Source organism: Anopheles merus, chromosome X, assembly GCF_017562075.2.
Source record: "Anopheles merus strain MAF chromosome X, AmerM5.1, whole genome shotgun sequence".
NCBI classification, from domain to species: domain Eukaryota; kingdom Metazoa; phylum Arthropoda; class Insecta; order Diptera; family Culicidae; genus Anopheles; species Anopheles merus.
Genome location: NC_054081.1, coordinates 10,241,181 through 10,345,314, shown reverse-complemented (window position 1 = coordinate 10,345,314; position 104,134 = coordinate 10,241,181). Strand labels below are relative to the sequence as shown.

Sequence of the window (104,134 nt, the reverse complement as noted above, 5' to 3'; positions counted from 1 at the left end):
TCCGGCGCGACCGTAAATGGTGCGTACGCAGCGCGCTAAACGCAAGCTGCCAGCGGGATCAAACCATAGTTGGGAATGGATTGTTAAATGTCTTGGGCGAGAGTGTATGCGAGGGAATGAGCAGATACAATCCGCTTCGTACGCTTTAGGGCTTGTCTATGCCGATTCCCGCGTGCACGAAGTGCATTGTGCTCATCCTTTCAAACGCGGAGTTCATCCTCAAGTTAGTGTTGTGCTTCATGAATCCATCGTTGCGATTCATTCTTAAGAATTTTCAGCGATTAGTGATTCTAATATCTGGTGATTTATGAGTCGTCAAAGATTAATGCAAGTCAAAAAAACATAAAGTTCCAAAAACTCAAGAATCCATTCAGAATCATAAATCCCCAAAGATTCATAAGTCTCTGATGATCATCAATGGAGTTTTATTTTATTTTATTTATTTTATAATTCTTGTCCGCCAATGATGGCCCCACAAGATATCGTAAGTTATTAAAGATTAATGTAGCGCAGACCTTCACTAATAGTGGACATAAATGTGTGGAAATCAACTCCCGCATAGAATAAATTAAAACTGCGTGCCATTGCTGATATCGGTTCATTTGCCGCATAATTAGTGTTATGCCTATCAACATACAAAAGGGACGATGAACGAGGACTAGAGCGAGGAACGTGTATGTTCACTTTGCTTAATAAGCATCTTGTTCTATAGGGTAGCATGTCACCTTAGGTGGCCAAGCTTTTTAATCGCGAAACGAGTCATTTTCCTTTGTACACTTTCAATGCGTTTGATCCAGCGGTCGGTATGAGGACGCCACACAATTGATCCTCACTCTAAAATAGATCTGACTAGACTGTTAAACAGTGTTTTGATACACAAAGGATCATTGAACTCGTACGTCATTGCACCAGTCGGAAAACATTGTAATCACGCGTTGCAGTTCGTTATGGTCGGAGTGAGTGTTAACTGGACGAAATATGTTTACATCAGCTGCATACATTAAGCAACTGCCGTCAGGTAAAACGAAAGAGACATCATTTACATATATTAAAAACAGTAAAGGGCCAAGGATGCTACCCTGAGGAACCCCAGATGTGCTTGTAAAGATATCTGAACTAGCTTTCCCAAACTTTACGCAGTAAGTCCTATTGATCAGATATGATCGAAGCCTTGACAATAAGTGTGCTTGAAAGCCTAGCCTGTCGAGTTTTGCTATCAGTATATCAATGGATACAATGTCGAAGGCAGCTTTTAGATCAGTAAATATGCAGTCTATTTGGATCCCTTTGCTAATATTACTCGCACATTCCGAGACAAATTCAATTAGATTTGTGGATGTCGAGCGATTTGGCATAAAGCCATGCTGCGCAATTGCAATATAGTTTTGTAAAGGTCCTATCAATGCATTGTGATACAATTATTTCAATCAGTTTTGCACATGCTGAAAGAGAGGTGACTCCTCTGTAATTAATTGCCTCATTTTATCACCTTTCTTGAATAAAGGGGTTAACGAAGATGTTTTCCACAAGCTAGGAACAGTGTGTTGTTCAAAGGACAGACGACATAGATGTACTAGATGCGCGAGGAGATTATTACAACGTTTTAGTGCCACAGATGGAATACCATCAGGGCCTGGACAAAATGACAGCTTTAGTTTACATAATGCAGCTGACATAGATTCTTCCTCAACATTGATGGTATGAACATCGACAATATTGTTGGGAGTATTTTTTAAAGCTTCATTCATTTGAGTTGCATTGAATGTTTGAGTATCATAAACGTCGTGAAAGCGATAAATACGAATTAATCTTATTGCCCTATCATGATTGACACAGTTTTTATGACGGTGGTATGTTCGAAATGCTGCTTTTTTCTTCCTTTTTACACATTGAAGAGTTTTAGTAGATCATGCAGGGTGACGTTGATGTGTACGTTTAGGGACACATCTATTGAATATAGCATTCAAATTTTCTGTGAATAAATCAACAGCATCATCAATACATATATCTGCGTGGTATAGCCTATCCCAGTTTGCACTGCAAACTCATTTCATTAATAAGATTTAGATCGGTGCGACTAAAATCAAGCTCTTCCGAGTTATTTTGCTATTGCGACAATTCTAGCACTAACTGCGTTTGCATATGTATCACTAAAGGAGGATGATACGCATCGACTCCCACTAAACTCACAATTGGTTTGTCAACTTAAGCCATTTCTACTGTGTTGTCATCTACTAGCACAAGATCAAAAAAATTATCTGTTGAGCTGACAATCCAATTTATTTGATGCAGTCTGAACTGATCTATGATATCATAAAAGCTACCATTGTCATCATTTATAGGCTTCTGATTGAAATCTCCGAACGAAATAAATTTATCGTCCTGCTTTAACTTTTCACAAACTGTTTCAATAGAGGTAAATAAGTCTCTCAATGTATTTTCCGATCTACTCAGATAAGGTGGTATACATAGTGTGCCAATGTAGAGCACCCCCTTAGCTAGATGTCATCTCGACCCATGTCATCTCGAGTGAACCGATCGGTACCGAACATTCACACGAGTTGAGATCGGACGAAACAGCTACCTACACTCCTCCACCGCGGCTTCGGGAACTGTTCAATACACTTCTATCAGTACGGTAAACACAGTATTCGTTCGCAAATATCGTTTTCGATATTTGATTATTTTTATTTGATTATTTGATTATATATTTGATATTTTTTTATTATTTGGTTATTTTTTGATTATTTTTTATGATATTGAATTATCTTTTGAAACTTAAAAAGTTTTTGTAACGTCTTATAGCTGTAATCATCAATATGTAGTCTCTACAGATTATTTCGTGATGATTATCAGAATTTTCATAAAACTTTGAAAAATCTTCATGGATTGATGAAACTTTAATGGTTCTTGAATCTCAATTTTTATATATTCCGATTCAATCATTCAATTCAAAGATTCACTAAGATTCATGAAACGGAGCTACCCATCCCTACTTAAATCACTTAAAAACGCGAATCACCAGTTTGCTGTGGACACCTGTTGGCCGAAGGCCTTTTCGAGCTCACGATTCCCACAGGCTACCAAAGGCGATGTGCAGTACCGTTCACACACACAGCGCGAGCTTTACACAAGCACTTGACATATGACTTGACTTAAGTTGCGCTCGGTTTTTTTTTTGCTGGCATCAGCGTGAGGCGATGGGAAATGCGAAACAGGACAACGCGGTTGGTCGATCCAATCACGCTTCCCTCCAACTTGCGTGCACATGAAGCACTTCGGCACCTCCACTGGCTGATACGGTGACGTCCATCTGGTGTCCCTGTCGTTTACCGCTTTCACACGCTCCATTACTTCGGGTGTTAGGTGCTACGCACTTTGCGCAGTATGTCGAAATACCGGATGCGCGGCGTACCCCTGGGGCAAGCCGGGGCTGCGTTATCTCATCGGCGAAATTATTGATCGAGCGTGCTCATTAAAGATGCATTCGGTCTTTCTAGTTTTTAGTCTTTTATTTTACTGCGAAGAGCACTGGTTAAATGCAGATGATTTCGTCAGCCCAAGTGGGCGATGGATAAATAAAGGAAGGAAGAAAGTAAAGGTAATACTGAACAAATACTTTTGGTCTGCATCATTGTCATCGGAAGGAGTTGCAGCGTTGAATGCTTGATGCAGCGCACACAATTTTACTTTGTTCCTTTCCTTGAAATCTAGGGGTATCTCAAAATTTAGGGGCATCGCGGTTGACATATAGTAGACAACCCTTGTAGTGATGTGGAAGTCAGATTCATGAACCAAATTGAAACTATTGAAACCGTGCTAATAAGAAGATCGCAATATAAAGGTAGCACGCATATGTAATGTGTCTTGATGCTATAAATGTGATATTTTCTCCAAAGTAGCCTAAGAAGCTACTGCAATTTGCAACTGACTGCGTTCCGACATCAAGAAATAACTAGGCTCACGGGGATCTTCAACTTTTCCGCAGCGGGTAACATTTAATATTGGATGCTTCTTTATTTAACCTAACGTGGAAGCTTTCGTGCTGTCCGCAACACACTGCCCTTCCGCAGCTCTAGCTAAGAATGTCTGGAAAACGTGTTGCTTGCAAATAGCGTTGCATTGGTCGATGTAGCATCTCTCTCGCGCTCTTGCTCCAAGCTCCGCATTCACTAGCAATCATAAAGTGGACGATACATGTACAGTAATGTACGGCGAGTTTTTGCTGCTTTGGTAGCATGATCGGTGACAACGATAGCTGACTGTATACATCTATTTTTATATATAAACTATTTATAACCTCAAATTTGTTAACAAATCGTGCCGGCTGAGCTTTTGAAGCATTTAATAGCATGATGACTGATGAACAATGAAACAAGAAAACGCAACGTTCAGTTTTTAATCTACCTCTGCTTCTATTCCCTCATTAAACTATCTTCCTCGAAGGAAACTACAACAATAAACAACGCTGGTAACAGTAACAGCGCGCTCCGGCAGCCATCGAACAGGACATCAGACTCGGAAGAACGAATGGAATTTGTTCGTTTTGTCTGTCCGAGATGTCTAACGGTGCATCTCCATAGGGCTACAGACGTTTGTTGGAGTCTTATGTCTTTTTCGATTGCTGGCCAGAGTGCCGTGTACACCGAATCCTCATTTCAAGTGTTGTGCCTTCTTCGTTCCTCTGGGAACTCTACACTCGTAATCGAGCACGACACCAGTACCTTTGTACGGCTACTACACTCTAAGAGTGACGTTCTGGGGCCAAGAAGCGAATCGAGCTGCATACTACTAGTATTATTACTACCACTATCATTACTATTCTCTGCTGTCAGACCTATTCTCGTAGTTTGTCTACGTTCCCATCCGCTAGGGAGTTCCGGTCTTACTGCCACTCTGATCTGTTGTACTATATATACAATGCGATGGAGGTGAGGATCGAAGAGGAATTATAGCATTATTATGCCTTCCTCTCTGACTATCTCTCTATCTCTCTAACTCTCTCTCTTTCTTCATTTAGTTTGTTTTTGTTTGCTTTGGTCTCATTTCAGGTAAAAGCGAAGCAACTTTGCACTCACTTGCGTTCGGACGGCAAGTGAAGAAAATTGTCCATCTTAGAACTCTCGTGTGCGTGTGTAGTTGATTTTTTCTTCCTTCTTCTCTCGATTTTTTTGCCTTAGCTAAAGCACACGGGAAACTATCTAGCATTACGCCATGCTTGTTTGCACCTTCCTGAAGCCTACTCCAAACTTCTCACAGTGGTATTTCAGGTCATCTGATGCGGTTGGCATACTTGCTGCACTCACTGGTGACATGGTAATTCATGACATGACGCTACAAGAAGTCTCCAGTAGTTCAGAAAGTGTGACGGACAGCATCGGAGTCCCTGAAAACCCCTGCTGTAAAGATAAGCATGTCGAATACCTCCTGAGATGAGTTTGTCCGTGTGTTTTTGCCTGTACTGACGTCATTTGCCTGCAACGAGTTGCGGATGAGAATCAAGAGTTTTTAGAAATTGAATCTGACTGCTTGATGTTACCTTAGATAGTACACCTTCATTTTGATTAGGCTGGACGGCTAAGAATCGATGCGTAGTTGATTTCTTAGCTGTTGCCATTCACTTAAACGCAACTCACTGCAAACAGATAACTCAGTCTAGTATCCTATTTGAAAAAAGTGTAATCTGAGTGTCCGCTGTTATTGCTGCTGCTGCGAATGTATATGGGTGTGTGTGTGTAAGAGCTCCCATTGTCGCGTGATAAGTCGTGTGGTACAGGTTCTGCTTTAGCGACGAGATTTGTAAAGCAGATTGTCCAGGTTGAGCTTGTTCTTGTTCGGTAGCGGTGCACCGTGGCCCGGCCGGCCCCAGAAGCTGCTCCACGTCTCGAAGTGCTGCCGGCTCGTCTCGAACTCCATCGCCCGCACCGTCTCCACTTTGCGCTGCTTCTGGCTCATCTGATTGCACAGGTCGGTCAGGTAGCCGTCGTCCGTGCGTCGGGCCAGACTGCTGCAAGGGACGGGTTGCAGTAGTTGTTGTGGTTTGGTTTTGTGTTTTGTGTGTTTTGCAGAGGACGACATGGGAAAACAGAGATGGTTGGGTTTGAGGAGTGCCATCGAAGTTTGGATGAGGAGTAAACACAAAATCAAAATAACGGTGAGGAGGGGAAGACGTATTTGGAGTTTTTCAGAACTAAAAACAAACACATACACACGCAACTTGCACGTGGCTTCTAGTCTAGAATGGACCGTCCCACCTTGCTACTAACTATCTCACTGCATGGTACTGAATACAGGATTTCCCATGATGTACTTTTGGGTTCATCCCACGATTTTTTACTGCTTCCCATGTATTTTAGGATCATTCAAACGATTTATTGGAATCATCCCTGTGTAAATCAATATCCAAATATACTGGGAAACGCTTAATAGATTGATGGGGACGACCTAAAAATATATGGGACGCATCCAAAAACAATTCGGGAAACAACCAAAAAATCATGGTAAACCCTGTGAGCGAAATAATCCTGAACAGGTAATCCCTGAGATACGCGAGATCTGACACATCAATTGTTAGATGCAAAGTAAGTTATCTTTTGGTAGAATTTGAACAATCATTTACAGAGAAATTGTAATCTTCAGTAAGAACCATCAACGGCGGATTAATACGAGCAGACGCCTCAAGCGGTCACGCGAATGTAGGCATTTCTGAAGTGTCGAGCGGGAAGCTTTGTGAGGAATTCCTAACCAGAGAAGGGGTGAGAAGTCGCACTAAATATCCCGAGGCCCCATGCGGCCGCTTAGTTTGCGTAATGCTTAATCCGCCCCTGAAAATCATATCAAATAATTAAGATTTTGGGCTGAAACCCACGAGATTTAACTAATGCGTGAATTCCAGCTACGTGGTTTCTTCTAGTCCGTATTCTTAGTGTATCTGGGGGCAACCTGTATAGAGCGGCATATCCGCGTAGGACTTTACGACAAATGCAATGTAAATATAAAAAAAACACACACATACACACAGGTCACCTAATAGGAAGTTCGGAGAGGTTCTTTTTTGGAGATCTTGAGGAGATGCATTGAGGATATTAGGGAGATATGCTAGAGGCATTTTGAAGATCTTTTAGCACTACTTTGGAGATCTTTTGGAGAGCTGTTGGGAGGTATTTTGAAGCTCTTTAAAAATCTGTGGGGTTTTTCCTCAAGGAACTCTCAATGAGATGAGGGTTCAGTGACTGTAAAACAAAAATTGGATGTGGGAGGGAAAACGAACTAATTGGTACAGAAGACGTCTACTGCCGACTATTACCCGTTTGCGGTGTACTTATCGATCTTGGTGACGTCGGTCGTCCCGAGGCTAATGGGACGTGGTTGGGAGCGCCGTTTGGCGAGTAGGGGCACGAGCTCAACGCCGCCCGTTATCATACAGTTGCGCGTCGGCGGTACCCGCCCGCCATTGCGCCGCCCACCCCCGTTCCCTGCCTGTTGCGTCTGCTGCTGCTGCGTCTGCTGCTGCTGCTGCTGCTGCTGCTGCTGCTGACTTTGATTGCAGAGCCTCGGTACACGCCGATCCGCAGCTGGCTGCTGTGGCTGCGGGGCCGTCGCCGGCGGTGACTGGTGGTACTTGATCGCGTCCCGGGCCGCGCCGGCACTGCCACCGCCGACGCCACCGGTCGGCGGGCCCTGCTCCAGCGTGTTGCTGATGCACTGGCAGACGCACCGTGAGCAGCAGTTGGAGAAGCGCTTCAGGAAGCGGTTCTCCTCCTCCAGCTGGCGCTGCATCCGACTGACCAGCTCCAGGTCGAGATCCTGCAGCGTCTCCTTGTTTGTCCAGCCCATCGACTTCATGAAGTTGTGGCCGACGTTCTTGGGCGGACGCCACGGTTTCCCGCCCGGGCCCGGCTTCCCCCACGGGCCGCCACCGTTCGGGCGACCGCCCGCCGGCACCGGGCCCTCCTCCGCCTTGCGCGCCCGGTTCTCCTTCTCCGCCACGATCCGGTCCAGCTCCGCCCGGTACGTTTGCTTCTGCGCCGGCGACGTCTTGTACCGTAGCTCGTTGTCCACGTGGTACCGGTTCGCGTCGTTGAAGCTGATGATCGGATCGTCGGTCAGGCCGGTCACGATCTGGCCCGAGGCGCTGCGGATCGGCGCACCGCCACCGCCCGCCCCGACGCCACCCCGCGAGCGTCCGATCGGTACCGGATTCCGCAGATCCTGAACGCGGGGGAAAGAGGAAGAGGTGCAATGTGTCCGCCAGTTTCGGTTGGTTTGGGTGCCGCTCGCTTCGGCGATTGCTACTTACGTTCTTCGTCTCCGGGTACAGGCCCTGCAGCTGTATGTTGCGCATGCGTATCGTATCGTTCGGTGCGCCGCCGCCCTTCCGGCCCCACGGTGAGTAGCGCTCCATCACTTCCCGGTACTGGAAGAGGGGAAACTTTGTCGATGAATATTTAGTACCACCGGGCTTCCGATTCTGACCCCTCGCGCGCTTCTACTAACGCCTCTACTGCGCAAAAAGTACACGGCACGTAACTTAAAACTGTGGACGAGCCGTACGTTGCGGTTTAATGGTGGTTACTAGTGTGCGCAGCAGCTGTGGGAGTGTGTATTTGGAGAGAATGGAAGTTTGACTGTTTTTGTTTGATTGTTTTCAGCAAAGACTCTCAAGACGACTACAATTAAAAGCCAGTATACAGCTCAAGGACGAGCTTTCCATGTGGGGAAGCGTTCCAAGTGCCTCGGAACATAAACTTTGACTGTGTCAACTTAGCTGAAAGTTTAGCCAAACAAGGGGAAGTTTTTCGGGGAAAGACGTTTTCAGAAGTCCTTGAATGTTTCGATCCAGCAAGTCGGCAGTGAGAAGCGACAGAGGTACCAAAGGAGTGGAGGTACTAATGTTTTGCCTTTTTTCGCGGAAGACTTCTGCCCTCTGCCGCAAAAACAAAAGTAAGTTGATAAGCGCCTAATGACATGCAATAAAGGTAGTTATGATAGTTTAGTATAAACATATGGTTTAGGTAAACATTATCTCCAAGTTGGTGCCAGTAGTGGATCTAAAGAGACATATATATATACTAATATCTATGGACGTTCAGTGCGGAAGTCGGTAGAAATGGCTTATGATTAATGTCAAAACAACGCTATCCGGGGTTGCAGGGGATACTGTCACGAAATAGCGGTAGGGCATGGCTTTTGCTGCCATAACTGCCAGCAAACAGGCAAGGGCGTCGCAGTAACCTATCCTGACAGAAATATTAGTGCGTTTTATTATTCTTTCCTCTTTTTGTTTGTATGTGTTGCCACGGGGAAATGACAACTGTCACGCCAGGAATGTCAGTCATCCAATATTCATAATTCAAACGTTTCCGACCGCAGCCCCAGTTTTGGGGAATAATTTGTTTGTTTACTCGCTAACCTGATTCCGGCTGGTTCGGGTTGTTCGGGTAGCCCCTTTGGCCCCGCCACGAAATCAGGCCACCAGCTAGATGTTTGGCAAGGTCATTACACGGGGCTTTTATTGGTGGGAAGGGAAACGGACATAAATTGATTATCGAACTACGGCAAATGTAATGGGTCGATGGGGAACATCAAACATTGATACGAATCAATGCTGCTTTCGTATTCCCAATATTATGAATAAATGATGTTTAGATTAAGATAAATTGCATTAGCTTTTCTGAATAATATTACATCATTTTTGTTTGTCGTAGTTAAGTTCTATACACTACGCGCAATTCAAACCTTGCAAGTACATTACTTTACAGAGTTTTCCAAGTCATTGTCGAACGTAAAACATTGTTTTTCACCGCGTGCAAAATATTGCTCCACATCGATCTGACATTTCATTTCCATCATTTTAGTTTTTATTTCTTCAGCTTGATTTTCAACTTTTAATGGGCTGCTGTCATCGTTTTTTCACCAGGGTTTGAGGCCGAATCGCATCACCCGTTGACAGGTGAAGTGAAGAAAATCATGCTGATGAAATTAAAAAGTATGATGTTGAAAATGAAATAGTTGAAAATGATAGTGATGAGGAATTACTTCTAGCACGCAGTGAAAAACAATGTTTACATTCGAAAGTGACTTGGAAAACTCTGTATAGTACTTTTGTCATTTAAAAAAAACCTTTTGGAGATTGATCTAAGTGTATAAAATGTTAGAAAATTAACAAACTGCTTGAAATTTTCTAGATAAAACAGTTTGATACAGGCAAATTGGCCTGGAAAAAGTTGAAAATCATCGTTACAAGCAATACATGTCAAGGATATTTACTGGGTTTTTGACAAACATATTACAGTGATCAAGCGGTCAACGTGCGGCTCAGCTCTAAAGCCCGCTAAAAGTCTTTTGATTATCCTTGTTGGTTGTTTTCTTTATGAAAATTGATAACAATTGACAGTTTAGACTTGCCAAAATCCCATAAAGAGGTTTCTAAAACATTTACGAATGTTCATATCGTTATTTACCGCGCGCAATATGTTTCTCAACACCTGTCAAATGTTGTATTTGCATCACAATGATGTTTCAGTTCTTCCACATGATTTTCAACACGCTACTGTGCTGTGGATTGTTTTTCACAGTTCTTTGTGATGTGTTGAAAATCATGTTGAAGAACTGAAAAATTATGCTGTTAAAAATGCATTGTGTGACAGTTGTTGAAAAACATTGTGGAAGCGTTGAATACTGATGTTAACATTGGAAAGTGCATCGGAAACCCCTGTATTTGTGAACACCCTGAATTTATGTTTTTAATAAATAGTAATAAATTATGGATTCTTTCTATGGAACTGTGATTTTTATGATTGACCTGTATTTTCATTTCTAGAATGTTCATTATGTGTCTCATATATATGACAAATATATCCTAATAATATAGTATTGAAAAATATTCCAGCCTAATTGAAGAACATATGATAAAGTAATTTGCTTCATCGGTGTAAAGTAGGTTACTGTAACAATCTGAACTAAAATGGACCACTCTCGTGGTACAGCCGTCAACTTGTACGACTTAACAACATGCCCGTCATGGAATCAAGTCCTGAATGAACCGTATCCCCGTACGGTAGGACTGGCTATTTTGATATGGGTAAAGTGCACATCATTATTCACCACCTATACGATGATTTTCAACAGCTGTCATACATTGCATTTGCATCACAATAAAGTCTCCGTTTTTACACATAATTTTCAACACATCGCAAATAACTTTCAAATGCAATCCAGCTTGAGATGTGTTGAAAATCATGTGGACGACCTGATACATGATTGTGATGCTAATACAAATTTTGCAAACTGTTGAATAACATCTCACGAGCAATGAAAAATGTTGTTGACATTCTAAAATAGCTCGGAAAACCCCTGTAAGTGATCGAAAGCCAAGCCCCCACTAAGTCGGTACAGTCAGACCTTGACCGACAACGGTTAATGTGCCAAAGAAAAAGAAGAAGAAGAAGAAGAAGAAGAAGAAGAAGAAGAAGAAGAACAAAATCCAAACTTAATCGGTAGGGTAAATTCACAAAGTTTGCAAAAAAACATATTGGTGCTATTGTTATTGCACGCACTGTATGTCCTCCAAAAGAGGTATTTTTCTTGGGAGATAAAGCAAAAAGTGTGTGTGTGTGTGTGTGTGTGTGTGTGTGTGTGTGTGTGTGTGTGTTTGCGTTAAAAAGCACTAGAATACAGCTTCTGGCGTATTGCCGCAAACGATTCAAAAAAAAGCAAAACTGATTAAAATTTCGCCAGGATATTTTGGTTTTTTGGTTTGCTGTTTTGTGGCTGTGGTTGTGGTTGAACACGTACGTCAGACCGGCGGGTTTTTGGTTGCTTGCTGTCTTTGCTGCTGATTTTGATAGCGCACTGTCGCACACTCACGCACGAGCCGCGAAAAGCGAAGCGCACGGAACCGGGCTCAATCAATCAGCGCCTTTTCTATTCCTCCTTCTGCTTCGCCTCGCTGTCCAACCTGTTGTAGCCGAGGGTGGGATTTTCTCTTTTCAGTCTTCAGTACACTAGTGGCTCGCGCTGCGCCAAAATGTAGGCAACTGCCAGTGCGTCGCACCTCAGCCGCGCACTGCGTGTCTCGGCTGCCACCCCCCCCCCCCCCCCCATAAGCCGTCCTTACGTGGGATTGCTCCTTCGCACGGGATCGCCGCTCGATCAGCTTCCGGTTTTTCCAGTCCCGCAGGCTCTCATCGGCGATGCGCCTCCGCTCGCGCCGCTTCAGCTCGTCGCACCAGAGGATGGGATGGTCGGTGGGGTTCCGCGAGCCCATGCAGCGGTGTCAAAGCGCTGTCGCCCGATCTCACTGTGCCCTTTGGCGTGTGTGTGTGTGTGTGTGGAGCGCTGACTAGCTGACCGGCAATCTACCGCACATGGCGCGGATGTGTGTGAGTGTTTTTGTTCACTTTTGCGTTTAATTTTCCCGCCCCGTGCACTGTCAAGCTAGCGTCACAGGCACACTGACCCAGTTGCAGCGCGGCACCCAGTGATGCAGTGGGAAAACTTCAAACTGACACACACACACCCACTGACGCTACCCACGAACTTTCGCAAGGACTTCACAGCCGTTCGTCTATCCCCCCGGGGGACGAGCTTTGACGGTACCGATCGCACCCAGCGTCGGTGGAAAACTGGTCGCCCGTCAGGTCGCACCGCGAAACGGTAGCGCCAGCCCGCATTCAATGTAGCTGCATTCGTATCCTAGCTGTCTGTGTGTGTGTGGCACTGTAACGTAATGCGAGATTTGTGTGTCTCTTTCCGCTTACAGCCTGGCCCTCCCACCATCAGTGCGATTTGCATAACTTCAGTGCGGAAGGGGGGATTGGGGAAAAGTTAAAAAAAATTGAAGCAAAACAAGGGAAGGCAACCTTACCATTGGAAAAACATAAAACAAACCCACGTGGTACACACTACCACACACACACACACACACCAAGCCCCCTCCCGGTAGAGTAGGAGATTTTTGCAAACAAACCTCCACTCCTGCGGGTTTCCACCGTTCAAGCTCCACTAAACACGCTGAAGCGCAATCTTCGATCCAACATCGGGGCGAGCTTTGCCCTGTTTGTTATAAAGCCCTAGCGCTTTTCCCTCCCTTGCTGCTTCTTTCCCCGTGGCAAGCGTCTACGATTATAAATGTCGAGGCTGCTGCTGGCGGTTAGCTCAAACGCTGCTCGGACTGTGCCGTTTCGCAAATGGTTCGCTAGGAGATAACAACACGCAAAACGATGTCCTAGGACGAACGGTTAAGGGAACGAACCGGCTAAAGGGAGTGGTAAAATGTTGCGCACCACCAATGCCATGCCCGGGAAAGAGGTGAGCGGTTAGAAGGGTTAGGAACGCTGTTTGGTTCCCGAGGTTGAAGTGTATCTTTGGGGCCGAGTTGTTTGGTTTTAAGCAGCTCGGCCCTTCCTTCGGTGCTGTTACAATATAAAACAAAAATGCAAGGAGAAGAGGGGGAAAAAAAACAACTCCTTTGTTAGAGAAAGGAGCCACCTCCTTTCGGGCAGGAATGCGGAGAAGCACTGTTTCAAGGATTTCTCGTTCCCGAGTGACATGCAACGTGACAATCCAACGCGCCAAGGGGTAGAGGGATTTGTACGCATTTTTTTTTTCTCTTTCTTTTGTAGTTTGTTCCACAGTCAGCAACTGCTGCGTTTTTGTCGTGTAATGTGTGCAAGGTGTGTGTTTGTTAAAGCGCCATCTAGCGGCTTGTTTAGTGGCTTAGTAATTATCAGTATGTTTAGGTCGTTCCAAAGCCATTCTTTAGAATCATCGCTATTCATATTGCGCTAACACTTCCCGGTATGGTTTGTCGACCAGCAGAATCAGTTACTCGATCGGAAAAGGAGCTGTATCTGGTTCAGACCCGAACCAAGTTCAAGTCTCGTTCCACATCCCGAGCAGGTCTAGGTACAGTTTCAGGAATGGAATAAAATCGGTGGATATTTCAGGACCGGTATGAGTTTAGCTTCAGTCCCAGGACCGGTATGGGTTCAAGACCAGTTCTAGAGCCTTTATGGGTTCGTGATTAGTTCTAGGATTGGTATGAGCTCATGATAGGTTCCAGGACCAATACAGGTTCATGATCAGTTCAAGGGGCGGTATGAGTTCGTAATCGGTACTAGGTCCGGCAAGGGTTCAATATCGATTTCAGGACCGGTTTAGGTTCAGTACCAGATCCAGGACCAGCATAATGTCATAATCAATACCTGGACCGGTATAGGAACATAATCGGTTCCAGGACTGGTACGGGTTCAAGATTAGTTACAGGACCAATACAGGTTCATGATCAGTGCCAGGGCCGGTATCGGTTCATAATAGGTTCCAGAACTGGTATAGGTTCATTACCAAGGTCCAAGAACAATATAGGTCCATTATCAGTTCTAGGACAGGTATGAGTTGGTAATCGATTTTAAGTCCGACAAGGGTTTAGGATCTATCATTGAACCGGTATAGGTTCAGTATCAGGTCCAGGACCGACATGAGATCAAGATTGGTACTAAGACCGGTATAGGTTCATGATCGGTTCCAGGACCTGAATGAGATCATGAGCAGTTCCGGGACCGGTATAAGTTTGTAATCGGTTCTAGGTTGAAATTCGATTACGCTTCAGTATTGGTTCCTGGACCGTTATAGGTTCAGTATCAGGTCCAGGACCGTTATGAAGTCATGATTTGTTCGAGGACTGGTACGGGTTAATGATCAGTTCCAGGACTGGTATGGGTTCATGACCAGTTCCAGGGCCATTATAGGTTCATGATCAGTTCCAAGACTGGTATAGGTTCATAATTGATTAGTTCCAGGATCAATACAGGTTCATGATCAGTTCCAGGGCCGGTATCGGTTCATAATAGGTTCCAGAACTGGTATAGGTTTATTACCAAGGTCCAAAAACAATATAGGTTCATTATCAGTTCTAGGATAGGCATGAGTTGGTAATCGGTTCTAGGGTCAACAAGGGTTTAGGATCAGCATGAGGATTAGGATCAGGTCCATGACCGGCATGAGATCAAGATTGGTACTAAGACCGGTATAGGTTCATGATCGGTCCCAAAACCGGTATGGGATCATGAGTAGTTTCAGAACCGGTATGGGATCATTTTCGATTCCGGGATCGGTATTGGTTCAGTATCGGTTCTAGGACTACTATGGGTTCATGATCAGTTCAAGGACCGCTATAAGTTCGTAATCGGTTCTAGGTTCGATAACGCTTCAGTATTGGTTTCTGGACCGGTATAGGTTCAGTATCAGGTCCCGAACCGATATTAAGTCATAATTTGTTCCAGAGCTGGTACGGATTCATGATAAGTTCCAGGACCGGTATGGGTTCACGACCAGTTCCAGCGCCAATATAGGTTCATGATCAGTTCCAGGACCAATCTGGGTTCAGAGTTAGTTCCAGGACCGGTATGGATTCATAATTAGTTCACGGACCGGTATGAGTTTGTAGTTGGTTCTAGGTCCGGTAAGAGTTCACTATCGGTTCCTGGACCTGGTATGGTTTCAGTATCAGGGCTAGGACCAGCATGAGGAAATGCTGTGTTCCAGGACCGGAATGGGTTCATTATCAGCTGAAAGACCGGCATGGTTTCATGATCAGTTCCAGTGCCAATATAGGTTCATGATCGGTTCCAGGACCAATATGGGTTCAGCATCAGTTCCAGGACCGGTATGGGTAATGTATCGGTTTCAGGACCGGTATGGGATTGGGTTTGGTTTTAGATCTCCTAATGGGTCGTCATCAGTTCCTCAGTTATTGTCATTCAGTTATTTATTTAGTGGATGGACTGGCTGTCCCCTTTTTGTAGTGCCTGTAAAACGTTTACAATTTTAACCACATGCAAGATTAGAAAAGGATAACTCGATCACAATATCACGGGACAAAAGTTCTGCCGCCGAAATTCCACGTTCAGAGACGTCCGTTACAGCGTGAGATGAGCAGTAGAGCGTTTTTAAACAGAAAGTGTCCCGTAGCTCACGTGTCATATTAGCGACCAGTCCCAGCAATCGGTTGCACCTTGCCTACAACATGGCTAAGCTGTATCTGTAGAGCCTCGAGATACGAGAAGAAAAGTGACAAAACATGTTTTAGTACTTTACAACATTTTCACAGCAAAATGGTTCTTAGAATAATTATAACTCTCTGCCATCTTCAACGTTGGTCTACCACTTTGGACTAAAAAAGACTTTACGTGCTGGGTAGCACTGTGCAAACTGGCAATTGAATCACGAAGCGTTTCAAGCGTATACTAGGATGCATCAATACTGCCAGCTACTAAGCATCAAGTAACGTAAAAAAATAGAGAAAAAAAAACAAAAAAATCGGTTTACACCATATGACTGACTTTGTGGTTTATTGACTTGCGCCTGTCTCGTGTGCAGCTTCACCTTCACACTGTTTTTCTTACCCCCCCTTTCTCTGACCCATACACGTGTCAGTGTGTAGCATATGCATGTATATTTATTGTATATGTAAATATATGTATAATATGTACGGAAAATGAGCTCCACAAAAAAAACAGGCAATACAATTCCTGTTTGATTCCTTTTATTTTTTATCCTATACACGCACACGCAAGCTAACATTTCAATTGTATATTTTTATCCTTCTCCCGTTCTTGCTTTTGCTGTTGCTTTGTTATTTTGTTACAATTTTTACTTTGTTTGAGTGTGCAGCCTCACCTCTGTGCGACACACTGGACTCGCTGGGCATTCGTTTCAGTGTGTGTATTTGTGTACATGTTTGCTAGCGCTGATTAAGTCTAAGTCCAGCCAACAAGTCATACAACCAGATGATTAACAGTTTGTTTTTCTAACACCCTTTGCACCGTGCGATTAATAATTGTTTCATATACGCAAGCGTTCCTTCCGTCAATGTTTGTTTGTTTGTTTTTATTTATTTTTTAATTATATGCACACAATTTCCCTATTATTCACATCATAGTAAAAAAAAAAAACAAAAAAGGGCGCGTTTTATAGGTGTATTTGCTAATATATGTTTTTAATTGATATTTTTCTCTTTCCAAAAAGCTTCCTTTACTTTATTTTCCTTATGCAACAACGCTATTTACGACACGTGCTTTACACAGATTACTCAAATAAAAAGAAAAAAAAAACATTAGTTAATCGAGAGTGTTGCTATCGAAAACAGAGTAAATCAAACACGCACGCACTTGCTTTGATTGGCCATTTCCAGTAAACTTTGAACATTGTGTGTATGAGAGTGATCGTTATTAAATCTGTACTTCAGGTTATAAATTCTTTATTAATTCGACGAGAAGGTGGAAACAAAATGTACTAAGGGAGCTGTGACCACGGTGAGCAACTTCACTAACTATCGGCCTGCCAGTGCAACCAAAGGGGCAAACCTGAACACCGAGAATACAAAAAATAAAAATATATAATAAACCCACGAAAGGATTCGTTACAAAAGTAATGCAATGGACCCGATTGTTAGACTGTGGCATTAAAAGAAGGGGGACGTATTAAATATTAGATACTATGTACAATTGAGGTTCCCGAAATCTTGATTGTCGGCAAACGAGTTGGTCGCTCCCGTGCCCTCTGCCGGTGATCGTTGTGAAGGTACACAGTGATTCTCATAGTTGTGGGACACTTCTTTGACTTTTTCCTATTGGAAGTGAACTACATGTGTTGGAAAGTGGACTCTATGCCACACCTTTTGAACAGGTTCCTTGAAACCTTGAAATTCCTGTTGGATTTTTCCATTAAGTGTACTAGAGAATCCAATTCCCAATAAGCTAAGTTCATTTCAAGTAAGAAAGAGTCAATAAAGTGTCCGACAGCTATGAGAACTCCTGGAAAATCCTGTAGCATATGTGTGCTTTCTCTCTCTCTTTCTCTCTCTCTCTCTCTCTCTCTCTCTCTCTCTCTCTCTCTCTCTCTGTATACTCGCTTTTCACTCTCTTACATTTGTGCAACTGGGGACAAACAAACAAGGGATACACAATTACAAAAAAAAACATACACACACCAAAAGCACACTAAAACTCACGGAAGCATAATTATAAAGTAATTGAGCAGACGTTACACACCGCTAATGGGCATGCAGAATTTCACTGAGGGGGGTTTCGAATCATGCAATGGAACAGTTCAATCGATTTTGGGCCAGCCTTTCCTTTTAGCGTTTTATAGCACTTGCACACTTTTTTTTACCTCTTGGATAATCTATTTGGCCCGTCACGGGAGGAACTCTCCAAACATTTTTGTAGAATTTCGCATCTTTTTTTTCTTCGCTGGGTTGGGACAATGTGTCAACCGAACGGGAGGGAATTTTGCAGGTTGGAGCTTTAAAATTGTCCGTGATAACAACCCAAATACACATTTTAGACATTTATTTTTTCTTTTGCTGATTTATCGTGTTTGAGAGACTCCACGGCTAAAGAAAGCGAGTTTGAATTTTCCAACAGCTTGCAAGCTTGCAAAATTCCCATTTTCGGGTAGCCACAATCCAATTACAATTTCTACAGCGTTCCATTATCATTAGCTTGTGTTTCGTCACTAGAAAGGAAACATTACATTGTTTGATGAAAATAGTTACACGTAATAGACTATATTTATTTTTTTAACCCTTTACAAAATCAGCATTATAGGCTCTCGAGGTCCGGCATGCGGCCCGTTAACCGTGGAGTTTGAAGACACCCCTGCCCGAACCGAATTGAACTAACTATTCCATTGCATGATTCGAAGCCCTGTAAATCAGTTTGACGCTACAGATTTCCTACTTTCCCTCGTACCATTGCTTTATCGTACACATCTTCCCTCGCTGCTCGTCTTCTCACTCTCGCTGTTCTGTTTTTTTTTTTATATGTCTCTTTTACATTCCTCATTATCCCTCTCTCTCTCTCTATCTCTTCTTTTATTATGCATTATTCTAGCTGTTGTCCGAATCAGCGGTACTTATTTCGACCGTTTGCGGTTTTGTGATCTAATTACTAAGCTGCCACCATCACCCGGTCTCGGCTACCATCAAAACGGTAACTAAGCGTTCTTTTTTTTTGTTTTGTTTGTTTTTTGTTGTTGTGTGTGTTCTTGTCCCGTTCCTACGATAACAGTATTCGTTGGTTTGTTTCCGTTTACCGTCTCGATTGGGGCGTTGGATTGGATTGTATGTTGCGTTTCGGGAAGATTTGTGCTAACATTTGACCGCCTGTTCAATTGTTTACAAATCGTGCTGCCATGTTTTCTTCTTCTTCTTCTTCTTCTTCTTCTACCCAGGTGGGCCGGCAGGGAAGTAGCCTATGTACAGGACGCATCTGGCATGAGCAAACGCTTGGGTTTGCCGGTTCCAAAGCTGTAGCTCTTTGTATGTATGCAGTGTATAATTAGATGAAACGGGGACACGGTTAATGTGTTGTGCAGTTGAGGAAAAATTGGGAAACGCTCTACCGGAAAACACTCTTTCTCGCACATACGCAGACACATTGGGTTTGGGTGTTTGGGTAGTTGGGTAAATAAATATACTGGTCGTGTCGGGGTGGTGAGCTGAAAATTATTTGGTAATGCTAAAGCAAGGCTGTAGTAGAGAGATAGAGAGTCAGAGACAGCGAGAAAAAGAGAGCGAGAGAGAGAGAGAAATATGTTTGAACATGTTTGTGTTTTAATTTGCCCTTTCTTTTTGTAGAAAAAAAATAACAAAAAATTATATCATTTACAGTAAATTATTTACGATCAGCTTTCTGCCCAAACAGGCGCCAATTTCTGAATAAAAACATAAATGACTATCCTTTGCCAAAAAAAAACCGCCACTGACTTAAGCGTACACACTCTCATGCTCAGGTCGAACGTGTATCACCATTCTGTTGCGTTTGCGCTGCACTCGCGCATTGCGATTTTGCCTTCTTTTTAAGTTAGCTGCCACACAAAACCCTACACACAAACACACGTCACGGAAAACAAAACAGTGATTAGTTAGAAATGCACACAAACCCGTGTGTCCGGTAGTTTTACCCCATCACCACCATAGAAAGAGTACGAGAAAGGAAGGAAGGGTTCCTTGTTTGCAAAAGAGATGGCCTTGCGATGCGTGCAGGCACTGATTCGACCCTTAACACTACGCTATGCATATGATTAGTCCATCTAAACGTCTAAACCGTGTCTGCTGCGTTAAGGCCGAGCGTTTGCTGTTGCTGGTTGAATGGAAAATTTCACCGCCCGTCCTGATGGTGGCTGGTATTTTCGATAATTTTTGCTATATACTTTGCTGGTGGTCTCGTTGCATTCATTTTTCTACGATTCCTGAGGCTTTTCTGCAGTGTTATGTATGTGTGTGTGTGTGTGTGTGTGTGTGTATATGATATTGCTTACATTAGCATTTCCACCGCTACCCGCGTTACCGCTTGTGTTGTGTGCAAACGCACTGCACTTTTATCTTCTTACACGTTGCTCGCGGCACTGTCGACGGTTCAGGCGTCCCAAGATACCCGTTGGAAACCTTTTTTTCTTGTTTGCAGGTCGCGTGCGCATATCTATGTATATATATATATGTAAGCAATACGGAAAGAAGGCTCATCGGCGGTCTTGTTTCTGTTGTTGATGTGTTGTTGTTTTTTCTTCTTTTCTTTGTCGTCGACATCGATTTGGAAATTGGTTCGAGAGGTTTCGCTCTCTCTCTCTCTATCCCTCTCTCTGTGTATCTTTACGGGATCCGTGCTCTACGTTTACTTCATCCGGTTGAGCACAAAGTCGCCGACCACGATCAGACCCTTCTGGTAGGGCGACTCGCTGATCTGGGACGCGAGCCGGAGCGCCTCGATGCAGTGCTTGCGGGCGAGGAAGCGCGTCTGCTCCAGGCCTTGCGATTGGTGCACCAGCTCGTACGCCCGCTCGACATCGCCGGGTTCGCGGAAGCGGCGCAGAATCATCGGGTTCAGCTCGGGGAACTGCAATGGAATCAAAGGTTTAATTTGGTTTTAATTTGGCACGCAGGTTGTGCATTGCAATATGCGCTGATACCTTCTCGCAGGCGAACAGCACCGGTGCGGTGGCCAGGCCGAGCTTCAGGTCGGCCGCCGCCGGTTTACCCATCGCTTCCGAGCTCGACACGAAGTCGAGCAGATCGTCCACGAACTGGAAGGCGAGCCCGAGGTTGCGCCCGTACTGGAAGCTTAGCTCGGCCATCTGCTCGTCTGCACCGGACAGCACAGCAACCTGCGAAAGGGGCAGAAAAGGGCAAGGGGTGAGTAGTTGATGTCACTAGGATGTAAATGTAGCGGTGTGTGGCGCGTGCCTAGATGTAGTAACACTATGCAGCTCATCTAAATCATGTTTAACACTCATGGTCTCTACAATACTTCAAGATTGAGTTTGGACTTTGCAAATAAAGGAGACAAATGAAATAATCCTGACAAATACTTCCTTTCGTATTTTTTTCTGTAGAATGTCTTGGCAACCACTAAGCTGCCCCAACGTTACTAAGAATAGTACACAGAGCAGAGAGCGAACTCAAGTCTTCAAGACGGCACTCGAAGTCCAAAACGTTAGTGACACTTGACTTGACACTTGAGACGCTCAGACATGACATGATGTGTAATAATGCAAAGCAAATTAAATTCTTGGACAAAGACTTATTAATTACGAGTTTTATAATACTAACAAGCCGGACTCGTAGTACAGTCGTCAACTCGTACGACTAAGTACAATTATGGAACTTCAAATTACTCGCGGCAACCTTGGTGGAAATGAAGAACAAGGAACTATAATTTTTTTCCATAAATGATAGAGGACATTGCCCAACTGAATAGAGTTGGGTTTCATGCATCTTTCGCTGAGATTCATTCATATGAATTCATATGAATCATCAGCGATGAGTGAATCGAATCTCGAATTGAATTTCCAAAAATTCATAAAACTCTAAGATTCATAAGCCTCCAAGGATTCATGAATCTAGAGAGATTTTTGAATCCTTCAAGGTACATAAATCTTCAGAAATTCATGAATGTCTAGGGATATATGATTTTGAAAACATTGAATTTCCACGATGTACAGTGGTTAACTCACACGACTTAACAACATGCCCGTCGTGGGCTCTAGCATGGACCGTTTCCCCGTAGCAAAACAAACTATTAGACTACGTGGTACTTGCCAAGAAGTCTCGGAAGCTTTATAAGCTGGCACGCCAAGGTTGTAACGCCAAGAAGAAGAATAATAATAAGAAGCTCAGGCTCTTTAAATCTTTGGAGATTCCACTTCAGATTTTACCCAACACTACAACTGAAGTCTGACTGTGGATCTCTGGATCTATGGAGTGCAAACTATGGACCTAACTCTTGTTGATCGCAGGCTCCTGCAGACTGCATCACAACCAATTATCAATATCTTTTACACCACAATGCATTTTTCCACCACCTTTGAACCATGCTGGGATAAAATCCCAACTCTGGCGGCTAGCAACCATCACTCGAGTACACCTACCGCCTTTAAGCTGTTGGCTATTAACGATGCCGTCTTCCTGTACGTCTTGGTGAAGTAGTGCGCGAAACGCTCGTTTTCCGTTTCCTTTGAGCCCAGCTGCATAAACTCGCCCTGGACCAAATCTGTTAGAACCTGTTGGAGTAAAATAAAGATAATAAAGATAAATAGTACAAAACTCAGGGGAGGAAAAAAGGATTTAAAACATTCATCTAAAAAGTCAGAAGATTGCGATGAGATGAGAAGCTGGAGATGACAGAAGATTATATTGGAGTGAATAATATCAAGTAACTCTTGCAAAATTCATATAGACAACAAAAATTGTTAGCTGTATTTAACTTCTTTGTTCATATGAGTTCCATTTAATATAAAAAGGTAGGAATTAGATATAAAGATATACAATGGTTGTGTGTCTATTTAATAGAATAAATAAATAAATGAATAAATAAATAAATAAATGATTTGATGTCCCAGATAGTTCAATGTCATATAAAAGCTCTCCTCCAGGTATTGGAACGCATCTAGCTCGCCTATAAAGCATCATACCGTTGAATTCAGGTTTTTTGGACGCCCTCGGGGCACTAATGGGTTGATGGACTGGTTTAGCCCATCATGCCATCCACAGTATGTGCTAATTTCTGCACAAAACTGAAACGACCCTCACAATATACCTGCAAGCGTGTGCACACACACACACGCTATACCTTGCTTCTGCGATCTAATGAATTCTAATAAAGTTCCGAAGAAGCTAGTAAAAGGAGCATCGAGTGTGATGGTACCCAGGGAGAAGTAAACAACATGATAACAAAAGCAAAACGAAACAACAGGAAAAAAAACTTACATGAGATGTACACAAATATGGCCTATGATTCATCCCCTACCAATACAACAACAGTACCGAGTGGTCTTTTTACTTTAATTACGGCAAACGACACACATCGAATGTCCACAGGAAACACCACCCAGGATGACAGATGGTCACATACTACATGTCGTCATGTGCAATGTTGATTTTGGCTACCTTTTCACGCTTCATTGTTTGTGGGGAAAAAAAACATCGCAACAAAGTAATGGCTACTTCGCTTCCTACTAAATGAAACGATTTGCTTTTGCTAGAAGCCCAACTCAACAAAAGAGCGCTTTGTTTCGGAAAGAGAGAGAAATAGAGAGAGAAAGACAGCCGAGTGCGATATGCATCATCTAGTCACATTCAATTTTTGTAGTACATCCGGTTCGAAGGACTATTTTTTGTGTTCCTTGAAAACTCAATGTCACAATTACTGAAATCAAATTATCCTTTCAAATAGGTTCGTCGCCACAACCATCTGCTCTTGACACTTACCCACCTCTATTATGCTATAATTGGATAACATTTATACCACATTTTGTACGCACGCCACACGCCAGTCGTACTTGAGCACCCGAGTCGTCCAATAATTCGGCGCGCTAATGTGTGTCTATTGTTTATGTGTGCTGCAGCAATAAAAAAAAGCAAAACTACCACATGACCGTGAGAACTTAACCAATCTCACCACATTTGTTTTGCATGATTGTTTGTGTGTGTGTGAGCAATCACATCTTGAATTAACGCAAACACCGAATGCAATACGAATTCGATGATGAGATTGTGATTTTTCCAATTGGTTTTGGCGCTGCGTGACAAGTCCGCGCTATGAGATTCGAGAGCAAACAGACACAATCAATCCGTTTCACCAACCAACGCACTTTGTGCACACTAGTATCTCGTGCCCAGAGAGTGGAGCCCCGTAAACCCCAAGTCTGCCCCCCCCCTTCCCCCTTAACAACCGTGACAGGAAGGTCTGGGCCACGAACGAGCGCAGCAAACACTGTGTTTGCCGTACTAATTAGCAAATTGAACCGCTTCCACCGAGTAATACACACAGTGCGTTTGTGGTAGAAACTACTGCGACAACAATGTAGCTGGCATGGCACCACTCGCTCGTGCCAACCGTGATCCCCCGTGAGCGATATTGAGTAATCGGTCGTTCGTGTTTAAAAATCCGCGCACCAAGCGCTTGCAGCAGCGGAGAGACGACGCGAGACCCGGCCCGGTCATGATAAATCAACACGGGCATACAACGGCGACCATCATCCTTCCCTTATGCTGTCCTTTCCTGCACAAATGAAATAAAAGGCGGCTTTCCCTTTTCAGACCCCCCCAGGTGAGTGTTTCTAGAAGGAAAAGACAAAAACCAAATCAAAAGCGATGCAAGCGAATTGGAAAATTGGCACAATTTGCACGTCACAATCGCTCACGCACAGCCGCCGCATGCAAGCAAGCAGTGTTGCGTTTGCATTCGGATGTTGTTTTTCTTCTTCTTTTTTCTCATCCGACACACACACATTCATTCACACTAGCTACTAGTGGCAGCATCATCTAGCGCCAAGGTCGCCGCGCGCGATCACTTTTAACGCACAGGCATAGAAAAGACCGTTATGTTGCAACAGCGCGAGAGCAGTCCGGGAAGGCCGGAAGAGAAGGCTGCGAATGTGCTGTGAGTTTAGCCAAGGGCCGGATGGTACCCATATGTGGGTCAATGATTTTGTTGGTGTGTGTGTGTGTTTTTTTTTCGTTTTACATCATTATCTTTTTTGCTTTTCATTCTCCGTCGCTGATTTTCTGCAGCAAAACGGCCGGTGGCAATACAGGCTTGCGGGGGTAGGGTGGGGAAAATTGCAGCACCACCAGCTGTGCCTGCTAGCTTTGAAGCATGCTTTTGATGGTCGCCACTAATCGTGATTGTTGATGATTAGAAAATTAAATAGATTGGTGGAGCACCAGCACCGCCAGCTAGCCCAGCTGCCCCACACCGAAACCGAAAACCTATCGACCGTAACGCACCGTACGGTGCAGGAAGTGGGGAAGTTGTAGTGAAGGAGGAAAGGGTCTAAACTACGACTATTGGCCTCTTTTATATTATAAGCCAGAAAGCTTGAAATTTCAGCCTGTCAGTGGAACAATTTTGATCATACGGGTTGTATCCATGTGACAATTACGGTACGCCGTATTGAATTTCAGCAATTGTTTACAAACAAAGATGCATGTTAAAATTATTTTATTTTCTTTTTTCTGTTTGAAATGAGTTTAAGTACTTTTATTAAATTAAAAAAAAGTCGATCCAAATAATGTTTAACCTTTCCTGGCACAATATTTATGTTTCAGCAAAAACAATTAAATCCTTCATGAGCTAACCTGATCGTGCCCGCTACGATTCGGCGTTTGTTTACATATTTTCCAGGCTGAAATACAGGGTTTACCTGTCAAATAAACAACTTTTCACTTATTTATAACGATGGTCTTTTTGAATACAGGTCTACTACTTGATCTCACGTCAATTGGTGAAAGCAACCCCTTTACAATTTAATAACACAATTGTCATCTTCGATTGCACCACTAGTAGGAGCTCGGAATCGAACCTACCCAATTCCGATTCCGTGTTTGGAATCAATTCCGAAACCGGATCCGATGCTGGAATCGATTCCGATTCCGGAGTCGATTTCGGAACCAATTCCGGAACCGGTTCAGGAGCTGATTCCAGATCCGATTCCAGAGTTGACTCCGGAGCTGAATCCAGAGTTGAAGCCGGAGCCGATTCCCGAGTCGATTCCGGAATCGATTTCCTAGTCGGTTCCGGAATCGATTCCGCGATCAGAATCGGCCCCGGAATCGGAATTGACCTGGGAATAGCAATTTGCCCCGATTACGAAATCAGAATTGACTCCAGAACTAGAATTAGCTGTAAGTTCTTGAATTTAAAAAAAAAGTAGCTTAAGAAGCGAAATCAGTCCGGCGATCTCCATGAGGATGGATCTTTTACAAGTAAATTTTTATTTTTTTTTGGGTTATCAATACGTAGTATGATTTGATCCAAACGCCAATTGTTATTGGCGATGTCAAAACTAACTCTGTTTAGAAGCCGATTCTAGGAGCCAATTTCGATTCGAGAACCGATTTCGATTTCGGAACCGATTCCGATTCCGGAATTGATTCCAATTCCGGAGCCGATTCTAGAGCCAATTTCGGAACCAATTCCGGAGTCGATTCCGAAAACTGATTCCGGACCTACTATCCGGAATCGATTCCAGAAAACTGCGGAGCTAGCCGTAATCGATTCCGACAAAAACTTTAAACGTCCGTTATGGCAAGGTTAGTTCTGTGAAGCAAATTGTTGCAAAAACAAAACGGATTCAAACACATTTCTATTATTCCAACAAGATGCAGACCATGCCTTACGTTCCAAGAAAAACTTAATATTAATTTTGTTATTACTGCAAGAACCACAACCAACTGTGGCGCCTCTGACAGTTGTGCATTCGAAGATGACAGTTGTTTAATTAAATTAAACAGTGTAGCTTACACCAACTGATTTGAGATCAAGTAGCAAGCGGAAAATTGTTTATTGAATGGGTAAACCCTTTAATTTAGGCTGAAATAGTGAGGCTAGTCTTGCCAGTGGTTTTGTATGGAGTGTGGACATGATTTCAGCCGCCAACTGACAAACGTCATATGAAAGAGTAGAATGATATCGTAAAAAAACCCCGTTTGCGAAGAAACAAAGAAGTATTCTAATTTTTTGCAAATTTTTCTGTTTGCAATAGGTTTTTAAACTTTCCATACAGAAGCAAACAGGTTTTTATCATTTTCTATCAAAAAGGTTTTTAATTCAGCATAAAATATCAATCACTCATGCAGCTAATCTGATTGACCGCCGGCGACGAATCGGCGTTTGTTTACTTATTTTTTTGCGTGCGGTTTTGTATGGAGTGTTGAGATGATGTCAGCCGCCATCTGTCAAACTCAATATATAAAAAAGTGGTATCGTGAAATCCCTTCATTATTGTGATTTTATTTTGGTTCCGTTTTTTCGTTCGCTCTTCACTCTTCGGCTATAGTGGTTTTGTTTTCTGCTCCCATCTTGCACGAGAAATGTACAGGGTTTCCAGCAAATCATTTAGCGTTGTGTGCTGTCCCAATACAGGGTTTAGCAAGTCATTTCCACTTGAGACATCGCAAAATGACCTGCCAAACCCTGTAAAATATGCAGCACACGGCGCAAAGAGGGAGAGCGATAAAAAGAATACGATCAAAAAGCGGTGGTTAATAAATACCAGTAGACCAACAAAAAAAGCTTTTCCAATTACTACACTCCGAAGTGTTCTGCTCCATTCCTTTCGGTTTCGCAACCGTCGCACTGTGTGTGTGTGTGTGCACCTTCGCGGTCGCGCGAATCCAATTTCGTTCCCATTCACCGAGCAACGCCACCGAGCGACTACACACTGTCGGCAGCCGTATAAGCGGGGCTGGGATGCAGTCGGATGCAGTCGTGAAGCTGCAGCACGCATACACACGCAGAGAACACGGGGGGGGGGGGGTGCACAGACGCACAACAGCGCCATCGGCTCGCGAAATGAAACCGAAAGTTCGGGAAAGATTTACAGCGAAGCTGGGCGCGCTGATGCTAACGGTGGTGGCGGGCACACATCGTGACAAACGGTAAACGCGCGCAACCGCTACCTTGCACCAGCCAAGAAAAGGGAAGCCAAACACTGGCCGCTGTGCAAGTGTGCCGTTAAGCGTTGTTTGACTCACGCTGGTGCAGAGCGTAAGATGCGCTCACCGTAGAATGTAGCGAATGTTGTAGGAGTGTATTTGTTTTGGCTTTGGTTTGTTGTTTAGTGAGATTTTTGTTTTTAATTATATTTTACAACATCGCATCTCTGAAGCATGTTTTATGATTGGTTTCAGCTTGCAGAAACAGTTAGTTGTTCAAATTATTTTTGTTTTTAAATTTTACAAATTAATATTAACACGAGATAAGACAGGCATTTCAATGTAAATTTACTCTAAATGTGTATGATCGACATTTAATTATTATTATTGTTATTATTTTTGAACCAATACTTTTATCGGGCCATTGACGGCTTCATTGAGCATCAAATTGCTTAAAGTGATACTTATAATATAATAAATTTAAATCAAAAGATTCTATCATAAAGGTCTATCAGAACATTTAGTCGACGAAACATACTTTACAGTGCGTTACTTTGTCGGTAAATTGTTCTCGTACGCTCGGGGCAAACATTTGAAACGCAATAATCATACCACATAATTAACTCAAAAATAATAATAAAATAATTGTCGTAAACAAATAGGCATAAAGAAATGCTCGAAAAGTGCATGAATGCGGCACAATTGTTGCACCATTTAGTAGAGAATTCAGAAATATTTTCATGCGGAATCATTGGCGCATATGAAAAATAGCTGCAATTAAACAGTATCGCAAGTTTCAAGTCAAATAAAATATATATTTTAGAAAACTGATAGCAAATGCAACAAACACTGTAGTAATAGTGCACGAATTTTTGGTAAAAATGCGTATACCAAAGCTATATATCCAAGCTTCAAAGTATTTCTCGATGTTTGTACGGCTGGGTTAACAACATTTCAAGCGGTATATAGGGTAATTTGCCAATTGTTACACAACACCCAATTATCACACACTGCTTATAAATTATTGTTTATTTAAATATTCATCATAAAACTTTGATAAGAGCTAGCATTTTTCCTTTAATAATGAGCATTTTTGCTACTTATTTTTCAATTTTATTTTTTTAAAAGGGCATTTTTCCAATTTTAAAATACTAAAATAATAAATTTTTCAAACAAAAATGAAAATATTTCGACTAATTTCGATCAAATCAAATGGATTTTTTAGCAAACCCGCTAAGAATTGTGCCTCACAAAATAAGGTTTATTTCGCCCTGTGAACAACTTACACTTTATATTTTGATTGTAATTAAACAAATAAGGTTATTTCTTACAATGCTTATTTTAATCCACTGTTTAATAACTGGAACAAAGAGTAGTGCTTCGATCCTATTTATGCTGCAGGTGCAAGTTCGCTACTTATTTTGGGGAGTTCCTGCTTGAACCAAGGACTAACGTAAGATGTATCAGTTTATTGTATTGTCCTAAACATTTTTCGATAGAAAATCATCCATTTTAAGGCTCATTTATGTCGATTTCAGTGTATTAGAAAGTGTGCAATAATTGGGTATGAAGTGTGCAATAATAGAAATTAGAATTTTCAAAATGTGCAACAATTGGATTTTTGGATAGGTTTAAAAATCTGTATTTCTTTAGATTATTCATAATTTTTATCCCTAAAATGAATTATACATACTATTTTTTAAACAGTAATAATGGATAATACACACTCATAACAAGAATATTGTAATTTTATCCATCTCAAGCATATGAAATACGTTGGCTGTTCCCCACACATAGCTGTTTCCTAAAAACAAAAACAAAAAATTAAAGCGTAAATCCTTTTAGCGCCGTGAGTGGTGACTGTGCGCAATTAAATACAATTGCCATTACCGCTCAACACAACTCAAGCATCGAATCGAATCAATCAAAGACACAGCACATTAAGCTCATCGGGTTTCCAAATCACGGTTCCGTCAATGAAGAAACAGACAGGATGATGAAAAAAAACAGCAAAACAAACAAAACAACATAATCGTTAAGGGTAATTCAGTCAGACTGGTCTGGTTCTGCCACCAGCACTTCTTGCTACTGTAACACTTTAAGTGTTAGACAATTTTTAGTTTTTTCCCCCTCGGGGGGACAAGCACTTTTTGTTTACATTTTTTTTATGGCTATTACAATTTGATAGCCTTCCCTCAGGGAAGTTGAATGGAACTGTAAACAAACTATTAAGCGATGGAAATGATTGCATTGCAATATAGTTTTTACGTTGTTTTTCTCGATGACTGTTTTCATTTTATGTTTTGTTTTCCATCATCGAGTTGAGGGAAAACATTCCATCATCGAGTTGAGGGAAACTAACGCTTTTACGGTGTGTATGGATATGATTTCTATAAGATGTGAAACAGTGAACAGAACAGATATTTGCTGTCCATTGGATGGTTTGATAATTGCTTGAAATTTTGCTAGAATAAATGTGGCTCCAATATTAACGGGTAGCAGTGGATTATTCAGTTATCATATAAAATCTATGAGCGGCTCGCGTGCCGTACACTCTGCCGATCGCTGGACTAAGGCATACCTAATGACCGAATAGCCAGTGGCGCTTTGCTCGCTCACTTTAATGATTTTTCTATGTTATTGATGTTACATTCATTTGCTCATTACTGTCAGCGCTTAATGGATTGGTGTGGAGCAACATGTTCATCCGTCCGGATGCGAGCGCCTTGCTTTATATAAATAAGTATATATTACGAAATTACCAGCGGTGCTTTATGCTTTTGCTACTGTCTGCTCCTCGTACTGTTTTTGTGTGTTAATCGTTACATCAGCGTGCACATCAATGCCTTGGCCAACTAGTGGAAAAGGGCAGAACAAAAAAGCGTAAGGCAATTGTACCGTCAGGAATCGTCACCATTACCTCGTTTTGCAATTGTTTTTGCTCCCCTATTTCCCATGATCGTCTCGATTTTTCCAAGACGCACTTTGAGTAGTGTGTGATTTTTTGTTTGCGTTGGTTCCTTTGCCATTTTTCTTTTATCATCACCGCCCGACCTTATTTGTGGCAGCCGCGGTTATGTGTGCACCTCACTTCCCCCCGCGATGACAAATGAGCTGGGATGGAGTGCGCATTGCGATGACAGGACAGGGACAGTGGTGCGGATTGTGAGGTGAGCGGCGAAAACGCCGAAAGATGAACACGCCAACGCGAGCTCCATTTCGTCCGCTCGTGTGCCCTTTGGCACAAAAGCATAACCAAGCGTCGCACCAGCAAATGACACGCACGCACAGGGTACAGGTTCGAGTTTCCTAAATCTTTTTTTCCCCTCCTAGCCCCAGGGAAGTTACACACCGTCCTCCAGCCTCGCGCACAGCCTAATTATATCACGCCATCCCGGAACATGGATGTTGAACGCATCAACGTTGAACGCAGAGAAGACAGGAGAAGGGCGGAGCGTGTTAAAGCTGCACCGTCGCTGTGCTGTGACACAATCGAATCCATCTTGTGGTGCACCGTTTGCACCTTTTTGTTCCCACAGCGAGCATCTGCACCGGTGACAAATGAGCTTCCGGTTCCCACCAGCAACACCCCACCAGCGGGGGCATTATTGTCACCCTGCGGCGGAGAATTCAGTGTGTGTGTGTGTGTTTTTTTTTTTTCGAAGGGTAGCGGCGAGTTCAGCCACAATCGAACCGATCCATCAAATGCCATTCATCTGATTTGTAGATAAAATCCGCTGTGCGTCATCGCACGCCCGCCGCACGCGGTTCGTCGCTTGCTGTCACGTTGAAGTCTTTCTTACAGCGAAGCGGCACAGCGCACTTTCTAGCCAGATGTCCATTATCGGGTTCGGGAGCGATTATTTTCAACGCTTTTTTGAAGCCATAAGTGGCATCAACAAACAAGAGAGAGAGACAGAGAGAGAGAGAGCGTGGGAGAGAGATGGAGATAAAGAGAGACAAAGAGATTGGGAAACCGCCATTAGTCCGTGCGGTGGGCTGAGATTCAGCAGTCCAGCCACGAGTGACGGGTGGTGATGAAATCAATTAATTTGTAACATATTTGCGGTGCGTTGCTTTACTGCTCAAATTAGCTGAAATGCTTTAAACACGGTTTAAATAAAGCAGCAAAACATTTATTTAAACTGGAACAATGAAATATGGACACAATAAAAAACTGCAATGCCCTTTAGAAGTGGTGAAGGGCATCCATTCAATTAACAGCTTTTATGCAGCATTTGCTAAGATCACGGGGCACGTAGTGAGCGAAAAATGGCGAACAGCATCACCACTACTATCCTAAGACAGGTGGTAAGACGCGTTACTTTGTACTAGCAATCCGGGTAATACGGCGCGGGTTAATGGATCCACCCGGACTCCGGATCTGAAAAACTGAGTCGCCGACGCCGAATCAAAACCGGATTTGCCACCAGCCACTCATAACATAACACATTTACGCAGCGTGATATAACTGTATCGGTTGTAAGCCGAGCTCGCCGAGGATGGATGGACGGATCGAATGAGCAGCAGTAACGAAACATAAAAATAAACCGAAAACAGATCGTCGACCGGATCGAGCAAGTTGTGCCGAATCGAAAGTAGCAAAAAAAAATGCACGCACACACGGACAGACGCATGCAGCCTGGCAAAGCAACTGGAGGATATGTGTTTTGCTTTATTTTCGTACTTGTTTTGTTTGGACCAAAGATAAGTTCTCACTTCAGCATTTCAGGAACCATCGTGTATGAGTTTCTCGCTCTCTCTTTTTTTAACTATCTCTTTTTCTTTCTCTCTCTCTCTCTCTCTTTCTATCTATTTCTCTCTCCTTCTCTTTGTCTCCTTTTCTTTCTCTCTTCTCCTCTCTCTGTCTCTCTTTTTCATAGAACTGCTCACAGAACTAATTCTGGGGCAAAATAAAATGCAAAAGATGCAAATATCGAAAAATCGTCAGCCGACTGCTTGCTTTCCACAATACTCGCAAAGGCCAAGAATGCGTTGAATCCGACCACGATTTGGAACACGGGGAATGGAATTTCCGTTTCCTTTTGCGTGAAAAGAAGAGAAAGGGAAATGTCTTGGGACGAGGGCACTCTTTTGCGCGCCTTTTGAAGTGAAAGGAGCAGCAGCGGCATTAGAGGAAGCAGCAACAGCAATAAGCCACCAAGACGATAGGGTCACTGATTAGCTCTAGTGATGGGTAAATTGCAGGAATCGAATCGGTCACGCAGGAATACAAATACAATAAAGGAATACAGGACTCGTCACATGGACTGGTTCAGATAACTGGTAAGTTGTCTCGGAAGAATCGAGATCTGAGATTGTGTTTTGTGTTTTGTGTTTTGTGTTTTGTGTTTTGTGTTTTGTGTTTTGTGTTTTGTGTTTTGTGTTTGTGTTTTGTGTTTTGTGTTTTGTGTTTTGTGTTTTGTGTTTTGTGTTTTGTGTTTTGTGTTTTGTGTTTTGTGTTTTGTGTTTTGTGTTTTGTGTTTTGTGTTTTGTGTTTGTGTTTTGTGTTTTGTGTTTTGTGTTTTGTGTTTTGTGTTTTGTGTTTTGTGTTTTGTGTTTTGTGTTTTGTGTTTTGTGTTTTGTGTGATAACCATAATTAATAAAAACATAATAATAACTAACTACGGCATCATTTGAATCATTTGGACAACCGCTTATTGGGCTATGCAATCCTGTAATACGGCTACTCTACCACTCACCTGACTAAGAATGTGTGTTACTTCGTCGTGCTTCAGGCGGGCCAACAGCATCGAGGCAACGGCAAGGATGTAGTCACCAGCCTGCGTCACCTATACGCGGGGAGAACAAAGAGTAGAGCAAAACAAAAATCGCATGAGTAAGAGGCAGAAACAAGCAGTGAAACAAGCATGAAGCGAACATGAAAGCGACAGAAACAAGCTGTGAAACAAGCATGAAGCGAAGAAGGTAAAGCAATGGAAGGGAGAAACAAAACAACGATGAGGCACACAGGAGACCGCCCCAAAATATGCGTAGCCATTTGGTGTTAAATAATCGGATCGGATGATGAAACGAAAAGCTCCAAGGCTAAGCATCGGATTTCGCCAACGAGCCGCCACCACCAAAGACAGCTAAATGTCACGCGTTCGTTGGAGTAATCAGGCGTCGGAATTTGTCCATCCAGGAGCAACTAATTGGGCCACAGAATTGAGCTTGCAAATCCTTAAAAACTGAGAGAACTACCAGCAATGCATGCATAACTCCAGCACAGATGGTCACGCTCCTGCGAAAACTGGATCACAATGCGCTAAGGTGTGAGACAGCCATCTTCACACATTGCCACACAATCGAAAACACAAACAGCAACATAAACGCACGCACAATCGGACATGCCGCGACGTGGCGCTTTCTTTTCAGCAGCGGATCGGTATCGCCTCAAACAAATTGCCTCCGCTCGCCTCTCTGCTGTGCCTGGTGGCCGCTCGGAGTGCACAATCGCTGCAATTCAATTTTAATGGGTCGTAAATTCACTTTCCTGCCCGTATGCAGGGTTCGTGGTGGGGGGTGGGCCGCTGGTTGGGCAAGTGCACGGACGTCGGATGCCACACGTACGGGCCATTTACTGACCCCTTTTTCACGCCGTTTTTTTGTTTTGTTTTTCCACACCTACTGCTCTCTCGAGTGCTAATGTTTCAATTGAGGGGTCCAGTGATTCGTGGCGATCTTTCTAGCTGGCGGTACGCTTAATTGCCTACCATAAAGAGCGTCGCAGTTCGTGGACGGACGCGGAATTCGCTCGTGTAGTGTGCATTTTGGCAGAGGTTCAATGCACGTGTGAAGCAGGTGTACCGGGTGAGGAAGCAAATAGTCACGCGAACGACAACTTTCGGGGCGTGTACATTTTTATTTGAGGTTACTAATCCGAGCCGGCGCTTTTTAGAGGTGAAAAGGGAAAGAAAAACATTGACCGAGGCGATGCGATTGTCATTCCAGGCATGTAGTATGGATCATTGTAAATTCGTAAAGCCTTTCTTCTGGCGTTTTATTAAGATTGACGCTATCTTCTTCTCGCGGTCCCGTGGTACAGTCGTCAACTCGTAAGACTCAATAACATGCGGCGTCATGGGTTCAAGCCTAGAATGGACCGTCGCCCCGTAGCAAGGATTGACTATCCTATCCGGCTGTTTTGTGGTAATGAATAATCTTCGTAAGCCTGTACAGGCCAGGCATGTCCGCGTAGAACGTGTTACGCCAAATAGAAGAAGAAGTTATCTTCTTCTACGAAGGAAACTTAATGCGCCCAAAATCATGCTCAGTATTGCTGTTGGGCTGTCACTTTCATACCATTTAAGTTGGAGCTCTTGAATCATTCTCATTTGTAGGTAAACTGAATATACCAGACAATTGTCGAACAATATCAATGATTTTAACTAATTTACTACTTATTAAATGTAATATTTAATGTAATTATTTAATGTAATAATAATGATTACGACAGCGGTAGTTTGGCGCATTTCTTTTAAATAAATCACAACTAATGACAGCTCAATAGCAACATACAAGATGTCCACGCCTGCCTCCGTACAATTCAATATATCATAGAACGACCCGCACAAAACAACAACTCAGCATGTCAATACAATCATCGAAAACCCCTTTATAAGCAAGGTCAGCCCCAGCTGGAGAAGGCTGTCGATGCGCAGAATACCAAACGGACGGCACTCTTAATTGCCGCTCCCAGCCGCTGGCATTTCAAACCAAGCCAGCTTCAACCGTCATCCAGTAGCGGCGCAGTGCTCGTCTCTTCGCCCGAAAACAACGCTCCCACATCGCGTTTCCGTTTCCGTATTGCGGTCACGATCCGGTTGTTAATCGATTGTTGGAGCGTATGTTTTCGCGCACCCCTTCCCCCGAAGCTCGCGTCGCCAGCGATGAGGATGCGCGCGTGTTTGGCGTTACACCAACGATTCCATCACGTATCCCGGGAGGAAGTGTGCGTGCGGCGCTTTGTTGCTTCCAAATTGAAATTATAACGCCGCAGCGCGATGCAATCCTCACCAGGGCGGTATCCGGGTTGGTGATGATTATTGTTGTTGTCAGGAGATCCTGGTACAAGATTTGGGGAATTCCCCAGCTCCGACGTATCGTTGGGATCTTCACGTGAAGATCTTAAGTTCAATCAGTGGCATCGCTCTCATCGATCATTGCATGTGTCGGTGAAGGTGCAACTGACGTCAAAACGGCAGAAGGAAAACGAATAAGCGATGCTGGAACCTGGAGTCGATGTTAAACCTGCAACTAACAGCTGTCACCCAGAAATTCTGTCTTTAATTGACGTCAGCAAAAAAACAAAACGCAGCACAATTCTACACTCAATCACGACCAATTTGCTCTCGTTTTAGGGTAGCACTTCGCCATACAGGGGAATGCTAGCGGGAAAGGGATTGCTACTCGGTGTGAAAAGATGCTTACCTTTTTGTGGTTCCACAGTACGTTGACGCTCGGCTTACCCCGCCGGGCAAACGACTGGTCGATAACGTCATCGTGCACTAAGCTGGCAGTGTGAATCATCTCTGAAATCATTGCTATCTGTCGCTGAGCGTTCATTACGTCACTACGATGTACAGTGCGCGCAGTTGGCCGTTCGGAAAAGCGAGAAAATAGGAGAGAAGAGAGAGAGAGAGACAAAAAAAACAGTGCATCCGTTAGTAGCGTTCGGTTCGGCGCAAGTTGCGGTTGAGTCAGGCGTGAGGCCGGGTCCATACCGTACCGGACATTACACCGGTTGGGTGGGACCGACACCTGCCAGGGCTACACGCCGTCGGGTGTAAATTATTAAATGTATTATGCTAATGGTCGACTCATCGGAGACAAGCTTTGTAAAACACCCGCAAAAGCATGCTAAGAGGCAAGAATAACAAATATATTCAGAAACTAATGCTGCCGAGAAGAACAACTTCTTCCCTTTTCGCCCTATTTCCAAAGAAACGTTCTTCGCGTGACGGCATTTTTTTAGTTTTTTTTTTTCGAGAGCGACCAATTTATCGTTGCTCGGGGACAGAGATGAGAGGCGCGAACCCTAAAATCTGTGTGCCATAAATATGCATGAGCCAGTGTCTGGTCTGTGTTTTCTGAGATTAGGCGCGGTTTTCGCAGTGTCCGGGTTGTAAGCCGCGCGGAGTGTCGAGATCTCACCAATAAAACCTTTTGTCATCTTTCGCGCTGGGGTTTTGTGCTACGGAATGGGCATCTAATTGGTGGTTGGTTTCCCTTGTTCCCTAGTTTTTCCCTCCCTTGCTATCGCCAGCCTAACAAAAAGGAGCATTGAGGAGGGGCGGTTGAAAAATGATCCAACCTAGCATACCAAAACGAGTCGAGGAACGAGCTTCCCCTGCCGAGTTCGTTCTGCTTGGAGCCCACCCTTTGGCGACGACCGGGTTTTAACGAAAAAGCTACAAAATGCCCCAAAAAAAGAGAATCTTTCTGATGACACCAACAAGGTAACTTCATCAGACAGCAAGCAACAGGATGCTTGATGTTCCTCTGCTGGATGGTGAGGAATTCTTCGGGTAAAATCAATGACCCAGAACGTCAATGACCGAGCGGATGACTGCGGAAGAATGAGCCGATACCGCAGGTTTGGTCCGGTCGCTTTTGCAATAAACTCCACACGCTATCGCCATCGGGCGACGTTGCACTTTGCACTTTATCCCTGCATCGACGCGTGCATCTTCGTACACGCGTACCGGTTCACCTTGGAAGCATACAGTACCCCCTTGCCAGTACGTATTTTGCCCTCTAATTTCTGCAGAGTCGAAAAATAGCAAAACAAAAGTAAAGTCGCTCTCCCCTCAGCGCCGGCAGGCTGTAAGGGTCACGGTCGGCAGCAGAAGAAAACCGGCGCGTTATCTGCGGGGGTTTTTTTTTTGCACAGAGGAAAAAACACAATCCGCGCGCAATCGTGTGTGTTTGTGTGTGATTTTCTTGCCCTTTTCTCTGCACCGAGCGTTTCCACCTAGTCCGGTATTAATGAGCCCGCCGCTGCGTACCTGTTTTCGTTGTGCATGTGATAGTTCAGTGCCTTCGCCATCAGTATTGCAACCATCGGGCGGAAAGCTTTGCCCTGCCCGTCGAAGTAGTAGACGGCAATTTTGTTCAGCTCCTGGTGATTTGTCGCGCGGCTGATTTCCTGCAAATGGAAGGTAACAAAAAAAAACAAAAGATTTAAAAGAAATGAGCATACCAAATGCAGCAGAGGATACAAAGAAGTACAATGAAGTACAGATCACAAGAAGTACAAAAGGTCTTAAAGTGCATGCTCTAGCATCAGCATGGCGAAACCAGTCCTCCTGCCCTTTGCAGATTACTGCCATTTTCCCAATGCTTGGCCGATAATTGTAGCGCTGTGATTCCTACCACCAAGCGGGAGCAATCCCGGAAATTCCACGGTACGGCATGACGCACCAGCAGACAAAGATCCTAGTTCAAGGCAGGACCTTCCTTCCCCGGAACCTGCTTCTCGCACGCGGGGATGTTTCACCAATCAAGGCAGGCGGAAAATCCCACCATTACGACGGCGGGACGACATCCTCCAAGCCCCCAGACGACCCTTGCAGAGCCCTCTCGCAATTGGAGTTCGTTGCCGTGACCGTGAACATGAACGTTGGCCCCAACCTAGCAGCAGCAGCAGCAGGATGCACAACACTCATCCGTCATCTAAACGAATGAACACGTTCGCAATGTGGTTGGGAGTTGACGGTCTTCCCAAATGCGCCCGAAATGGTTGAAGTCACCCATCGAGGGTAGCGGACCTAGACCTCATTATGCGGCACTGACACGCAAAACGCCTCAGATCGATGATCTCAGTGCCCCGGCCGGACCTCCGAGACCTTGGCATAGGGGCACCAAATGTTTCCAAATTCCAACAGCCTTGAAACCGCCTAGACCACGCCCGTACTACTGCTCCAACAACAACAAAACCGTCGTTGAATATCAAACAAACCATCTTGCCCGCCCGTTTGCCCCACGCCCTATACTGTCCCCATGATCACTCGCTTTTAGGCATTTTTTTTTTATTTTAAGGAACTCTTTTTGTTCCTTCACATTTTGCATAGTAGTCATCACGCTGTGCGACCAGGACAATTTACTTGGCACAGATGTACAGATAGTACTTGGTCTTTGAGGGTATTGCAGTATTATATCTGAGCAGCCTAAAACACCCCAACAAACTCAAATTTTCCCAACGCCAGAAACGCTTGCTCCTCTTTTCTTTTTAGCAACCTTTTTTTTCAGGTCAACCGATTGCTGCTGCCCGATATTGAGGTTGATAATGATGATGATGATGATGATGATAACTTGCCTCACTGAGTAATCAGTTTGGCTCGAAACAACATTCCGAAATCGAGGCTTCGGATTGCACAAATACGAAACCTCAAAATTTCAAAACAGTGATAGCGCCTAGAGAGCGGTTTATTGGAGGACGAACGAGAAAGAAAAGGTCAATGGAAGAGAGACCAAAACCAAAACGAATATACATATTCGATCAGCTCCGATCGTACGATTCTGTCGTGTACGCTGCTGCGTAGCCCACCGGGAGTACAAACGTTCCGTTAGGCGCGCATGCTGTTCCTTGGCGCTGTAACCTGTACGGGGGAAGAAGCCGAAAGCTAATTCCTACAGCAACCGCACATAAGAGGCACACACGTACACGCCAAATTCGTCACACCGGTCGAAGACGATGCGTGAAAATATGCCGCCGAATGCATTATACTGATCAAACATCAACCCCTTGCATCGTGTCTGAGACCAGCGCTAATTCCAAACCAAGCAGTCATAAATCGTGTCGTAATTAACTCGCAATAAAAACGAGCCATCACAAATTAATTGTAGGGCGCTCGATGGCGAGCGCTCGTCGCACGGGTTTAGCATTATAATTTATCTGAATACTGTGAGTGTGTGTTTTTAGAACCTAACAGACGCACTAGCCAAAATTGATTGATTTTACGTGTGTTGTCTGTCTCTTTTCTTGTCCTTTTTCCGGCAAACAACCGGTTGTTCATGGTTGATGTGCAGGTCGGGACCGACGAGCTTGAGGTCCAAAATGGATGCCACGAACTATGTAGTTGATAGTTAACTGCGGGAGACGACATAATCAGACCCACGGTAAGATTTGTCCACATTTGACCGGAAATACACATTAGCTCTGTAATACCTTAGGTTAGCTTCTCTTACGCTGACACAGACATCAAAGTCAGGTTGGTTTAACAAGTCCACCTCTGGAGGATTGTGAATACATGTATTTCAAAAATCATCATCAACTTGTCGGAAAGAAAGAAGCGCACGACACTTACCTGCCTAATGTCCTCAAAGATATATTTCAGCTCGTCCTCCAGCAGTATGTATGGGTCGATGTTGTACTCCCGTATCGGGCCGGCCGGTTGCTGTGTGTGGACGGAGCTGTATCCCCGCATGCAGGGATGGAGGTTCGCAGTTGCGCTGCATTTCTGAAAAGCAAAGGGAACAGAAAAAAAGAGAAAAGAACGTTACGCCCGTGTCTTTAGAGTGCTTGTGTCGTCACTATGCAATAGATACCCCTTCTCATAGCCCTATTAAACATCATTCAAACGTCTTATTTAGTTATCAATAATTCGAGGTGGAAATCGTGAATCGGTCTACTGGATCCGAACTGAAATGAACTGAAAGAATTTTAAATCTGATTTGAATTTGCAAATTCCGGGCAAGTTCGGTCGAGTTTTAGGCGAGTTCGGACTGCGATTCTTCCGAGCCAACTTCCTTCCTTAATGTAATTTCATTATATTTTAAACATTTCCCGTACGGGCTCGTTCGGACCAGTCTGTACTCGTTTCGGGGCCTTTGGTAGACACCGAGTGCACGAGAGCACAGACAGAATTTCAAGTTTCTTGTGCCGTGCCTGCTCGCTCTCACGGAAAACGAGCCGTCCTCAGCCGATATATGGCTGAGCCACAGGTGCGACGGGAAGATAAAATGATACTCAAAATCAAAAAGGCAGATCAGCTTATCGCTTTTACTGCTGGGCCTCTAAATTCCAAAACTCCTCCAGTAAGGGTGAGGTCTTCTCTTTTATTTCGGTTTCTTATTCTGAGCTCCAAAAGCCAACAGGTCCGAGCTCGAAGTGGATGAAGGTCTCGCAGCTTTCGGTCGCCCGTTAGCGTATCATAAAATCAACCAAAAACCGGACAGGGCCGAGAGATCGTCCTCCTAGATAGTTTGATAGTTTTATATCATTTCATTTTAGTTAATAACACTCCCTTCTCCCTTCCTCGTTCTCTCGTTTACACGACTCTGGGTCCACATTCCTGCCCAAGTTGTTCGGAGTGCTCTGTTGGAGTTGGAAGGAAGGTTCAGGTGTAGAGAATATAATTAGGTACCGTCTTCTTGTGCGGCATCGTCTGCGAGGGGCCCTGTTTGTGATATATGGAAAGTTAACCTTGGGACGGCAGAAAACCACTATTCGTCTAACGAAACTGTTGGAATAAATCTACATTAGTGTGTCTGCCTACCGTCAGCATAAGCTCTCGCGGTGCCGTTCTAGCCCGACACATCGTTACAAATGAAAACCAAATCGCCCAAAGCCTACAACAAAGTTAATATCTCGCTGATTATCAAGAGTCCTGGGATGCCGCCATCCTCACAAAGGATCGTTGCTATCCCTCAGCACGGTTGACCGTCATTTCCATTCCAAACGACGAACGTGGGAGCCAAAATGCAAAACACGAATGCACACACCCAGTCGAATGACAATGGCGTGCGGCGATTGAGTAATCGACGCAGGAGGTTCGGGCCGCGCGTTTCAGATAGCTCACACGCAGCTGCAGGTGCGGGACAAAGCCGCGTTACGACAACTATTACCGATAAGCCGAGAGGGCGGGCAGCAGGCTGGCTGAAGTGATTGATCAATGAACACGTAGCAACTATACAACACACACACACATACGATGTTGGACGGGAATTACCGAGAGAGAGAGAGCGAGAGACGGAAAAAGGGTAAGAAAACGAGATACAAGAGAAAAAGAACATCCTCCATTTGCTACGTCAGGTTTGATTCGGACATATGTGATGGAGGGGAGTGATTGTATTGGGGGAGGTCTGTTAGTGTAAGTCAGGTCAGGTGACAGATATTGTAGGTGGTTGCCGAGTGCCCTCCGGCGCACTTTCTGTTGTACGTCAATGTCTTGATACACGCATACATCTACACTAAAACGAACGAATGACGGATACATTATAAAATCCAGTCCAGATATCCCAAACTGTTCACGGTTCCATCTAAGGGAGACGACAGTTCCCCTCTTCCATAGTGCACACTCCTGGAGCTCAGGTTGTTTTTTTTTAACCTTAGCTGCTCTTTGCTTTCGAATCGTCGTACAGATCCGTACAAAGATCCTATAACAGCGACTAAAGACAAGCACAAGAGAAAGATATCCAAAACGGTACCACAGCAACGCAGACATCTTCAAGTCGCCGTTAGATGCATACATCTAATGGTTGTTACTTATCTGAAGTGAAGTGTTGCATACCCAACGTCTTCAACAACGTATTCTCACAGCTCCATATGGATAAAATCCAGAAGATATCAGTTCTGAGGACACGCAGTCTTCATGCTGCGAAATTCTTGCTGAAAACCTTGTCCAACTGATTCCAATAGTATGAACGCTGGCCAAACTGCGTTAGCCAAACCTAAGTGCCAAACACAAAATTCCAAATGACCTCGAGCACAAAAACGGCACACGGACTTAGTCTGCGCGAACTAGTATTTCCAGTTTGTGCGCGCGATCTGCTCCGCGTAAAAGCAAGCGCAGGTCGAGAGATCGTTGTGCAGGTTGCAGGCGGTGGAGCGTCAGGTTTGCCGCCCTGTGGGGCAGATTCCACACACACACACACACTGCTCTTGTTCTCAGGGCTGCCCTGGGTCGGGTGGTCTCGTGGTCACCATCCCCCCTCCCCTACGCGATGTTGAAACAAACGGTGGCAAATGTGGCGGCGAACGCATGCCCTACTTGCCTCATTACGTGCGCAGCCACCAGTTTTCGCCTAGCCAGCACCCCACATTCCACGGTATGGAGCTTAGACAGAGAGAGATAGAGATAGAAAGAGAGAGAGGGAGAGATAGATAGAGAGAGTTCGGTCAGACAGGGAGACATGCCGCCTAATGCGGCCGCGAAAAGTCCGCTGCGTACACCTGGTAGCAACAGCGGCAGGACTTACATCCCCGCAAAAAAAAAAACCGAAGGGTCTTCGGCGCTTAAGATCAATTTTTTAGGAGACAACTCGTCCTCTTGTTTCCGGTGGATCGCACGGGTTCTCGCAAACTATCATGCCCGATAAGCCCTATCGTGTGGGGTTTGCAAACATTAGTGAGCACTCTCATTCTTCTCATTTATTTAACCGAGGTTGTTAAAATTCTTATCAAAAATACTTATCAAAGTGTATAAGAGACGCCCAGCTACCATCAATTTGGACAACTTGTTTTCGAATCATGAAACAATCAATCCCGAAGCGAAGCGTTTGATTGCATCATCTCTGCATCTCTGGCTTCCCAAGCAAGCGAAAGGATTGAAATCCGGCTTTAGCGCAAAGGTTTGTGTCGAAAGCCCCGCGCGCAGTGCGTGCTTGTGCCTGAGTTTGCGTTTGTCCCCAAATTTAACGCTTTCACTCGACGAACAGGCACCGAGCTTGGTACGCATTGCCATTACTGCGCGCAAGCGCCTGCAGCTGGATTCCGCACCCTTTTGCGGACGACACAGCGGTAAATAAAATAGACGCAATTGACGGCTTCCCTTTCAGAACGTAATATCGTACGCTTATAATTTTGGGACCTTTGACTACGGTTTATCACTAGACATCTTCACTCGGTTTATAACTAGGCAGCTCTTTTTGGGGACGATGAGTGATTGTGTAGAAGGTCTGTAATGTCATCTGATGTGAGTAACAGCTTGGTTTTACATTGTCATGCACAGTGTAGTGATCCTATGCCAAAGTAAACGAAACCTCGGGCACGTGAAGTAAAGATCAGCTGATCAAGACTAAGCTAATAGTTGCGGAGTGCGGTAACAAGCAGAGCATATCAGTTGACAGCTTCGTTTCGTAGGGCGCATATTTACCCAATCCAATGAAAGTCAAACGCCCGATGTATCGATGTCTGTGGTCGTGCGAATTCTTCGAATGATTTGTACCGTTAACACAACACGATAGGAAAGCCCAGTGTAGACCGGGGCCATGTGCCCAGTGATGTCTGTCGGACTTGCAAGATAAGAGAGCGAGAAAGCCAACGGCATTTCTGCTTCCAGTAGCGGGAAAGGGAAAGTCAATCCACCCGAAACCACCCAAACGGTATTGGCCGTTTAAAAGAGAAAGTCCACGGTTCGCCGGACGCAGAAGCGCTGCGATGAAGCAGCGCCTCCAATCGAACATACCGTCTTTCTCTCTCTCTCACACACACACACCCACCGATATATTGATGGCGAGTGTATGCGCTAGACGTCAAACAGTGATATGATTTTTCAACAACATCGACACCGACACGGACGGTGAAACGCACAGAAAAGGAAGCGGAAGCTACGATTAGCCTGATGCGTTACTACAGTGGGCACTGCCCGCTACTCGCCATGCCCATTATGCATGCGCAGCAGATGAGCGAAACCTACCACCGCCAAATTATGCCCAATCAGGAGTTGCGCCGACGTCCAATTATCGGTCAGAGCAGCGGAGCGATTACCTTTCGCTAGAGATTAACAGTCAAATAAATGTATCGGCTAAATGGCAGCGGCCTTTTTTTTTTGTTTTCGGCGATTTCGGGGCCCCAATTTCAGAAGGTGTTTCGCAAAGGCACGGGCGGCTCCAAAAAGAGCCAACCAGCATTGAGGGTTTTACGATACTAGCTAGCTTTTTTATGTATGGAGTTTGACAGTTTGGAGGCAGAAATCATATTAACAGTCTGAAATCCACGGTTGTTCCACTGGGAAGGGTGTAATTTCAGCCTTTTGGCTTTAATCATAGAAGGAGTAATTGTTACAGAAGAGTTAGAGAGCGATCAAGGCCTACTTCCTCAATACATTTCAATGAGGATCTTATTGTTTTAACTAGTTCCTTGTCAGTATCTAATTGTTATTAGCATTAGCAGCTCAACAAGAATAGGTTGAATATCCTATGTAGTTGATAGGAACATTGGTATAATTCAATTTCCTTGATCTTACACTTCCACCTACAATGCCTTCTGCCGACAAGGCAGAAAGAAATCTTGAAGTGTCTCTTATTGGATTCACGACGAGTTTTCGAAACCTCTTCGATTGTTTGGCTGAAACCACCGGCGGACAATTGCGTGTAGCGAAGAAATGTAAAAGCGCAAACGTCCAAACACATACCCGCACATGTACAAACCATGCCCCAAGCTGGAATGCGTAACACAGACGGTTATCGGGGTCCGACGAAAAGGTTGAACACGCCGATCGATACAGCACACTTTTCTCCCTGGTTCAGTTTTGGCTCAACCTGTAATGAGCTTTCTAATGGGCGCATAATGATGGACGAATGTGTGGGCCATTTCATCGAGTAATTAGATCAAAATTTATGTTTGCGTGTGCGATGATGCCTGTCCGAATTGCGTAAATCCCGTATGGTGGGGCACTGCCGAGGTGATTCAACTGGTAGCTTCTTGCCATTGCACTGAAATGGCAAAGTCTCTCCACACCACTCCACAGAATGACAGTTGTGATTTCTCGCTTGCCCTTTTATGATTGAATTACTTCACAAGAGGCCGTTTTGTGTCTAATAGTTTCATCCGTAAGTAGTGTACAGCAAGAGATGCAGAAAATCCATATTCTTCGAATATTGAATACAGTGAAATCTCTCTAAGATGTTAGACTGTTAAGACAAACATTTTGACGGGCCCGTCATATTCCATACATTTTATGTCTCTTCAAGATGAATGTCTCTCACAGGTGTACATCCTGTGTTTAAGCTGTATATGCAATTTGGCAGCCGAAATTCACTAAGATACATTTTTGGCTGACAATTCTCAAAAATATTGGGTGTCATGTTTTCCACATGGTTTCTTGGATACTTCACAGCAACACCTTCATTAGTTTTCCTCAACATGAATATCTCTCTAAGCTGACGGTCTCTTGAAGATTCACCTTAGGGAGATTTCACTGTATTCTGTTCCTACGAGGGCCCCTTAAACGATCGACTACAACTCTTGGGACATCCCACCCGGTGTACAGTAGGCCTCACCTCTTATTACCACTTACGGCCGTGATATCCTAAACCCGATACTGCTTTCGATAGGCTGTTTGATGTGTGTCTCACCGCCATCAAACCCCTACAGCGTGTGCAGCGGACAAGGTGCATTCACTCACAACCACCGACAGCTCTTACGGCTCGTGTTTGACCGTATACTTAACATTCACGCGTCACAGATCGTGTGACCTCAAGAACTGCTTCTGAGCGTTTCGGCGTCCCGGGCAATTTTCATCTATCAGACACGACCGATGAGTACAAACAACTTAAACTGCCGTCGTCGAGATGGGGCGCGAGCTTCAAGTGCCTGGTTAAGTGATGATCAACCAGGTTATTACGATATATCTCTCTCTCCCTCTCTCTTGCGTGCGACTTATGCAATCCGGTACGCTACCACCGAATTGCCGCATTAAAACCCCGGCCGAGCGAAGCGTGGCAAAGGCCACAGAATATGTCTGTGTTAGCAGGCATCAATGGGGTGCGTCTTTTGCGTTTCGCGAAAGAGTAAAACAACATCGAGAATCGCCTTCGTTGCACTAAGCAAACACAATAGCTAGGCTCCCTCTAGTCTAGTTTGCCTTACGTTTATCAACCTGGATCATCAGCCAGTAATAGAGAAACTTAACCTAATCCATAATATTGAGAATTTTGAGTACTTCCTGCTTGCTGGGCACGGCAGTCAGGTTGCCAACGGGCGTAAAGGCGTCACACAACACTCTAGTATGGCGCTCGGTTTCGCGAGAAGCTGATTACAATATACCGTTACAGTGGGAGCCCCGCTACTTCAAGATTCAAACAAGGTGTCGGATAGCGCCAGTCGCCACACTACCGCCCAAGCCCTGCTATCCGCGCACACTTTGGCGGCTTCCGTACGATTACGATACCGCAACCGCCTTCGCCTTCCAGAGGCAGCAACGAAAGTGAAAACGAGTGCAACCTGTTTTATGCAACCTGCACGTCCCTCCCAAACACCTCGCAGCTGGAGAGTGTTGCCGGAGGGTTCCGTTTAGCAAACAGGCAGTTTGCTGATTCGGGCCCGTCCCACTTATTCTGGTTGTCGCCATGATCAGTGGGACGACTCTAATCCGACACCGGCTATTAGCCGGAATCCAAAGTCGGAACCACTAATTCCGCTCGGATTCGGAGATCAAACGCCTGACCACAAAAATATTGCACTGGTTGTCTTCACCTGACTCCGATCTACTCCGGACTATACAGGACTACACCGGCCACTCCAGGTAGCTCACTCCGAATGCCTCCAGCCGACTTCGGATGACTTTGGACGACTCCGGATGACTCCGACTCCGGACGACTCCAGATGACTACGGACAACTCCGAATGATTCTGGACGACTCCAGACAACTCCGATGACTACGGACAACTCCGAATGATTCTGGACGACTCCAGCCGATTCCAAACGGTTCCGGAAAAGCCTACCTTGCAGAGTCCGTTCCGAAATTTTCGTAGTCGAATCTCAGTCGACTCCGAATCGTGGCCATATTTTAGCCATCACTAGTCCTGATGGTCCGGTTCTAGCACGACACTTGGTGCTGCAACGCTGTTTTATCAGCTCCGTAGCATCGCTAAGGTTTTCATCAACGGTGTCCAGCAGTGGTAGCGCCGTGGTGCAAGACGCTTCTTCGTCGTCGAAACCTCGAGAGGTTACACTCATAATGACCTCCTAGCCGGTAGAGCTCAACGAGTCAAGGTTGGCCGAGTGGGTGGGAGGGGGCTAGAACGCTCACTCTCGGCATAAACGCATCTCATACAATCGGAAATGTGAAGTGCCCCCACTAACTCCCTATCTACCTTGCTTTTTGACAAGTTCATTAATGTTGCTCTTCACTTCGCTTTCATTTATCACAGACACCTAGGATAGATTTGAAAACAATACATGACACGAAGTGGCTACAGGGCTGGCGGTGGGGAACAACGCAAAAAAAAAGACGGAAGCTATAGAAAAAAGACATCCAAGGTTCAAGGGGAACAGGGTACTGGGTACAACAATAGTCAGTGCGGAACATGTTTTTGACTCAAGCACTTCGAGTGTACCTGCGCATCATATACGCTGCTTCAAAATACGTGACCCTGAGTGCACCAGGAGACTGTAAGAGATGCATCGAATGGATGGCCGGTGCTCATCTCCTAAGCTCCGAATCAGCTGGAAGCAAAAATCAAACACCACCAAGTTTGCTTTGTTATGTTTTTTTTGTTGTTGGAGTCACCCTGCAGACCCTGGACTTTAGCCAACTACTTCTTCAGAGACTCAATCATCAATGCGACTCACGGGTAGCGGCGGCGGCGGCAAGGACAAACCGCCGGCGGTGGTCAATTCGAAGAGGCGTCCGAACGAGGAAGTATAGGGCGGAAGTATGTACCGTGTCATAAGGACATTCAACCGTTGCGAGGGCTCTTCGGTGGGGGCTATGGCTATCTCCTTGCGTAGAATGCTCATCCATCCGCAATCCACACACCGAAATATCGCACAACTAAGCGCCCTTGGGCAGACAGTACGGGTGCGCTTACGCTTCATTTTCGTGTGGTGGAATGCAAAGAAAGAGAAAGCCGTAGCCGTCTTACCCGCAGGGAAAAGGTGCCAGAGAAGAATGCGACACACTGAAGCTATGCACATCCGCGTACATGCTATTGTATGTGAGTGGGGTGTGTATGTTTCGCTTGGCGTGTCTTGCGTACGAAATTACCCCATGTATACACACACATACACATATATACAAGCACACAAAGAGCCAACGAAATTGAGTCCCCAGGTGTAACAAAGGAAATATTCCGTAAGCGTACGACCCGGGACCGCACCGAAACCGCACGGATGAAGATGGCAGGCAAGATTTCGACTCCACAGGTGTTTGGAGCATTCAGATTCGTCCCCATTGGTCCACCGTTCCAAACATACGCTGCTTTGTATGTGTGTGGGTGTGCAAGATATATGTTCCGCTAAAGGAAGAGATCAGGTAAGGTACACATCCATCGAGACAGGCTCAAAAACTCATCAATATTAATTCGTCCACCGACGCAATCGGCTTCGTTTCGCAAGTGTCGGAATTAGCATACAGAGAATGCGCGGCTGTTAACATCTCTGCATGTTGACACCTAATCGTCCATGGCAGCTGAAACTGGTCCTGCTGTCACAGATTGGAAACTCTCCACGAGATGCCAGAAAGAAGCAGCGTAGGAGAGCATGTCTCTCGACGAGTTGTTTCATCAATCGATAGACATTATTCCAAAATTTAATGGACGTCCAATAAGTGCTAACAGCATGGTGGAAAATACAACCGGAGGATGGCTCCGTAAGGCTTCTCTTTGATGCAGATCTCCTACAGCAATACAAGATATCAATCACAACAGGTAGCTGGCAAAAGGCATACATAATTGACATGCAGGAGAAGAATTACGCCCGATCGAGACGATCGGTACGTGTTCGTACCGACACTATCCTGGCCAATCTTCAGAAAAAGTGTTTGTAGAATTGTGCGCGGATAAAGTGCGTTTTGGCCACGTGGCCCAACCCAATGGTTTCGTTTAGGGCCTCAAACTCACTGCGGAAAGCTTCGGCAAACTGTAGTAAAGTCGTTGGATTACAAATGTGACCTACGGTAGACCGTATGTGTGGCAGAAGACAATTTTTTCGTTATTCTTTGGTTTCTGGAGAAGTTGAAGGAGGTATTAGAGTCATTGCCGCCAGATGTTGGCTCCTAACATGATTAATTAACATATTTAAAATATTCTCAAGATATTGTGTACACCAGAGAGTATCATCTTTTATCATGCCATTAAAACTTCCAATATAGGCATCATAATTTCAATATTTTAATTTTTTCAATTAAATTATTATCTACCTTCAATTCCATAACTTTGGAACACAGAGTTTCAGACATTACTTTAAATTTTGTAAATATTGCAAATGACTTACAGTCAAAAATTTATGCCTTAGAGACGAAAATAGGTGAATTAGAGTTAAAATTTAGCGCGCAAAGACTGTAATAGTCCATGGTCCAGGAACAATAAATGGTAATTAGAAATAAAACATAGCTCTGTGTACGCGGTCCTTCCCAAGGGGGCAGTAGCCAGTTCCGATACCTAGTTCTGGACCCGGATATAGACCATCATCGATGGTGATGGTGATTGGTTTGAAAGATTCGTGTAGAAGACATGTTGAAACATCATACGAATAACTGTTTTACTACCATTGTATGTAGTTGTACCCATATACATATGTCTTTCGCTGTCGGAGGTACGAGATTGCGATACATCCGTGTTCTTCATGCAATCTCGTAGAGTCGTGACACATGCGCAATGGCAGGCGGCTAGCCTTGCATTCCATGGCCGCGTCAGCAGATCAGCATGATCATCATCATCCCTCCAGCGGTTTTGTGTGTGTGTTTTTGTGATCATCGATAGCAGCAGCTTCGCCGTCGAAACGCATCATCGCCCGGTTGGTCAACGGCCTTCAGATCCCTACACGTTTCCTAGCAAACAACAACGCTAACTCTCACACTCGCTTTCCTAGGCAGCTATAACTTTAGCTTCTGTTTCAATTTCTCCTTTGTCCACTCACGGTCAGGAAACGAACGACCGAACCCAATCTGATGGTGCATTCCAGTTCCGATGTGCAGATATGTTTCGTGTGCAGCTCACGTGTATGTGTGTGTGTGTGTGTGTGTGGATGGAGAAGCCGTTAGGAGTGGCCCTTTAAATTACACACAGCACACACACACACACAGTACCCCCAAAATAGTAGCGCAACGGGGGGGAGTTGGTGCTGCAGCGCTTGTAAACCACCACCACAGAGTACAGCCACTAACCGAGATACGTGCGCTTCTGCGTTTGACGACCTTCAGGCGCGTTCAGGTTGTTCAAAATCAGTGAAAGTTTTTCAGGCAGATGAGTTGGCGGGTTGGCGGGTGGCCGCTAGCCAGTCGGAACGGAACACCTGTTTTAGACCACCCTTGTTTTTTTTTTTCGAGAGGGAAATGTGCATCACACTGTGAAATGGTACTGGTGATGGTAGCGAGGAGTCACGCGGGTGAAAAGGAAAAGAGCTGCATGCTCGAGCGAGCAGTTGAACGGTGGAACGCGGGAAAAGAAAAGGTCGTTGAAACTTTAAACAGATTCTTCTTACCCGCTCACACAACTACTATGCGCCCAGCGGTATGTGAGTGCATAACAGGCACATATAGCAAGAGCGTAATCATCAAAAGAAAAGAATAAAATTGATCAATGAAAAGGGGGAAAGCCACAGGTGTTGTTTGTTTTTGTGTTTTTGCAGTTTGATGATCATTCAATCATTTGTTTTGTAAATCTCTTCTTCAATCCGCGAGTCCGTCGTGACACGAACCACGCGCGCTCATCATAAATCCGCTTACGCTTTCGCTTTCGGCCGACCACGGCAACAAAGCGGCCACAAATGGCGGATAGGTTCCGTACCGTTTTTGTTTTCCGGTGTGTTTGTATGTCTCCCGTTTTTACGAGCCGGTTTTATTCCACCCGCTTCTGCGAGCAATAAAAACAACGACAAAAAACAACCGGCATACCAATTGTCACCTCCTGGTGCCTTCTCAGCGCTTCGAGCGGGAGTTTCGCCAATTGTGCACACGAAAGGATAAGCCCATTAAAGCATCGCGTGAGACACGCTGTGTACGCAAAACAAATAGTGTGCAATCCGGCACAGCAGATGGACATTAGTAGCCGACAGAGTGACGTTTTACGATGACAGTTACGATAACCCTGCCCATCATCAGTGGTGGTTCAGCGTACGGGGTCAGCGTCGGACGACGGCGTCCACCCATTGAAGCTCGTCAAGCGTTGTTTTATTGCCGTCTGTTAGATTTCATTTTGAAGTAATGGGAAATGAACATGAGTAACGCCCAACACTACTGAGGCCGGTAGTCTTGTGCCCTGCCCGGAAGGTTACTTTGTTGCAGTGACAATTTCCTTTGCATCGGAAAAAACCCTAAAGCTCTAGTTCCTATAACAAGAGTTCCTAAAAGCCTGTAAGAAGCTAGCGGCGATAAGTTTCATCCTTCAGGAATGATTTAATTACCTCGCGATGACAACCTATTCTGCAAATAAAACACTCAAAATTCCTCAAACCACGGCATGACTGCAGGTGTGTCGCGCGGGCTAGTATGAACAATAACAAAACAAAACAACAAAAAAAGTGAAAGGGAGTGCAGGGACGACAAAAAGTAGTCACTCGGGGAGTGTTCCCTGGACATTCCGTTTGTTCGTTCCTTCCACCAAGCCGCGCGCGTAAGATAAGCGAGCGTTCCGAAAGGGCATCAGAGTTCGAATGATTTGATTACGAAATTACCTCTGTCCGGCAGGTGTGTGTCTGTGTGTGTGTGTCGTAAAACGGGTGGCACACCCCGAAACAAAAAGAATTACAAAAGGAAAGAAAAAGCCTCCCCTTCTTCCCAGCCACAACACAAGCCGCAATTGGGGAGATACAGCCCAACCCAACCAAAAAACGGTGGGAAATGTTCATCGAAAATTGTTGTCACTCGTACACACAAGACCACCGGACCAACGAACGGTAATTGGGCAACCTTTTTTTGTTGTTGAACACCGTTCATAGACGGCTGTCGAAAATCCCTGGAGAGGCGATGGCTAAAAATCTCGTTTTAGCTCCTGCCGGTGCGAACGCCCGCGCGGTTGGTAGATAGCTGCTGGTGAAGCTCGCTAGTGATGTGCGCCCTGGAGCTCCGGTCCGACTCCGGCTATAGTTAATCCAATTCCAACTCCGGCTAAATTAGATTCACTAATTCCGCCCGGAGTCAAAATCGTCCAGAGTCGGAGTCATCCGGAGTCGGAGTCGTCCGGAGTCGTCCAGAATCGCCCGGAGTCATCTGAAGGCGTTTGAAGTCGCCTGAGGTCATCTGGAGTTACCTGGAGTCATCCGGAGTCGTCCGAAGTCGTCTGGAGTCACCCGGAGTTATTCGGAGTCGGAGACATCCGGAGTCATCTGGAATCGCCCGGAGTCATTTGAAGTTGTTCGGAGTCGCCTGAGGTCACCTGGAGTCATCCGGAGTCGTCCGAAGTCGTCTGGAGTTAGCCGGAGTCGTCTGGAGTCAGCCGGATTCGGAGTCGTGCTGAGTCGTCCGTACATTGCACCTACCGTCTTCGGGCGTCCCGGACTCTGGACGACTCTGGATGACTCCGGACGACGCCTGACAACTCAGAAAGACTCCAGATAATTTCAGATGACTCTGAACGACTCCGGAAAATTCCAGATGACTCCGAACTACTACGGATGACTTCAGACGACTCCAGATGACTCCGAATGACAAAGACTTCGGAGGACACCAGACAATTCCAAACGGCTCCGGATAGTACTGGACGGTTCAAACTTCCGGAGTTGGTTCCGAAATTTTCGGAATCGGATGGGAGTCAAATCCAGATGTTTGCCAACATTTCCCATCGCTAAAGCACGCCCACCCAAGGATCGACCACTTTTTGGAACTAAATTATCACACTTCCCCGAGCACTTCTTGCACGTCTAATCTAGAACCCTTCAAAGGCAACGAGCGTCTTGAGCCCGTGGCAGGATGGCGAATCAGTGTGCTAACCAATTAGACACTCGTCGAGCGGTCTGGGCACTATCGGGTAGGTCTATACGGTGTAGCCGGGGATGTACATTCACTAGCTCCGAAAAAAAACCGGATTCTCGTACCACCTGTGTGTTGTGCCGTCCCCTCCAAAACCGCGCAGGGGTTCGTCGTTTACTTCCTTTATACCGCCACGCAATCGCAATCAATGAGCGATGTGACACACGGTGTGTACATTGGGTAGAAAGACTCGAAGAAATAGGAGAAAAAATGATGAATGAACGATGTTGCAAACGACCCTCATGCCATCGTGCCGAGGAATATTTTTTCAAATATAATTTTTTCTGCAGGCATACGCCTCCTGTTTGCGGTTGGAAACGGCCACACATTGTGACCAATAAGGCACTGCGCGATGAGCTGACATCTCCCGCCGGCCGATGGGAGCGATACACAAAGAGGAAGACACTCTTCTTCTTCACGACAAAAGCACAAGAGCGCGCGCGGCCGACAGACTAGCCGACCAGACCTATCGACGGCCTAGCCCAAAAACTTGCCATCCTGCTAAAAGCCACTTAACAGATGTACCGGACGACTATTCCAATCCCAAGGTTCGTGCCACTTGCTTTGCTCCCCTAACCTCCCACCCGGGAGTTGCCTTGGGGCCTGGACCTTTCATCAGGTTTCGTTCACATGGCATCGCCAAAATGTGAAGTTTTTTTTTATTCGGATGGCGTGTTTCGCGCCCCTCCTCTACCTCGGTTTATTAGCTTTACTGAGTAGCGTGGATTGGCTGGACCAGTACTCGGGCGAACTCTTTGGCGGGGGAGGGGAGACTAGATAGCGAGAAGCTCAATCGATACAGGTAATTGTTTCACGGGATCCGCATCCATCCACCTAGCATGCGCTAAAACCAGCATGATCTCAGCGCTAGTGCAAACAAACATACAAAGACTTGGTTGGCTTGGTCTTATTGTCTACTTTGGGGTCTGGTTTCACGGTTCACGCCCGAAAATCCTCGCCATTGCCCAAAAAGTTAGCCAAACTGTACACGGCAAGAATGACTTCCCAATGCCCCAACACCCTGGAACCCATCCCCAGTTCACCCGCTCCTCTGCTCCACTGTTTGCCTCTTGTGCGAGGCAAATATTGTGTCACGATCAATATTGACAATTCACATGAAATCCTCAATGAACGCCGTATCCGCAATCGTCTACGACATATACGACAAAAAAAAACCCCGACATACTATCTCTCTCCCATATTGGGGACGCCATATTGGGAGGAGTTCTTCTCGTCACATGACCCACCCGATGGTTACGAAGGTCACGCCGAGAGAACCTTCACACAGGAGAAGCAACGAAACCGCCGAGGTTCACATGAAAATAATTGAGGTAAAAACCGGCGGGGAAATCTGAAGACACTTTGATTTTGAGCATTGTAATAGAAAAGCCCTGAACTCTGGTACACTCACCGGCAGGTCCTCCTTTGAGGTTCATCCGTCTGCCTCGCCGTGAATGACCTGGCGGTTGGTGTTCTCGCCCAAGGAATCTCGGTCGCAAAAAAACAAGCTTCAACCGGGATGGGTCGTGCAGAATTCAAGAGAAAGTAAACCCCCTTCCAACAGTGACCGCCACACAGGGTAGATGCGTAGAGATAGCAGCCATCGCCTAACCGCCCGAGGAGCGATTTCGTCGCTGCTGGCGCGCTCAGGCTCAAGCGAAGCAGCGCTACAGACAATTGAAATTAGGCTCTGGGCTAACACGGATGCTGCCCGGGAAGGAAAAGGTTGCACATCCACAAAGACGCGTGTCGTGGCGGGCACGCAAGCGAACGAGCAATAACAAACAAACGCTTGTTTGGTGGGGCGGCGAACCGCCGACCCCAATCTGGGTCGCGCCACAAGCCGTAGCACAGTTTCCGAAATTTCTCTCAGCCGAACTCGAGAAAAAAAAAAGTACAACAAAAACTTGATTGCTCCACAGCACGGCTCTCCCGCTTTCCGCGTTGGAAAGTTGGGCACGAGCGAGCGTGGACTGGCTGTGAAACCGTACACCCCCCTACCGCCGCAGCGGACTCTCACCGCACACGGTGCGCGCGCACGTACATCAATGAACGCGCAGTACACCTTCGAGCGGAAGACCTTGGTCGAGAAAGCGGCCAGTCTGTGCGATGAGAGCAGGTTGCATTCCAGACGAGGACGTCACCGCTTGCTGGAACCTGCACCGGGAGCAGTTCGATCAACTCGGTCGGCCGGTGCAAGATTCGTCATCTGCACGCGCAACTCGGACGATGAAGACGACGGCAAAGACGACACAACACGGTCGTGCAGTGTATATAGGTCGCGTTCCGGTTTTTGGTATTTTGCCCCTTCTCTCTCTCTCTCTCTCTCTCTCTCTTTCTCTCTCTCTCTCTCTCTCTCTCTCTCTCTCTCTCTCTCTTTCTCTCTCTCTCTCTCTCTCTCTCTCTCTCTTTCTCTCTCTCTCTCTCTCTCTCTCTCTTTCTCTTTCTTTCTCTCTATCTCTCTCTCTTTTAATATAACCGAAGTAAACCTTGGATCCTATATCCTCACCGATATCTCTTTCCCCTAACTTCCCAAAGAACGGTACGCCTCCTGGAAATACACCCCCAGGGGCACCAGTTTGCGTCCCACTTGCGGACTTCAGAATGTTGTTGTCTATTTATTTTGCTGTCGGTTCGTTTGTTTCGTTTCGGCCGACACCGGTTCACCGGGACAAGAACCCCGAAATGACTCCTACTCCGAGCGCTTCACAGCTTCATTCAGCAGATGAAGCCGATAGCGATTGGAAGCAGCAGTGCCACTACCTCCGCACGGGCGGCACAAAATGAGGCCAAACATTGAGGCCAACTGAAAAGGTAGGAACGAATGCACGCACACACACACACCGAAACCAGCAACAGCAACAACAAAAAAAAGCAAAAGGAATGGAGGAACAAAAAATTTGGAACCTGTTTCCCCCGTGGAGCCTGCTGCACTGCCACCGACACCCTCAAACCACAGCAGTGGTTTGATACGTTTGATATAAGACGATTTCGTGTTATTACGCTGGCAGTTATCGGGTTCACAGGTAGTGCTGAAGGCATTGCTGTACACGCACCAGGTCGCAAATCGCATGTAGAGTAGTACCCCGACGCAACCAACCACAGACGGTGGTGATGGTACAGCCAGCGAGGAGGGGAAGCAGAGGGCGAGACGACTTCAGTTTTCTCTCCAAGTGATTGCCATATTTCCTTTTTTGAGGACACGAGCGCGTATAATGCGCAAACCAATAATGGGCGCTACGTATCTACGAAGCTGTCTGTAGTGGTAATGGTAGCAGTAGTGCCGGCAAAATAGTACTAATCACATTAAAATGTTACCCGCTCGTATTGTCGGCTGTAATGGTATTGGTGTCAGCCCACGTGCCGAATGGGGACAACGTACGCTCATATCACGCTTTCAAACGGGGCAACAAAAAAGCAAGACGTCAAACAGGTAGTAATAGTGCACCGTTCACTCGAATACTACGGCGGTTCTTGGAGACATGCAACGTTGGGAACGTCCATCGCGAGCAAAACCCGTAGGGAACAGTTTCTTCAAAGGGATGGTAAAAAGGCCCATCGCTGCAAAGTTTGTGTGCATGTCCTACTCGCAAGCCTCATCCCTCTCGTTCTCCAATGCTCTCCAGTGCCAATCGTGCAAGAATGCAACCGTGCCGCTTGGAATTAGTTGAAATCGATGTTTTATTGTAAGCGCCCGGGGGCTGCCTCGCTTGCCTCGGATTGACCCACATAAAGAAGAAGAAAAACACAAAACCGATTAATCTGACTCCCACCCCATCGCGCTTATGTGCTGAGGATTTGGTTCGATTTCAAATGTCGTTTTCGACTTCCTTTTCCAAGGCAATCCATATAACCTAATGTTAGTAGATGCTGCTGCTACTGGTCCTATGTCGACATTGATTTTGGATAATGATGGGGCGATCTAGCCCACCGCGGCGATGACTTGACCTCTGACTAACGACAACGTGTGTGTATGTGGTAAAACGAGAAAACCTGCTCTATGGCACAAACACACACACACGCACACACACTTTGGTATTCTGTATGATAGTGGATCAGCAAAGCATTGATGGTCCCTGAGCGCATATGCTCACCGTACCAAACAGACTTCCAAACGGTTGTCCTATGCCTTGGTATTCCTATCTCCCTCCTTTCCATTTGCATTCACTGTGCCAAACAGTCACACGCACACACACACATACACCTTTTGGAACGGATATATTCGGCGGTGATGGGTAATCCGTAGTGGAGTCGACCATCTACTCCAACTCAGACGTTGAAAAACTAAATCCGAGCACGAATCAAAAGACTTGAAAACTTGACACCTCAATTCCGGTCCAGGGCTAAACGAGTCCGGCGTGCCCAGTGAGCGAAAAGAGAATTCGGTTATGAAATGGTCGGTGACCTCGCATCAAGACCGTTAACCAGCTTGCTAAGAGTAGGGCAATGTGCGAATGAAAAGCAACTGGCCGGCGAAGGGTAATCCGTCGACTAGGCGGCATAGGTTTACTGCGGCACGTCCGGCACGGGGAGTTCCGACCAGGCTAGATGACTCTAACCACTAACTGGAGTAGAGCGCGCACACCGAGCCATTCTGATGAATCCTCGTGAGGAGTACGCGGAGTTCCAATTAGCAGCAGAATGAGTTACCAATTTCTTTGGGTTTTTTTTAAACATCCACTATCGATTGCACCCCACACATGGTTGAATTCTTGAGAGTTGTTCAATAAGATCACATTCACTATCCACACTTTGGTGAGAAAACAGAAATTCCAGCGACGTTCAGGACGCAAGGTACTCGCCCTAGCACTCAATCGGAACATCTAATCTCACTTCAGGTGCTTGTGTCTTGAAAATCCGCACAGTTATACACAGACGGTAGTCCACATCTGGAGCACATCTTCAACTCCCCATCACCATTCATCACTGTGGGAGTGTGCAGAACTGACTTCCTCGACCTCACTGGCCACACACCCAGAACACAAGGCAAACTTGATGTCTCACCGGCTATCACACTGCTATCACATCACGGCTGCTCGAGGGACGGTCTCCTCCCATGCAACCGAACGTATTCGCGGGCGGGTTTTTTTTTTTTTTTTGGTGGTTGATTGATGATTGATGAAGTTTGCATGAAGTTCAAGAGCGCCCTGGGAGTTCCGTTTGCTGTAAACACATCCCTCACCCGCTCCAAAACTGATATCCTGGCGAGGCTGGGCTCTGTCACTAGAGAGTCGAAGCAAATCGGTAGTACAACACTGCCTAGTGGCTGTCACTGGTGAGATTGCATTGCAGCATCAGTTCCTACTTGCACATGTCGTCCACTCCTACTTCAGCATTGTTTGATAGTAGAGCCACAGCTGATCATGCCGCACATGTTTTGGGGTCAGGAATCACACACACACACACACACACACACACACACACACAAACAACACACAAACAAGGTTGTTTTTTTGGAGGAGAAAGGTAGAGAGAAGGCTGTCCACGAAGAGTTCGGCATGATCCTTCCAATGTATTCTTGCGCGCAAAAATCCATCTTTTCCGCCGCTCGCTCGAGACATTTGGTTTGGTCCACGCTCCATCAAAACGTCGGGAACAACCATTGCGCTTTTCCACAACCTGCCCCCCCCCTCCTTCCTCCTCACCCCACTCTGAATTATGGGGTATGCTACATTTTGGGTGGCCCACTGGCTGGGAATCCACTCGCACACGAGACCGGGAATGTGTGTGTGTGTGCGTACGTTCGTGTGTGTGTGTGTTATACGAATGTGGCCTCAAGATTGCTTTCTCCCAAAGAAATGGAGGGGGGGGACGATCCATGTTTCTCTTTTGGGAGGCGCTCGATACTTTCCACCCCGGTTTTGCTATGCACCTTCCCCCTGGTGTATCCCAATTTTTGCACTCGCTCACTCGCTCTCTCTCTCTCTCTCACCGGTACGGCATGTTTCCGCTTTCCATTCCGGAACCCCCCCGAACAGCACACTGCCAGGACACGCTAAAAAAACGGCAGGGGAGAAATGTGAGGGAGGGCTTTCGGAATTCCAAAACACCATTTCTTATCCACCGAAAACACCACGCTGTGGCTGCTGTGTGTGTGTGTTCTTTTGATGTTTCTCTCTCTCTCTGTCTCGTCATTTCTCTCATACTGAGCGGGCTGCTTTCCTTCCAGCGCTGCGGAGTGTAATGTTGGTGCCTTTTCCTTTGTTGCCGTGGTTGATTTGTGCTCCGCTGTTGTTGTCCATAATCCGCCGCCGCTACTTTCTCTCTTTACGCTTGCCTTCCCCCCTACCTCCCCATCGCCTCTCCCTTTACGCCCGCTTATCACAGCCGTTATCCAGCCGTTGTTGCGCATTCGGCGGCTCTCCGCGGGTAAATGAAAGTTGATAGAGCAGTTGAAACCACCACCTTACCTTAACAACACAGCAAAAAAAAAAACAGCAATGTTTGGCCCGGAGCGGTCAGGTTCGGCGGCACTCGGCACACTGAAAAGCGTCGCTTGACACACACACACACACACACACACACACAGAGCCGCTAATGGCAATAAACATATGGTACCAACGGACAGAGCTGACTTTGGTGCGGAGATGAAGGTAGCTCGCAGGCAAGCCAGACCTCGAATATGCGATGGAATACGCTGGCGAGGTGCTACGATACCCACCCACGAGCTCCTTCCCAAGCCGGTCCCACGCCTGCGATCCAGAGATGTCGGTGCCAATTCATTCACAGGTGTCATTATCACCTGCGGTCTCCTAACAGGATTATGGTACAGGCAATGGTAGTAAGCAGGCAGAGTAAAGATACATCTACAAAGCCCGCTTGCCAACAGGATCTTTCATGTTCAATGCAATTGAAGGAAGGAAAAAAAGCATCCATCGAAAAAGCAAAAAAAAAAATCAAAACCGAAAAGGGTTCGTCGTCTGCGGCAAAGTCCTTCCTGCAGTCTTCAGTCGCTGCAAGCCTCAACAAACCGTTCCCCGTGCATGTGATCGATGGAAACGAAAACTTAGGCAGTTTTGGGTGTTGTGCAATGGTCCTTGCGCCGACCACTCCGATTATTTGCCGTAATCGCGCACCGTTGCGTAACGGCAAGAAACGTGTCTCTCCCCCTCAACAACAACAACAAAACACCATCAAAAAAAAAAAAACCAAAAAGGACGGACGAAAAAAGGCTTCCCAAAACCGAAGCCGCGATCTTCGTACGCAAGTAGCGTTCGTCCACACGGCGTGGTTTGTTGTTGCTGCTGCCACGTAGCCTCTGCACGTCATCAGCGCGTCTGCAGCTTCACCGCATAAACGTGCGCGCGGTGCGTCCCTCTCTCTCTCTCTGTCTGTGTGTGTGTGTGTCAGCGGACCACCTCAAGGATGAAAACTTTCACACTTTCGTCAGCCACTCGGAGTGATCGGTAGGCCCCGACCGCCGGGTCGTGGAACCCCGTATCCCGGGGCGGGAGGCCACCTGAGTCCAACTTTTTCGGCCACGATTGCTGCTGCTGCTGCAATGTGGCCCTGATGTGGTGCGTTGATCGTTCCGAACGACACACACACACGACACACACACACTGGTGACCGCCACCGTAAACGATATCCTGTTCCACTTTTTTTGTTCGGTGTGTTCCACTTGCACGAATGCTGCACCAGCTTGCGAGCACAAAATTTTGCCCAAAAAAATTTCCATTTCCCTACGAACTGTAATATTCGCACTCACCTGGTTCAGCTCGAACAGGGCGCCCGTACCGACTGGCACGCGGGCACCAGCCCTGGCCGGGGCGAGTGCAGCTGCAGGTTGAATGAAGTTGCCGCGGCCAGTGTAAAAGCTGCGCTTGATCGGGCCGCTGACGCTGTGCGCGACCAGCGGCGTCCCGCCGGACCCGGCCGAGAGCAGCGCGGCCCGGTGGCCGCCTCCGCCGCCTCCACCATCGCCACCGACGTTCACTACCGGGCCGGACGCGGGCAGCGACAGGTCCCGCTGCTGCTGCTGCTGCTGACCGAGCGGACCCTTCGCGACCGCCAATAGCTGACACAGTTTCTCCTGCACTACGCGGACACAGGCCCGGTTGGACGAACTTAAACACGCCATAGTCAAAACAATTGTGAGCCGTTCGATGGACCGCTCGAGCACTCGAAGCCCCCGAAATGCCGTTGCCTGTTGCCTGCTGTCTGTCTGTCTGTCTGCCTGCTGCTGCTGCCAACTGCTGCTGATGATGCTGCCGTCGCTTCTGCTACTACTATACTATGCTCGCTCGCGGTGCGAGTGACGTTTCGCTGCGTGTGTGTGCCCCACCAAAAACGGGTGCCGTTCCCTTTACCACCCCACCTTCAAACCCGAAACCAAACCCGAGCTAAGCGAGGGCGCGCGCGCGCGCGCACACACCACACCGCCGATCAGGCCCCGATCGGCGGCCCGATACCGCCCGTTCCGTCTCCACCGGCAGCGCAGCGTGACTTTTCCAGCCACGATATCACACGATCGGGGCCCGGGCGAACCGCCGTCGTCTGCTGCGGGGCCCGATCGGGTACCGCGCTTCGGGCTTCCCGCTCTCTCTCTCTCTCTCTCTCGCGACTGCGACCCACTTATCCGGGGCTGCGCAATCGGGCTCCCACTCTAGGCGGAGCGCGCTCTCTCTCTCTCTCAAGCCCTCTTTCGATGCCTGAGTGGAGGCCGCTGGAAGGAGGGGAATGTGGTTGGTCCAAAGAGTGCGGGACGGTGTACGCTCTGAATCGGTGGTACCGGTTTGCCGAGAGCGTAAAATGCGCCTCCGAGCGCCGAGCGCGGAGAGCAGCTACTAGGCGCGGGCCACAGCCTCTCTGCTCTTGCTGCTGCGGGGCCGTTCCCAAGACGCGTCTGGTAGGGGCCGACTTCGTCGCCGACTTCGGAAAGTTTTCGGCGTTCGGGATGCCTTGCTGTTTGCGAAGATTGAAATGTCGTCTTGTCTATCGCCCAACGGTCAAAAGCCGAAGCTTTTTAATTGACCTTTCACTGTTTCTATCTGTGTCTCGCTCTAATTTGAGCGATTTTCCCTTGGTGAGTGTCCCCGAGCCTCCTCGTGTGGTTGTTGTTGTTGGAAGTTGAAGCCGAAACCCCCTCGTGCGCTGCCAAAATCTGCGAAGAACGAAATCGAGTGGCTCAAGCGAAAGAACGAAAAAAAAAAAAATGATGAACGAGTGTGCTGTGACAATAACACACACGCACGCACAAAGCGATACCCGAAATCTGGTGCGATACCGGCTTTCAGTGGAGCAAGTACACACATGCACACATTTGGCCACACCAGCGCTCTGTTCTAGTGCAGGTAGTTTTCTGCAGTCCACGGTGATACTACACACAGCCACGCACTTGGCTATTTTCAATAAATCGAATTGTGTTGATGTAATTGTGTGCACAGTGTAATTTCAGAGAGAAAATCTGCGAAAAAGGGGAGGGGGCTATTAAAACGAATATTCGTGCAGACCCCCGTTCGGGTTTTGCTTCGGCTTCGGGTTTGCTTCGGCTTCGGGACCCGACGGATCACTTGAATAATTTCGCCAATTCAAGTTCTTATTCAAGCGCTTATTCAAGGGATCTCTGAGTGCTGGTGACCGTTGGGTCGCTTTCACTCCGAATGGTCTCCAGGCAGCACCTGGTTCATTCGCTTCCACCACACGACGGCATTACAAAAAATTTCCCGACTTGCTGTCCTTGTCGCTCGATTTCACTCTCTCTCTCTCACTCTTTCTTTTTATGTTCTTCTCTGTTTCTTTTTCTGTTTTCCTTTTTTTCCTTTCTTTCTCTCTGTCTCTCTCTCGCTGTCTACGTTCCTCTCCCAACAAGCGACCGGATATAGTGGGAGTAAGAGAGGGATTTCCACACAAACACACTGCAACAGGTGACGAAGGCACCGATGATGGTGATAATTGATGATGATGATGACCAGGAGATCGATAGGAGGGTAGAGGGCCGTGCGGTAGCCCAGGCGCTCCAAAGGGAAGATCACTGAAACAAAGAAAAGCGAAGGAAACGCATGAGATACACAATGACTTTGGAACGCAAACAGGACGTGTAGCCCTAAATCACTATCACCTAACGTGTCGGTGCCATTGTACAGTCAGCAAACGCACAACCAAACAAACAGCACAGCATGTCCGTTCCAAGTTCAAATCCCGAATGGTAGAAACTATTTTAATGATGCGCTCGTCCTCGTAACCATAATTTATTCTCTTTTGTTTGTAAAATTCCTCTATCCGGTTGACACATACCATTATATCAGCGGTCGGCGAACTATTCAGTTAATTTTGTACTTAAATTATCAAATTATTGAAAATTTAACATCAAAACAATTGATTAGTGATTTCAAGCAATGTGAAAGGTGGTATTATTCGAGTGCTGTCATACCATCATTCAAGCAAGGTTAAAGACTGGTAATTCCTGTTAATAAAATTAATTGTAATAATAGTATGGTGGAGGTTAGATCCTGGGATCCTTGCATTGATTTATTTAGTGGTAACTTTGCACAAGAAAAATTGATCTGATGTTTAAGGAGTTAGTTTTGATATACCGGCATTTAACTGCTTCATGTAATACACGCCGTATAACGAGATATAAATTCAACATCTGAGTTGGTTTGGGAAGCGAAGATATTAACGAGAGGGCCAAATTGTCATTGTTTGGCATCACCAAAAGCCATTTGAAGCCTAAAATACTTTTTGGAAAAGCCAGTTTTTACTTTCAACGGGATTCTGCTCCAACCCATAAGGCTGAAATCGTTTATAGTTCATAAACAAAGGTTAATAAATTAATAAAAGTTAGAATAATACGACGGTATGTAGAAAATGTCATGTTACAAGATGTTCAGTACGCATGTATTGTTATACGATTAGTTGCTTTCCGTCTTTGCCAGACTTTGCCGACCGCTGCCCTAACTGATTGACCTATTCCAGGGGTCTCCAAACTACGACCCGCGGGGTGCATGCGAGCATCCAAAGCATGTAATGCGGACCGCGATGACTTTGTAAAGCTTATTTTTTGGCTAATTAATCAAAAAAATAGTTTTTTTTTTTACTTTTGAACGAGAATTATACATCCATTAATTCTGAAGATAGCGTCAAAATGGCCCGCAACAACGTTATTTGTGAAGCAATGCGGGCCGCCAACTGAAAAGTTTGAAGATCCCTGAACTATTCCATTGTGTGATTTGAAATAGTTGATGGAAAAAAGAAAGTTTTGTTCGGAATCAATTTCGGCTAACTCCAACATTTTCTGGAATCGATTCCGGATAGTATGTCCGGAATCAGTTTTTGGAATTGTTTTAGGAGTCAGCTTCGGAATCGGAATCGGCTCCGAAAATGGCTTAGGAATTAGCACCGGAACCGGAAACTTCTGATTCCATGACAGATTCTGATGCCGGAGCTAATTCCAATTCCGGAACCAATTCTGATTCTGGCTGGCAATTCTGAGATGAAAAAACCGATTCCGAATCCGGATCAAATTCCGATTCCGGAATCCGAGTTGGCTCCGGAATCAACTTTAGAATCGGAATCGTTTCCGGAGTTGAAATCGGCTCTGAAATCTACTCCGGAATCAGAATCGTCATTTTGTCATCTCCTTAGGACGTTTTGGCCCTATGCAGCTAAGATTGTATCGATAGCTGCAACGGATCCAAACGATCCATCATTCTCATGAAGACTTCGGAACTGGTTCTACTTCTGAAACTTCTTATTTTAATTCCAGCACTTATTCTGATTCCGGAGTCGGCTCGGAATTGGAATCGGAGAACGACCAACAAAACAGAAACTATTTGAAGAATTGTTTGGTAAAACTTCTATAATTAAGAGCATGTAACATGATTTGCATAAAATTTAATTCCACAAAGAAAAAAATAACATGACAACAGTGTGTGCCTTTGTGTCATTACTGATTACTAAACTCCAACTCAACCATAAACAAGACGATAGTTGCGTAACCTAACGAAAGCGAAATGACGTCTGAACCATTCTGAAACTCTGAATCTTCCATTGGACAATCCTCGTCTAACACTGCAAAAAACGGGTTTCGCCCGTCCGTATCTCGCAAATCGTTCGATTCAATTAGAACGTTGTTAATTAGTTGTTAATCAATTCGTCTACTCTGGGATTAGTCGGATTTTTCTGCTGCTATCGCATTTTACCTTCTGCCTAGTTGCCGGATGCGCGCAGTCTCCAACACACTTCAATCCGAAACTCCAACACTGCCTGCTGTCGACGCGCACACGCTGTAATGCAACATCGTTAAAGCACTGACAACGCGAAAGCAAAAGGAAATAAGCTGAAACTCCTCGCCAGTACAGCCACTGGGCAAGAATCTCAAGCTCCAATGCACGACGATGCCAAGAAGTTCGTCCTGCCAATGACGCAAACAGGCAAAGGACAGCAACCCCAATCCGGTTTCCAAGACAAATGACGCAAATTTTCGGAAAGTCTCTTGCGTGCACGAATAAAAAAAAACCCCCCAAAAAATGCGCAAATTTTCAAACATCGTAAAACGCTCCGATTCGCTATCATAATCCCGGCAGATCGGCGCGCGGCAGCAATTCAACACGGCATTGAATCGCGGTCGGTTCGGAACCCACCTTGGTGCAGATATTCCCACCCTTCCCTGCGCAACGGATGTCTTTGGAGATCAATTAACATAAATCAGACGAACCAAAGTTCTCGTTGGCGTTGGCAAGTCTCACGCACCGGAGCTGACGTCAATTCGGATCGTTCAGTTTTCGATCGTTATTGATCCATTGCGTGTTTAGAACACTTTGGGAATTGTGAGTTAAAATTAGTTTTAAAAACACACAAGCCAACTTGTGATAGTAGTTGGATCTCAACAGAAGTTTTGGAATCTCAACAGAGGCACAAGAAAAACCAGCCTCATTGCCAACAATAAGACCTACAACGAATCGCATGGCGCATAATGCTAAGGCATCTGCTAACCCCCAGAACAACGTAGAATTAATTAGTCTGCAATTAACGACGCAAAACATTAGCAAGTGATTAAGCAGGGCATTCCCCTCAACTCTTGCTTGATAACGCTTTTGTTTTGCTACCCAAGAACTTTAGGAAGTCGTCTTAAAATTCTACCGACCTTCTCCTCTCCTTATCAACTTACTCTCCTTGATTGCAACCGAATCGCCGTATCGTATCGATTCGCCGCACCGTGTTTTGCAACATTAAGCTAGTATCGTCTGATCTGGTGGCTCATTTACATAGCCATTAATTAGCTGGCTTACCGGGCGCCCCTAATTGCCCATTTTTCCCACGGATCCTGAAATTTGGAGGCAGCACACAGAAACAAAAAGCCCATTTTACATACACTTCCTGCTTCGCAAAGCAATCATCTGGTCACTTCATTAAAATTTACACACATTACACATGGGAATTAATGTCGTACACGGATCAACGGTACGGACGGAATTCGTAATGAGGCGTGCCGGTCGGAATTCTACCGCAAAACCCATCTTCGATACAGTCGAAAAACAAAGAACGCTGGACAAAAGGTGGCGGGGTCCTTTGTCGTCCGTGCACGTGCCTTACCAGCGCGTACCCGAGCGCCCAATGTCAATCGCGAACCGAGGCCCAGAATGCAAAACGAGTACATTGCAATTAGAAGCGGCTGGACTGACCTATCACCGCCAGCACCGACCCGAACTACCAATAGGAGCAGGATATGATGGCGGAGCAGGATATGATGGACCCGATACTAGGAGCAGGATATACCTTCGTGGCTGAATCTTGTTGTGCAAGTGGTGAGCGAAACAAATAATAAGCGCAACAAATATTGATTACAATCACAAACAAACGCTCTCGATTTCCATCAGTTTTGATGTTACTTTCTTGCGTTACGTAACGCTACGGGTAGATCTATACAACGTATTTTTATCCTATTTTATGTCATCTGAACTATCGGGTCAAACGTTTTAATCAACGTTTTAATGAGTTTAGAAGTATATTTTGAGTTATAAAACCAAAACGCCAATACACAGGCAATACGAAAACAGCTCGTAGAATTATTGAATATTGATAGTATTGATGTAGTCAGTTATACGGAACCAAAACTATGGATTTAATTTTATGTGTGTTTAGAACATTTGAAACCAAATGTCAACATTTAAAAACAAAAACTCTCTATGCTTGATAATGAATAACTGCTTTGCCTATGGTGCAACAAATGATTGCGTTTTTTCAAAAGATATCTATTTTGCTATTTTTTTAATGCACACATTTATTAAATACAAAATGGCACTAGATTGTCAGTAAGTACCGTTATGCTTCAAATTACGGACATTTGGCACGTTTTTATTGCATATCTTCATGTCTAGGCACTGGTCATACCGCTTTTTATTTTTTTAATAATTGCCATGATGTGCTAGAATAAATTAAAACTTGTGTCTGTTAAATAAAATTAAAATAAATTAAAACCTCTAGTAGGCCCTGGTGCCACAGTAAATAAATATTTTCTGTCGGTCAGTTCACCACCAGAGGCATTCTTAGCAGTTTTGCTTCAAACATACACCAGTGTTATTTCTTCGATAATTTCTTTTCAACGTGTCTAGGTGCATTGAAATACATCAGAAGCTATAGTGGAAATAGTTATCAACGCGAAAACAATAGTGTTTTATCATATTATGGACTGAATTTCATTAAAACACGTATTTTATTCTGACCAGAATTCGAAGCAAGGTTTTTTGTCTTGTTTTTAATTCCGGACAGCCGAAGAAAATTTTGATCCATCGTGTTAAAATATGTTTTTAGACAGTGATAATAGCTAGAAAACAACGATATTAGAAGATGTATGTGACAAATTTGAACAAATTTGAAATTTGACAAATTTGATGGCCGTACGGGAAAGACCGTCAATTCGCGTAGCAGTTCCTGGGTTCTATTCATCTAAGAGTACAAGGGAAAAACAGCACCCAAACCCCGTTGCATTTAAGACCATCGTTCTGTCGGCCTACATACAGAATCAAGTATCCAGACATTAAAACAAGTTAAAAACTGAAATGGCGTAGTGTGTAGATTTGAAGGTTCGAAAAGGAATTTTGAGGCTGTCCGGAATATGAATCAAATCGTTCGTAATTTGAAACATGAGCTCGAAACTGTCCGGAAAATGAATCACAATACCGTTGCAGTTTTATGATTTTGCGCAATGTATCGAGTAAAATTATTGGAAATCTTTATTTTTTCGCAAATGTAGAAAGTTTGCTTTAGTTAAGTGAATAATACAGATGTTTGGTCGATTAAAATTGAAATAGTTGAAAAATATTAGATGCCAAAAACGTCTTAAGTGTCCGTAATTCGAAGCAGTACGGTACTATGCTTAGCTAATACTTATTCCATAATCTGTACCTGTCAATAGTCATTAAGTAAAAGCTTAAATTTTACGCAAAAGTTAAGACAAGTTTGCCTTAAGAAGCCTGGTAATGTTGTAAGAATGATACTAATGTTACCACAAACTTGTTCATACCTTCTTTAAGGTTGATGATGATGGCCTGTCCAAACGTCCCATACCTATGCAATCGTCCCATATTTGGGTAAGCAACTGGGCATAATCATATCCTATTTTTTTAATTTATTTTATTTTTTTAATCCACTGTTCAAATGTTCATTTCTTAAATCATTATTCCTCTTGTCTACTTTGACATTCCCCAACCGACCCAAAAAGCTTTGATATGTTCGAAAATTTGATAAAGAATTGGTTTCCAGAAATTTGATCAATTTAGTAAACTACCTTCGCCTTCTCAGGCACCTCATTCCCGAACTCTTTCAAGGCATTTCTAACCCTGTAAATAACCCCGTATTGACTAGTTGGCTTACTCTTTCACGAATCAGCTTGCTGTTTGTTTTGCGCCCAAGGCTTTGGTTGACTTATGGGGCCGTCCCTGCTAACGCATGCGACACGCAAATCATGACCAGGTGGTCTAAAGGAAATCTGGCAGCTTCCAGCCCTTCGAGCATTTTTCCCCAGAAGCATATCAGTTGCTTTGCCGAGAAATATGATCAGATTAGTCAGATTTTGAATGCTCTTTTATTCTCCTACAATATCATAGGGATGATAAATCAATGCGTTGCTATCAAGTATCCAAGCACCATGGAACTATGGCCTCCTCGCCAAAACTACATGGAATATGGCGGGACTACTCAAATGCTCATCTTAAAAAGAAGAAAAAAAATCTCAGACAACCTACACTTTAGGCAGATTTCAATGTATTTAATCATTATTTGCATAGTATGCCCTAACGTAATAACGCGCAAAATCCACGCTAGCTGTAACTGCCCTGAACATGGGAAATGGAATGTATAAATATATAAGTAAACGCATTGATGCTGATATCATCAGATATTCAATTAACGACTAAATCGAAACGAAGCCCCCTTTATTAAGACCCTATTAAATTACAGGAATAATTCCGGAATTCATCTATCGCTGACCTGATCAAACACCGTGGGAAAGTTTAGCGATTGCATAGAAACACGCTTGGCAGCGAACGCGTGGTTGCTACAGACTATACATATCCAAAGTTAACATCCTTCTTCTTGGCGTAGTCGTTGTTGAAATATGCAATGCAAATATATCTATTTTTTAAACGGGAGTTTTCAGGTTTTTCCTGTAAGTTATTGGAATTTGTATCCTTAAATGAAAAATAGCTGGATCCCATTGATATAATTCTACTGGCAGTGAAATGTAGCCATCAATTCAACACATTGATTCCGGTTCGCCGATTGATTTTGGAGTCGGTTCAGTGGCACAGATTAACAACATAACCGTCATAGTTCAAGACCCATACGAACCAAACCTCTCAAACATAGAACTGAGCATCCTGTTATGGGCATACCAATCAGTCATTTACTTCAAGGCCAAGGCAATTAGCGGCTATAGCAGATTGAAATCAACATAGCTGGTGGCGTTGTTGCTCAAAATAATAATAATAAGAAGAAGAAGAAGAAGGAGAAGAAGAAGAAGAAGAAGAAGAAGAAGAAGAAGAAGAAGAGTTTTGCTCATTGAAATCCATTAACTGAACGTCTGATCAGGAGGGATAGATAACATATCTATTGAGCCAGATGCCTAAAACCTGACCTGGTAACATACTGATCAAGGTTTGGATCAAAAATATGTTTGTCATTATTGCACATCAGCAAGAATCGGGGTATGCCCGACTGCCAGGAATTTTGAGCGACCTAAGCTTAGGTAGTAGGTATTAGGAAGAATGATCCTATGGCGGAAACTGGGGCTAAACTGAGGATCTTATGATTGAAACTCAGGATTCCCATCCGGAACATCTTCCAGTAGCAAGGACCCATTCTCCAGTTTTTGTTTATACTGATGCGTACAAAAAGACTGTATTGTGAGAGTCAATAGAATAAGTAAAATAAGAAGATTCTGGACTGCAAACTTGTGCGTCAACACGATCTGAAAATTATCCTCAAAGTGATGAAAAAAAATCAAGATAACTACTTGGGTTACGATATAAAATGGGTAAAAGTAAGGCTCATCCCTCTACGTTACGCTAACGTTATGCGTAATGCCTGTTTATCCCAAACCTAAGCAGCATTTGTATTGAACGCCTGATTTAATCGTCTTGGATGGGCAAATTGACTGATAATTCTGGCTTAGTATTAATTATTTACATGTATCATTAAGAAAGGCAGAAATTTGGAATAATTATACAAAAGTTCAGTAATCGATCACAAAAATTGTGTGATTTATAATTTAAGAATATTAAAAATAGATATTAAATAATTATTATATTATTATCATTCATTTAAAAATTAATTTTAAAATCAATTTATGTTAACTTGAATAAATACTCAAATAAAAAAACATTAAATTATATAGATATTTTTTTAAATATTTGTTTATTTATTTGCCCACATCTTGGTAAAACCAGGGCATAGAATTTGTAGGGCCTGTAATTTGATAGTTAATGTAGTTTATCAATATATTTCATATATTTGATACACAAAATATGATTTAAATTTGTTTAATTTTCTATTTATTAATAATGCTAATTCAATTTAGTTTCCATTTTAAGGGTTTTTACTTTCCCATGGTTTTTGTTCGTGAACCACAGTGCAATGATGTGCAAAAATAAAACTTTTTGGTACTTATAATGTAACAATTAGCTTAAATTATCATTACAGTTCATTTTTTTCTATTCAAACAGTCTAAAACAGTTGGTCGCATGGATGGCAAAAGTACAATAAACATGTTGCAATATTATAAGGCATATAACGCTTCTCCAATGTAACATAGAGGGTTGAGCCTTACTTTTACCATAAAATGAGTTGATATGGGATATGGAAACTATGGCGTAAACATAAAATTAAAGGATACAATTAAATAATTAATATAAAATTAAAGGATACAAGGCAACCCAGGATCCATTGCAAACAAATAAATCCTTTCAAAAAGTGGCCAAAAACTGCCGTAATTGTTTAAATTATTTCCGTGTCCGTCAAACCTAGACACAATCTGGCATCGCTGGATACATCCCTGACATTGCAACACGTCCAAGAAGATCTGTGTTTCCCAGTCCTGTAACCGGGCCAATACTAACTAGTTTCCGATAGGAAAATCACTGCCGCAAATGTAATTCACACGCTCGGAATAATGGAGCGGAATTTTACGTGGAGCGTGTAGTTCTGTTTGCTTTTGTTATTTTTATTACTATTTTGTGTTGAAATAAATTGTTCTGCGACAACACTCTCAGATCTGGTGTATGTGTTTCTTACTCAGCAAAATTACTTACTTACCGTTATGCATACATTTTGAGAGTGGAATTCTTCTTGGACAATCCATTAAAAATATACTCAATTTTTTTGTAAGTACATGAAAATCATTTTAAAATTCCGATTTTTGGACCACTGTTTGGAGTACAGTTTTTTTTTCTATGCATTCTGAAAATTACGGTTCAATACGATTCTTCAGCAAAAAGAGATTATGAAATAAATGAACGAAACATTGCCGGGTAGGTGGCTATTAGAACTGAAGATTAAGTAATCACCAGTCCGTGCTATTGAACGTGCCCAAGTCCGTCCACAATACATATTTCCTATCTCGGAATCCCACACACACACACACACAAACACGCGCACCTCTCCGGTACGATCAGCTGATGGAGCAGCGACATAGAACAACATAATCATCATCGTTGCCGTCGTCTTACCTTGGTACGGTCGAGCTGTTGCATCTGGCTGCACTGCATGCACCGCGCAATTCAGCAGTGCATGCAGTCATTTGCATCCATCTTCTTACAAACAGCTGATGTTCGGTGAGCGAGATATGATTGGGGAGAGGGCCGACTGAAGAGGGTTCTCGACAGTGACAACATAGATTTTTATGCACAGTTCAACCGCATACTACTTAAACACACACACAGACACACATACACATACTGATGCCGGTAAATAGTCTGATCGGGCACACTTACCGACATTGCATGTGAAGCTACCACAAGCCGGATGCCTTGGTGCATCATCCTGCGAAATTAGCGGGACTCCGGGGTCCGAGATAGACTATTGGCTGCGATTGCGAAACAAGAAAAATGCGCAAAACACACACACACACACAGAAATGTTTTACAGGGCATGCACCCACCACCCCTTGCATAGCACAAACACGTGTACACACTAGAACGGTAACGAAACTGGCGAGGAAAAACAAATCAAACGATTCAAACTGGCACAAACACGTACCTCTTTACCACGCTGCCACCGGGATGCCGCCTTTCGGGACCCAGAACGGGTTTCACAAATCGTGCGAGGGAAAATGAAGCGCGTGTGTGCGGTTTTGTTTTGCTTTTCCCCGAGTGCGCGCACGCATGCGCTGAAACAGCAACAATAACAGAAACCATATGACATTGACGTTTTCGCCAATATTTGGGAGTCCGTCCTGGGGAAAGGGAGTTCCTCGCTGTGGTTGAACTTGAAGGAGGAAAAAGATTGTTTAAATTTATTGTACTTAAAAAGAAACAAAGTAGGCTATGCATTATTTCAACATTTTCATGCGTCCAGTATTGCTGCATTTCGACTTGGAGAGCAGCAGTGCTTGCGGGAGTTTGTTTTCGTGCGGTTATTTCAACACCTTCTGTCAAATTGAGTGGTGATAAATGTGACAGCTGGCTCGATACAGCACGGTTCGGTCCGTTCCCAACCATATCGGTTACATAGAAGGCAAGCAAATGTGACGAATAGACAGTACCATTAGGGTGGTGGCAACGCTTTTCCGCATGCGATTTTATCGGACGGCCTGTCAAATTTTTGTATGGGATTCAAGGTGGATTTAAAAACATCAGGTGGTGGACTCTAGTGCATTTTGACAATTCGTCACTTGACGTAAGGTCCCCAGAATTCAAACTTTGTTTACATTTATTAAATTCGTTCATATAATTTATGTACCCCATTTTTTCGATAAAATATTCTTAAAAAATATATTTTGAACTTTGCGAGTTCTTATTTAACATTAAAAAATAGATTTAAGTGTGTTATTTTGTGTTATTCCGTGAAATATTCTGTAATTCATTGTGTTTTCGACATTTTTGATGATAAAAACTAAGAAATCATATTTATTTTCAATTTTCACATTAATTCCTCATTATCAACGAGCCGCATGGACAATGTACGTGAGAATAGAACATTTACTCACATGATTTTAAATTACGTGCATACACAAATCATCAAATCTTTTGTTAATATATCTCATTTATTCGATGAAATCAATAGACACACAAAAATGCAAATAATAACAAAGAAATCTGTTCTATTTGCTAAGCTTTGTGTGCGGAAACCAATGGTTAACGGTTTTAAAATGACGTAAAGTCCCTCAACTATGGCGACCCCCCAAAGGCCCCTATCCACCACCTGATATTTTTAATCCGCCGTGATGGGATTTGACAGATAACGTCGGACGACGAAATCGCACGTCCGACGTTATCTGTCAAATCCCATATAAATCTCGTCCGATAAAATCGCATCCGAATCGCCCTTAGGCGAGTGGCATTGCTTCGTAGGATGCAATTTTACCGGACGACCTGTAAAAAAATTATTAGCGCGATATGCATCGCTAGAACTAGGACGGCGATACGATTGCTTAAATAGAAAACTCCAATGAGAACTGAAGCAAGTGAGAATTGAGTAATGGGCGTTCGTATAAAATCCATGTCAGCGTCACGTACTCAATTATGATAATCAGAGGTGTGATGCTCAAACAGTTGGTATGTCCAATAATATGCTTCGTAACATTTTTATGACCATCGCTAGGTCCGTCACTATGTCATGTCTTTTTTACGGCTATCAGTTCTGCACAGAGTCGTGCAAATTCCGAATGAAACAACCCAAATAGCCAGCTCGTACTTTATAGCTGATTTAGAGCTGTTTAACGAAAAATCCCGATCCCGGTCCGATGCCGTACTTTGTGGCTGATTAAGAGATAGACGGTACTTTGCGGAACTATAGAGCTTTTTAACAGGCACATGGTACTTTTTGGAACTTTGCGGCTGATTAGCACTATGTGTAGGGTTCATGGTGGAACTTGAAGGCTTGTTAAGAAAGGGTACTGAACTTGGTGGAACTTTATAGCTTTTTAACGCATGACATCGGTACGAGATGGCTCTTGTCAAAGTGTCAAAGACGGACGCCGGCAATAATCTCATTGCTGCTGCAGAAGTTAGATTCGTTAATTGAAGAATGAATATTGAGTGAAGTGATTGTGAATTATCAGTAAATTGTGTAAAATTTTGTGTAATTCATCAATACAAAGGATTTCTAAATATACACATGTGTTTAAACGAACGAAACAAATCTTGTTGTTTATTTCATCGATGACGCTTGCTTCAAAATAAAACACAAAGAAAAATAATCCCTGGCATCGTGGCATAAGGAAGCTGCTTAGGCGCTGTTTGAAAGACCCACACAGAACTTTGATGCTGTTTATCTACTGCAAAAGGCGAATTAGAGCAGCGATCTTTAGCGTGCCAAAATGAGCTGCTTAAGCAATGCTGGCTCTTTGGGTCCACTGGTTGGGTATTCCTCTCACTTTTTCAAACACCATACACTCAACAAACTCACTTTTTCGAGCGCCATACACTCAACAAACTCACTTTTTTATGCGCCATTCACTCAACAAACTCACTTTTTTATGCGCCATTCACTCATTTGCTATTTTTAGAAAGCATGAGTTGTTTGCCGTCTGCTAAACGTAGTCTTTCTATATTCCGTTTAGGTAGAGAGCTTGAGTCGTTTGGAACTCGTTTAGTGGTCTTTTGGTGGATTTGTGGCACTTGGAGAGGTCAAGTAATATACAGTGGAGCGCTGATTATCCGGGCTCATCGTGACTTGACCTCGCCCGGATATGCGAATAACACGGATAAAGAGTCAAATGACATATTTAATAACAAATTCTTTGTATTTTTTGGAAATAAATCGTATGTTTTGATAAACATTGCCCAGTTTTCCAATGACAACTACATGTTTTCCTATGAGAATATTTGAATTTTGCTATGAATTATATTGTTTTTTGTTATGCCCATGAGCTATGATAACCGATTTTTATAAATATCCTCCTTAGAACGCAATGTCACCCTTGTTTTGAACTGCCATTTCTCAACAGCATGGATAAACGGATGGCCGGATATAGGGTACCCGGATAAACGGCGCACCGCTGTAGAACGTTTTGACAAGTAGCCAAAAGTTTTTTAAAAATTCAAAATTCAAATAATATTCAAATTTTAATTGTGATAAAAATGATAGATCGGTCTATTCATGACTAGACAATTGTAAATTGGTTATTGAATGTTTCACCAAATGTATCGAAGTCTCATTGAATTCAAAAGGTTTAAGGGTTTGATGAGTTTTCCCGGGCTTTCTGCTGTCAAAAGGCATCCAAAATGACCAAACCGATTGTGGCTAATACTTGACCTCGCTCCTACACAGCACTTGCCCTATACCCACTTTGCAACGACACAAATTTTTTTAGTCGAAAACCGAGTTTGCTGTACGGCAAAGGTGAGCCTATCGCAAGCGACTGCAGGACACGTTGTCTATTCACCTTGGGGCTGAACGGCGACCCTTGCGCACGTACCCAGCTGTCACACTGACGTTTGACGTTTGCCGGTTTTGCGGGCGGGCAATAACAGTGCATTGTTTACAGCACCGTTCGTGGGGAGAAGGAGCGATCTGCCAGCAGTAGTAGGGCTCAGAATTTATCCCGTAAATTTAACCCAGGACGGATCGTTCGCTCTCTTCCAACACGTCCCGTGGCTCTTTCCACTCGTTCGGCTCCCTCCGTTTCGCTGCCGGACACACGTAGACCAGATAGCCGATTCGTGTAAGTACATGAAGTGAGACTGTGTATGTGTGTGAGTTGTGCCGCTTTCTCTCCGTTGTTGGAGTGCTAATGTCCTTTTCCCGTTTCCAGCACTCATGTGGATGTGGTGAGCAAGTTGGCGGAAACGGATCCGGGCGGACGGGTGGTCACAGACAGCACTGCACTTCACCCTGCCCACCCGCCGGCACAATGGAGGCGGACACAGCCAATGGTACGTAGCAGCCTGTAGCGAGTTGAGCCGGGCGTACACGTATTTACCTGTAACTTGCTCTCCCTATCCCTTGCGCGACCCCAAAGATTGCCAGGACGGCGGTATGGATGGTGGCGGGCCGGCCGAAGCGAGCGACTGTGGCTGCCCGCTGGAAGCGATCTACCACCACCGGGCCGATCCGTACGAGCTGGCCCACTTCCCGCCGATCGAGCGCTCGGACCAGCACACGGTGCTGTACGAGCTGCCGTACCAGCCGGACGCGGACAGACCGCCGGCGCCGTACGCCGGGCCCCGGCCGCCCCTGCCCTGCGGCGTCACGCTGCGCCTGCCGATGATGGCCCGGTGCATGATGCGCAACGCGGACGGTTCGCACGCGGTCGAGAGCCGGTGGACGGTGGTGGGCCGCGCGCTCGCCAAACCGATCGGCAGCTCGCGCGAGCTGGCGGACGCGATCGTCCAGTACAACCCGGAGTACCGGGCGGGCGGCCAGTTCGGCGCGCTGCACCGCCTGTTCGAGGAGCAGTGCGACGAGGCGGAGCGGGCCGCCTTCTTCGGCGAAACGTTGCCGCGCCTCGTCCAGCTCGCCCTCCGGCTGCTGGAGCTGTTCCGCACACCCGTGCCGCTGCTGCTGCAGTGGCACAACCATGCCGTCTCGATGACGCAGGAGCAGGCCGCCTGCCTGCTGGCGAACGCGTTCCTCTGCACCTTCCCGGCGCCCCGCTCGGGCATGGAGAAAAGCTTCCCCGGCACCAACTTTGCGCCGCTGTTCGCCGGCACCAGCCAGTCGGTGGTGGAGAAGATCAAGTGCCTGTGCCACTACTTCCGGCGCGTCTGCAGCCCCGGCGGCATGCCGACCGGCGTGCTGACGTACGAGCGGCGCTGCCTGGGGAAGCCGGCCGTGCCCGACTGGACCGCGGTCGACGCGACCTTTGCGGCCGAGCGGGCCCCGCTGCACGTGGCCGCGGACGGCACGATCGAGGACCAGGGCACCGGGCTGCTGCAGATGGTGTTCGCGAACCGGTTTCTCGGCGGCGGCGTCATCGGGCACGGCTGCGTGCAGGAGGAGATCCGGTGCGTCATCAACCCGGAGCTGCTCGTCGGCCGGCTGCTGTTCGAGTCGCTGCGCGAAACCGAGGCGTACTTCGTGCTCGGCACGGAGCAGTACTGCGCGTACGCGAACTACGCGTCCGCGTTCGCGTTCGACGCGGACCACCGGGACGGGACGCCGCGGGACGCGAGCGGCCGGCGGCGCTGCTACATCGTCGGGCTGGACGCGCTGCGCGTGCAGCCGTCGATGAACCAGTACGAGGAGCGGGCGGTGCGCCGCGAGCTCGCCAAAGCGTACGTCGGGTTCAGCCACGTGCCGGAGGGCCAGCGGCCCCTGCCCGGCATCGCCACCGGCAACTGGGGCTGCGGGGCGTTCGGGGGGCACGCGCCGCTCAAGGCGCTGCTGCAGATGATGGTGGCGTGCGTGGTCGGCCGCCCGCTGCTCTACTTCACCTGCAACGAGGACGGGCTGCAGGAGCGGCTGGTGCGCATGTACCGGTTTCTGACCGCGCGGAAGGTGTCCGTGCCGCGGCTGTTCCGGCTGCTGGTGCGGTACGGGGCGCGGCCGCGATCGGGACCGGCCGTGGGCGCGAACGAGCCGGACGATCTGTACGACTATCTGTACCAGCGGCTCGAACCGTCCGGCGCGCCCGACAGCGGGCCCGGTGCGCCACCCACAAATCCATCGTAAGCAGATGTGTTTTCGGGAGGGGAGGGAGAGGGAGGGGGACTGGGGGGCTGGGGGGGGGGGATTGTTTTTTAAACATGTAATTATTATTGTTCACTAATAAAAACCGGATCGGAGGAGCGCTGCCGCGGTGGCGCCCAAGCCTTAGTAATGACGATCAAATGTTTATGTGGTTTAAGCTGTTTAACCGTCATGTGTACCACAAAAAAAAACTTGTAAATTAGGGTCATAATAATGGTTTTACCATATCAGAGTAAAATTTGAACAAAAATCTAGTTATGATTACATTCCTTCAACTGTATCTGTAACCAAAGCAAACATTTGGGTTCTGCTAAAAAACGTTCTTGAGGTTTTTGAGTCGCTGTTGTTTATTCGGATTCGGTTTTGAACCGTTTTTGGAAAGGCTCTGGAAAGTAAAAGTTATTCCCTGATTTTTTTTATTGAAATAAACATACCATGTTTATTATTATTGTAAAACTCATACAATCTTTTGAAAAAGCTCCTAAAAAATATTTTAAAAATCGTTCAAAAAAATGTTGGTGTAAGTGTACCAACTATGGCTATATTATGTCATCAAGATATCGATTTTACTGCTGTAAAAATAAGTATGGGGTAAAATTGTAAAAGTCTATATGTTTTCTAGAAGCCTATAATGTGTAGAACACGAGAGTATTTTTTTATTATCACTCAATGTTTATCAAAATACTCGACAAATTCAATTCAACATTGCATCTCAAGTTACCAATTCGCCATAGCTCAAGAGTGTTCCTAGCAATTTGCCTGTTTGAATTTGGTTAAATGAAGAATCGTAGCCATTGCCCACCTATCTTGAAGATACTTCTGATCAATGATGCTCTAATTATCGATCAGAGAGGAACTATTCCGATAACTCCGGTTCCGGGCAATTCAAATCCGCACAGTTCCGCTTGGTGCCGTTGGAGCCGTCTAGAGCCATTCGGAACCGTTGGAGACATCGGTTGGTGCATGGGGCGGCAGTGAGAAATGGATCCAGGCGGTCCCACCGATTTTGACAATCTCAATGTCTCTGACTGCCGCGTAAAGGCTTCAGTCGGCTCCAAATTGTTCCAAAAATGCCGAAGTCCTGCAATACATAGCTTATTAAGAGGTTAGCTCACACCTCAATTTGCGAATCATTTCCCTTCAAGTGTCAAAACAAGATTTGCCATTCGTTTTGGGTTCACACACCACGAATCTTTGTCGGATAAAATTATTCCTAAAATACGGGCTCTTGTTACAAGAAATGAATATACCACCAGAACACTTGGGACTATGAAAATAGCGAAAACTGATGTTTAAACTTTAATTATTATTTTTCTCTTGATCTGTCCATTGCAGGCAAATATTGTTGTTATTCATCCAGCGACGGATAGCTTGGATTGCTTGAAAAAGATTCACTACAGGCTGCTAGAGTTCCTCTACCGCAGTGAAAAAGCGTGGTCGAGCGATATTTTCCAACAGAACTGCCGTGTGAGAACGCGACTAATGAAAAATGTCCTGTTTTAGTACTAATAATAAAAGAAATTGTATGTGACTTTGAAAGTACATTAAACATTTTTTCTCACATAAAAAAGAGCACATGGAAAATTAAAATTGCAAATTTGTGAATAATAAACGATTCGAAAAATCGTTAAAACGGCCCTCTGATGTAATGAGTTAGACACAGCTGATTTAAGTCAATTAAAAAATATCGGATAGTTTAAAAACACACACACACACACACACACACACACACACACACACACACACACACACACGTCTTCTAATACGTTTGAACAAACTTTTGACTGAAATTGGTTCACAAAAATTTCGGAAATATTTTTGATATTTAAAAAAAAAACGGGAAAAGGGGGTGTTTCAAAATGATAGCCTCACTTCGATAATTAATTGAAAATTAACGGAAAAAACACATATTGTTAGGTTTTTTTTTAAATCTATCAATCAGTTGATCCTCTATTACGGTTGAACATTTGAAAACTTCGTTTTGGCATACTTTCGGTAAGATTTAAGACTGAAACAGACAAGGTTCGCCATACCTAATCGCTACTTCCAGATGCTGCACGGTCTCATACAGGGTTTCACACGGTTTATTGGTTGATTCCCATCAATTTTTGATGGGTTCCCTTTTTTTTTTTTTGGTGCGTTCCCACGATTTGCTGGCCGTTTCCCAGAATTTGTTGGCCCAATTGTATTGATATCCAATCGGAAAATACCAATAAATTATGGGAACGAACGAAAAACAATTGTTTTCTTTCTTTTGCAATTTTAGGGGATTGATCGAGTGTCCGCCACACTGTTGTTTTGCTTATATTAAATCCTAGTTCTCGTTTTGATTCTCAGACTGTTGATTCTTGTTGAGTTCGAAGCTGCTCTAATTATTCTTCGTTTAACCCTCACGGATAAGTCCTGTAATAATCGTCCTAAAAATTCGAAAAAAAATATTTATTAAGACGGAAAATAGCTTTTCGCACGATTCATACATTCTCTGTTTTATCCGCAAATTACAAATTTTCCGCAAATCGGGGAAAAAAAATCGACTATCCATATAGATATGGAAGGCGGGTGTATATGGCAATTTGCATGCAAATCTAACAAGCAGTTTCAAAAGACGTACCGTTTCCACCACGAACATCACCTGCCCGGGGTGTGCGGTTGTACATGTGACATGGATATAAACATAAATGATTTTAAAGCAAATGTTTACAAAACTTGGACATTTATTATTTTTTGTCCCCGATTAGCGAACCCCTTTTCTGAGGCATGATCGAAATTTGAAGTCGCCGCAACTTCTTAATCCAAAGATATTTTTAAATAAATATGCAACTTCACTTCAGTTCGTACAGTGTGGCTCGAAGCTGGTGTTAGAAAACCCCCGCTTTATTACTTTTAACAGCGTCGATATAATTTAAAGGTTCAATTTAATGGTTTTTTATTAAAATTGCGCATTCACGATGTTTTATAGAAAAAAAGAGAACCCTATATCATACATTTCCTAATAGTTACAAGCTAATTCCGACACATATTAACAGAGCCCGGTTTTAAAACTTAGCATGATAAAATTAGTTGTGGCTGAGCTTTGCCAGATGGGTTGTTTGTGACACGTTAGAAGAACCGCAAGAGCGCCGGTGGGAACATTGCTATCTCTCATTAGCGATCTTATATATTAACGTTGCTGAATTTACTATTCCTTTCGCAAACAAACACTCAATTTAGTTAAATTTAAAAAAAACTTTCAATGTCCCTTTTAAATCGATTCATTCAGATAACTGTTCTATTCTTTTTCTCGAATCGAGACGAGAAAATTGATCTTGATTGCTTTTTATTTCAAGTATGCTTATTGTAACAGAAGTCTGCGAGGGAAAATCCATCGAGACGGTCATCCGAAATCGCAGTAGGCGTTAAATCGTCAGACCAACTCTCGGAGATGCATTTAAAATATGCAAACAGAACTTGAATGTAAGCCAAAAAGTGAAGAACTTCTTAATAGATAATAAAAAAAATGTCTTTTTTAAATCTAATATTACTAAATCATCCCTTTATGTTTATTTTGGTACATCGCACAAAGTGGACCCGATTCCATTAGCACCATTACTCAACTCGACGTCGCGACATCTCGATTGCAAGAATAGAATAGGCCTGAATGAATCGATTTAAAGTTCAAAAAGTAAAACATAGCAATGTTAAATGCTATGTTTGCTATTGTTTTACAGACATTTCTTCAAAAATCCTAAACTCAATCACACATGGTGTGAAGAAACACGTGTTTGTCTGTGTCTGTGTGCTTCTGCCCGGAATTCGGAATTGCTCGCTATCACGCGATGTCTCAAAAACGGACATGCTCTTCGCAATGGACTTTTGTTTTCCATGGGTTAAAATAAAAATAGCAACTTATAAGTAAACGTCGTAACTGCCTAAAACTATTTTCCAAAATATGTGTGTAATTCGTAGCTTAAGCCTTATAATGGTCTCCAACCTGTGATAAGTGGCGTAAACAGCGAAATAAGTGTGTTTTTTTACCATAACTTATTACTCTAATTATACTGTACATTTTGTTACACAATGATGAAGAAAACGTCAACAGGCATGTTTAGAATAAGAATATTAAGCATATTTGATCAAAAAGCTTTGAACAAAGTCTACAGAATTCAGTGGATGCCCGCATAACGAGTTTAATACGTTCCAGTGTCTCACACCATGCTATGCAGAGACTCTTCTTCATAACATTTGTATGAATATGCATACTATACACATTTGGTTCTAGGTCTGAAAATGTGCTTTTTCAGTTTTTCAAATTCATGAATGCAGATGAAAGGTCTTCATAATACTGATGTATGGGATGATATTTGAAGTTCGTTATTTCTTTAACAATATTATTATTTTTCTTTAATTTTCCTGAAAAAGAAGTCTCGGGTTTAAGTATCTTCTTTGATATTTTCCAAAATTGACAAATTCCCTTAATGAACGTGATTTGTAGAGCTACATCTTCGCCGGGATGATGCTTATTTGCAGTATGCTGCTTAGTTTTAGAAGTTTGGTATAGGGAAAATCGTTCGAGACCAGCATCCGTAATCGCAGAAGGCATCTAATCGCCCGACCAGCCAGTCGGAGATGATTTTAAAATACTCTCACAACATTTGAACAAAATACATACAAAATACATGCATACAAAATACAAAATTTCCTAACAGAAAATTTAAAATAAATAACTTTGTATTTTTTGCACATATGCGCTCTTCATGTCATTTTGGTCTATCAAGTATCAAGGAATGGCGTTGAACAGATTTGCTTTACAGGGGTTTCCAGGAGTTCTCATAGCTGTGGTACACTTTATTGACTCCTTCTTACGTGAAATCAACTTAATGTCATGGGAATTGGACTCTATAGCACCCTTGTTGGACAAATCCAATACGAATTTCCAACAAGCCTGCCCAAAAAGGGTGCCATAGAATCCCATTTCCATCACATAAGGTTCACTTCCCAGAAGAAAGAGCCAAGGAAATGTCCCACAACCATGAGAACTCCTGGAAAACGTTGTAATTTATCTTAAAACATACCGGCTACTTATTTTTTCATTTCAGAATATTGTAACAGTTTACTTCAAAATTGTTAAAATATTGTTTTCGATCCATCCGCTAGGGGTTTGGTAGTTAATTTGGTAGTTGACCAGCATTTGTTAGTTAATGCGTAGATCAAATCTCCAATTCTGAGAGGGTCATTTTGGCAGTTACCTTTAGCTGATGGGTGAGCTTGATAAGAACAAGCTTACTGAATATTTCAAATTGCTACAGCTGCTCTGTTATTGCAGATTGATTTTCGCCTTTCAAAGGTAGAAGTTGAAATATCGATTGAAATAGTCAACAAACTAGAAAAATCGGTTTAACCTTAGCAAAGTCATTATAGACTCCAGCGGGCTGTAGTTTGGAGAAGTGATGTGCTCTCTGGAGCGCACTTACGACTCCAATCCGACTCCGACAATTGTTAGTCAGATTCCGATTCTGGCAAAATGAGAACCACTAGTTCCGTCTGGAGTCAGAGTCGTCCACATGCATCCAGAGTCATCTGGAGTAATATGGAGTCATCCGTAGTCGTCCAGAGTCATCCGGAGTCGTCTGGAGTTGGAGTCATTCGGAGTGGTCCGGAGTGGGGGTCGTTCGGGGTCATCTGCAGCTGCCTGGAGTCGGACTCCGGAAGATTCCGGATGACTCTGAAAGATTCCGGATGAGTCGTCCAGAGTGGTCCGGAGTCGTTCGGAGTCATCCGAAGTTGAAGTCGTTCTGAGTCGGAGTCATTCGGCGTCATCTGTAGTCGTTCGGAATTATCTGGAGTCATCTGGAGTCATCTGAAGTCGTTCGGGATCATCCGTAGTCATCCAAAGTCGTCCGGAGTCGTCTAGAGTTGTCCGGAGTTGGAATAATTCGGAGTCATTCGGAGTCATCTGCAGCTGCCTGGAGTCGGACTCCGGAAGATTCCGGATGACTCTGAAAGATTCCGGATGAGTCATCCAGAGTGGTTCAGAGTCGTTCGGAGTCATCCGAAGTTGAAGTCGTTCTGAGTCGGAGTCATTCGGCGTCATCTGTAGTCGTTCGGAATTATCTGGAGTCATCTGAAGTCGTTCGGAATCATCCGTAGTCATCCAAAGTCGTCCGGAGTCGTCTAGAGTTGTCCGGAGTTGGAATAATTCGGAGTCATTCGGAGTCATCTGCAGCTGCCTGGAGTCGGACTCCGGAAGATTCCGGATGACTCTGAAAGATTCCGGATGAGTCATCCAGAGTGGTTCAGAGTCGTTCGGAGTCATCCGAAGTTGGAGTCGTTCGGAGTCGGAGTCATTCGGAGTCATCTGTAATCGTTCTGAATTATCTGAAGTCATCTGTAGTCGTTCGGAATCATCTGGAGTCATCTAAAGTCGTTCGGAATCATCCGTAGTCATCCAAAGTCGTCCAGAGTCGGCCAGAGTCGTCTGGAGTCGTCCGGAGTTGGAGTCGTTCGGAGTCGGAGTCATTCGGAGTCATTTGTAGTCGTTCTGAATTATCTGAAGTTATCTGTAGTCCTTAGACATCATCTGTAGTCATCTGTAATCGTTCGGAGTCCTCCAGAGTCATGAGGAGTCATCCAGAATCATTCGGAGTCGCCTGGAGTAGTCTGGATTTATCCACAGTCGTCCGGAGTCGTCCGGAGTTGGAGTCATTTGAAGTCGTCGGAGTTCGGAGTCGACTCCGTAAGATTCTGGATTACTCTGGAAGATTCCGGATGACTCCATAGGACTCCAGAGGACTCCAGACGACTCGGGATGACTCCGGATGACTACGGGTGATTCAGGACGGGATCAGACGATTCCAAACAACTCCGGATAAAGCTGGGCGGACCTACCGTCCCGGAGTCGGATTGGGATCGATTCCGGATTTTTTCCCAACTAAACACATCACTAGTTTGGAGACCCCTGTACTAAATGATTGTTAGTATCGAAACTCATTTGCAAGAACGATAGTGAAAATTAAATAATTGATTATGATTTCAGATCAGCTCCTAAAATACGTATCCTGTACACGAAAGATATTGCTAGTTAGGCGAGGTTGTACTCGTTAATGGGAGGTATTTGTTAAGTATTTATGCGTTACGCGAAAAAAAAACTCGTTATGAGGTGCTCCACTGTATATGTCCTCAATATATGTGGGTCGCGGGAAAAAAAATATCGAAAGGCAAAGCTGCAGTAGTGGTCCGTGATGCTGAAAAAGGTTGGAGAGCACGGAGGCTTAAGCTACGGTTCCCTCGCACTATCTTCTTCGCGCGAAGAGATGCCTGCACGAAAAAGGCTACCTATATTGGAGCACACAATGAAGCTCCCTTATAAATACGACTTAAAAAAATATATCTTTACAAATGGGAATACGATCCCTCTCCTCCCGTACCCCTCCTACCACTACCTGGTGCCATTTTCGAACAGATTAATGATGGGCGAGATGGCAATCTGGAACACCCGCTGCCCGTTGTCGATCTCGATGCGCGACGCCAGCCGCTCCTCGTACTCGCTGTCCCGCTCGCGCAACGTGCCGAGCCGGCGTCTGCCCTCCCGCTGGTAGACGATCCTGATTTCCTCGCTGCCGGCCGCCAGCGTCAGCTGTGGCTCGCAGCACTGGCCCGCCTCCTCCCCGTCGGACGCTTCCCCGTCATCGCCCGGTGCGCCCACCTCGGTCCGCTCGGCGCCGGGTGCCGGCGGGGCCGTGGGTTTGCCGCCCTCGTAGTACGACACACCGGGGCCACTGTCCGGCGGTGGCGAGGGCGTGGTCGCACACCCGGGCGTGATCGGGTAGCCGGGCGTGTTGATGTCGGACGGTTTCGAGTGGCTGCCCGACTTGAGCTGGCTGACGCCGCTCATGTCGAGGGGGCCGAGCAGCGGCGACAGCATGCAGAGCGGCTGGAGCGGCCGGGTCAGAAACCGGGGCGTCATCGGGTAGACGGCCAGCGGATCGACCGGGCAGCCGGGCGACCCGGGCGGCAGCAGCGAGCGGGGCGGTGAGCGGGACGGTGGCCGCACACTCACAGGCACCTCCTTTGCTTTGGTGTGATGCTGGTTTGGTGGCTGACTGATGGTGGTGGTGGTGGTGGTGGTAGCGCGTCTCGGCGTTTTTGTACTGCTGGACGGTACCGATGCCTCTTTGGGGGGTTTCGGTGGAACCATCGCACTGCTGGTGGTCGCCTGGCAGGAGGAGGTGCTCGGGGCTGGTTTCGTCTCGGCGGGTACTTTGGCCGGAGGCGTAGGTATTTTACTCTGCGGAGGCAAGGCAAAAAGATGAAATTAGACAATCGATGGCAGTGTACAAGTTTGGTGCTTTTCGTGCAACGCTTTTTTTCGTTTTCATTCATACTACTTTCACTCAGGACAACAACAGCCAACGAACATTCAAAATCTTTTCATATTTTGAACGATGTTGCGACGATTATTGCATTAAATCTTCCTTTAAAGACTGTTTAGCATCTTCAAAATACTTGTTAAAACTATGTGGCATTGTACACTCATAATAAAGCATTCTTTAGACATGTTTAAATGTAAAAGGTGTAGGAAATGTTTCTTGGGGTTTGCATTAAAACAAATGGACAAGAATTGTTGCTTTTTTCATGACTTTCTCTTCACCTGCACTAACGAAATGTTAATTACACTTTCAATTACAGTATTCCATGAGTCAGCAGACTAAATTTGACACCTTCATTAATCAAACTCGAACAGTGATGGCCAACAAAGGTGCAGCAACTTCGTTCAAGATCGTACGACAGCCTGTAGCATCAAAAACGGACACCGTGCGGCAGTTTGTGGACGTCATATAAGCCTGTTCCGACATCTACAACATGTTGGCACTATTAGATTACAATTAGAGCATCGAAAGGTGGCCCAGTTCCGAATGGCCGATGATCCTGAGCATCAAGAAGATTCGAATGATGCAGAAAATGAAGACCGAGCGAAATGTCGCTACTTAGCAGCGTTCGCTTACCCGGGAGCTCGATGCAACCGGCCAAACGGCGAAAAAGTGCGTGAGAAACATGAAGATACATCTCAGGAAGCAGACATCGTGTTCACTGGCTTCGCAGCGGTAAGCGCCGCTAGTCAATGCGATCATTTCAGGCAAATTTTGGCAGAATTTCGATGTGACACCCAAGTCCACGAATCGGTCTAACATCCCCATCAGCTACGTCCCATCTAGTGTTGTGTTTCATTAATACTTCGTTGAGATTCATTCATATGAATCTTCAGTAATGATGAGTGATTCGAGAGTCGAGTCAAATTTTCAAAGATTCATAAATTTCTAAAGATTCACGAATCTTCAAAGATTGATGAATCCCTAAATATTCATGAATCTCCAAGGATTGATGAATCTCTAAAGTCCAAGCCTCGCATGGACAGTCTCCCCGTAGCAAGACAAACTATCTATTCGACTGCATGGTATGTGCCAAGAAGTCTCGATGTATAGGCTGGCATGACCACGTAGGTTGTTACGCTCAGAAGAAAAATAGTAAAAAGCTTAAGCTCCATGGATTTTTAGAGATTTATAAATCCCGTTTAGATTCATGAATCCCTAGAGATTCTAACTTCCAGGCTGCCTTCGACAGCATCTCGCACGAAATACTACTCGTAAAACAAAACAAAAATATGGGTATCCCAGATCTGTTCGACGATCTTGGGTCCTATCGCTCAAACCGTATCTACCAAGTGGGAATTGAATCACTATGCTCATACACGTTTACTAGCACGTCTGGAGTTCCGCAGGGTTAGCAACCTTGGACCTCTGCTATCCCTGATTTACATGCATGACCGACAAAGCATACTGCCCGTGGGATCATATCTTGCTTATACCGATGATCTGAAGATTTTAACTGTGATCAAAGACACAAGCGACTGTCAGCGCCTGCAAGAAATGCTTGACCTATTCGAAGATTGGTGTAGCCGAAACCGACTAAAGCTGTGTCCAGTTAAAGGCCAGACTATAACCTTTACTATCGCACGTAACCCAATCAGACACAATTATGTTATCTCTAATACCTCGCTGACGAGCACTACCTGCATACGAGATCTTGGTGTCCTGCTAGATTGTAAGCTCAAGTCTCATGAACATCTAGACAAAAAAAAGTCGTATGTTGCGCTATCATTTGGTCCCTCCTAGAATATTGTCGTGTATTATGGTGACCCGGTTAGGCCGGTCTCGTGGTACAGTCATCAACTCGTTCGACTAAATATCATGCCCGTCATGGGTTCAATTCCCAAATGGACCGTGCCGTAAGTCACTGAAAGCCAGCCAACCCCACACAACTGGTGTACAGGCAGAGTCAGGTTGTTGAGCCAAAGAAGAAGAAGAAGAAGAAGAAGTCATATTGGTGCCCCTTAGCAGCCCCGCTCCTCAATCAATCGCCTGGCAAAGTATTCAGCGCAAGTTTATCAGGTACGCTTTACAACTCCTTCCTTGGTCTAACGGGGTCCAACCTCCTCCTAACTAGCAACAGTGCCTATTGCTTGGTTTGGAGTTGTGTTATGTCAGGAGAAAAAACATGCAGCGTGTATTCGCATTTCGGCTGTTAAAAGGTGATTATATTTGTAATCACCCACGCTCGTTGCTGCCGTGAATTTGTTTTTGTGCCATCTAGGATAGTTAAGACTAATTAAAATGTTGTGGATGACTTGTTCGATTTTAATAGAAAGTTCGTTCAAAGATCGTCTTTCCTTCAAACATCTGTATTACTCACTTAAGTAAAGCGAAACAAATAAAGATTTTCAATAATCTTACTCGAAACATTGCAAAATATCATAAAACTGCAACGATTTTGTGATTCATTGATTCCGAACAGTTTCGAGCTCATGTTTCAAATTACGAACGATTTGATTCATATCCGCACAGCCTCAAAATTCCTTTTATAACCTTTAAATCTACACACACACTACACCATTTTAGTTTCTAACTTGTTTTAAGGTCTGGATACTTGATTCTGTATGTTGGTGTCCTCCTAGACCGACAGAATGATGGTCTTCAAAACAACATGGTTTGGGTGCTGTTTTTCCCTTGTACTCGTAGATGAATAGAATCCAGGAACTGCTACGCGAATTGACGGTCTTTCCCGTACGGCCATCAATGCATTTGTCACATTTATTTTCAAATATCATTGTTTTCTAGTTATTATCACTGTCTAAAAACATTTAAGCAGGTCTCGTGGTACAGTCGTCAAATCGCAAGACTTTTCAATATGCCCGTCATGGGTTCAAACCCCAAATAGACCGTGCCGCCATACGTAGGACTATCCTGCTATAGGGGTAAATCAATTAGTCACTGAAAGCCAAACCCACAAGTAGTGTGATACAGGCAGGCCTTGACCGGCAACGGTTGTTGAGCCCAAAGAAGAAGAAAAACATATTTTAACACAATAAATCACAATTTACTTCGGCTGCCCGGAATTAAAAACAAGATAAAAACCCTGCTTCTAAAGATAAACAAAAAATAGATAAAATAAAGATACCTATCACATTGCCTTTTTTTTAATTTAATGTCAGTTAGATGTGGCGTCCTTCAAGCTCCTTGCCCGATCTACAGCAAGACATACAAAGCCAATTGGCTCCGATATTATCAAGCACATGCAGATATATCATTAGATTGTTGAAAAATTGGTATTTGGAGTGATGAGTCCAAGTTAGAACTGATGTTCAAAAATATCTAGACGCGATCCAACAAACCAATATGCACGAAGGGTGCAATGTGATAACCAGGGAGGAGTTTTCTATACGAGAAGTATGGATTCGACATGGTATGAATCGACGGCATAATGAGAGCTAATGCCTATATAAGCATCCTAAGTGAATTCATCTGTTTTCTGTGAAAAATACGAAGTTAGTAAATACATTAATGTTCCAATAGGAAGACCAATCAAGCTATACAAGAAGGATTTTGTTTTCAATCGAATCGAATTAAACTTCTTTAATGGCTCCCACTTAGCCTTAATTTTTATCCTATCGAGATTTCGTGTGCAAATTTTGATGCAAATGTGGTGAAAATGACTTGATATGAACAAAATATGCTAAAGCTCTGGAATACTCTTAGGAAGAAGAGCCAATGCCAATTATTTGCAAAAAAAAAAAAAAACAAAATAAATTATGTTAAACGCCCTCCAACATGTAAAGAATGCCAGAGAATTGCATATACAATAGAAGTACTGTAAATGGTGTTCACAATCATACGCCTTGATAATTAAAATGACACCAATATCAACACAACGTTTACTATTCTGCCATGGATTAACCACCCTAAGTTAGTCATTGCCAGTTGTTGCCCTTATTTTTGTGTACTTAAGCAATGGTACGATTATTTAGTAAAGTCTTCCTTTACCATTTGAATGTCATTTAAAAACTTTATACACGATGAAGTGAAAAAAAAACTCCAAATCACCCCGCGCCACACACAACCAGTGCCTACTTACCGGCGGTATCGCTTCCGTCTCCGGTTTGCTCGCGACGGCCCGCTTGCTTCGCTGCCGCTCCTCGGGCCGGTTCGGCCGCCGCTGGACGATCTCTTTCTTTGGCTGCGGTTGTTCGGTTTGGGCGGACGGCGGCGGTGGTGGTGGTGGTGGTGCCGGTGATGATGGCTCGGCAGGTGGCGGCGGTACAGGTGATGGTGGCTGAGCTGGCGGTGGTGGCTGAGCAGGCGGTGGTGGCTGAGCAGGCGGCGTCGCTTGCTCTTCCTCGGTCACCGGCAGCTTCAGCACGGGCCTGGGACGCACGGTGGGCGTGACGGCCTTCGGCGGGGGTGACGGGCGGCGACCGGCCGAGCTGCTGTATCCGCCGGTCGACGGGCTGCCGCGCTTGTACGGCGGCGTGCCGAAGTCCAGTATGCGGATGTGCGTCCGCTTCCGGCTGGAGGTGGACCGCGAGCTGGCCGTCCCGGGCACGATCGGGTTGTCCAGCGGCGTCGCATTGGAGCGGGGTGGATCGGCCAGCATCACACCGGCGGCGGTGGTGGTGGTGGTGGTGGTGGTGGCGGGCGGCACGTTTTCGTCACTCGCCTCGACCGGCGCCACCTGGGGCGGGTTGGTCGCGAGCAGTTCGGTTTCCTGGGACGCTTGCAGCGTAACCGTTACCGGCGGTGGTTTGCCGTGCTGATGGGGATGCGATCGGACGGCGGGCGAGTTTGATTGCTGTGCTAGCCCGCAGGCGGGTGACGGGTGCTGCTCCACCGGCACTGGTTGATCGACGGACACGGGCGGGCGCTTGTGGGCGCTGGTCGGCTGCGGGTCCGGTGCGACCGCTTCGACCATGCTCAGATCGACCGGGATCATGCTGAGGTCCGGCTCGAGCCGGCTCTGCACCGAGAAGGTGGAGACGGTGCTGTCCTGCATCGAGCCGGACGTGTTTAGCGCGGTTGGCGGGCCCGCTGCTGCCGGCGGTGGCGTCGGGTGCGACGGTGGCGGTGACTGACTGTCGGCCCAGGCGGCACTGTAGGCCGGCAGGGTGGTAATGACCGCATCGAGCACCGGGCCCGTGCCGGACGATTTCAGCACATTGATCAGATGGTCCACCAGCACCATCGTGGAGTCGGTGTGCGGAAAGGCAACGACGGTGCTGCACAGATTAACCAGCTGCAGGACTGCAAGCGAGAGAGAGAGAGAGAGAGAGAGAGAGAGAGAGAGAGAGAAAGAGAGAGAGAGAGAGAGAGAGAGAGAGAGAGAGAGAGAGAGAGAGACATTATCTTTCTGTGTCTACACACACGCACACACACACACTTACGTTGCGATTGCATCGCGATAAATTCCTTCATCACTTGCTGCAGGGGCTTCTGCAGCACGTTCACCGGGATGCGGCCCAGCTCGAAGGAGCCCTGGTCCGCCCGCAGGTACGGACAGTCCATGCAGAACTGCTCCGCCAGCATGTACATGTCGTGGTCGTAGAGGTAGCCTGCAGCAACACGAGAAAGCACAATTGGGATTGGGATCAGCTCAGAGGCTGGCGTCCACCGGGGAACGAGACAACACTCACCCAACACCGCACGGGCCGCTACCTCGTGGTACTGTTTTTCCATCGCTTGTTCATTCATTTGCTAGGGCAGGGGGAAGAAGGGCGGGGTAGCGCGTCACAGCCAGCTCGTCCGGTCCGCTCTGTTGATAAACATGTTGGTTCAGGCGCCTGCAAGCCTCCCCCAGCAGTTGTAGATGGCAATGGTACACACTCAATAATAAATGTCACACACTCAGCTTACCGATGCCGCACCGAATCGTCTAGCATCATCAACACCGCTCAGCGAATAAATGCACCACGGGGCTGTACTCGGCAGTTTGAATTTGGTTCTTATTTTGAAACGCAGCAGCCCTCCCGTTATCTTCACCGGACGGCGTTGTTAGCGTCATTCGCCGTCGCTCCCCGCGGTGCCGCTCCGTTGCTTGGCTTCGGCCGTTGACAGCGCGGTTGCGTTTAGACCGGTACGGGGTTGAGTACTGCACGCGTCGCGTTAACCCTGCCGATCGCAACCAGACGACCGTGACGCCCGGCACGAAACAGCCGCAAAAGCGGAATTGGCTCGCAGGACATCTCCAAAAGTAGCTCAATGTTGGAAACAGGCTGTCCGTTTATCCGTGCTGTTGAGCAAGTAAAGTGCAGTACAAATGTGACATTGCGAGCTGAGGAGGATAATAAAAAAAGGTTATCAGAGCATATTGTCATAACATAAAACGTAATAATTCATTGCAAATTTCGGATATTGTCAATGGAAAGAGATGGAGATAATAAAACCTGGCTTGGTTTTATCAAAACATAAGATACATTTAACACAAAAATCTGAAATTAGTGATTAAATATAAACGTTGGCTCATTACACGGGTTATTCAAGGAACCGAACGCCCAAATAGCTAAACTTGCTTAAGCAGCCAATTTTGGCAAGCTAAAGATCGCTGCTTGAATTCGGCTTTTGCAGTAGAAAAACAGCAACAAAGTTCCAGGTGGTCCTTCTAAATAGCGCCTAAGCAGCTTTCTTATGCCACAGTGCCGGGGATTCCCAAATAGCCAGCTCGAACTCCATAGCTGATTTCGGGTTGTTTAACGAAAAATCGTTCCGATGTCGTACTTTGTGGCTGATCAAGAGATAGACGGTACTTTGCAGAACTATGGAGCTTTTTAAGCAGCAAGCCGTACACTATGGAACCTTGCCGCTGGTTAGCCTGATGTGTATGGTTCACGATGGAACTTGAAGGCTTGTTAAGAAGGTGAGTCGAACTTGGTGGAACTTTATAGCTTTTTAACGCATGACATCGGTACAAGGTGGTTATTGTCAAAGTGTCAAAGACAGACGCCGTCAATCATCGCGTTGCTGCTGTACAAGTTAGATAAGTTAATTAAAGAAGGAATATTGAGTGAAGTGATTGTGATTTTTTAGTAAACTATGTAAAATTATTTGAAATTCAAGAGCTTTTAGAGTTTTAAAATAAACATGCACATAACAAAATACAAATCGTGTCGTTTATTTCATTGATGACGTTTGCTTGAAAATAAAAAAAAACAAAGAAAAATAATTCACGGCACCGTAGCATAAGGAAGCTGCTTAAGCGCTGTTTGAAAGACTCATCTGGCACTTTGATGCTGTTTAACTACTGCAAAAGGCGAATTCAAGCAGCGATCTTTAGCGTGCCAAAATGAGCTGCTTAAGCAATTCTGGCTATTTGGGACGCCATCTATGGAGCAAACCAATGTAACTATGGAGCTTTTGTTTTTTTTTTCTATGGATATTCGATTTTCCAGTCGTTTAAGTTTAATCTGTAGCGCTTGGGTCCACTGTGTGGCCATCCGACCAACAGATAACGCAACCACCATTTTTATAAATATTTTTAGAATGCATCAACCGTTCACCGTCTGCTAAACGAAGTCTTTTTAGAAGCCTTTTAGGTTGAGAGCTTGAGCCGTTTAGAAACCGTTTAGTGGTCATTTAGTGTATTTGTGGCACTTGAGCAATTCTGATTCGCTGCGCGTTATTACACTAGCGAGTAGAATTTGTGTGTCATATCGCTCGCTGGCATCGGTCTTGACACAAGATGTTCAATTCCACCTACCTAGTCTAATATGGCCAATATATGTAATTGGCGAATAAAATCTAGGTACAAGTGTTATATTTCCGCATTAATCTCCTTCCTTTTTTACATATTACGTTCGTGTAACCAACAGGTTCATTTTGCTATGAAGTTATTTCTCGGGTTTTATGCTTAATCTGTGGGACCTAGATTTTCAGACGGTTTGAGCGAAACCCCCATGCATCACAGATTCATTAAACGACTCAAGAACGGGGTCTAAACGATTCAAGCTCTCAGTCTAAAAGGTATCTTAAACGACTCCATTTAGCAGATGTTGCGAACGCGACTCTTTTAATTTTATAAATTTCATTAAATTAAATTTCTCTATACGAGCGATTGCGACGACGATCACATTTTCAAATTTAACGGTCATTTACGAATTTAAGGGAGAAAGAAATGTTAAGAAAGATAAGGCTAGATTTCGTAAAATCAACGTACGTCGCAAGCCGTCCTTTTGTATTTACTCAAAATAATAAAACACAGACCAGAAACGCTGTATCACAAATAGCTTCAGATTTCTAACAAATGTAGCTGAACAAACCTGCAACAGTATAGCCCAGAATAATCAACAGTTCAGACTAACGCAAATTATTCTACTCAGGGATCATTATCGCTATCCTAAATAAATAATATCCTTTCGAGGATCGCCATACGAAATAAGCATAACGCGATCGGCATACGCAAAACTTGGTGCAATAAAACAACGGGCTAGGATCGCAAGCAACTGCCAGCGAAGCTCGCTTTGCATAGCTGGCATCTTCCTGCTGCTAATATTGTTTTTATATATTGATCACTAATATTGGTTCTTCGATATTACCATTGATACTTCGATATCTTCCACCTTTCACGTGTACTGTGGTATTTTTACACTTTGAAGGTATACATCGCTAGAGCTAGCGCGCCGATACGATTATTTAAATATAAATAATCAATCTGATACACCAGAACAGAAGCAAGCGATCATTGCATAAGGGTCGATGGTGTTGATACCCGTGTCCCTGACCACACGACTATTCTTATTGATTTTTGCTGGGAAAGCTAGAAGGGTATTTAGGCCTTGTTTGTTCGAAAGGTAGGCGAAACACATTGCAAGAAAAGGGAAGGCAATGTATCGATAAGTTATCAGTCGCCATCTATTGAGTAAATCAGTGAAGCTATGAAGCTTTCGTTTATTTTTTTTAAGTATATTCGATTTTTTTAGTCGTTCAAGCTTAATCTGTGATGCTAGGAAAAACGACCTCAGATTTTCGGATGTTGAAGCAAACGACTAGACCAACAAGTCGGTGGATATTTTTCAATAAATATAACATTTATTACAACAAGAATTAAGAAGTGTATGTGTGTTTTTTTCCACATAATTTAATATACTTTTTGCTTCGCCTATTCTGCTGGACAATGTCTGTATGTGTAGGATTGTGTGTGTGTATGTATGCGTGTGTGTGTGTTAGCTTTTCTTTGTGTATATTAGGTTCTCTTCGTCATATCCGTGTGTATTACTTGGTAGAGTGAGTGTAGTGTCGTCGAGTGCCCCACCCCACAGTGCCGAACTGTTTGTTCCAGTTGGGGCGGCATTATCCCCAACCGGCACCAAACACGGGGCACCGATGTTACCAACGTTTAACGTCAGAGGGCGTTTCGTCTTTTTTTGAGAAGTGTTTCGTTCTTCTTCAGATGGTGCATTTTCAGCCCGCATTAGCCTGGTTTCGCTTGAAGCGTCGCTATGCATTGCTGTTTTCTTTTTTTTTCAAATAGTGTCGGTGTGTATTGGTGTGCTTTTTTTTAATGTTTTGTCAAATTTTGCCTAAACATTTTTAATTTTATTCTTTTAGTTTTAAATTTGTCTCGTACCTCCGCGGTGCGGTGCTTGCGTGGTGAAAGATATTTTCCTTTTTTTTTTTTGGTTTCAATTTGCAAATTTTGATTTTGCGGCGTTTGCTCGAATAGAAGATTTGTTTTGTTTGATCTCTTTTGACTTCACACGATCGAATTATTAGATATATGTATTTGTTACGCCTCTGTGCATGTGTGTCAATTTTTGTTCGTGATCATATTAACTTGCTCTTTAAAGATTTCATCACGCTCGTTAGCCAATTAAGTAATTTTGGACGTTCACAAATTTTGTATGTGCCTGAATTCCTCTTCCCAATTTTGCCAATCCACTTTTTAGAAAAAGACCAATAATTTAGAGAAACAAAATAGTGGAAAACTGAAACCAATTGCAGCATCTGGTTTGTTTTTTTTTTTCTGCGTCAATATAGAGCCTAATCTGGGGTGTATGTGTGAATGAAGTGTAGATTCGGTTGTGTATATCAGTTCTGTTTTCGTTGGCTGGCGGTTGTGTAGGTGTGTGTGTATTGAACGAGTCCATTCAGTACCCACCGAAGACGTTCGCGTCATCCTCGATGCACGATTTTGTTTTCATTGTGTAATCTATTCTGCGTTGTATGTGTTTTACTATCTCGCTCTCTTTTTTTTCACTGTCGCTCGTCTACATCTTCGTAATCGCGTAAATCGGTTGTAAAATGTTTTGTATCAAAAAATATTATTGTGTTTATCTTCTTCTTTTTCTTCCGTTTTGCTGGTTCCTGCTCAATATATTGTTACCTTACGTCTGCCGAGCTATGGGGTAGTTGCACGAGATTGACTGTCAATTGACAGAGGGATGCAGTAACGGTGTTATTGCTGTTAGTACTGGTAGTGGTAGTAGTGGTGTGTTGTTTTGCTCTTTGGACGAGCATCGGTAGGTGTGTTTGTGGGTGAGAATTGAGCGCTTCCGTATGGCATTTGGTGAAATGGTTTTTACTTTGTTGGTGTGAATGTGTGCGTGTTTTGAGATTAAAACAAACGTAGTGATCGACCCGACGACGTCCGTCAAAGTTGGCCGTATGTTAATGAACTGTCAAAAATTGACAACCAACAAAAAAAAAATAGAATTCGACCAGCAAACTAAAAAAAAAAAAAAAAAAAACTAAAATCTTATCTTGTTCTACACTAGCTAACAAAATTGTACATTCAGTTCGTATTTTAATATTATCTCAATCAAACAAAAATTCTTACATGGGGCGAACGAAAATATAAATTACTAGCTAATTAATCACTTTACGTTCCTCGTCTTCGGCAGCGTTGAAGTCTTTTGCTCCGCTTACTCTCATAACTGCCGCGCGCGTTCAGGTCTATTTCGTTCCCTTGCTTCCCTGGCTGTGCTTCGTGTTCTTCCATTCCACGCTTCCGTCCGTTTTCTGCCTTCAACGATTCATATCTCCTATTCGACTTCAACGTCCCAGTTTCCCAATTCCGCTCCCGTCTTCGTGAATCCTCATCCCTCATGTTTCCCTAGATTATAAGAACACATTTGTAAAACCCTAGAGGCCAACAAATTTAAATAAATAAATAATAATAATAATAAATAATAATTGTTTTTCCTTCGATTATGTTTGCATGCATGTCGCGTCGTGTACGGTGTGTGTTCATTTTCGCTGAATAGGTCTCAATCGTTCCGCTCTTTCCCTATAATTTGGACACCGAAAGCTTCTCTTACAAGAAATAGAGTTTGTTTAGTGTGCGCGTGGATGTGTGTGTGTGTGTGTGTGTGGGTGTGTTTGTGTTTGATTTACTTAGTGTAGGCTCTTCATGTTTGCTTGCTCTTGTATATAAGTTTAGATGTATGTTTTTTTTTAGTTTTGTTCTGTGAAAAATTGCCTAAAAAATTGTTCCTTTTCCTTCTGTTTGCCTTGTTTTGTCGCACACCCACTCCTGCACGTATAATTTTTTCACCACACCTCAGTCAAAGTGCTTATTTTCTCTTGCTTCAGTTTACTATACACGTTTAGGTTACAAACACATATCGGACGTTTTTTTTTCCATCTTTATCCCTCTTACTTACACACGGACAGACTTCAAGTCTCTCTCTCTCTCTTTCTATCTCTCCCCCTCGCTCACTTTCTCTTTCTATCTCTCTCTCAATCTCCCTCTATCAACTTTATAAAATATTGGCGCGAAGAATGCTCATGCGGTGTTATGTAAAGAGAGGTTTAGAATAGTTAACAGAATAAGATTTCAATACCAATTGTTCGTTCCTATACGTGTTTTGTTTTAATTTTTGTCCGTTTTTTCTTCCACTTCTCCGCTCGGTTTTGCCTCTGAACACTGGCAACTTCTTACAATAAATACAGGACACCATTGTTTGTGCAGCGTCAATTTATCGTTCACTGTTTTCTTGTTTTTTTGTTTTTGTTTTGTTTTTGTTTTACCGTTGCTTCACATTTTAGTCACAAGTTGTATGTACTCTCGTTTCAGAAAAGAGGAAATAGATGCGAAAGATGTACAACACACATTATAATTGAACTTTTTGTTTTGCGTTCATTTTGGAATACTTATGGGCGGAGAATATAAAAAAAAACGTTTGCGTTTTTTTCCATTTTGTTACGCTTTGTTCAGCTTCGTTTTCTATGTTTCTTTGTTGTTCTTGTTGTTGTTGCTGTTTTACTAATTTGTGCTTTCGGTTGCTAATCGACCTTTTCCACCTAAAACACGCACGTACGCCCGTGCTATAGTACACCGTTAGCGATGTTCTGTTTTCTGTTGCAGTTTTATGTAACACGTCCACTGTTTCCTTTTTTTCTTCTTTTTCGATTTCTCTTTTATCTCATTTTCTTTTGTTTCCGCTTCCTGCCTTTCTAAATTGAGTCTTAGGTTCATTTACTTCGCTTTGACAAATAACAGTGTTGCAGTTTTGTTTTCTCTTTTGTATTGAAACCATTTCGATCAAAGTACACCTTTTATCAATCTTTTTTTGCTTTAAATATGCGAGTGTGGGTGTGTATGTTTGGTTTTGCATTGCATTTTGTGTAAGTGTTTTAGTATAATTGTGTTTTTGTGTCTGTGTGTGAGTGAGTGCTCAATATGAATATTCTTTAGTGGTTGGTAATCTCACAAAGTAACAAAAACAGAAAAAGAAACGCAAACATCGTGCACAGGCAACCAACTCTCGCTTCCGTCGCTGGTAGTTGTAGTTGTTACGGGTTGTAGTAGAGTACGAGCGTTTGCCTGCTACCTTATCTGTCCCGTACCACTACCAATGGCCAACCGGTACGCACGTGCTGCACGCGTTACGCACGGTCGGATGTTATTGTGACTGCTGTGACCTGTGACCTTAACCTATTGCACTCCCCCTCTCTCTCTCTCTCTTTTTCTTTCTCATCTCACTGCTCTATTGCCTCTTGCAATGAGATTAGTTTCCTATCGTCGTATGAGGAGGGATACATTCATTTTACTTTCTTTTTAAGGTTCTTTGTTTTCTTATTTACTATCTCGTCTCTCTTCCTAGCTCCGCTACATGGCGACATTTTAACAATCTCTGTTACCTTTTCCCTTTCTCGCTAAGTTTATGTACGGTTTCTTTTTTAATAATAATTTTAACGTTATCACAATCATTCTCTTCCATTATTTCCTTCATACTATCTCTCTCTCTCTTTTTTCTTTCTATTTCTCCTGTTACCACATTTTCACATATTTTTACTAGTCTTGTAGCATGGTCCACTAGTGGCACTAGTGTGCGCAGCAGACCCCTATTTTTTGTCATCTGTTTGATTACCTTCTTCCAGGGAGATCCTGCCGCGTCTGCCTTCACACTATTCAATACCACGCGCCTTCATGTACCTGGTACAATTGCTTGAATGTGAAGATTATCAATTTAATTTATATGTATTGATCATTATTGCTCTCTAAAATACACTCACGTACATTCAATCACACACACACACACATTTATATATATATATATATAATATATGAATGGAAAAGTACATCTCAATTGGTATTTTATATGCCCGTTGTGCATGCGTTGCTTTGCTTGATTGGGTTTAGTCCTTTCAAATTTGTTTCGGTTTTTTCCCCCTTTGTAAACTATTTCTATATTTATGCCTACGCTCAATCACACTGCCGCCCCGGTGCCATAAAAGGTTGCCATAATGTTTGTTAAAATTCGCCGCCGGCAGCAAGCGCTGCCTGCCCGTGCCGCAGCCAGGTAACGCAGCCTGTAACGGTAGCGTCCTCGGCTTCTGTTCCGGTCACGTTACGCGCGCGTTACTTGCGCGTTACTGTGTTACTCTGGTCGCTCGTGTTAGTTTTGTGGGCATTGTTCCGGCAATAATTTAGTCCCACCATTCCGCTTGCAAGCGGGCGGGTCGCTTTCACCCTCCAACCACGCGACGCCCGCCACACCAATATCCCAATATCACTTTGCTTGCAATGTGGAATGTTACGAATAAGTAAGTAAGTTAGCAAGTCACAACACCGAATAGTATTTTGTTTTTGAGTTTTTGCGTTTTTTGTTCTCTCTCTCTCTCTCTCTTTCTCTCACACACACACAAGGTTTCCTGTCAGCTGATTTAATCATGCCAATCCAATTGTGTGTAATTGAACGAATCGTATCGGTCTAGCTAGTGCCCAGCGGCTGAACGCACAACATTAAAGTCAATTGGTAAATATTAATCCTTCCGCCCTCACACACACACACTCCTTCTCACACGCATTCATTATCACTTGTATGCATTGCTGCTAGCCTCACGTACGTCTCGCCTATAGTATAGTCTCGATCGTATCGACGCCTAATCAATCTTATTTCACTCAGGAAAAAAGATGCACTTACAGATTGGGAGAAAAAGATAATTTAAAAATTGATTTAACTACCAAGTCTATTGCCCCTCCATAAAATGTACAAGTTTTGGTTTTGTTTTTTTGTTATTAAATTTAGCTCGCTTACGCGGTTTGCTTAATCTTAATTTAGTGTGCTCGCCCTCACTCGCCCGCATCGTGCTTCCCCAATGCCGCGGCTGGGCTCTGGAGGTGCAATTTGCATCCTTCCATGGCCGGGTACAGTCCTCGGGCGAGCCAATTAGTATCACTTAATTCCAATTCGGAAAAACGGACAAGAAGGGTAACTGGGCTGGGCCGGGTAACTACTACATTAAGCTATGCCCTAATCTGTACATGCGAGCGAAAAACTACACTCGTTCGACTGCCGTCGCTAGCACTGCGCTATACATGCAAACGAGAGCAACGGTGCAACTGAATGCCGACTGAACACAACCGTTTCGTTGGATGGAGGAACGCAAACGAAAAGTAAAGCGAGAAAACGTTACTTAGCGTTACGCGTAACGCTACCGGTACGTAATCATCACACACTGGCGCGCTTGGGGCTGCTGTTCCTACACTTTAAGTGTAGCGTAGAGGAGCAAAACAAAAAGAAAACAACAACATGTTTCAGATCACTCACATCTCAGTGGTGGAGTGTAAAGACTTCAGCACTGTAACGCTTTTGCAAGCCGCCTAAAACAATCTATCAGTAGACTTGTGCTACTGCAATATGGTAACTGTACGTGTTTCATTCTTTGGTTCGACTATTTGTTTGTTTGTTCGTTTGTTTGCTGTTGTGTTTTTTTTTTGCTGTTGCGTTGGCTTGGATTGGGTTCGGTTGCACTGTTATCACAGGTGGGCAGCGACAATGTGTCGATACTTACTGCTAGTGTAGGTTGTCCCCGTCCTGTGGGGAGGGCTTGTTACTTACTGTAGTTTGCTGGGCGGGTGTGCTTAGTAGTTGCTTCACTGGTTCGGCAGTAGTAGTGTGGTCGATGATGGCGATCGTTGTCGTTTCTTGTATTGCGTGCTTGTATACTGCGTTGGTATGGGTGTGAATGAGAATGTATTGCAATATGGCCACTGTTTGCAGTCGATAGTTGGTGGGTTTCGTTAACTAGACGTACCGCGCCACGTGTCACGCCCTCGTAATTCGTAAGTAAATCTCTTACTATCTCTCACTCTCTCTCTCTCTCTCTCTCTCTCTCTCTTCTCTCTCTCTATCTCTCTCTCTACTTTACTTATTCTTACTTCCCTCCTCTATCACCCGACTGTACCGACTGAAGATGCACGGGAACTGAACACACAAAAGCAATATTAGTAGTTAGTAGTTAGTAGTAGTAGTAGTGGTAATGGCAGTCTACGCAAACGTCAACAGATTAGCCCTGGTTTGACAAACCTGGCGATAAAAGAATCAACAAAGCAAAACGAATAACGAGTAAACCTTAAACACTAACCCTCCCTCCTCCCCCTCCTCCTGCCCGCTCTCACTTGCTCATCTCTGTGTACACTCGTTCGTTAAAATCTGGTCAAAGTGCATGGTGTGGGTATTGTGGTTGCTTACTCCTTAACGCTACGACTAACCGAGTATTTTCACTCTTTTATACAGCAAGCGCACCCCGGGTGCCAGGCCAACGACACTGCGTGCTCTGTGTGTGCGTGTGCATTGTTTTGGGACAGTGTAAAGATGGCTTGTCCCGCAGGCACGCACGCTTGTGCCGTAAATACTTTTGAGCTCCCCTTTTGCATGGTTTTCCATGTGCACAAATTTGTGCTGCACAGTAATGGCGAGGGAGCTTACGCTTTGCTAGCTCTTCAGTGCCGCAATATATCACTAATTCCATACTTAGATAGAGTCTGTTCAATGTGGCCGGCTTAGTAGATGTGGCTTAGTAGCACATCGTTACGCTGTCCGCTTGCGCAGCATCTAAGTGTGCGCACTGCAGAGACTTGCTCTCTCTCTTTCTCTCTTGCGGTATAGCAAAACAAAACAAAGGTTAGCATACCGCATCGGGTATCGATGTGGGTCACTTACGTACTAGCTTACGGCGTAATAGATCCTCGTGCACTAGCTGATTACTATTAGTCACACTTCAATATTGCTTCAGTTATTCAATTTGTCTGTTGTAGTTCAGTTGCGTTCTGTAGGTAGTGCGGTGTGTGTGTGTGTGCGTTTTTTCGTGTACCATGTATTTGGATGTGTTTGTTCGCTTCGTCACTCTACTCTTCTTACACAGTTCCCTTGTGGAATATGGAAGCCGGTTGAATTTGGTTTTTGAAGAGCTGTATACTAGCACGTAACGTAAAAAGCAAAACAAAATGGCGACGTGAGCTACGT

The 104,134-nt window shown here is 44.7% G+C and overlaps 4 protein-coding genes across 16 annotated transcripts; 1 reads left to right on the top strand and 3 right to left on the bottom strand.

The window, feature by feature from the left end:
* Positions 1-2,812: 2,812 nt before the first annotated feature.
* LOC121596090 lies at positions 2,813-12,841 on the bottom strand. Of its 6 annotated transcripts, XR_006005245.1 has the most exons (5): positions 12,119-12,840; positions 8,300-8,431; positions 7,307-8,211; positions 5,540-6,007; positions 2,813-5,475 (listed from the first exon to the last, which is right to left on the bottom strand). XR_006005245.1 is itself a non-coding variant. In XM_041920747.1 (4 exons), exons 1-4 carry the CDS (start codon positions 12,266-12,268, stop codon positions 5,785-5,787), a joined length of 1,407 nt encoding a protein of 468 aa, XP_041776681.1. In that variant the 5' UTR covers positions 12,269-12,841; the 3' UTR covers positions 2,814-5,784. The 6 variants fall into 6 exon arrangements, 5 of the variants coding, with proteins under 5 accessions (XP_041776681.1, XP_041776669.1, XP_041776686.1 ...); XM_041920747.1 differs by having other exon boundaries at positions 2,814-6,004; positions 12,119-12,841; XM_041920735.1 differs by having other exon boundaries at positions 2,814-6,007.
* Positions 12,842-16,815: 3,974 nt separating this feature from the next.
* LOC121588296 (all trans-polyprenyl-diphosphate synthase PDSS1-like) lies at positions 16,816-73,637 on the bottom strand. 6 transcript variants are annotated; one of them, XM_041906054.1, is made up of 9 exons: positions 73,227-73,637; positions 61,505-63,769; positions 40,252-40,404; positions 37,951-38,090; positions 36,374-36,515; positions 33,643-33,732; positions 22,432-22,563; positions 20,974-21,168; positions 16,816-20,900 (listed from the first exon to the last, which is right to left on the bottom strand). In XM_041906054.1, the coding sequence occupies exons 2-9, from the start codon at positions 61,874-61,876 to the stop codon at positions 20,679-20,681; spliced, it is 1,446 nt and encodes a 481-aa protein (XP_041761988.1). In that variant the 5' UTR covers positions 61,877-63,769; positions 73,227-73,637; the 3' UTR covers positions 16,816-20,678. The 6 variants fall into 6 exon arrangements, with proteins under 6 accessions (XP_041761988.1, XP_041761997.1, XP_041762024.1 ...); XM_041906063.1 differs by having other exon boundaries at positions 73,492-73,637; XM_041906090.1 differs by having other exon boundaries at positions 61,505-62,899; positions 73,492-73,637.
* Positions 73,638-76,826: 3,189 nt separating this feature from the next.
* Positions 76,827-79,100, top strand: LOC121597750 (poly(ADP-ribose) glycohydrolase-like). Its single transcript, XM_041923795.1, has 3 exons — positions 76,827-77,119; positions 77,210-77,330; positions 77,417-79,100. The coding sequence occupies exons 2-3, from the start codon at positions 77,309-77,311 to the stop codon at positions 79,066-79,068; spliced, it is 1,674 nt and encodes a 557-aa protein (XP_041779729.1). The 5' UTR covers positions 76,827-77,119; positions 77,210-77,308; the 3' UTR covers positions 79,069-79,100.
* Positions 79,101-81,292: 2,192 nt separating this feature from the next.
* On the bottom strand, positions 81,293-93,462 carry LOC121594558 (extensin-like). 3 transcript variants are annotated; one of them, XM_041917964.1, is made up of 5 exons: positions 93,303-93,462; positions 93,083-93,229; positions 92,834-93,001; positions 91,531-92,693; positions 81,293-87,349 (listed from the first exon to the last, which is right to left on the bottom strand). In XM_041917964.1, the coding sequence occupies exons 2-5, from the start codon at positions 93,138-93,140 to the stop codon at positions 86,501-86,503; spliced, it is 2,238 nt and encodes a 745-aa protein (XP_041773898.1). In that variant the 5' UTR covers positions 93,141-93,229; positions 93,303-93,462; the 3' UTR covers positions 81,293-86,500. The 3 variants fall into 3 exon arrangements, with proteins under 3 accessions (XP_041773898.1, XP_041773908.1, XP_041773890.1); XM_041917974.1 differs by having other exon boundaries at positions 93,083-93,201; XM_041917956.1 differs by having other exon boundaries at positions 93,083-93,462.
* Positions 93,463-104,134: the final 10,672 nt, after the last annotated feature.

Excerpts from the sequence above, each read along its gene's own strand:
- LOC121588296 (XM_041906054.1), bottom strand. The coding sequence starts at position 61,876 with ATGGCGTGTTTAAGTTCGTCCAACCGGGCCTGTGTCCGCGTAGTGCAG. Across the intron at positions 40,405-61,504 it reads CCCTGTTCGAGCTGAACCAG|AAATGCAGCGCAACTGCGAA; the intron begins GTGAGTGCGAAT and ends TTTGCTTTTCAG. Across the intron at positions 20,901-20,973 it reads TGCTGTTCGCCTGCGAGAAG|TTCCCCGAGCTGAACCCGAT; the intron begins GTATCAGCGCAT and ends ATTCCATTGCAG.
- LOC121597750 (XM_041923795.1), top strand. The coding sequence starts at position 77,309 with ATGGAGGCGGACACAGCCAATG. Across the intron at positions 77,331-77,416 it reads GGAGGCGGACACAGCCAATG|ATTGCCAGGACGGCGGTATG; the intron begins GTACGTAGCAGC and ends GCGACCCCAAAG.
- LOC121596090 (XM_041920735.1), bottom strand. The coding sequence starts at position 12,268 with ATGGGCTCGCGGAACCCCACCGACCATCCCATCCTCTGGTGCGACGAG. Across the intron at positions 8,432-12,118 it reads GTGCGAAGGAGCAATCCCAC|TTTCCCCTCTTCCAGTACCG; the intron begins GTAAGGACGGCT and ends TCATCGACAAAG. Across the intron at positions 8,212-8,299 it reads TGTACCCGGAGACGAAGAAC|GATCTGCGGAATCCGGTACC; the intron begins GTAAGTAGCAAT and ends CCCCGCGTTCAG.
- LOC121594558 (XM_041917956.1), bottom strand. The coding sequence starts at position 93,140 with ATGAATGAACAAGCGATGGAAAAACAGTACCACGAGGTAGCGGCCCGT. Across the intron at positions 93,002-93,082 it reads AGCGGCCCGTGCGGTGTTGG|GCTACCTCTACGACCACGAC; the intron begins GTGAGTGTTGTC and ends GTGTTGCTGCAG. Across the intron at positions 92,694-92,833 it reads TATCGCGATGCAATCGCAAC|TCCTGCAGCTGGTTAATCTG; the intron begins GTAAGTGTGTGT and ends TCTCGCTTGCAG.